General features: G+C 43.9%; 3 protein-coding genes across 6 annotated transcripts; 1 reads left to right on the top strand and 2 right to left on the bottom strand.

Annotated features, from left to right (window-relative positions):
- Positions 1–36,023: 36,023 nt before the first annotated feature.
- Positions 36,024–41,347, bottom strand: LOC123858868 (cytochrome b-c1 complex subunit 7). Its single transcript, XM_045896205.3, has 4 exons — positions 41,192–41,347; positions 38,926–38,997; positions 37,112–37,278; positions 36,024–36,231 (listed from the first exon to the last, which is right to left on the bottom strand). The coding sequence occupies exons 1-4, from the start codon at positions 41,208–41,210 to the stop codon at positions 36,154–36,156; spliced, it is 336 nt and encodes a 111-aa protein (XP_045752161.1). The 5' UTR covers positions 41,211–41,347; the 3' UTR covers positions 36,024–36,153.
- A 3,394-nt stretch (positions 41,348–44,741) lies between these two features.
- MTERF3 (mitochondrial transcription termination factor 3) lies at positions 44,742–63,426 on the bottom strand. 3 transcript variants are annotated; one of them, XR_008507653.2, is made up of 10 exons: positions 63,287–63,426; positions 60,240–60,588; positions 58,800–58,952; positions 54,657–54,695; positions 53,951–54,140; positions 49,835–49,982; positions 49,406–49,477; positions 48,075–48,236; positions 46,650–46,836; positions 44,900–45,036 (listed from the first exon to the last, which is right to left on the bottom strand). XR_008507653.2 is itself a non-coding variant. In XM_045896203.2 (9 exons), the coding sequence occupies exons 2-9, from the start codon at positions 60,571–60,573 to the stop codon at positions 44,842–44,844; spliced, it is 1,293 nt and encodes a 430-aa protein (XP_045752159.1). In that variant the 5' UTR covers positions 60,574–60,588; positions 63,287–63,426; the 3' UTR covers positions 44,742–44,841. The 3 variants fall into 3 exon arrangements, 2 of the variants coding, with proteins under 2 accessions (XP_045752159.1, XP_045752160.1); XM_045896203.2 differs by lacking the exon at positions 46,650–46,836 and having other exon boundaries at positions 44,742–45,036; XM_045896204.2 differs by lacking the exons at positions 46,650–46,836; positions 54,657–54,695 and having other exon boundaries at positions 44,742–45,036.
- A 262-nt stretch (positions 63,427–63,688) lies between these two features.
- Positions 63,689–126,217, top strand: PTDSS1 (phosphatidylserine synthase 1). Of its 2 annotated transcripts, XM_064588095.1 has the most exons (13): positions 63,689–64,008; positions 73,627–73,718; positions 86,652–86,696; positions 89,991–90,115; positions 94,028–94,186; positions 98,097–98,248; positions 101,608–101,749; positions 103,669–103,781; positions 106,665–106,730; positions 114,345–114,444; positions 122,312–122,380; positions 123,104–123,173; positions 125,152–126,217. In XM_064588095.1, the coding sequence occupies exons 1-13, from the start codon at positions 63,830–63,832 to the stop codon at positions 125,259–125,261; spliced, it is 1,422 nt and encodes a 473-aa protein (XP_064444165.1). In that variant the 5' UTR covers positions 63,689–63,829; the 3' UTR covers positions 125,262–126,217. The 2 variants fall into 2 exon arrangements, with proteins under 2 accessions (XP_064444165.1, XP_064444166.1); XM_064588096.1 differs by lacking the exon at positions 73,627–73,718 and having other exon boundaries at positions 63,869–64,008.
- The last annotated feature ends 17,962 nt before the right edge of the window (positions 126,218–144,179 follow it).

The following is a 144,179-nucleotide window of genomic DNA, read 5'->3' as shown; positions in this document are numbered from 1 at the left end:
CCGATTCTCTCCAGAGTGCTTTTTCCACCTCCCTGGCCCACTGGTTCCCCCCACCTGGACGTGTGTATAGACCAGCACGTGGGGGAAGACTGTTCCTGTCTCAGGGGCAGCAAGCCCACGAGAATTTGTGAAATTCTCAAAACTCCTCTTTTCTTACACAAGTATCTTTAATCATTTGTCGTTGTCCTATTGACAGATGCCTGAAATTCTATTTTAAAATTCCTTTCCCTGTAATATGCTTTCCCCACAAAATGCAAATACCCTAAAGGGAAGAGGTGCATGCTAAGCATTTCTAAGTTAGTCACGCTGTGGTGTGAACTAGTTTACTCACCCTTTCCAACAGGAAACCTCACCAACTTCTTGGAGGAGGGAGCAGAGGGTCCTGAACAAGGGCACAGAGTGGGCGCAGCAGCCCCTGGTCATGGGCCCTGATCGGGGCAAGGATGAGAGTGGTTCATAAGAGGAAGGCACACTGGGAAGGAAGAGAGGCAGGAAAGCAGTAACTAAAACTCCGGAAGGGTCAAATGTCCATGGACCAGACCCCAAGAGATCAATGGACTGATAAAATCACCAGCTTCAGCTACGTGATGTGTCCAGGGTTTCAAGAGGTAAATAATTTGCAATAGATACATAGGCAATGATAATTGTCCACTTTATTCTGGTCCCCGCTTCCCTTACAAATGAAGGTGTGTTGACCCATTTTATCAGAACTGCTCCAAGACCCTTCCTGTTTCTCTAGCTCCTCTGACCTTCCTGGTATCACAGTACCCTTTTGGGACTCCACACCTTGATTCTCACTCCAGAACCCTGGCCTGGCTCTGCTGCCCCAGCTTCAACTCCCCACTCCTCAAGGACACAATGCTAAGTTTCTTTTCCCCAGCTTGACACATCACTTTGAGACATCTGCTCAACTTTGTGAGATCTGGTCAAGCCAGGCTGGCCCTATCCACCCTGTGCTGTGCACCTCTGGGTAGAGAGGAGATCATGTATTGATAAATAATGGCCATAAATCGCGAGGTGGACTCAATCAGCATCTTAAACCGAAGGCCATTAGCTAGATGTGCAATATGGTGCCACCTGGTGGCTCAGAACAACCTCAAGGCTCTCTCAAGATCATGGTCATCTTCCTATACAATATTCAGCTGTTTTGTGTTGAATAAAATTACATGCAGGAGAATCTGAAATTGAATGTAATGATTTCACTTATATATACACACACATGCCTGCATGCACTCATATTTTGAGGTTCTCGTGGCTGTTCCAGGATAACATGCTTCTAAGCATGTGCAGGTCTACATGTAGGCGCACTTTTTGCTTACGGGTTAGCCTCTGACAGTTGGGTGCAGAGAGAGGCTCCCACGGAGATCACCGTGGGTTGGTGGCTCCCAAGTGAAAAGGTAACCAGCTGCTTGTTTCCTTTCTTGATGCCCAGCAAGGTGAACTGAGCTCACATCCTCTCAGTCTTGTAATAGCAGGTAATTTGGGGACCAGGTCTGCTGGCTTTCCTCTCTGCAGGCATCAGAACCTGATCTTGTCTTGACCATTGCCACTGAGGAGCAAGCCACGAGAGGTGCCCTTACACCAGTGGTTCTCAGCCCCGGCTGTACGTGAGAATTCCCAGGATGATTTATTAAAAACCCCATCACCTGGGCTGCACTCAAAGCCATTTAAATCCAAATCTTTGGGAGTGAAATCCAGGTCTTTTCTAAACCATCCAGATGATTCCAGTATGTGATCTAGGGTGAGAACCACTACTCTACAGAAGGCTGTGGTTCAAGTGACCACCGTCATTGCTAACATCATCATCATCATCATCTCCACCCTCGTTGTTGAACTTCTTGCCCAATCTTTTCCCAAAGCTACATATTTTGACATAACAGAAAAATCACTTGGCTGGAAATAAGGCAACTAGGGATTTTTAAGAGTCCATCACTGACTAGCTGTGCGATCTTAACTAATACCACATATTACTAATGTTACCGATGGTGATGATGATATTGATGATGATGTAACAGCTTCTATTTATTGCACCCTTGCTGTGTGCCAGAAACTGCGCTAAGAGCTTAACATCTTTATTTCACTTAATCATTGCAACCACCAAGTAAAGCATTAGTTTACAGAAGAAGAGACTGAAGTTCAGGGAGGTAAAGTCAATTGTCCAAGATCATAGACTAAGTAGCAGGAACAAGATTTAAACTCAAGCTGTCAGACCTAGAAGCCCGTCTTCTTAACTACTCTTCAATACCACCTCTCTCAATAACTTGCCCTGATTGTGGAACTAGGGATGGAGAGAATACAAGATTCCCTTCTATGTCTGCCCAACTTCAAAGCTCACCCTAGGAAGTTGTATTGCCCTTGTCATCGCCACAAAAGTTGAGTCAGGTTGGTATCTCTCCTCCTGACCTACTCACTTTCCAGAAAGAAACCTGGAGGACCACGAAAAAAATTTTCCTGTCTAGAGGGACTTAAACAATCTAATCCAGTGAAAAGGGTCTCTGCGTTGAACTGCAATTCAAGGGACAAGCAAGTGAGTCCTCTATTTAAATGTTCAGGGATTTCCATTTGTAAGAAGGAAAACATAATTCATAGGTAAGATTTAAGACCAGAAACTGCAGGTTTGCAGGCTGGTAAATTTTTCTCGCACTATATTCCATATGGCAATAGCAAATGGAGTCTCTGATTTCCTCCATTTCTTTAGAGACCATAAAAAAGTATACATTTGCAAAATCAATATGTGTTTCCTTTTCTGCCATTTCATATGATAGACAAACACAAGCCCTGTCCCATAATAGAAATTACATAGTGCTTTTAGATCGCCCCAGAAATAAGTACATAGCAATGTTTAAATTCGTCAGGCAGTTTAATTTCAGGGTACTCTGGTGTCCTGGGCCAGACTCTTATGGGAATGCACATTCAGATGGATCCTGCGAAGCTTCGAGGACATCTAAGGCAATGTCTAAAATTGATTAGAGCAATATATTCCAGGAGAAACGTTCTGCATGACCTTCCTGGAGGAGACTGTCATCACAGTGGGATGAGACCTGTGAGCCCACAGTAACTCACACCTGACAGCCGGACCTGGTAGGCAGGAAAGGGCGAGAGGCCCACAGTCATCCGAGTGGTATGTGACCAAGTGATAGAACCAGGTGAAGAAAGCACTTTCAAAGGCTGTATGCCCAGGAAATTGCATGAGGCTTGTTCTAAGCAGGGCAGAGGGAGAGAAGAAGTAGGAGGGGCTCCCTCTGCAGATTTATCCCCTCAGGGTCCTGGACCATATCAGCCATATGTAGTGTGAAAAGTGTGAAACAGAATGAGAGAGGGGAGGAGGGGGGGCGGTGGGCAGGAAAACACAAGAGAGAAAGAGATGTCTGTTACCTTTGGGTGCTTCACAACCCCTCGAAGGTAGAAAGGTCGCCTAAAGTAGTGAAAAAGAAACGTTCAAGCTGTGCTCCATTTAAGCCAAGACTCAAACTCGGGCTCTATGATTTATCCATGTATTCATTACACATTCAACAAATACCGAGTCCCTATTTTGGAGATAGAGTAGTAAACAAAAGGCCCATCCTGTGACGTTTACAGTCTAATGAGGGAGATAAACAGTAAACCAAGTAACCAAATAGACATATAATGTCAGGTGGTGACAGGTATCACACATTAAAACAAATGAAGAGGGTTCAGAGTGTGGGGACCAGCCAGGCGTGCATTCTGAGGACATGAATTCTGAACAGAGTCCTGAACCAAATGAGTGAGTGAGCCCTGTTCTCACAGCCAGAGTCTCGGGCCCGGAGGGAACCGTGAGAGTAACAGCCTTGAGCCGAGTACCTGCTTGGCTTGAGGAGGAACATGAGAAACAGGGAAGCAAATCACTGCGGTCAGGAATTCAAGGCACCGGCTCACGAAAGCCGCGACACCTGGATCTGAGAGCCAGACTCTACTTGCAACTTCTTACCACCCCATCGGTACCCTATTGCTCTGCTGACCATAGCGTAGATGAGGACTCGGGGTCACAACATGACTGATGTGCAGTCGGGAAGTGATGACCGGCCCGTCACGTGCACAATCAGAACGTGGTATTTCAACAACGCAGATATACTCTCTATTTATTTGCTGTATGTATGTATTACCCACAGTACAAATATACTATAGCATATATGGTATATAATGCCATGTGTACATTAAGAAAGTACAAGCCTGGTTTTTTATTGAATGCAGGCTTAAGGTGACTAGTAAAATGTTGAATTTTAAAATTAAAAGTTAAAAAGCTATTAATATTTGACATACCTAACCTTGCTCAGTAATTTTTAATGTCATTTATTTAAGTAAATTGTATGTGATTCAGTGACTTACATAAATATATAATAATAATAGCAATGTAATCAAATTTAAATAAATTCCTCAATTATTCAAGATTCAAGATTCAAGAAAATTATTTTCCAGCAAAAGAAACAATTAGGAAATTAAATTAATTTTTTTAAAGAGTTAAGGAGCAGAGGGGGATGCTTAAGCACACTCTGAGCAGGGAGCCGATGCAGGGCTCGATCCCATGACCCTGATCTCATGACCTGAGCAAAATCAAGAGTCAGATGCTTAAATGACTGAGCCACCCAGGCGCCCCAGGAAATTAAATTAATTTCTTAAATTATTTTTAGTGAACTCAACTTTTCATCTTAATTCAATCTGAGAAAATAATTTTTGCTTTAACTAGCAGATAGATATTCATTTGATATTGTGGACATTTTTTTCTTTCCAACACTTGACATAATTATTGGTGGAATAGCTTTTGTAGAGTTTAACAGTAAACATATTTTTATTCAACCAGTTATTTGTTAGTTAGCTATTTTTATTTAATTCTTAAAGACAGAGGTTCTGAGGAGCAAACACAAACAACATTCACAGAACAGCTACTATTAGCCATCTCTCCAGACAGGACTCCAAGATTGCACAATCAATTGAGAGAAAGGCCTTTTATTGCACCTGTTCACCATATTTTTGTAGCATTTCGTTTATTTTCCACGAACTCAGCGTCCGTGGTGAAATTATCGGTAACGGTAAAATTTAGTGTAAGACCATGGGAGTAGGCGGCTAACAGGGCTGCAAGAAAGGGTCACTGGAAGTGATGAGGTCAAGGGATGAAGGTCAGAGTGTTGGGGGAATTAACTGTGTGCATGCCAAAGCCTCCAAACGTGGTGACAGGAGTGAAGACTCACCAGCTTCCAAGCTGCTCTGAGCCATCTTATGCCTTAGTGTTGGTGATCCCTATGATGTTCAGTCGTCTCCATTAGAGGAATCCCCATTTCTGGAGCTGCACAGAGAGTTTCCATTCCTTGTAGCCAAAAAGCCACAATCAGAGTTCACCAGCAGTTCCTCCTATTTTCTCTTTAAAAAGTCAAGTTTCTATTTTATCTCTGCTGAACTAGAATGAAAGACCCTGGGGGCTAGCATGAGAGATGAGATGAGGTTGGGTCCCAGGGCAGGTAAGAAAAGGGAAGACTACATATACTTCAGTTGGTTTATTTTTGACAGTAGACTGGCCAGGTTGCTCTAAAATGGCCCTGGACTCTGTTGTTACAAGATACATGAAATCTCCTTCTTTGCACATTCTAGCCGTGGTGGGTGGAGACCCTGCTCTACACATGCAGACCAGCCCCATTGTGCTTTGTAAATTCTACCATTAAACTTTGATTCATGCCCCAGATTCTTAAACATCATCTTTTGCAGAGAAATGACAAAAATTTCCAATCAGATCATGCATTTTACTGGACTTTCTTGACTCTGGGTCAAGATTTATGGTGAGTTAAAACTCAGTTGAATCACCTAGAAAGATTCCTTTTTGAAAGGAAGGAAGGAAGGAAGGAAAAGGAAGGAATGGAGGGAGGAAGGCGGAAAGGAACAAATGAAAAAATATACACAATGGCATCATTGGACCGATCCTGCTTTATTAAAACTCATTGGCCAATCATTGAAAGTGATTGAAATTTTCAACAACTCCTAAGTTTGGGCTGCCTTCAATAGAATATAACTCACAGGGAGACACAGCTGTAGCTGTCCTTCTAAAATGAAGAAAAATCATTCTCAGAAATGAGTCCCTAAAACATGTTTAATATGTGGCAGATGTGCCCCACAAGCTAGACTATCATCAGAATGCTGGTCTTTTCCTTGTTTCTCTGCAGGGAAACCATGTAACACAAATGGATTTATCAGGTGTATTATCACTAATGTTCTCTAGATGCTTACATGTCCCTGGGGAAAGGCCCAGATAACTTAAAAACAGCTGCTGCCTAACAGTGAGAACACATGGAACAGATGAACGAGGATAGCACATCACAAGAAAGAAACAAAATCCTAAGGGAGTCCCCCACCCCATCATGATCATCAAAAGGCACTTGGCATGTGGAATGCTTACTTCCCTCCCCAGTGACAGCACCAACATGTGGGAGATGTATGAGAACCCGAGGCTCCTGTGAATTTGTCTGCCTTTTCCTCACCAAGGAGCCATAAGGGGATTCTGGACACAAGCCAGAAGACTTGCCTACGGATTTCTATGTTCTCAGACTAGCCATGCTCCGACTTACCGCTCTATGAGCACCACCAGCCCAGTGCGAATCTGGACATGAGGAGGTTTTCTTTGTTATTTCCAGAATGTGTGCTTAATGCTGCACCGTGTGTGTGTGTGTGTGTGTGTATTTAAGTTCTATTAGGTCCTGGGACTTTCTCTGGAGAAGGGAAGGAAGGCAAGAAAACTAACCTCACTTCCTGAGTGAGAAACTGAGACATGAAACTAGAAATTTCTATCTGTAATTATCAGAAGAAAGCTAGCACTTGGTGGAGAGTTCCTTACAGATGCAAACTGTGTCTCATTCATCTTTGAATCCTTAGTGCTCTGAGGATTCAGAAACAGTATAGGACTTGAATACAAATTGCACGTTCGAGGAATGTTTGTTGGAATGAAATGTGTTCTCCCTGTGATACTCCAGCCACATACATGATCTTGTGGATCTGGAAATTATTCTGGAATCTGGAAACTGGAAACTATTCTGTTAAATAGATGTCATTGCCCCCATGTCCCAGATAAGAAAACGAAAACTGAGAGGGTCAATAACTTTGTTAAGGTCACACAGAGCTCATCATACAGTGTGTAAAATCAAGTCTTGGCTCCCCATTCAGCCTTGCTGCCTCCTTTTCAAGTGCAGATTAGTGGCCTCACCACCAGCCTGCTTCCTGCAAACCTTGATGACCTTGCTGAAACCCTGTTTCCTCCTCTTGTCTTTGCAACCTTGCAACCAAAAAGACCTCTCTTAGGCCAGACCTTTAGAAGAAAACACTCTACCCTGGGCTGCTGTCTTATTTTTTTATCCTGAGTGTCTGGCTCAAGGTGTGGCACATTGTAGGTAATAATGAAAGTAAGAAAAACTGAGAAAATCAATAAGCAAATTGATTTTCAGTCTAAATTACTCTCCACAGAAACCAAACCCTTGCTATGAACCATATGAACTGTGTTCAGGAGCTTCATGTCCATTGTTTGATGGCTCTGTGAGTCTTACCACGTAAACGATTTCTCAGCGATTCATTCCTCCATTTGTCCCACAATGAATTGTCATGTAACCATGACTATAAGGAAGCAGACTCTCTTTTGGGCCCTTGTCCACTTCTCCAGCCCCATCTCCCCAACTGGCTGCCACCTACTTTGCCATTTTAGGTGCCCCAGAGGACCTGTAGCCCTCTACCCCCCACCAACCCCACAACACCATTATCCTATCTCCTGCCTCTTTACCTTTGCTCACATTTGCCCTGGATTCCTTCTCCCCACTCCCCACTCTGCCTACCTGCCCCTACTCCTAACTGTATCTTAGGACTCAATTTAGATGTCACCTTTTTTTTGGGAGGCCTTCTGGGATTTCCTCCCAGGCTGACAGATAGACCTTTATTTGGAGTTTCCGTGTATCTCCTGAGCACCACATTTCCTCCCACCAGGCTGTGTTTCTCAAGGACAAAAACTGTGTCATCCATCTTTGTGTCGCCATTTCCATGGAAGCTTAGAAAAGGAGGAAATAGAGGGAGAGAGAGGTTTTCCATAGATGGAAATAGAGGTTGGGACAACAAAACATAAGGAACGAGGGTAGCGATTCCCAAAATTGGGGGACAACTTAACAAAAGACTAAGTTGGCCAGAACATTTTAAAATATCAGAGAAAAGGATATAATTACAATAGGACTAACAGAGGGGGAAAAGCAGGAGAGAACAGAATGAACTTCTTGGTATTCGCTGCCCATAGCAAGGGGACAGGCAACAGCAGAAGCAATCTGATTCTCTAGGTATATAGACATTGCCAGGGTTTGTATTCTCACTACTTAAGTGATGCTTACAGTATGTGCTGGACTTTTCTAAGCTTATATGGCTGGGCCAACTTTGCATAGTGTGCATATTCTGGAGAAATGAATATTTATGCTGAGTTAGTTGGACAAATACACAACTCGTTGAAGTTTCTTTCCACAAAAGCTATCAAAGTGAAAGAGAAGTCGAATCCATGGTATAATGGGATTTGCTGAATGTTCTTCCCTGGGCTGTGCCAATGTGGGACTAGTAGGAAAGTAATTCTGTGTCTGTTAGGTGGTTAAAAAGCAGTTGCATAAAATCATCACCAAGTATCATTTTCATAGGGCCCCAATTCACTCTCACCAAGTAATTCTAGAGTTAGGAATCTTTCCAAAGAATTCCTGCAGAGCTATCCTGGAATAAAATCTGGCCCATTGTGAATATAAAATGACAATTTTATTTAAACAGTTGTAACTCTTTGGGTCTCTTCTGGCTGACTCTAATATTGCTCCTTGTCTATATACTTTGGACACATTTTCACTTTCCTCTAAAAAGAGTTTTACTGCTTCATCATCTTCCTCCTGCCACCTCTCCCTTCTAGCGAGTTCTGTGTCGGGACAATGGAATAATTTGTACTTGGCAGTCTGTTGATGAATTTCATAGGAAAGTTATCACTAGTGACCCTCCATACATGTCCCTGAATCTGGCACCTGACTGGGCCACTTAACCTTGCTATGCCATCATTTTTCTAGCTGTAAAACTCAGCTGATGAGTCCTAATGCCTCCAGTTTCTCGGCAGCCAAGGGCTGCATGGCCTATCTATGGTTTCTTTGCCAGCGTGAGTCATGACTTCCAATTAAAAAAGCTGACTTCCATTATTGTCCCCCCTGTGTCACTTCTCTGGCACGGATGTGACCTGGAAAAGCTTTAGTGTTTTTTGCAAGGTATTCCTAATTTATGGCCATACAATGGAATTGACTGTGCATGGGCCAAGGAATCTCATCATCAGACTTAGTCGGCAGGATGGCTTCGAGCTTCATCCAATAATAGATTATGACTTAATGTTTGATTCGAGGGAAGCATAGATTGATTGATGCAGCCAAGAAGTATTTGGTATGTAGTATGAGCCAGGCATGGTGAAGGATGGTAAGGGGGTGGGTTGGTTGGTTTTTCCCCCACTGGTAGGAATGCGCTGAAGAGTACGAAGTCAAATGCTCAGGGGCCATGCAAAAACAGTTTCCATGGCAACAGGTGTTAACAAGAGGTGTTTATCAGTGCCTGACAGTGTCTGAGCAAGGGCTCTGTCCTGGTTCCATTCTGCCCATACTACCTGAGTATGGCCATGACTTTATGCTTTTCTCTACCAACCCTGTGGCTGGAGTAAAGGACCAAACCCACATCCGTGGGAGTGAATGAGACCGGTGGTAGGGCATGACCATCAGCTGCATCAGCCTGAATTTGAGCCCTTCCCCAAAATCTATCCTAAAAATTCCCCTCAAGTTATCAGTTTTCCTTCCCTTTGCAACCCAGTGTCTTGAAACAGAAAGCCATCTTTGCTGCCTTATTTTTTTTTTTTTACCCCACTTTGTCCCCTCTCCAGTTAATCTTCAGCACCACTCATATTGAAGATCCAATTGCATGATGGCTCAAAGAGCTTTTCTGGCTCCCAAGTTAGTTTCTACCCTCTAACGAGATGTATTGATATGGGAAAATAGTTAATCTTTATTGGAAACCTAATATGTGCCAGGCATTGTGCTACAAGCTTAATAACTCATTTTGTTCTCACAGCAGTGTGAAATTGATGCCATCATTAGCCCAGTTTACAGATGAGCAAAATAAAGCCCAGGGAGCTTTAGTAGCCAGCCCAAAGTCAGTTGCTCAGGGTGGAAGAGGCAATCGGACCCAGATCCCTCTGGTTCACCTGGAGCCATCAATGCCTGCTGCTTCTTGTCACTTTCCCGGAGGCCCATTTAAGTGAGCCCTTCCTCCTCCCCATCTCCCATCCTCACAGGATGGCCCAGTGCAAGAGGACAAGGGGTCATCCCCTGAAACAATGTCCTTTTCCTTTTATTTCCTTATAGTTCTTGGTGTAGACAGAGGCCTCCTGACCAGCCTCCCAGCTGGAGGCCAAAACCATGTGGGAACACAACTGAGGTCCAGAAGAATAAGCCCAGGGTTTCTGAACGACACCAAAAGCTGCACTCCTACGACAAGACATGGCCCATGTATATTGTGTCATGTTGGCAAAGACCTTCTTCGGACAGAGGAGGGAAAGTGTGTCTTTGAATTACTTTCAGCAAATACCTGTATTTTTTACCCGCCACCTTGTCTGCTCTCCATCTTCAAAATCACCTACAATGAGATCCAATCACATGCTTGTTCCAAGAGCTTTCCTGACTCCCTTAGGTCTGCTCTCTGTGGTGACCCCATGCCCTATACACACCACACACCACCGACTTCTCCTTCGGTGGGGCTCCACCGTGCCCTGTGCAGACTTCCAGGTCAAGTGTTTGCTTGTTTACATTTTTTGATTTGAGTATAGTTGACACAGAATGTAACATTAGTTTCAGGTGTGCAACATAGTGATTCAACAAGTGTATACCTTATGCCCACTGCAAGTATCGCTACCATCTGTCCCCATCAAGTCAAGTATTTTGTTTCATAATCTCAGTAGATTGTAAACCCCTAAAGGACAAATACCTTGTCTTCTTGTCTTTGCCCCTGGCATTCAGCAGAGCGTGAGCTTGTGTTGAGTGGCTCAGCTCCATTTCTGGCTCTCTGAGAAGCCTTCCCTCACACCGACCCGAGAGAATTAGCAGAGCCTTCTGCATCCCCAAAGCACCACATTTGCACCTCCAGCAAAGCACTTGTGTTATAGAGTCACACATCTATCTGTTCCCTGCCACCTGACCCCTGGTTATCTCTCCAACCTCACCTCCTTTACTGTCCCCTTGTTTTTCCTGCTCCATCCAGACTGGCCCCCCACCCATTTCTCAACCAAGCACATTCCCACCTCAGAGCTGTGTATTTTCTGGGAACTCTCTCGCTTCCTTGCTTCCTTCAGGTCTCTTTTCAAGGGTCACCTCCTCAGAGAGGCTGCCCCCAAACACACTACCAAAGTACCAACCCTACCATCATTGTCTAGCCCACTTTCCTCAGAGCACTGATGCCAACCTGGCTGATATTATCTACTTCTTCGTGTGCATGATTACTGTCACCTACAGTAAAATGTAAGCTCCTCAAGGACAGGGATTTTGTCTGTTCACTCTTAGAACAGAGCCTGACACATAATAAGTCCTTAATGACTATCAGCTGAATATATAAATTCCCTAAGGGACTGTGAGACCCTCAGGAGCCAGGATTGTGTCCTTCAACCTCCAGCATCTGGTAATTGTGGGCCTAGGACAAAACGTGAGTTTGTTACTTGATTTATGATGCAAATGAGAGGTGTGTGCAGAAAAGCAACTGCAGAGTGTCTACCCTGGGACAGGTCTCTGCTGCGGGCTCAGGTATATGATTCGTTCCATCCTCACAGCTTCATGAGGCAGTTGCTACAGCACCCCAGCCCTTACGAAGGGAGGAGACTCAACGTCAGAGAGCCGAGGTGACTTGTCCCAAGTCATGGCTAGTGTAGGGCAGACTAGGGTCCTGAGACCCCACTTACACTTAAACAAGTGGATATTTGATTCATATAAAGTTCTATAATCAATGAAGTAAATCAAGGTAGAAAATTTAGAAAAAAAAATTTTCTTAGTAATCTAGTTTACTTTCTGTGATTTTTAAATTTATTTTCCCCCCTAGGTCTGTGATATTTTCAGCTTCCCTTTCCAGAGGAGGGAGAATGGAACTGGTTATGATAATGAACACGACAGTCCTTGAAACCAATTAGGAATATAAAGCGCTGTATAAAGCACAGCAATTATGAAGCTAAAGTCATTGTCATCGCTTTCAAATGAGCCACATCTCTCTCAGAAAAATTAAGTAACTCGTTCTTGCAGCTCTTCCAAGTTAACCTGAAGAAATTCATAAATGTTTCATTAAAAAACAAACAAACAAGGGATTTGCAAATATACTCCATTTCCACGGGTCTCAAGGAAACACTCCCTTTTCTCATAGGTGTGCTGGTTGGGGTCTGCCCTTCTGCGGTGGGAGGGGAAACGCAGCACCAAGTAGAGCTCTTGTTTAAGCTGTGTTCACAGACCACTGTCTGGAGACTGGGGATGAGGGGGAGTATTTGGCAAGAGAGCTGAAGCTTGGACTGATTTTATAAAATTACTGATTTTTAAATATTTTGCATTTTCCTAAGTCTGAAGGCAGTAGCTTTGCCAGATGACGCCATTATCCCGGTGGTTGCGTTCCATGTGCTCAGAGTCGATTAAGGACACATCAAGAGCCAACCATTATGAGTTTAGACATCTAGAGGCAATCAAGGTTTTGCAGTGCGGTGGTCCTGTCCGTTAAAACGCAACAACACAAATGGAACAAACACTTGCTCCCACTTGAAGAGCTACCACGTCTCGGCCTAACTACCCCCCGTGTGCCACTGACACCCCGATTTACATTGCTAGCCTAACCCCTCACACAGACTCTGTGCCATATAGCAGGGCCCTTTACTGGCCCTTCACCTCGCCCACCAAAACCAGGTCCTACTGTCAAGAGCCCCATCTCAGGAGCAGCAACTCAACTCTTAGATCCTGTTGGCTTTACCTTTGACATGTATCCAGAACCTGACCCTTCTCACCAACTTCACTCTGCCTTCCTGGTCCTAGCCCCCATCTTTGCTCACTTGAACTCTAGCAGGGGTCTCCTAACTGGCCCCACTTCTGCCCCCTTGGGCCCCACACCCCGACACAGTCCCCAAGGAGATTTTTTTAAACAAGGTCAGATCATGTTGTTCCACTACTCAGAACCCTGCAAAGGTTCCTTACAGCATTCAGAAGTCAAATTCCTCAATATGAGCTCTCAGGCCTGTATTACTTTCCTAGGCCTTCTCTAACAAATTTCCACAATCTTAGTGGCTGAAAACAACAGAAATGTATTCCCTTGCAGTTCTGGAGGTCAGAAGTCAAGGTGTTGGCAGGGCCCCTCGCCCTCTGGAAGCTCTAGGAGAGAAGGCATTCCTTGCCTCTTGCAGCTTCCGGTGCTGGCGCTCTGGCTTATGGTGCATCTCTCTACTCCGTCTTCCTCTCTCCTTCTTCTCTGTGTGTCCATCTTATAAGGAGATATGGGATTGCCTTTAGAAACCACCTGGATAATCCTAGACAAGCTCCACCTCTCATGATCCTTAATCGTATTTTTTGCCATACGTGAATATTACTTCAATTCACCATTTGCCATATAGGTTCCTTTCACAAGCTCCAGGGATTAGAGTGTAGACATATATTTTAGGGGCTACCATTCCATCACCATAGGGTCCTACATGACCTGCCCCTGTCACCTCTCTGGCCCCATCTCCTGCTCCTTTTACCCTTGTTCTCTTCATACTCACTGGCTTCCTTGCTGTGCCTTGTGTAAACCAAGCTCATTCCCACCACAGGGCCTTTGCATTTGCTGTTTCCTCTGCTGGAGTGCTGGCTCATTCACTTCCTTCAGGTCTTAACTCAAAAGCTACCTACTCAGTGAGGTTTTCCCTGGTCACCTTATTTAAGATTTCAATACCTCCTAGCATTTCATTTATCCCTTCCCTGCTTTACTTGTCACTTATATTATATATTTTGCCATTTCATCTAACTTACTATAGATATTACATAATTGTTTATTATCTGTCTTCCCCCACCAGAATGAAAGCTACCAGAGGGCAGGTGTTTTGTCTAATTTACTGGTATGCCCCCAGCACCTAGAACAATGCCTGGCACATAGTCTTTCAGTAAGTATTTGTTGAAGGAATAAAGGCATCGAGCACTTAACTCCTTACTAAACACTGTGCTAAGGGTCTTATATGCATTGCCTCATTTTAACCCTCACAACGTTACAAGTTAAACCATTATCCCCATTTTGCAGAGGGGAAAACTGAGGCTTCCAGGTTTACTAAATCATCCAAGATCCCACAGCCAGAAAGAAGCCCAGCCAGGATTCAGACCCACACTGGCTGGCCCCAAAGCCTGTGTACACAATGATGACAAATACCCGTTGTACTGGTTAGCTAGAGCTGTCATAACAAAGCACCACTGACTGGGGGGCTTGAACAATGGAAATTTGTTTTCCCATAGTTCTGAAGGCTACAAGTCTGAAATCAAGCTGTCAGCAGTGTTGGTTTCTTCTGGGGCCTTTCTCCTTGTCTTGTGGATGATTGTGTCCTTGCTTGTCTTCCCATGGTCTTCCCACTCTGCAGGCCTGGGCTGACCTTTTCTTATAAAGACACCAGTCGTATTGAACTAGGACCCACCCACATGACCTCATTTTACCTTAATTACCTCTTTAAAGACCCCGTCTCCAAATACCATCACATTCTGAGGTACTGGGGGTTAGGACTTCACCACATGGCGGCACACAATTCAGCCCATAACATTGCTTCATCAGACACCTGACAAAAGAACGAAAGGGGTCCCCCTCTTAAATCTTTGGTTCATAGTTCATCTTTCTATCTTCAGTGGATCCTCCTCTTCAGCCCACAAATACCTATAAATCTATCCAATTAAAAAAAAAACTCATAAGTTTCCATTGCCTTCAGTTCATATACAACTCTCTTTCCCTTCACTGCCAAATTCAACAGAGCCTCTGCTGGTCTTGTTCCACGCCTTGAAATCCTTGTTCTCCTCCCAACTTCCATGGGCATCACTTTTCCAAAAGTCACAAAGCCAAGGCCCACGGCTTCTTCTCAATCTTCCTCATCTCTCCACTCATCACTGCACACCATCCACCAGCCCTCTGGATTTCACTCCACACCACACGTTTATCTCTGACAGCTATGATGCTTTCTACTTGACAAAAGGGAAAAGAAGGTCAGTGGGTAATTTCTGCCGTTGGTGTAAGATCAGAGATGTCTGTTTAGGGTTTCAGTATTTAGGGTTCGTATTTAGGGTTGCCAGGTAAAAGACAGGTTACCATGCACTAGTTGGGATGTACTTACACTAAAACATTCCTCATTGTTTATCTGAAATTCAAATTTAATTGAGAATCTTCTATTTGCTAAATCTAGCAACCTCGCTGGTATTCAGTTTCGGTGAATGGATTCTCCTCACCCTGAACCTTCAGTAAAGTCTGCTACTCATGGTCAATTGTGGTTTGGAGAGTAAGGGAACTAAGGTAGCATATTCTAAAGAAGCAAGGGTTTGAGGAAGGGAGAACACTCACAAGAGACTAAATTCAGAGAGAGCAGGAGAGAGGTGAGCCCAGAGATCCCCAGAGATCTAGGAAAGGTATATTAGGTATCCACCTTATGTGAAAAAAAATTTCAAGTCAATTGATTCCAACATTAAAGGAAACAAGCATTCATATTGTCTGTAACATCACTTAGAATACCTCAGCATTGACAGAGTGGTAAGTATGTCATCTACACCCTAGGAGTACCCTATCAGAAATAGAGTTAGCATTTTGGAAGACAATTTTAGGCATCCACCCTCTAGAAACAGCTACTGCAAGAGTTCCAGTGCTACAGTCGGTTCTGTAAACTAGCATTAAGAATGTTATAAAAATACCTTACAATGGAATGAGTGGTGCCAAAGATACAAGGATTGGCTAGAAACACTCTGTAGGCACTTTGCATGAACGGGATATTGGATCTGGTGAATCCAGCTACTTAATGCCTTTGGAGAGGCCTATTTTAATCACCTCCTATTCATCCTATTGGTGAAAGAAGCATTCCGGCCGTGGGGTTATGGAGATGACTGAACATGTGGTAGTCGACGCTGGACAGGTAAAATGGACAGCGCTTGATAAGTCACGTACACTCACAGCCTGAGGAAAAAGGACTCAGAATGTCCCATGGGGGGTGTACTCAGGAACAGAGTAAACAACCAGGGACTGTGGGAGGCAGGCTTTGAAGTATCAAGACGAGGAAGAGGCCCTTGGCTCTTTTGGCAGGACATGATCAGCTTGTTTGAATAATTCCATGCACTGGCAGGGAACAGAAGACTGCTACTAGGGATAAGCAGGAACTGTGTCTGGTTCTTGTGGTAAGGCTTGTTTGGCTGGAGGACCTCACCTGCAGGAGCAGAGTGGGGAGAGAAATTTATGACTAGGCCATCTGTGGCCTTCCTAATTTTACAAGATGTCAAGGCAGCATAAAATATCAGGCCTTGATCCTAGACCACATGGCCCCTGGCTTCAGGTTCCACGTGGTCCTGTGCGTCCCTACTTCAAGGAGGATTCATCCCATCACCCCAGAAAAAAAATGATCCCACCACCGTTGTCACATCCGTGCAGTATCAGACCTATAGATACAGACAGAGAACACACTGATGTTTGCCAGAGCAGAGGAGGGTGGGAAATGGGCAAAATGGGTGAAGGTGAGTGGTAGATACTGGCTTCTAGTTATGGAAGGAGTAAGTCCTGGGAGTAAAAGGTACAGCGTAAGGAATATACTCAATTATATTGAGGTAACACTGTACGGCGACAGATGGTAGTTCCAATCACTATGTTGTACACCTGAAACTAACGTAACATTGCCTGTCTACTAGACTTCAATAAAGAAAAACATTTTTTTTTTTTAAAGAGAACATTGAATGCAGAGTATTGTTGGAGATCCAGGGCTTCACCAAACTTAAAAGAAAAGGATGGGGGAGTGTCTTTTGCTGCACTTGCTGATCGATGTGTGTGGCATAATTCCTCTAAGACTTGCTTTTTCCATTGCAACATACCTCCTCATGGAGACATTTTGGGGACGGACCATATACTTCTCAGGTATGTCTAATCCTCAGACTTCTCTTCAAACCGGTCTGGCCATTGTGAAAAGCCAACAGGTGCCCTAGTAGTCTGGAAGGTTGGGGGACACCCAGGGAAACACGAGCCACCCCCCAAATCTGTGTTCAGTACCTCCTCTTCTCACTCATACTCTCCAGTGTACCTGCTCCCGGGGCTTCAATTACATTCTCTGCCGATTTTCCTGGGACAATTAGACGATGGTCTTCTCTGGAGCACCAGACTTCGTTTCCCAACAGTATGGTGGACATCTCCACATGCTGCCATTAATTCATTAGTTCAAGCATTTTACAGTTATCGGTAGTAGCGTTAGAGATACAAAGCATGTGATAGGTCTTGCTATCTTCCTGGGGTTTATGGTTGGGTGGGAGATGTCACGCAGGCCCATAAACTCAACACATCCAATATATTATTATTGTCTTCTGTCCCTAAATTGACTCCTTCTTTTTCAGTTAAAGACATCACCATCCCACTGCCAACTCAAATTCACAACTCCTAAGTCGTGCGTGTTTCCTCTCTCCCTCCCTCATCCCACGATTCCCTGTTACCTTTCTACCTGTGACCCAATTCCCTTCCCATTCGCTAGGCAAGCACATAGCAATATAACTGCGATGAAGGTTAGTCGGGCCGAACCAAATTTTATTAGAGCCCCTGAGCCTCCACCTGCACACTCATCATGTTAATATTTTACCAAGTTATCATTCTTAAGGTCCCCCTTAACATAGACTGTTGCCTACAAAGAGTGGCGCTTTGTACATTGTTAACATCTGCCTTATATCCTTTAAGGCATATTTTTAAATCAAGGTTCTCATTACTTTCAAGATAACATTTCTAAGACTTCAAAAAGTCTGAAAACTCCATTGTCCGAGAGACCAAAAGAAGCCAGCGGCCGCGGTCTGGTTTTTTAAGGCCAGATCTGAGGCAGGGAGAGAAACATCTTAGCTGCTTGCGAAGATGCTGATGATGCCTTTTCAGAAGAGGACCCCGAGGATTCCAGTTTTAAACAGACTCTAATAACAAAGCACTTCCAGCCAAAAGAGAAAGCTGAGCTCCTGACACAAAGGTGCCAGCCACACCACCTTCCCCCCTCCCTCGGTGTGGCCACTGACGTGCGCTGACGCATCTTCTACCCCGTTTGTGGGAGAGCCAGTCAGTTCCCTTTGAACGAAATCTTTCTTCAACTGTTGAAAAACTCCTGGGGGAAGGGAGGGAGAGGACAAGAGGAGCATTTCAGAAACAAACGGAGACCCAAATGCCAAGTTTCTGTTCTTGTTACTGTTCTGGTTTTGGCCCCGTCAAGACGGTCTCAATTCCATGTTTTTCGCTAAGCTGGTTTGTTTGGCAAAATTCAATGATAAATACAGAACTCTGAGGTCAGTCTCACCTTACTCAGAAGGCTCGAGCCAGGAAGTTGAGCTTTCTGTGGTCGGGGAAACCTTGGAAGCCACCGATCTGCTGTTGACAACGGGAGGCCAAGATATGGGCCAGATAGTTTTTTCTTTACAAATGTATGAATCTGGGACGTTTCCCTCTTAAAAACCCAGCAGACAAGCAACGCTTTGTTGATAGTTCAGAGCTAGAGCTGCTGGGGTTGGGGGGAGAAGGCAAGGGGGTTGTTCGGATCTAGTGAACACGTGGAATTCACAGATAGGCCAAGCTCTGTTCCTCAGTGGGTCATAAGCACCACAACCGACCTGTGCCTCTTCCCTCTGTTTTCTTATCCTCAGCTACTTGGGGACAGTCACACCCCTACAAGGATAAGACATTCAGGGTAAATGGGAGGGAGCAGGGCCTGGGTATAGACAGACCAGCTGGTCAACCTGGAGGAGATGATGTTGACTTCTTGGGACCCGGATCTGCTTCCCTGGTGTTTCCTTCCAGGTTATGAGTGCCTAGGGCAGCTTTTATCCAGGTCCATTAAAGAAGCCCCTCCCCCCTTTTTTAAAGATTTATTTATTTATTTGACAGAGAGAGAGAGCAAAAGCCGGGGGAGTCAGAGAGGGAGAAGCAGTCTCCCCACTGAGGAAGGAACCTGACTCGGGGCTCGATCCCAGGACCCCGGGACCATGACCTGAGCCAAAGGCAGATGTTCAACTGACTGAGCCACCCAGGTGCCCCATAAAGAAGCCCTTTTTAAATTCCTGCCACATCAGCACCTCTCACTTAAAAACAAAGGAGTCTAGGGGCGCCTGGGTGGCTCAGATGGTTAAGCGTCTGCCTTCGGCTCAGGTCATGATCTCAGGGAGGGTCCTGGGATCGAGTCCTGCATCGGGCTCCCGGCTCAGCGGGGAGCCTGCTTCTCTCTCTGACCCTCTCCCCTCTCATGCTGTTTCTCTCTCGCTCGCTCTCTAAAAAATAAATAAAATGTTTAAAAAAAAAATAAAAAAACCCAAAAAAACAAAGGAGTCTAAACATGAAGAATAATCTGCTTTTGTGCTGAAAATATGAAGGCCAAGGCAAATGTTTAGACGTGTTCACAACCTGTGGAATCATAATGGGCAGCATGTATTAAGAGCTTACTAAGTACCAAGGGCTGCTCTTCGTGCTGACTTACTTCACCAAGCAATCTTATGATCATTATCCCATTTTTTATAGATGAGGGAAGAGGGGCACAGAGAGGCTGAGTCACTGGCCTAAGGTCACACAGCTGGGACTTGAACCCAGACAGTCTGACTTCAGGGCCCTTGCTCTTAACCACCCCCATATGGACCTGGCCTGTCCCCTAAGTAAAGGTGTTTGACCAACAGCCAAGTGGCCAAGTGGCCTGGACAACACTTCTCTCCTGCATTTATTTCCATAAGTAAAGGGCAGCAAACGAGGGCTGCTTGGAAGAGCAGAGAGAACCATACAGGGATAGGGCAGGAGCATCATGACTCCATGCACTAGGTTCTGCCAAGAATGCAGGTCTCACAGCGCAGAGCCAGGTGCAGGGCCCCTCCAAGCCAGCATGCCTACCGACCAAGCAGAGAGGACTGAGAGGGGCCTTAACACTGCATTGTTGTTGGTGGATGCACACCCTGATACGAGAGAAGACAGAGCCAGCAAATTGCCCTCGACTGCGGGAGAGACTGAAGTGCCAATGCTGGACATTTTGTATATATATATGTGTATACATATATATACACACATATATATGTATTATTATATTATATTATATTATATTATATTATATTATATTATATTATATTATAATTAGTCATTCAGTGATCCACCAAAGATATGGAGCTTGGATTCAGTTTATGGACTAGAAAATAAACACCTTGGTGACCATAATACAACCAAAAGATCTCTTAGTTGATGCCTTAGTCAGTTTGTGCTGCTATGAAGAATACCATAACATAGACTCCTCACAGTTCTAGAGGATGGGATGTGTCTGATAAGGGGCCACTTCCTGGCTTATGGACAGTTGATTTCTCATATGCTCACATGGTGGAGAGCAGAGAACGAGGAAGCAAGCTCTCTCGTGTCTGTTCTTATCCCCCAATCCATCATAATGTCTCCACCCTCATTGCCAAATTACCTTCCAAAAACCCTGTCTCCAAATGCCATCACACTAGGGTTTCAACATATGAATTTGGGGGGACATAAACATTCAGTCCATAGTGAATGCCATTCTAGAAGGCTTCACAGGCACCATAAAAAATTATACACACACAAACGCACACAGAAACTGTGTCACTAAGGCAGACAGCTTATCTGTTTTGTTCACCACGTATACCCAACGTTCATCGCCTGGAACTTAGCAGAATTGTTGAATTCAGTCACTGAGATTTTCCCATTCCTCCATGTAATCATAGTCTGTCTGTATTTTTATACCTTCTTCCCAAAGCCTCGGTTTCTCTAGATTCTGATGACTCACAGCAGAGATGGCCGCGCTTTGTAGTTGTGACCCATGTTTTCATAATTAAAAGAAAGTAAAGGTTCTAGAGTAAAGGAAATAGTGGGTCGAGATTAATTCAAAGATTTTCCAAACTATCAGAGAGAAACCTAAACACACTGGCTCGCCATTGTTATTTAACTCGGGCACAACCCCTATGCTTAAAAAACAGATTTGTTTGCCCAGTGACAGAGTCTCTTCAGACATTTGAACAGCTGCTTTCATCAATCCCTATACTGTAAGACCCCTATCTTAAATCTCTGAACCGAGGTCCACAGACACTTTTCTCCCAGGAGTGACAGAATTATGGAATTGAGGTTATAAATTCAGTCAAGCCCCAAGACCTTCCAAGTTGGAGTGTTAGGGTCTAACGTTGATATTTTGCTTTTTTAAGTCAAAGTCATAATTTGAAACAGTTGTTCATCAGCAAATCAGTTTTCTTACTTTTTCCTGATCTTTAGATAACAGTCTCAACAGTTAAAAGATTATAATATGGGTCAGTGAGCTAAGCTATGTTTTTTTTTCTTTTTTTTTTCTTTTATTATGTTATGTTAATCACCATACGTTACATCATTAGTTTTTTTTTTTTAAGATTTTATTTATTTATTTGACAGAGAGAGACACAGCGAGAGAGGGAACACAAGCAGGGGGAGTGAGAGAGAGAGAAGCAGGCTTCCTGCTGAGCAGGGAGCCCGATGCGGGGCTCGATCCCAGGACCCTGGGATCATGACCTGAGCCAAAGGCAGACGCTTAACGACTGAGCCACCCAGGTTCCCCACATCATTAGTTTTTGATGTAGTGTTCCATGATTCATTGTTTGCGTATAACACCCAGTGCTCCATGCAGAACGTGCCCTCTTTAATACCCATCACCAGGCTAACCAATCCCCCCACCCCCTCCCCTCTAGAACCCTCAGTTTGTTTTTCAGAGTCCATCGTCTCTCACGGTTCATCTCCCCCTCCGATTTCCCCCCCCTTCATTTTTCCCTTCCTACTATCTTCTTCTTCTTTTTTAACATATAATGTATTATTTGTTTCAGAGGTACAGGTCTGTGATTCAACAGTCTTACACAATTCCCAGCACTCACCATAGCACATACCCTCCCCAATGTCTAAAAGCTATGTTTTTAGTCCTCAATACTCAAGGTAGTTAACTTACAACATCTTATACCAAAATTTCAATATGGATTGGAAAGAAAAGCAATTTGGGGAGAAAAAAGAAAAATGAGCCATTGCCCAAAAATGTCTGTTCCTTCTTTTGGCTCACTCAATTGTGCTGTAAATATTTGAGTAAGGTAAAGACACGAGGCACTCTCTCTAACCCCAGGGACAAATTCCAGCACGTGGATCAACATGTTCTTTGCCTTCTCACTCAGTTTCCAGTCGGAAGCTCATTCCTGGGGAGGGTGGGGGAGGCATCTGACTGTGTTGTTTTATACAAAGTTTTGCTCACTAAGTTAAGTAAGTGAGTCTTGCAATTTTCCCATTAAGGACATTAGGATTTGACCCTTGCTCTGGAGGGCAATTTAGGACTTACTCTTTCTGCTGTCCACAAACTGCTGTCCGACTTCAAAGGATGGGCTGGTGGTTGGGTATTTCACACAATTTAAATGGCCGAAAGCAGCAGTGGCTTCCTATACTGGAGGGTTCTGCCAGCAAGTTCAATCCACAACCCTTTTTAGATGATAACAGAGACACGAGACGTATTAAAGGGGAGGGGATTTCTGATCAGCTTATTTCCAATAAGTTATAGTGCTTTCTGGTAAGATGCAAGCTATTAAGAAGAGAAAGAGGTGAAGAAGGAAAGAGAAGGAGCCTGAAGAATCAGCAAATACCTTAGGAAGACATGAAGAAGAGAGAGAAGGCATTCATGCCCAGGAAGGTTGGAGTTTTTTTTCCATATGAGAAATGCGTACATGTTTGGAATTGGTGACCCTTAACCAGGGGCACCCAGAAGATTCCGATGGGTTTTTTGTTTGTTAGTTTGTTTTCTGCATACTGAATCAGGATCTCTGGGTGGAGTGTATTGTGGAAAAGGCCCTCAGGTGGTTCTAACATACATCCCAGACTAAGAAAATGTGTGCTGCATAATATTTTTCTGTCTTTATTTTCTCCTAATATCACAGCTTAATTTTTCAATGCCATTATTTTTTTTAAGTGCTCAGATGATAAAAACAAGTCACTGAAAATCTGAAAAAGTACACCTAAAAAGGCTAAAACCATCTCTAAACCAATTAGCCAGACATACTTTTTTTTAGTCTAGGGAGTCTAAACTTAGAAGCCCTGTAGGGATTTCAAGGGGTCCGTGGCCTAAATCTCTGAAAAACTTACAGAAAATTACTGTTGCCTTTTCCCCCTTTTATAATGTTAACATCATCTGTTTTAATTTGAAACTGCTTTTTTTCCTAGTTAACAAGACATGTCTTTAATATCCTCATGTCCTTAAGTACCCTTTGCGAATACCACTTTTAAAGGGTGAGTATATTGCAACCCCCATTCCCCCCTCGTTGACAGTAAAACTATAATAAACAACACTGGAATAAACATCCATGTACAGAAATCTCTGCATTTTTATTTTCTGCTTTCCCATTCTGAGATGCAGAATTACTGGACCAAATGGTATGTCCTTTTAAAGGCTCTTGGCATCTATGCTTTCTTTTGGCAAGAAAGATCTTGCCAATCTGCACACCCACCAGGAGCGTATTAGAGAGGGACCCTCGTGTTTTGTCTGTACGCTTTTAGAACATACTCTGTGTCTCTGATTTCTTTTCAGATATCTTTTATTCGTATTAGTATTAGTCCCCTTTCTTGGGGAAAATGACAGCCTGATACAGGGCCCAAGTGTCCTGAAATGAGCCACACGAAGAAGGAGAGACGAGCTCACGTGAGTTACTCTAGTAGCCTTCTCCAGGCCGCCGGCCCCAGCAGCTCCGTCCAGGGTGACGCCCCTGCTGACTGGTTCCTTCCCGGGGTGTAGATGTGTTCGTGTGTCCACATCATAGCCGCCAGCATCTGGACGTGCTCCTGGCAGGGGGCGGGAGGGAACCCTCTGGTATGAGTCCCACGGGGAGGCAATCACCCGCCTCTTGTTACCGGAGCTTCGGAAGCAAGACACCTTCTCCCAGCAGTCAGCATGGGGGGCCTGAGCCAGGCCCCACCACCTGGATGTTCCAACTGACGATTCTGTCTAGTGGGAACAACAGAGGTGGAGGGAGAGCTGGGAAATGACGCAGGGGCCCGCAGCTGCCGTGGCCAGCACAGGCCTTTAGTCAGTCAGTCCTGGGACAGGAACTTGGCAGGACTTGAGCCCATCCGTCCCTTTCTGGAGGCCTCTCTTTTGCCTTCCGTGGTAGGCGGAGTAACGGCCTCCATCCCCAAAGAGGTCCTTGCTTTAATCCTTGGCACCTGTGAGTACGTTACCTTCTATGGCAAAAGGGACTTTGCAGATGGGACTTAGTGAGGAATCTTGAGATAGGGAGATTACCCTGGATCACCCGGGTGGGCCCAACGTACTCACAAGGGTTCTTATAAGAGGGAAGTAGCGTGGTCAAAGATAGCGGTAAGCCCTGTGCTACCAGCATCAGAAACCGAGGAGTTGGCCACAAGCCAGGCAATGCTGGCAGCCTCTGGAAGCTGGAGGAGCGGAGGAACAGATTCGCCCCCGGAGCCTCCAGAAGGAACTGGCCCTCATGACACCTTGATTTTAGCTCCATAAGACTTATTAGGGGCTTCTGCCCTCCAGAACAGTCAGACAATAAATCTGCATGGTTTTATGCTAAGTCCATGGTGATTTGTTACAGCAGCAATGGGAAATTAAAACAACTTCCACTCATTCCATGACCGTCTCCCAATACGGATATCTGCTTCCTGTAGCCACAATCTATTCAGTTGCTTATCACCAATGACTGTCACCCACCTCCAGCCCTCACCCGGTGTTGGCTCGTTCCTGTCCTCCATGCTCCCTCCTCACCCCCTGCTTTCTGCAAAGAAACCCTGCTGATCCCGAGTTGTGACTGCAGGTCACAGGGGCGATCTCCCCTCCAGGCCACAGACCCAGTGAGGACAAGGCTTCCGTTAGCACAATGCAGGAGTAAATGTTAGTTAATTACACATTAAAACTTAATTTGTACGCGCACATGCACACGAAAGGTGGAAATGCCCTAAGAAAGAAATAACTTTTGAATAGCTGGAGAAATGTTCACATTAGGTACCTTTTCTTTAGACAATGGGAATTATCTATTAAAAAAATGGTATACTTGGGGCGCCTGGGTGGCTCAGTTGGTTAAGCAACTGCCTTCGGCTCAGGGCATGATCCCGGAGTCCCGGGATCGAGTCCCACATCAGGCTCCCTGCTCAGCAGGGAGTCTGCTTCTCCCTCTGACCCTCCTCCCTCTCATGCTCTCTGTCTCTCATTCTCTCTCTCGCAAATAAATAAAATCTTAAAAAAAAAAAAATTAAAAAAAAATGGTATACTTATCTACCTAAAAGGAAAATTCTGTCCTGATTTACGACAGGATTTTAAAAAGCTGACTTTTACATGAACATAAAATACTAAACATACAATATGTTCGCGAAATCGCTTGGATAGAACTGAAAGCAGAGCAAATGTAATCAATTTATGATATTATGAAAACCTAAGGGGAAATGAAATGTCCGTTTCAGTAACGCTGGGTGTGTCCATGTTTCTCACACTTCAGTGTTATTGTAGGACACTCCAGCGGCTGGTTGCAAAATCTTGATTGTCTGCTAAACCTGGCTTTATCCTGGCTAGTGGGGAACATGCATTTGAGACACTTGGGCTTAAGAGATCTCTCTCCCTTGCATGACAAGGAGTTTTAAAGGATTTTTCTCCCCTCCCTGCCAACCATGTCCCCTGTCTAAATTTTTTTAAGCCTTTGGACTCTCTCCTACAAAAATGCAAAAGCACTTTTTGTGCAGAAGGATATTCGCTGCCGCTCTATTTTGTAATAGCCTTCCATTGGAAGCAACCCAAATGTCAATCAATGGGCAAGTGGTTGAATAAATTATTGGACACCCATAATCTGGAGAGCTCTGCTTTCCTGAAAAAGAATGAGGTAGTTTTATACATACCGCTTGCTTTCAAATCATGGTTCACTGCTCTGCTTAAAACCCTCCTGGGCTTACAGTTGCATTTACATAAAATTCGAACTCCTTCTCCTGGTCTAAAATGTCCCCCACCAGGTGGCTGTGCCTGCTTCTCTGACTTCAGGTTTGCTCTCTCCCCTCCTCTGTTCAGAGTCAGCCCGATGGCCCTCTCCATCAGCTTCTCCTCAGCTGCTCCCAGCTAGCTACCACCACAGGTCCTTTGCACTTGCTGTTTTCTCTGCCGAGAGCATCCTTCCCTAATCCAGTATTTCTCGGCCTTAGTTATATATTAAAACCATCTGCATTACAAGCTGCACTCTCATCCAGTCAATTCAGGATCTCCGGGGTGGCTCCCAGGCATCAGGTTGTTTTGGTTTGGGTTGCTTGCTTGTTTTTAAATTTCCCTGGCGATTCTCTGCACAGCTCAACTTGAGAACCAGGGTGGCTTCCCATGGGGGTTCCTCTCCAACATTCAGGACATAGTTCAAATGTCACCTCCTCAGAGAGAGTATGATTACACTACTTTTAAAACTAAAGATTTCATTTCAAAAAGAGAGGCTTTTTTAAAAGATAAGTATAAGGAAATAATGAGTACAAAACGGAATTGAATTTGTAAATGTTAAGATGGTAAATACGAAATGGCAGGTATTGAAAAGACAGCATGCCATTTCGGGGCCAACAGAATTTAAATTTCAGTTTGCTCTCCTGCTGTGATCTTATATCGGTTACCTAAGATCTCTGAGCCCTTATGAAAATTGTACCCACCTTAAAGAGTTGTTTGTTTGTTTTTTTTTTTAAGGAATAACAAGACTGCTATGAGCCCATAGCGAACACTAGGTAAATAGTATTAGCTAATTTTAGATAACAAATGATTGGCTGAAGCAGTAAGTGCTTCAGAAATTCAAAGAAAATAGACATGTCAGCTGCCTTGGGATCAGAAAGGGCTTCTTTGAGTAGGTAGAATTTCATTTTTGTCTGAAAGTAAAGCTAGAACGTCGGCAAGCGGAGAGAATGGTGAGGGTTGCGAATGGCATTCCAGGAGATAGGGAACAGGAGAGACAGAGACTAGGGGTGGAATTTTAAAGTGTGTTTGGGGAAGAGGGAGTTAAACAAGAAGAAAGAGCTTGCCCAGAAAGACAGCGCAGCAGTATGTCAGGATGGGTGAACCTTCTGTTTTCTGTCATACAGCATCTTTTTAGCACTGGCATTTCCCTGATTTAAATTATGTGGAAGAGTAAGTCTCTGATTGGAAGCAGACCCATTAGGCATAGAGGCAGAGAGGTGGGAGTGGTAGGAGACAGGGCTTTGGAAGATCATTCCCTTCCACAGGAACTTGTGTGGTCTCTTGGAGGCTGACTCTGGGCCAGGACTTGGCCAACCTCAAAGAAGCAAGCTTGTAAAGTTTTCCAGGGGCGGACCACAAACCAGTTCCAAGGGGCAGCACTTGGTTCTCCCATGGGGAAACCCAACTACTCTTGAGGGGAGCCCAATTCTGTCTGAGTCAGTGTCCGTGGTTGCCAGTCAGATTCCCACAACCAAAGAACATCCAGTGAAGAACCACTAACAAAGGGCAGGCAGGGTTAGAGGAAACCAACAAAGGATGGGTGCAGAGAAGGAGAGAGCTGCAGGAATCCTGAGAGGGACTGCCAACCCATGGCCCAGCAGGGGGTGGGCTGGGGAAGTATACCCTAGTCTCTCTTCTTGTCTGCCCTCTCCTACAGGTGACTTTCCATTGGCCAACCTCAAGCCAGAAGCCAGAGGCCAAGAGGTCTATTGATGTAGTCCATACAGGTCAGCCTTCCGGGTGCAAAGCAGAATGGAGAAGTATAGAGAGTGGATCTGGAATATCCAGCACAGTGAAAAATCTTACAGAATGACACGCTCACAGAAGGGGCTGATTACCAGCCTGCATCCCCCCTAAAGCATTCCCTTTAGTGGATCCCCTCCATGCTTCCCTCTCTACATCCTACCTCCACCCCTGCACATGTAATTGATCATCCAGTCTTGCCAATTGGACCTCCTAGTATCTCTCAAAAATATACTCTGCTCATACCATACACCTAAATTCCTTGGAGATTAAAGATTTATGGTTTTACTTCTTACAGCTAAAAGTACTGGATTAAAACCTCACTGGATATTTATATAACCTTGGAGTAAAGGGAGGACTTCTCAAAGGCAAAACCACAGAGGAGAAGACTGATAGATTGTGCTACAGAAAAATTGGAAACTTCCATTCGACAAAAACCACCATGAACAAAGTTGAAAAGGCATCAAAAATAACCAAAATAAAACTCAAACAACGAAATAAGAAAATATCATCTCAGCAAATTTAAGTAAAAGGAGTACTGTCTAAATACGTAAAGGTCTCATACAAATAGATAAGAAATGACCCAAATTTGGGGGAGGGGGACTAAGAAGAAAACCAAACAAATAAGGAAAAAACTGTAAAAATAAAAAATAGAGGCATAGGCAAAGGACACGAACAAGATTGATTAAGGAGGAAAAACAGTTTTGACAAGAGCATATGGAAAAAGGTTTAACTACTCAATCCAAGAAATGCAAATTTAAACAAGAAACTATCCAACCAAGTTCATAAAGATTGTTCTTAAGGGGAGCACTGAGTGCACGTGGGGTGCTGAGGGATTACTTAGAGGCGTATGAATCATTACAAAGTTTTGAAAAGCAAATTGGCAGTTCAGTATTGAGAAACTTTAAAATTCATCCCTCTTAACCCAACTTGAAAATTCTGGGAATTCTGGGAAAATTCTAGAAAAAATTCTCAGAATCTTTTCAAATACTTTTCCTGCTCACAAAGTCCAAGCACGTCAACATGGAGTTCCCTTCCACGTTTCATCTCGCCCATCCCCCAGCTGACAACCGCCACTCCATTAAGGCAAAACTGCTTGTTCTTCCCAAGACGTAAGCCTTGCACTTCCGTGCCTCTGAGCATGTCCTTTTTATTTTCCTCTGCTTAGAAAGTCCTTCACCACCTTCTTGGCTTGGCTGACTTTGCTTACTCTTCTGGAATCAGCTAAGTTGTCAGAGGGTCTTCCCTGATTCCCCTCCAGGTTCAGTAAGTTTGCCTTCTTCCGTGTTTCCATAATACCCAGTACATATATTTTTACAGATAATTTACACATCTATTTACATATTTATGTATCTATTTACATATCTGTCTCCACCAGCTTGGTTTCTCTCTTTGTATCCCTATACTGACAGTTTACTGACTTACCATTGGCCAACCTCAAGCCAGAAGCCAGAGGCCAAGAGGTCTATTGATGTAGTCCATACAGGTCAGCCTCCCGGGTGCAAAGCAGGATGGAGAAGTACAGAGAGTGGATCTGGAATATACCGTCAGTATAGGGGCAATTCCGTCTCCCATGGAACATTTGGCAAGGTGTGGAGACGTTTTTCGTAGCCACAACTGGGGGGGAACCAAGGATGCTACTAAACATCCTACAATGTACAGGAAAGCCCCCACGACAAAGAATGATCCAGCCCAAAATGTCAATAGAGTTGATGTTGAGAAACCCTGTCCTATCCTTAGCTCCCACCTAGTATAAAGCACATAAAAAGCACACCAAAAAATTTTTTTAAACTATATAATGAACAATAGATAATTGATCTTTTCAAGCCCAATTTCTTCTTTCATACAGCAGATGTAATAATACCTATGTCAGAGGGTTGTAGGGAGGATTAAAAGAGACAACATATGAACAATGCCTGGTACAAAACTGATGCTCCATCAGTGGTAGTTTATCCTAACAGTCAAGTGCATAAATTAAGTCACAGACCCAGATTGTTTTGGTGCTGAAATGAGTCTTAAAGACTTTGCAGTTAAACCCCTTCATTTTATAGCTGAGAAACCCAAATCTATAAAAGCTAATGACTTGCCTAAATTGTTGGCATCAGATCTGAGTTTCCAGTTTAGTGGCAAATCACATTTTAAATGCATGCATAAGAAAGGAATTATAAACTGACTCTTTTGTAAACCAAATAATTATCATTCTTTGGGGGGGAGGGATTTGGCTTGTAAATATAGTTTTCATTTTTATGTATAAAATTTTCTTTAAAATAGTTAGAACACAAACAGAGCAATGACTCAACTGAATAATGTTACTGTAAGTTTCACAGGGATTTATTTTGAAATAACATTTTTGGCATTTATGCAAAAATAGGCAAATGTATTAAAATACAAAGTAAAACAAATAATACATACTTTTGACTGTAGGAGAGATAGAGTCAGAATCCAGAATAACAATCTAAATAGTTTGTCATAATACATAAACCTCTCAAATATTAACAGACTTTCTGGAATCTATGCTCAAAATTAACTGCCTTGTAATGATTCCACTCTTCTTCCCTGCTCAATTGCTAATACATACAATGACATTTCTTAGCAAAATATAATTCAGAGGCACCATCCAGTCTGAGATCTCAGATTCTAACATGTTATGACTTTTAATATGAACACCAGTATAACCAGAATTTAAACAAATTATGGCAAATAAATTAAAACATTTATATTTTAACATCTATAGACTTTATTAGGTGTTCCTTATACAGTCATCTGGTATGTTTAAAGAGTGAGCAATCATATAAAAGGAAATATGGTCATAACTGATTGAAGTAATAAAATCCTGAAACTAAATAACATCTCATAATTCATTGCACAGCATATATTAGATTTCATTACATCAGTATATAGCTTAGTTGTAAATTCTCCTGTTGGCCATAAACCTCTAAGGTGTTGTCATCCTGAAAAATGAAGGGGAGGGAGTTGGTGGGGCACAGAATGGATAAATCTTCAATCGCTCTAGTGTGTTGTATCTTGAAGTTGTAAAGTTGTAGTGCATCGCCACCTAGTGGCAGAATTTAGTACCTTATTCTAACAAGGGACCTTTCCTTGTATTTTCTGAAGTTCGTGATTCAGTCACCCTTCAACTCTGTTCATCTCTGATACCATAGTTCCTAAAATTCACGTCACCCATACAGAGTAAACTCAATTCCCTTCATCCTCCAAGTTGTCCCGGGTTTGCTTAGTACAGTTTTTATGTTTGCCTAACTTTTAAATTCCAAGTACTTTGGTTATTTTCAAAGCCACACACAGGATGTCTGTATTAACAAAACCCCATCATGTTTGTGAATGTAGAAGGATTATTATGACTGTGGGAACGTTGGGCTTTGGCCCAGTTTTTATTCTTATTAATGAATCTTTTAGAAAGTCAGAATTAGTGCAGAATTAATGCCTTGGAGGGGAATACTTAAAGTAAACATGAAATCCTTACCAAAATCTACACTTCGGATTTTATTAAGATTCTAGGTTCCTTCACTAACATGTCAGCACCATTCATAGAGCATCACATGAACGTTTAGGCTGCGAGAACTCTGTTTGGGAATGTTACCAAACATTGCTATGCAGTTTGGGATTACCAGAGTCAGTATTTGGGGACCTGAGACCCCATCATTCCTTACTCTGCTTCCTATACCTGGACACCATGAAGGTTGAGTGAAGCACTACATCAGTGAGCATAAGCTAAGTGTTGTATGGAATTGCAAGGAACAGAAAAACAAAATAAGTCACCTGAGAGTAAGCAAATCTATCTTTCTTCGAGGACTAGGAAGCCATATATTCAAAACCTAAATCAACCTCAAACTTCAAAGAATAAAAGATATCAAACATTTTACGCTGTACAAAGTAAACTAGCAGGATGTGAAATATTGGAAGTTTAAAAAACACTGCCAATCCAAAAGGCCAAACGGGAAAGCCTTGGCTGGGCTCCATCCCAATCAAGCTGTCATATGGGTCCAATTCCACCTGTCCTCACCTCGGCTAAATGGTATTTCATTCAAGGCCAGACATCCAAAGGGGGTAGATGGACCAGAAATGAGAAAGCCACATGGCAGGTAGAGGAAAGGAGCTCAGGACCTGGGCCTCGACTACTCCACTACTAGACTTGATGGTCCTCAGCATTTCCCCAGAATATTTATTCTCCCTTCTATTCACATAGAGGAGCACAGAAGCTAACCCTTCTAGTGCTTGCCATGTGCCAGGAACTATTCTAGGTGCTTGGCATGTAATGAAGTCAGGTAATTTTCACAATATCCCTGTAAAGTAGGGTCTATCATGAGCCCCACTTTAGAGCTGAGGAAACTGAGGTACAGAGCAGTTAAACCAGAGTCCTATAGTTACATAGTAGGTAAGTGGATTCATATCTGGGCATTTCTGAATCCCTCTATTCTTTTTTTTTAAAATATATATTTTTTAAATTTATTTATTTGACAGAGAGATAGAGAGCACAAGTAGGCAGAGCGGCCAGCAAAGGGAAAGGGAGAAGCAGGCTCTCTGCTGAGCAGGGAGCCCGATGTGGGGCTCGATCCCAGGATCCTGGGATCATGACCTGAGCCGAAGGCAGCCGCTTAACCCACTGAGCCACCCAGGCACCCCTGAATCCCTCTATTCTCTCTGCAGATTTTCTATATTTCAGATTTTCCCATGCTGATTTTTCAAAGAGTACAGCTTTTGGGAACAAAATGACCCTCTCTTCAAATGAAAAGATTTCACTGACCAATTAACAAAATTCTCACCCCTTCAACTATTCTTTCAATGGGTTAGATACTGTTTCTATTTTCTCTCTTATTCTTCATAACAAGCAGAACAATACTGATAATTATAATTAACAGTAAAAACATCGATGTAGTGTTCTATGGTTTTCAAAGAACTTTTGCATACTTTTTCCATTTAGAAGAATAAGGTCATTAAGTGACGTAGAAAAGCCTTACAGTTTGGCTAGAAAGAGCTCTCACAAAGTCACAGATTGCCCTACTGTCACGCCTCATTTTCTGCCTTGAGCAGGTGGATGACCCAGTTCCTCCTATTACACCTTAACCTTGGTCAGCTGTTTGCCCCTGCCTTAGGCTTGCTGTAAATATCAACAGCATTCACAAGCATAGTCCCTAAGTATAATGTCGTGGCCTCCCTCCACCCCATCCTTCTCCCCACACACCTTTGTAGGGGTCCGGTGGGAGGTGCTTCAGCTCTGGTCTCCTTGTAAAAGTGCACACTGGACGCTTAGTTGAATGATTATCAGACTCCTACAAAAGTGATCTTGAAGTTAAAGGAGGCTCTGGAGAGTCCAAGTCAAGGAAATTCTCTGAGGATACAAATGCTTTTATTTTTATTTATTTATTTATTTATTTTACAGATTTTATTTATTTATTTGAGAGAGAATGAGAGAGAGAGCACATGAGAGGGGGGAGGGTCAGAGGGAGAAGCAGACTCCCTGCCAAGCAGGGAGCCCGATGCGGGACTCGATCCCGGGACTCCAGGATCATGACCTGAGCTGAAGGCAGTCGCTTAACCAACTGAGCCACCCAGGCGCCCTACAAATGCTTTTAAAAACAGGGGTTCTGGACAGTCCATTTTCTCAACCTTCTTCTGCCAAGCAGGACTACGTTGAAACCTCCTCCCAGCGTGACCTGATATTTTTCTTAAGAACCTCCAGAGAGTCTTGATCTTGCTTGGGTAGTTTTCTGTCCTCGCAGTACTAGCAAATTCACTGGCAACAAAGGAAATATAAGGGTACAGCCTACCTGCTGTTCTTCAGTCTGGTCTTCCTTATTCACCTGAACATGTTTTAGAAAAATTGTTGAGTCTTATTGCTAGCTACGTTCTCACCCATAAGAGCCCCTGGGGCAGGGGGCTCAAGCAAGGCAAGAGACCTACAGCTTTTGTGCCAAGAACACAAACATCTGCTATTGCTTTTTCTACTGTAAAAGTGATTGCTACTCAATTATAAAAAATCGACTATCAGAGAAAAGGAAAAATACAAAACCACCCTTACTCACTAAAAGATAACCACCACTGTTATCTTGATGTTTCCCATCTTTCCTTAACAAAGAGTTGGGGATTTTGTTCCACCTAGTTGTATCTTTCTTCACATATTATCACAAGAAGTTTCAAAGTTTTAAAACTATCTTCATAAATATACTTTTCCCACTCAGCACAGCTTACTTAAGCATGTCCTATTATTGAAAACTTACATTGTTTGGTTTTTCACTCTGATAAGCAATGCTGCAATAAACATCTTTTTCATAAAGCAGCACTGCATCACAGTTTTGGAGTCATACATTATTTCTGGGGATGCATGACTTGGGGCAAGTTGCTTGTCCTCTGTAAGTAAGCCTTAGTTTGCTCATTTGCAAAGGAGTAACGTACCTATCTGACTGCATCGTTGTGAGACCAATGATCATGAAGTGCACAGTGCCTCATGTAAAATAATCATAATCACTCAATATAATGGTGGCTGCTATTGGAATTAGATTTTGCCGTTCTTGATACATATTGCCAAAATTCTATCCAAATGGGTCATATGCTTATTAATACCCATTAGCAATGTATGAGATTTAAATTTTTTTGAAAAAGTGTGAGGAAAGAAATTGAATCACTGATTCAATTGAAATTGAATTCAATTGAAATTGAATTCAATTGAAATTGAAATTGAATTTCAATTCAAATTGAATCACCGGTGGTCCTTGGTTGTCAGAATTTATCTTAGTTGCTTCATTAGGCCAGATAAGGAAGCATCTTGACACAAAAAACTTAATAATCAACTAAGCATATGTAGTCCACTAAACCATTCTCCAACACTAGCATCTACCACCATCTTCATCGGTTTCTCTGTGATTTGTCATACTGTACCAACAATGTATGCAACCAAATGGATTGCCAAATCAAATAAATCTTACAAAATATTAAGTATGTTAAAGGAGAACTGCTTTTACCATGACCAAGACCATTATCAAATGAGGACTCATCCAACTTGGACCAGACTAAAGAAAATTGGCAAGAATGATTAGGCGTTTCAGAAAATACTCTGAATGTGAAAGAGCAGGCTCTTAGAGAATTTAATGAGGCTAATATTTTAGATATTTTAGCAAAAAATTTAAGACATTCATGTTCATGTTGTAAAAGACAATCATAAATGACTGTCAAACATCGTAACCCATTTTGTGAAAAAAAAATATATATATACTTTTGATTCTGCTTCAGGAATTTTAAATATAACCCCAAACTTGCTCTTCACATTCTAGTTCTGTTCTCCGAGGGAAGATCCCAGTCAGATGCTCTCTCTGCACACAGCAGAGGCTCGTGAAACCTTGCACAGGCTGCAGGTCCCACACAGCTCCTTCCGCTGAAGCATTTTAGAATTCAGGGGTGGGAATGACATTATTGAATGGTTCTAATTTATATTTAAAATTATAACCTTAACACTTTTACTTTGTACTTTTGTCAATTTTTTTAACCTCTAGTTTTTGTTTTCTAATACACATATTAACACAAGAGCACATGTATGTATCCTACACAGACCCATATTGGGACCACATACATAACTTTTTTAAAAAGGATAGGATGTAAAATCAGTAATATTCAGAGAGCAGTGGTTGGAAAGGGCTGTTTACCAATCCTGGCAAACGAGGGCGTGAATCCTCTTTTCATCGGGTACCTTGCAAAGTCTGATAGCCAATCTGTTAAGAGTGCTGTTCGCTTTACACACCGTAAAGTCACGGGCACTCATTTCTTGCTCTATTGCATCCCTGCCAAGTGAGGCCCTGAGGGGACTTATAAGTATCTTGCTAATCTACAAAGGCAGTATAAAGGGGACTATTCTACTTGCAAGAATGTTATATCCTTCAGTAAATTCAGATGTTGTCCAACCAGTGAGGAAAGTTGATTAAAGTGGACTCCCTGAGCTTCAGGAAGCAGTAAAACACTAACTAAAAAATACCTTAAAAGTCTAGAAAGAATCCTAACAGGTAAGTAAATTCAGTAGTTATTCAGAGTAAGATTTAGAATTCAAACACTCCAATAATCACCATAGACATTTATTTAAAGTAATACATTTGCAGCTCAGATAGTCCTAAATTGTACATTTCAGGTTTATTCAACTTCTTAAAAATATTTGAGGGCAGCTGCAACCACAGATTTCAATTCCATCACTATTTCTTTGCCCATTCTTCTCTCTCTTTTCTTTCCCGAATAACTTCTTTCAGATATGGTTCAAGATAGAATTTATCCTAAAGAATGAATAAAAAAAAATTATATGCAGCCATCACATACTGATATATTCCAAACACTCAAGAGGTCTTCGACAAAAGAAATTCATCAAAATTAATTCTTATTTCCAACTTAAGAAAATAATTTTCAAGCAGACTAAGAACTGTCTGCTTTTCTAAAATGTAAAAACCTACAAAGATATTGTAATAAGTTGCTTTGATAGGTTGAGAGGGGAAAGTCTGCCAGAGAAGAAATGAGAGTAGAAGCTTTTGCCTACTTTTTTTTTTTTTTTTTTTTTTAAGATTTCATTTATTTATTTGACAGAGAGAGAGACAGCAAGAGAGAGAACACAAGCAGGGGGAGTGGGAGAGGGAGAAGCCGGCTTCCCGCTGAGCAGGGAGCCCGATGTGGGGCTCGATCCCAGGACCCTGGGATCATGACCCGAGCCGAAGGCAGAAGCTTAACAACTGAGCCACCCAGGTGCCCCTTTTGCCTAATTTCAATGCAGTTTAAGGGGTGAGGGTTTACTTCAGAGTCCTTCCTGGAAGCCAGAGGACCACTCTATGGGCTGATCACATGGATACCAACATTTTTCCATCTGAGCAGGAAACATTGTAGAGGGAGAACAACGACCCATAAGACAGAGGATCTGGACTCTAGCCCAGGATCTCTATATTAGAGACCTGCTTAGCGATTCTGGAACAGTCCGTCCCCTTTAAGTCACAAAGTAATTATCTCTAAAATGGAGTTAACATTTGCTCTATTAACCTCACTGGACTGTCATGAGGGTATTTATTTGACACAACCTTAAGAACTCTAAAGCACTATACAAATGAGTGTTTGTTTCTAATGCTTAATGCTTAGCGGCCAATATTGTCAGATACATAAAAGCTGAGCTACCTCCTCATATTTTGTCCACTGCTCTTTAGGCAAGATCTGATGCCTCATGGTCAGGTCCAGTGCTCTCTTAATGCGAAACATCCTGTCGTTATAAAGGTTCTCAGGAAGCCTTCTTATGGCCTCTTTCACATCATCATTCTCATATATTGTATCATCTCTCATTAACCCTGTGACAGAAAACAAGAGAGTCAGATTGAATACACATCTCAAAAATCAGATTTTTTTAAAAAAATGAGTGAAATATGTTTATGACATAACTTAAGATCCAGGTGAAATATGTATGCATTTCATACATAATAATGGGTTTTCTTTTTTTTTTAATTTAAAATCAATTAATTAACATACAGTGTATTACTAGCTTCAGAGGTAGAGTTTAGCGACTTATGAGTTGTATATAACATCCAGTGCTCATTACATCAAGTCCCCTCCTTAATGTCCATCACGCACTTACCCATCCCCCCAACCACCTCCCCTCCAGCAACCCTCAGTTTGTTTCCTATAGTTGTCTCCTGTGATTTGTCTCCCTCTCTGATTTTGTCTTATTTTATATTTTCCTTTCCTTCATAATGGGTTATTTCTTAAATGGTACTGTAGAAACAGTCTTTTAAAAACCTCTGTCACAAAATTCACATTTTATCTAAAATAATTTTAAAAATATCTAAAGTATCTACTTTGTTTTTAAACACACATCAATAAATCACATCTCTACTTTCTTATACTTTGAATCTGAGATCAAGGTATTAAAGAACCTTAAGATGACAGTGTACTAAGGAACCAGTAACATTTTTTTTAAATATAACTTTTATTTATTTATTTGACAGAGAGAGAGCACAAGTAGGCAGAGCGGCAGGTAGAGGGAGAGGGAGAAGCAGACTCCCCGCTGAGCAGGGAGTCTGACGTGAGGCTCGATCCCAGGACCCTGAGATCATGACCTGAGCCGAAGGCAGCCGTTTCACCAACTGAGCCACCCAGGCGCCCCCAAGGAACCAGTAACATTTAATGATGCTTCTGTCAAGCTTCAATTAAAAAAAAGATGAAGTTCATGGCAAATTATAAAGATCTAAAAAAGTTCAGGTATCCAATGATTTGAACACTCGACAATTTTAACATCAGAGAAATCTCTTACTTTCAAAGTTCATATAACTTAAATTTTCAAATGCCAAATGGAGGAGTTGGGAGAGGGAGCGTGCATTAAGGAAAATGTACTGCTACCATATTTCAAGAATGTAACTTATTTCCACCTCAAACATCTGAGATGACTGATTCTATTACTCTCTTCTCAAAATAATAAAAAGGAAACAATCGAACAATAACATGTGACCAAATTTTACAATTTTCTAATGTACACAGGTACAATTAGTTAAGCTGTTTTTGGGAATCATAACAACTCTTGCAAAAGCTAGTAAAACCCAGGCATTAGGTTGGTTGTCCACAATGGAACATCCATAGATGTTTACACACACACACACACAGTCTAAATCATATATATACTATATATATATATTATGATTAGTATAGAATCATATATATAATATATATAGCATAGAATCATATATATATATAATCTGTAATATAACTTTAAATTATTTCAGTATTTGGATTTTACTGTAATTTACTTATAACCAGTGGTTCAAGAACATCTTTGTAGCTAAATCTTTGGGCAATATTTAAATTATTATCTAAATTATTTCATTAGGATGAATTCCTAGAAGTGAGATTGTGGGTCACATGGCTATACATGTTTAAGACCTATGATATGAACTATATATAAAGCAAAAAAAAAAAGAAAACCAAGGGAAAAAGCAGATACTCACCCAGTTTATTGAACCCTGCAGCATTGTAGTACCATTTTCGAATACCCTCCAGCCACCGGCTTGATGCTGCAACTGATATTGTCACACTGTTAGTTGCTACGATTCACTTATTATACTATATGAACACCTGGAGAGGCAAGCAACCAGTACTCTAATAGTTACCTTGTTAGAGAATGCAAACATAGGAAGGAATTTCCTTTTGAAACTATATATTCTGTATACTGTAGATAAAAACTGCTTATTTTATCTATGAGCAAAAGTGATTAGAGGTTAAAAAAAATGGGCAGCAAGTCATGGGGAAAAAAGGGTAAACTCAAACACATGATGTACAAAAGAGCTATAGTAGTTATTAGCACTCCAGCCTCTTCACGTCAAGTATCCCATCTTTTATGTACCCCTGCTACCATCAGAACTGAATGGGTAGGGTGTGGGACTGGAACTCGGAACTCCATTTTCTGCAATTTCAGAAATAAATTACAGGAAATAAATGTAAACTTTTCTTATCAAGGGAGTTGGAGTTATACGTAAAGACGGTAAGACTTCAGGATAGGTTGGCAAGTCTCAATGACCTTCATCTTCCAAAATCTTTATTCTACATTACCTTTACTTCACTTGCCTAGCCTCTTTAAAAATATATGTATTTCTGGGAGGATTTTTGATACCATTAGCCAGTCATTTAATAGTAATATGGATTAGTAGAAGCAGCCCATTTTCCTCCTCCTAAGTAGCTAACTTTCCAACAAGGAAATGGATATTTGAAAATGGATGAGACGAAATAGATAACATTAAAGTTCTTTGGGGAGGACTGAGCCTGATGGGATAACCCAGTAGGGGCTAAGGGCAACATGATAGTGCCTGATGTTCGTAGGAGAGATGTGTTAAGAAGTGGAGATAGAGCAAATTTAAATCTTCTTTTAAAATTTTGTCTGGGGCTAGCCTCTCACCAAGGCATGAAAGCAAACTCTTTTATTCCAACCCCTCCTCATCCCTACTCCTTAGCATATCACAGATTACACAGCTTTGGTAAATCTCCTTGAAAATTAAGCACCATGTAGAAGATGGCTCCTAGAAAAACAAGTACCAAAGAGTCAACAATCTACAAACATACTTGTAGAAAACAAATGATCTGTATACATATTTGCCATTGACGGTGATGATTAATATTCATTGAACACTTGTGTGCTAGGCACTATCCCATCTGCTTTACCCACATTGGCTCGGTTTATTTACAACACGCCTGTCCTCGCAGAAGAATAAGGTTTACAGAACTTATCCTACCCAAGATCAGAGCCAGCCAGTGACAGGGTCGAGACCAGGTCTACCTAGTTCTCAAACACAGGACAGAGCAGAGTGCCTTCTGTATTTGTCAAATTAATGAAACAACAAATTCCTAAATGTCTCCCCCACTCCCCAAAAAGTTCAATGTCATTTAGATTAACGGATTTTTCAGGCAATCTGATGTTTTCACCATCGCTGAGGGCGAGGAGAAAGGGGCCAGTATCATTTAAAGGCTATTCCAATTTATACCTCCAGAGGGCAGAGACCGGCAAAAAAGGTGCGGGGGAGGGAAAATCCTTGGTGTTCACGATCTGTTTTAAATATTCCGGTAATTTCTGTATTCTATTGCATAATAAGTATGTTTGTTTTAGTGCCTACAGTAAATACAAACTTCTCCAAATCTACAGACCGAGCTGACGTTCCAGATAAGCAAAAATTAATCTGAAGCTTCGCTGTAACACTGGCTCAGCTGCCCTGAATTCCGTTTGAGAAGGGCGAGGGGTGGACGCAAGTTTGCAGACCTATTTCCTCCGGTCACTTTGCCTCGGTTACCTGATCAGCGTAAAAGGGAAACTAATACCGCCCTCGTCACACTGGCAGGAGAATTTATCGCACACGACAGGGCTAGACTCACGGCAAGCACTCGGTTCATTTTGGTCGAAAGTCACGCACTATTATCTCCTAGTGTCCTTGAACACTTCTAAGGCCGAGCGGAAGGCCTGCCGAGCACAGGCAGCCGGAATGGCAGGGCTATCGGAGGCACCGCGGGCACCTTCACCGACAGCAGATCCACCTTCAACCCTTCGGGTGAGCCCGGCTGGCCTGGGGACAGTAAGAGGGTGGGGGGAAAGGCGCCCTTTAGGCTGGAGCGGAGCCTCCACCTTCCCTGACGTCGGACACCTAGCCACTTAGAGGAAGCGGAGCAATTTACTGGAAGAAAAAAAGGCTGAGTGGGCAATGCCTGTCAGGGAGGCCACCAGGGACTTACCTGCAGGCCTGCTCGCCATTTTGACCCGAGGCTGCAGCGTTGCCTGCTGGGTAAGTCCTGGAGGACGCTCTGGGCCCTTGCGCAGGCGCCCTACGTCGCGTCGCCTGGCGAGGAAGGACGCCCGCGCAGGCGCAGTTTCTGCCAGCCGACTGGGGGCACCTGCGCCTGCCGTTTTTTCCGCTTGAGTCCTGCCGATGTAGTAGGGCGGGCATTTTGCGCGCTCCGTTCCATGAACCATTTCGTGTGACCTGATGGGAAGAACATTAGGCAAGGAATAAGGGGCTTTAGCCTGGGTTCTGTGATGGACGAGCTGTGGGAATTTAGCGAGTATTTATTGCGCCCTTTGTGCCAAGCAACGCGCTAAGCGTTTTACCTGCGTATTATTTTAATTCTCATTTAGTTCTAAATCCGTGAGGTAAGTACTATGATTATCCCCATTGTAGAGAGGAAACAGGGGCTCAGAAAGTTGGGATAAATTGTCCAAGACTACACAGCTAGGAAGAATCCAGATTTATCTTCTAGTATCAGAGGATCCGGGTAAAACTTTGGGACTCCTTCTTAATTCTAGGGCCAAATACCACACTGCTAATCCAGGAGACACTAACCCTCTCTGGCCTTGCGTTTCTCCAGCTTAAGGTCTACACCAGACCATTTTCGTGGTAGGTTAGGTCAGCACACACGAAAAATTTAACACTAATCTAAGATACAGAGCAGACTTTGTGTGTGATTTTAAGATAAAAGTATACCCGCAGGGCCTCAGCCCCAACATGTTAAGTCTAAGGCATTAGAATCTAGGGACAGAAACGATTATAGTGTGACTGACTCATTCAGTTCCTGTGACCTCCTACCACCATTACTGTCATGGTCAGCTCAAATTGCCATAACAAAACACCACAGACTGGGTAGTTTAAAAAACAAATGTATTTCTCACAGGTCTGGAGGCTGGAAGCCCAAGATCAAGGCGCAAGAATGGTCACTTTCAGGTGAGAGCTTTTCCTGTGGGTTTTAGAGGACTGCCTTCTCATTGTGTCCTCACAGGGCAGACTCTTTTGTACCTTACAAGGACACTATTCGCATTATGAAGGCCCTGTCTCTAAATGCCATCACATTGGGGGTTAGTGTTTCAACACGACTTCTGGGGAGACACAATTCAGTCCATAACAAGAACCCACGAATATCTACTTTTGTTTACTTCAGGCTTAAGCGGAGAACTGGGACCATATAGAGAAATCCATCTCACTGTAAATTCAGGTTAGATTCAGTGGTCCTAGTCACATTCCAGTTCTAAACTTTTGTTGCCTTCCCCTTTTTTCTTCTTTGTGCCACCACATTCTCACATTACTCAGTCCCGTATGCAGCACTAAAAACATGAATGTCTGCTCCCAGACTACGCTAGCCAAAGTGAAGTCTGAAAGACGTGAAGAAGTGCAATACATTTAAACACTGGCACATTGCTTTACAAGAAGTACTCAGTGAACTCTTGTTTCCTCGTTACCCTTAAGTTTCAGCTTGCTGGTTACACGGTGAAGGTGGTAAGAGAAGGAAGACCTTGTCAAGAGATCAGATGCCCAAGACTGTCAAAAAAATCCAGCTCCTAGAGGTATTGAGCCTAGAGGTCCTGGATGTTTGCTGGCAGTCATTTGTATTGATTCAAAAATTGTTTGATTTCCCTCCGGGCACGTGGGTAGGATTGCATTTCTCTGCTCCCTTAAAGCTAGGCGTGGCCATGTGACGCTTTGGCCAAGAAAAATGTGATTAGTTTTTAAGAGCAATTCACATTCTTTTCCCCTTTCATAGATTGGCTACACTTAAGACACAGTGGAGGCGCCATCAACCTCTGTCACTAAAGATGATAAGGAGCAGAGCTTTTTTAGTCCCAAGTAGGATATGTATGAGATAAAAACTTCCGTGGTTTTAAACCATTTAAGGTTTGGGGTACCTGGGTGGCTCAGTCGGTTAAGCACCTGCCATCGGCTCAGGTCATGATCTCGGAGTCCTGGGATGGAGTCCTGCGTCGGGCTCCCTGCTCAGCAGGTTCTGCTTCTCCTTCTCCCTCTGCTCCTCCCTGCACTCGTGCTCTCTCTCTCAAATAAATAAATAAAATCTTTAAAAAGAAACCATTTAAGGTTTTAGGACTGTTCATTATAGCCTGTTCTGACTGATAACAAGTGGTTTGTTAATAAAGGCAAAATGAGGTTCTGAGCCATAGAAAGACCAGTGGGATGGTTCCACGCTTTTTTAGCTGAGGCTTGTTTCCTGTGTATTGATCTCATCCATTAGAGAACTCCATGAAGGCCCCTATCTATGCCACATTCACCACTACATTTTAGGAACTCAAATGTCTGTTGGGCAAATGAATAAAATACCTAACAGGAAGGCCCTCATCAATTATAAATTTAGTTTCTTATGAGGCTTCTGGATCTACAGCACATCACAGAACCCTGGTGCACAACAAACTGCCCCCAAAGTTAGTGTTTTAAAAGTTTTTTATCCCAATTCTGAATTCAGCTGGATAGTTCTGCTCCATGTTGCATCTGCTGAGGCTGAAATGTCTAAGCTTCCCCCCCCCCCCCCATGTCTGGTGCTCCCTTGGCATGACTGGAATAGCTGAGGTTTGGCCAGACACCTCTTTCTCTCCACCTCATTTCTCCGAGTCACCCAACCTCTTTACATAGTGGCTCAAGGTTCCAAGAGCAAATGTTTCAAGAGGACAAGCCCCAGTGTGCAAGTACTTATCTAGCCTCTGCTTGATAATGTTTCAGGGACCAGGTCTCATTGGCCCAGAGTCAGTGTGGAAGGGGACAAGGAGAACAAATACCAGGGTGGTTCGCTGGAAGCCACCAGTGTTAACTACCCACCCAAGCTTGTGATCTCAAGGCAGATAGCTGAAGTCACAATGCCTTGTTTTACAAATAAGGATCTGACCCAGAGGTTAAATTATTGGCCCAGGATTACATGTCTAAATGATAAATGGGGAAAAGAGTATCAGTTCATGCTGTAAATCTTTGCATACTGGCAATAAGTCAGAGGTTTGTTATGGTCTTTTACCATATGTCTCATTGCCCTTTACTTATCTTCACAGTAGTCCCCTCCTCCCCACCCCCCCAATCCTTTTTCCTTTCCCGATTCTCGGTAGCCAATTTGTGGGCAACTCTGAATATCTATGCTCAGGAGGATACAGCACAGATCATCCAAAATGGAATGTGTTTTGTAGCATTATCTACGTGAACAGTAGCTATTAGGTGAATAATAATATAGCATGCTCCAGAAACTTCTAACATTTCGAAGAAAATAAAGAGGTCTTGTGAGGAAACCACTTTAGAAGGCCTGCGAGTATCAGAGGGAAACCTCTGTCCTCATCCTCACCAGAAGGACAGACAGTGTGCCAGCCCATAGGAAAGTGACTCTCACTCCTTCTCTCAGCTTGCTGTGGTTTAAGTTCTGTCCTCCCTGAGAAGGAAGGAAATGGTTGAGTTGAAGAAAATTAAGTCACCAGGAACTTGTAAGAAAGATCTGCCACAAGTGTACCCAAATTCACAACATCAAGAAATTGTTTCCAGCATCAGTGGAGGCCTGAGGCATTTATTTAAAAATCATTCATTCATATATACATTCATTTTATATTATTACATTTTAACATTCATCAAAAACTAAAGAGTTTTTAAGAATTTTTCAAAGTCTTGTACTGAGGCTTTGGCAATCTCTTCACAAAATATTTCATCAGGCAAAGACACTAACTTGTCCAAAGAGATGTAGTTAGGTTTTGTTGGATCATATTGTGCTCTTCCTAAATAGGTAAGAAACAAATGCCTTTCTTTGACTTTAAACAACCTTGTATTAAATACCTAAAAAAGAAAAAAAAAAGTTTTTAAAAACAACATGTGCACTGAAAGATGAACAACTAAAAATGTTTATTTGGCTAAAAATTTAAGTAGGCTAATAATTATAAAGTAGTGACCACATGCTTAGTAACTATGATAAATGCCACAGGGTTTAAACCATATAGCTTTGGCTAAGAAATTATGATTAAAAAGAACAGAAAAATTATAAAGTAATTAAGGGCTATATTGCAGGCAAAGAACATTGGCTAATCCAGATGGAGGAGATGTTAAAATAGCAAATCCTCAGGCCCTGCCCCCAAAATACTCAATTTTTGTGGGGCCCACAGGTTCTCCAGGTGACTGGAGAGTCACTGGTGACTGATGTCAGAGGTGACTCTGATGACTGCCAAGTTTGAGAACCAAAGTTAGAAATCAAGGTCCACTGGCACCAAAAAGTTTGTAAGATTTCACAATCTTGTGAAGCTTCCTTATTTTTGTAAAATTCCTGCCTGCTCTCTCCGACTAGTATTAGAATGAAATGAACCTGGCCTCTAGGGGAGCAACTAGGGGAAGCACATCTTTGTCTTGGGGTTAAAACTCCTAAGGAGTAGCATGAGTGGCAGCAACTTTAAAAAGGAATCAGAAATAGGTCAACCAGAACTGTTATTTGCAAGAGAAAATTCCTTTCATACCACTTAAGTTTTTAAAACACCAGCCAAAAATTTAAAGTCTGTCAGTTCCCCCACAGTCCTGTCAGTTAGTTTTCCTTTTTTTTTAAAAAAAAAAAAAACAGTATTAGCCAGACCCCTATGAGTCTAAGAATCCCAAAAAGGAAGTCACAGTTCTATAACTGGGCTTCCCAGAAGCTAGGGTTTGGGGTGCCTAAAAGTCTGTGTTATTTAAACAAGTGATTTTGATGCATTTGGTCAAGTTTATAGTTTCCCCTACTTAGAAAGTTTCTATGCATCTTTGAGACCCCACTCATTCTACTGACCACTCAAATGTCAGTTCTTAGAGTGGTAGAATATCCTAGTTAAGAGCATGGATTTTTAAACCCGACTGCCAGAGTTCTAATCTTGTCTCTGTTCCTTGTTACCTGGGTAACCACCTTTGGACAATCCTTTTATGCTTACTTTCTTCACTTGTAAAATCGGGATAATAATAGTACCTATCTCATATGATGGTTGTGAGGATTAAATGAATTAATACAAGTAAAGCAGTAAAGACAGAGCTGACACACAGTGAGCACTTAGTAGCTATCATTATTTCTATGATTTTCCTACCTCTTCTAAATTAAATTAATTAAGTTCTATAAGGTTAAGACTTATCTAAGTCTAGGTTAAGGTAGACTTAGACTTAACTAAGTCTATCTGGTTAAGACTCTAACATTATGTAAATCAATTACATTTTAGAGACTTGTCTTCCACACTAGATTACAAATTCCACAAGAATACACACCATGTCTGATTGATTTTTATATCCCCAAATCAGGTTATTTTATCATACTCTGTCACTGAATTATCTAACAGCCCAGGGGAAAACTAATTGTTACTGCTTTTTAGTTGAAGACCACTTACTTTACAGTTGTTCCAATAAGCCAAATTTGTACCCCTGCACTTTTAATAATCAATACATACACATTTGATGAAACAGAAAAACTCTATTGGGGCGCCTGGGTGGCTTAGTTGTTAAGCGTCTGCCTTCGGCTCAGGTCATGATCCTAGGGTCCTGGGATCGAGCCCCGCATCGGGCTACCTGCTCGGTGGGAAGCCTGCTTCTCCCTCTCCCACTCGCCCTGCTTGTGTTCCCTCTCTCGCTGTGTCTCTGTCAAATAAATAAATAAAATCTTAAAAAAAAAAAACAAAAAACCTCTCTATTAAGGGCCCATTCATAGTGAAGTATGATAGGTAAATAAACATTGCTATTTGTGAAGGAATTGTACCAAATGCAATCTAATTCTGAGTTATATTAAAGCCGTATTTCTTTTGCCTATCTTTATATCAAGAACACATGTAGCAACAGAGTAGGGGGATCACTCTAATGAAATTCAATCTTTCATTTATCCAGTGACTATGGAGTGTCTATTCACATGGCAAACAGGAAAGAAAGGATGACTTTGATGAAATTCAATCATTCATTTGTTCAGCAAATACTTATCTAGTGCCTATTAAATGTCCCGTATAGTTCCAGGCACCGGGAATCCAGCAGTGTATAAATCCAAAAGGATCTCTGCTTTCAAAGAGTTAACATTCTTGTGAACAAGCAGATAATGTCACTTGCTAAAGAGGAAAGTCTGATTAGCTTGGAAAACATAAATATGGCTTTGGCACAATGGCAAACTAGAACTGTTTTATGTTTTTGTAGGAGATCATTACAATACGGCTCATTAACTAATGGATTTATTTATTCATTCATTCATTTATTCATTCATTCATTTATTCCAATTATTTAGAGAGACCACACGACTGGGGGAGGGGCAGGAGAGAATCCCAAGCAGATTCCCTGCTGACTGCAGAGCCCGCTGTGTGGCTCAATCTCAGGACCTGTGAGATGATGACCTGAGCTGAAACCTAGAGTCAAGACACTTTAACTGACTGAGCCACCCAGGTGCCCCTAACTAATGGATTTAGATAGACTGTGAATGAAAAGTACATGTAGAATTGAAAGGACCTTTAAGGGAAGTGATCTTTTCTAATTTAGATGGGAGAAAAACACAACTGGGAATACGTTAGATTCCAACAGGCAGGATGAGCAATAGGTAACAACTAAAGGGAACAGACTCGTCCCTTGTGTCTCCTATGGACATGTACATGTGTGCCCTAGAAGTTGTAAACTTTTCACAAGTGATCCCTTGACTTCGTTTGCTAGATGTGTTCTTGATTTCAAAGATGGGCAAAAGAAATTATGACCTTACTACAACTGTCAGTCTCAGAACCAGAGTATATTGGCCCAATTCCTTCCCAAACAGCAAGTCATTTTTGCAGTGGAACAGCACTATGCACACAGAGCAGTTCTGGACAAAGGGCAATGAGAGCTTCTAGAGAGAGTTGTGCACTTGTTACCTGTGGGAACCTGACGATGAGGTGGTGGGGAATGCTCATCACATTGTGCACATAGTCAAAAGTCTCAGTAAGTTTCCTTTTACTTGCAGTCAACATCTTTGGGACTTTGGTGATCATATGCTGAATTTCATTATGTTTAAAACCTAGTTCAAGACGATAAACCTAAGAGAAAGTAGAGTTGCTTGAATCACAAATGTAAACAGTTATTTTCCTAATATGCCAGAGGACACACTGATTATTTTAAAATCTGAAATGAGGACATTAAAAACTGGAGACAGCTATGCCAATGCCCTCAAGGGTCCATAGCTTCCTGCTTCTGGGGTATCCTGAATTTCAAGCCCCTCTCCTGAGACGAACTCTCACAGCATGGTGATCATCGTGAAGATCACCAAAAGGAGCTATCATAACGATGAAACAGAATAATGGTGGATGTGGAAGGCCTGGTCAGGCTATCTGTATGGGCCCTACACCACAGACCAGCAGTTAAGATTTTCAATGTGTTTTTTGAGCCTCTGCTCCCAAGCACACTCACATACATGTTATCTGGAAAAACCACATGTCAAAATTCCAGACAGAGATGGTAAAACTAAATACCCAAATGTGTGTTAGGTCCTCTGCTCCCCTACCAATCCGTTGTTCTTATTACTCTGCAGGCTATGCCCCTACTAGATTATGAGCCCCATGAGAGCAGGGACTATCTTCAAGCACAGTGCATGGGCAGGTGCTCAACAAAAATTTCTTCAACAACTGGACATGAAACACTTTAAGCACCTCAGAAAAACAGGCCTTCTATCATAATTTCAAGTATGACTACAGCTTTGTATACTAACTAGTCAGCTGCCTTTGGCTTTATACTACTCGCTTGGAGGTAGGACAGTAACGAGTGTCTGGTATGTCCTGTGATAGAACTAGAGCGGGCAGTGGGCACAGTTCTAAGGAGAGCAATGTGCTGGCTACTAGGCTCTTCACAGATGTCTTCCGGATCCAGCCTCCAAATCTCATCTCCCACCAAGGTGACATAAACCTAGAGTCTCACACTGGCAACAAACGTGGTTTCCAGGCATCGCCCAGATACCTAATGCATTACTCTAGGATTACTGGTATTGGTGTCTACAAGGTGATTTACGCATGTAACACCTGCTCAACGTGTGAACATATTATTAACTAAAATAAACTGCTTGCTAGATATTTATTGTATCATTTCCTATGTCCATCTTTTTAGAAATTACTTCTTTCACAATCTAGTGTTAAGAAGACAGTAGCAAAATCTATCCTCTTCCTAAGCACTTAAAGAAAGAAGCTGATTTCTGAAAATCTTAAAGTCGACCTACCTTCATGTTTTCTTTCACGGGCTCCAGACTTCCAGTTAGTAGCCTTGGGAGACGAACTACCAGATCTCTAGTCTATAGTTATAAAACAATCTATTATTACTATACATGCACATTCAACTAGTTTGGGAAAACAAGGCATTACTAGGAACACAAAACTAAAATTCAAAATATGAGCTAGGAACCCTGAAAATACATAAACTTAATACTGTTTGAGGGAAAAAAAATACTGAAAACAAAACTTAAGGCACCAACTTGATGGAATACTATAAAATGATACAGTTATACATTTAACCTAGTAGGGTAATTCATTCTTATACAAAAATACCAGGCATTTATAGAATTCATATGGACCAGGCATCTGTGAGAAACGTGAGATTTAAGCTTCTAAATGTAGCTCACATGGAAATATATAAATTCTCTTTTCTTTACCTTCTTCACGCTAAGTTCAAGTTCTTTCTGAAAAAATCCCAATCTGTTATCCAATCTTTCCACTGAAAAACTCAGCAAAAATGGCGCATTTCTGACCATCTGTGCTATATGTGCCTTACTGAAATTTTTTGACTGCAGATAAGCCACTCTAGAGAAACAAACAAAAAATACATGTACATATGATTAACATTTACTAATGTCATGTACTTTCCAAAGTAACAAACAAAAAAAAAAGGATAAGTAAAAACATTCAATAATGGCCCAAATATGGTTAAAGCAAAATAAGCACCCATCCAACGATAGAACGGTTCCCATTTCTACTCAGAAACCAAATAATTCTGAAATCTACTAACAGATTCTCTTTTCAGTTATTTTATTACTTGGTAGAAAAAAATCAAATAGCTTCATTTAAGAATTCTTTGCCAAGAACATAAATCCATAAATTAAGAAAATAAGAGATTCCAAACTCTTTTTATAAAGACCCTCAAGCATAGCAGAAGTCGAGAGAGGAATTTTTTAGTTTAGCAAATTTACTATGTATATTCGTAAATAATTTTTACTACGATTTCCATTATGCATTTTGTTAACAACTGAGAAATTTCCTGCTAAGTTTCTGGGACCCAAAATACGGTAGTAAAATATAGAAAGTTTGACTATGAAATAACATTATTGATTTTTAAAAACTTATAAACATAGTAAAAGGCAGTTTTATTAAATGCCTAAAATATACTAGGACATTATCTTGTTTAATTCTCACCAATTAAAACACAAGAAACAAAAACCCGTGAACCAGGTAAATTTTCCACATTGTATCTGAAGAAACATAGATTCAGAGAAGTTAAATAACTCCTCTTAGACCACCAGCTAATTAATGACCAAGCTGAGATTGGAACTCAGACATGCCTATGAGATTTCTATACCATGTACCACCAGAGCTTATATTTTATAAGTGATGACTACTCCTTTAAGGGACTCCCTTAGAGGACATGAGAGAAAAGACCGACAAATTTAACTATATAAAAACTTAAATGCAAGGCACCCCCCCTGCCCAAGCATTGACAAAGTCAAAACAAGTGACAAGTATTTACAACATGTCACGGGGAAATAACTAATTTTGTTAGAAGAATGCTTACAAAAGAAAGAAAAAGACTTAATTTTAAAATGACAAAGGACATATGTGATTTATAGAAAAGGTGATGTAAATAGAAATTCAACAGAGGAAAAGAGCCTCCAAACATCATTTCTGAAACAACACTGAGGCACTGTTTTTATCTATAAAATGAACTGAAACCATAAAGTTTGATGACTCTGTAATAGTGAGGGTAACAGAGAAACTGGCACTTCTGTATGACGCTGGTGGATGCGTAAACTGGAAAACAACCTTACAAAGGACAACTTGTCGATATCTTTAAGATTATAAATGCACATACCCTTTCACCTAGCAATTCCACTTCTAGAAATCTGTCCTACAGATATATAGCAGTATGTGCAAAATTATATATATATATATATATATATATATATATATACATGCGCACACACACACACACACACGGAGAGTCACTGCAGCCTTGTGGTAGCAGTGACTGGAATCAAGCACCATGTTTATCGTGAGGGACTGGATGATCCACAGTATGAACTAAACTAGCATTAAAAAAAGAGGAAGTCCCAGTACAAAACTATCTCTAACATACAGTTAAGGTAAGAAAGTGGGGTACAGAATAGTATGTATAAATGCTACCAGTTGTATGTATGTGGGTTCATGTGTATTTGTACACAGATATACACATATGCTTACATATGACAGAACATTCTTAGCAGGTCAAACAAAAAACCTGATCATAGTAGCTGCCTCCACAGATGGGTCTCAGAAAGTTAATGAGGGACAAATATAAGTAGGTGGGAAGGAGGATTACTTTTTGTCCCCCCCCCTTTTTTTGGTCACAGCAAAAATCAATATCTGACTAAAACATTATCAAAACTGTTGTCTACCTTGTGATAATTTTTCTAATAAAAAACTAAGATATGCCCAGCGAAAAAAAAAATTAAATAATTAAATGCAAATTATTCATTTGAAAATAACTTTTTTATACATTTGAAATTTTCTTCAAAGGAAAACAAGTATATGAAATCAATGCTATTACAGAAATCCTAGAAATAAGACTACTGTACATACCAGAGACAAAAGCTAAGTTCAATTAAAGATTATCATACTCTTGCCTCTTACAGTAGCAGCTTATTTTTTGCTGTATGTGGATAAACCTATTAAAAAATTCCAAGTAATTAAAATAATGCTCCAGAGTTTAGGAACCACTAGACTATGCTGTCCATGAGAGAATATCCTCTCGTTGTTAGGAGCATGTGTGATCTTGAGCAAGTAACTTCAGCTTCTTTTAAACTCAGGTTTCCTTTACAGAATTAAGAGTAGGGAGACAGCATGGGGCAGTAGCGAGGACTCTGCAGTTAGACTAAGTGGGCCTGAATCCCAGCTCTGTCACTTACACTATCCGCGGAATCTTGGGCAAATTATTAAACCTTTCTGTGCTTCCCGTGGAAAATGGGGATATTAATAATAGTGGTGCAATAGTCAGTGGTATTGAAATGGCACTGTATGGTGACAGATGGTAGCTACACATGTGGTGAGCATAGCATAACAGATAGCCTTGTACAGACTTGTTGAATCACTGATTCAACACTGTATGTCAACTATACTTCAATTTAAAAAAATAGTATTAGCATAGTAGGCAGTTTCTGACATGGCTCCCAATAATCCCCACCTCCTGGTATACACACTTCCTTTGAATAAATCTTGAACAATAGGGCAAACTGGTTTTTGAATGGGGAGGGATCAGTGTTCCAGACAGTCAGGAGAAGCAGAGCTGGATATGTCAGACTGAGTTTCCTAGAATCATCCGTTCTCTCCCCTATAATAGTCTGTCTGTATTATACCAGAAGGTAAGTCCCATGAAGAGAGAGCATGTGCACGTTCTGTCTTTTGGGGTTCAAGTCTAGCTCAGTGCCTTGCATATACAGGAGCTCAAATCGTTCAATGTACGGAATCCAGTTTTTTGTTTAGTTCTTTTTCCTAATTCAGACAAGGCATTGTACTCTGATGTTGTTCAAGGAACTGTAAAGTTCTCTGAAATGCAGTGAGGCTCACCATCAGAGTAAGAATAATCTGGGGATGAAGACCAGAGGCAGACCAGTCAGGAGACTGTTAGAGCAGTCTTCATGTGAAATGGGGACCCAAGGTGATCTTCACAGTGAAGATTCAGAGAAATGCACTGACTGATTTGAGAGAGAAAAAAGAATTGATAGTTGATTTATTAGATGTGGATACTGTAAGAAGAGAAGCCAAAGTTAACACTAATGTTTCTGATTTGGGCAACAAGGTGAACAGTGCTCCTATTCAGTGAATCTGGGAATACAGGGAAGAACTGACTTAGGTGCGAAGTAGGGAGGATGATAAATTCAAAAGGTGAACTTAGGGACAGGGGCTCTGTCTTGTTCTCTGTGGTGTTCCCAGTGCCTAGCAGGGTTCTTATCTCATAGATCAATACTATTTTATCTCACTGTATTGATTCTCACAGATTTAATAAATTCTTTGAATGTTGAATGAAGTACAAAGATGTTTATGGAAGTGCTTTTTAAAGAAGAAAAAAAGGAACAACCAAAATAGGCCACTTACATAAATGATTAAGCAAATGATATAATAATGTGCCAAGAGGAAGTCAGATGTCTACCATCAAAAACTGCCCAGAAAATTAAAACAACCCACAAAAGTTCAGGCTTTCGTAACTCTAAGTGCACTCTCAGGTAATTTAGCCATGTGTTGATGGATTAAAAAAATTTTTTTATTCCAGTTTCTAAAGAGAACCCGTTGAGTGTTGACTCAGCAGTAAGCTGAACACATAAAAATGAGAAGTCAAATAAAAGAACTGTTTTAGATACTTAATCTTGATCAAAGGAAGTCCGTAACCAAAAAAATAATAATAATAATATTCATGTTCATTATCAGCTGATCCTTATGCAGCTAAGACTTAAAAATAACTTACACATATATTTCCTTCATAACCACTTCTTGGGTTATGTGAAAAATCATTGTAAAAGCCCTACCTGGTCTTAAGATTTTCAAGGTCTTCGGAGAAAATAGCATAGTTTTTAGTCAGGTATGTTCCCAGCTGGTTATCCTCTATACCCAAATCTTTAAGAAACATGAGTATTTGCTTAATGTCTTTTTCAAAATCCAGTCGCAGAAGGAGGTTGGCTGCATCTGGATGTTTTTCTATCTTTGAGAGATCCACTCCTATAATAAATTACAAATACTGTTTGAAGATAACTGTTTAGCTAGGTCATTAAACTTCATACATAAAAACACAAGGAATTACTGATGAAGATCAACAACCTGTCCAAAAGAGAACTGAGACAGGCCAATAGAAACTTCTAAATATATTTAAACTAAACTAGTTGCAGAAATTAAATTAAATTAAAATGAAAACATAGTACTTATGTCCAAGTCACATATAGAGGAAAACAATTCATTTGGGGTTAAATTTCTACCTGAAACAAATTCCGAGTCATAGTGACCTAGCTAGGATCATCCTCTTTATCTATGGTTCTTGAATATTGTTTGAATAATGCTTATGAGCTCCTACTGATCTCCACAGTAATTGCTTAAGTGGCAATTCTACAGTGTAACAAACCCTTTAAATGAATTGTTACTTTCTTTGACATTTGTCATTTCCTTAGTTATAAGCATTATTTTCGAAATATGTTTATGATCTCCTCCGGGTGGGGGAATAAAAATAACCCTATGTCTTACTCATTGTAATCTCCAGGTCTTCAGCATGGAGACAAGTACCTTGAAGGAGCACAAGAAATGTCTGTGTGAGAACAGGTGAGCATATACAGCCCTCAAATATACAACAAAGCAGAAAGTATACAACCTTTGACCTTCACGTATCCTTATAATCTTAGGTAGTCTAAGTAAATGAGACAAGGCATAGGAGAAAGAAAGAAGAGGGAGAAAGCAAGCTGTTACTTTCAAGTATTCTCTGGTTATGGATATAATTAGATGGCAATGTTAATTAGGCAAGGAATCAAAGTAACCTGTAATTCAAAATTCTCATTAAAACTGAGCGTTTTGGGGCACCTGTGTGGCTCAGTCGATTGGGCAGCTGCCTTCGGCTCAGGTCATGATCCCAGAGTCCTGGGATCGAGCCCCACGTCGGGCTCCCTGCTCAGCGAAAGCCTGCTTCTCCCTCTCCCTCTGCCTGCCGCTCCGCCTACTTGTGCTCTCTCTGTCAAATAAATAAAATCTTAAAAAAAAAAACCAAAAAAACAACTGAGCATTTTATTCTCTCATTTTTTTCCTTTTATCTGATTAAAAAAATAAGCATGAACAGGAAAGGCCTCTTCTTTATGTTGAGAGTAAACATTTGAAGATAATCTAAAACCTTAAGGTTAGATTTAAAGTTTTATATTCTTAAAAATATTTCTTCAGATGAAAAATAACTCTCAAACTGATTTCCAGATGCAACTTTCAAGTCTTAAATATAAAAGCAATGAAATAAAAACATTCTTTAATGGTGTACATAACCAGAAAAATAAATTATAATTTCCTATACTATTATATCCAAACATAGTTCTAAACCCAAATTTCTTGATATTAAGCAGGCATTGATGTAAGATGATCATGACTAGAAAAACAGATTACACAAACACACCCGCAGAATGAAGACCAGAAACAGAGCCAAGATCAACTAAATGAATAAAATAAAAAATTAGCATATAATAATAATGGCATTTCAAATTAATGGTGAAAAGATACACTATTCATTACAATATAATGGGACCACTACCTATACGTGTGAAAAATAATTGTTTCTATTACTACACTTACGGTGAACATGATGTAATGTACAGAACTACTGAATCACTATGTTGTGCATCTGAAACTATATGTCAATTTTACTTAAAAAAAATTCCTTCTATATCTTACACAAAAGATTAAGCATCTAAATGTGTACTAACTCTAAAACTACTACAAGAAAACAGTTTAAAAAATATTAAGTATGACTACATAAAAATATAAAACTCATGTATGGCTTTCTGTAATAAATGTATTTGCATAGAAAAAGGTGGGGAAAGCTATTCAACAAATTGGTGATAGGGTTACCTCTGGAAAGTGGAAATGGGTATGTAGAGAAGGTGAGAGCTCTTTCTCTTACAGTACTTGCATTATTAACAACTAGATGAAATTCTAATTTAAAAATAGTATTAATAAAAATAAATTATTGGATGGATACATAAGTTAGACAGAAGCTAGTTCCAAATCTCTGTGATAAATGTGGGAAGGGGTGCTTTGAAAATAACATACAGGGTTCAGACTTGGAATTGAACTTACTCGTACAGCTTATCTGTGCTGAAGCGCCTTGCTCAGCATGAGCCGTCACACCCTGACTGTGCTCAAACAGAAATCCTGAAAAGCTGCCTTTTAACAGCAATAGGAGAGCAGAATCTCATCAGGAGAGCACATTGCTGTCAGCACAAATCACTTGGACTTACTCAAGATTAACTTGAAAAAGTAGTCACTGAATTCCCACTATGGACCAGGCACTTCTGTTAGGCTCTGGGGATATAACAAATGAGTAATACACGCCTCTAACTTCTGGGTGACCGCAGTCTGAGTTGCTTTTATCCATTCAGTAACTACAATTATTACCACTGTATTCAGTTATGGTTACACATATCTAGTGTATCCATCAAGGTCTGGCAGGCAGCAGATACTGCCCTAGAAAGTGCGAGCAAAAAGAACTTTAATGAAGGGACTTTACACAGTGGTGTGACGGATGAGGGAGCGAACAAGGGCACCCCTAGTGCTAAACAGACAGGGAGCAAAAAGTATGCCCCGAACCCAGAGGGAACTGCAAGCTATTAAGAAAGGGCTGCTCAGGAGGAGCTGTTGTCACGGAGCGAGGCAGTTACAGGACCCAAAGCAGGGAAGGAACGGGAAAAAAAATATACTCCCACCCGCCTTCGCTCTCCTCCTGCAAGTGCCTCCCACTGGCTGAAGCTGCCCAGGAGCCTGCTGGCAAAGAAGCTCTAGTGCATGGAGACTGGCCTCCTGGGATAGAAAACAGGCAGAGTAGGGCAGAAAACAGATCGGAGAAGCAGACAGGCACCGGGACACATGGGTCCTCAAAAATACTGCCTCTGACAAGTATGATTGCCTCTGACAAGGCAATCACGGCTCCTCCACGGTACTGTCACTTAAGTTACTTCCAAGATATGCTGTTGACATATCAACATACAGAGAAGGAATGGCTGGAACATATATTCCAAAACTCTTAGTATGCTGTAAATTATTTAAAGGCAGGGGCCACGTCTTCTGTTTATCTTGTATTAGCCCTGGCACCTACCATAAGGCTGGGGAAGCTGTTCCAGAAGGAAGGTGACTGGCTCTCCCCTTTGTAGCAGATGTCATCTTTCTCTCCCCTTTGAAGCCACAGGACACTGTATTTGTATGTCTTATGTAGCACTTCTCACTTTACCTTTCATCCTTGTAGTCCAGTTATTTTTATATATGTATATTTAGATACTTCTGAAGACTTGAAGCTTCTTGAGAACAAAGGCCGTTACCTGCACATTTGCGTAACTTGCACAGGAACAGGGAAGTAAACAACTGTGATGCTGTTATTAGTGCTAGAATGGAACTAAGCCGGGGTGATGCAAGGGTCCAGAGGAGGGTCACCGAAGAACTTGAACTAAGTCTTCCAGTGGTCAGAGCTGGCCGAACAGAAGGAGAGAAGGGGAAAGGAGTAAAGCTGAAAAGGTAAGTTGGGGCCAGATTAGGCAGAGCGCTGACATCCCGGGGAGGCTTTGAAGGATTTCCAATAGGTCACTGACATAGTCAGATCGGCATTTTAGAAAGAGAACTGGTATTTGAGAGATCATCAGAGCAATGTGGCTATCTGATAAGACGGCTATCAAGTTAGGAAGCTCCTAACTTTCCAGTGAAAAATGAGAGCCTAAAGTATGGCAGTGACTGGAGAATGAGAGCAGATGAATTTGAGAGAGAATCCCTTACCTACCCTGTTCCTCTCAATCCCCCGGGGAGAAAGGAGGTTTATCATCTGGGAAAATGAAACCAGAGATGTGCCAGAGCTAGGGATAATGAGAGAAGCAGATGGCTGCAATAAGGTGTTGGACTGAACAGGAGAGGACTAAGTAAAAAGTCTGCAGTGAGATCGCTTGGCTGTCTTCAACTATCCAGACCCCAGTGCATCCTCCCAGCCAACAAGCTAAAATAGTTATGGAGCAGGCCTAGACAGAAACCATCCACATTAGGGGGACAGTGGGCTCCAGGAGGAAGGGCAGGAGGTGGTGGGGAAAAGGAAGGAATTCCTCATCTGGTAGGGTTTACTGCAGGAAACACTGTCCTGACAGGCTACTGGAAGGTGTGGGAAAATTTGGCCCTAGAAATAAAGAAAACTAATCAAAGGAAAAACAAGAATTATTAACAACTATTGCAAAATGAAAACGAACCCAGAGAGCAGCAAGCAATATTTATAGTCATAATATAATCGCTGACTGATGATTCATCTAAAAATTGTTACCATAACTATACTGGGCAAACTGAATAGGGGAAAAATATGTATGTACATACAAGAGATCAACCAATGTCTAAAACTGATGAACCAAGCCACAGCACTATAAACAATGACATAAACAGAGATTAACTACAAACAGAAAAAGCTGTAAAAGTTAAGGAGACACCTCTGGGGAATAGCATGAAGGTCAGGAAGGATGAAGCAGAGAGTACGGTTTTTCACTAGAAGCTTTTTCCACACTATTTGACTTCTGTTCATCTTGATAAAGATTAAAAATGCTGATTTGACAAAGTAAGGCAAAAAAGCAAATGAGGAATACACTGAAAAAGTACCTGTAGGTTGTTGAGACTTACCTAGAAGCACTAACTTCTGCAGAGTCTCAGAATGATCCACGTAGTCTCGAAGCGTGAACGTATCTGGGGGCAGTGGAGGGTCTGCGATAATCTGAACGGCCTCCTCCTCGGAAACTGGCTGCAACGGAGACACCGGAGGCAGGTCGTCCAGTGCTTTGAAGCCAGCCATATAGAAAGACAGGGGCGGTCAGCTCTCCAGACTGTATACTTAAAAGTGAAACCTCTTCCCTAGTTTGCTTCTTTTTAAATCTTGGGATCATCTCAGAACTAAATATCTGAGAAGTTCAAATATTTTCTACCTCCTAAGAGGTAAGGCTAAGACTATTTAGAGAAATCAACCACTGTTCCTCCAAGATAAGCAATCTGTTGGTAAGTTTCTATTCATAAGGAGGAGGTCCTACACAAAATTCCTTTCTTTTAGTTCACTTTTAATCAATAGGTAAGAATGCTAAAAATCAACTGACCTTCTAGTACATTTTGAGATAGATTCTACCATAGCTTGTTAAACTGGCCCAAAGTACAACATATTCTACCATCCTGATTTGTGTGAGTTAGAGTCAATTCGATCCTGAAATGTCTTTTGATGCAATCTCCTTTCCTCCAAGTTATTCTCAAGTACGTCTTTAAAAGGACTTCTATGATTCTGTTTCTACCACCTGTAGTCCTTCACTATGGACATGACCCTCTCTAGCACAGCCCTGATTCTGAGATTTTGTTTTGTTTAAACCAAATGCGTAATGGGAGACACTGGGAACTATAACCTACCTTAAGCTAAAGAATCAAGACTATGATTTTTTCGTTCTATTTTTTGCTTCTCATAACTACCCTTTCTTATTTCTTATAGCCAGTCTTTCCTCTCTGCCCTCCTTGACCCTGCTTTCTTTCATATTCTACTTAACCTAATATTCCCTCATTGTGGTGAAATATTCCTTGCATGGGAATATTCCTAGAAGAGGAAGCATAGGAGAGCGAGGACTGACTAAAAAGTGACAAGGGAGTTTTTTGGGGTGTTCTATTTGTGTTCTTTTTGGTTTGTTAATTGTGGAGGCTGTTACACTACTAAATGTGTTTGTCAAAATTCATAAAACTATACACTCAAAACTGATGAATTTTACTTGGATAAAATTATATCCTAATTAGGAATATATTAGGATAAATTATACCCTAGTAAAACTAATTACCACCTGAAAATTTTTTATAAATTTAAATAAAGTATTTAGAAAGCCACTGTTACACATAAATCTAGAACATAATATTATCTATATATTAATCTACAAACCTTTTTTCTCAGTCAAATAAGTAAATGAATAGAACTGGCATTGTTCTTTTTCTTACTTGGTACAAAGTATGACCTGAAATAGGCTAACAGACTATAAACAGTTAACCTGTTCAAACTATCAAAGTGGGGCAGAGGGGACTCTTCGGGAAGTTCAGAATTACCTTCTAGAGACAGCTCAGAATCAAAGTTGGGTATTTTTTGTGTCTTCTGTGTCTGTTCATTCATGCAAGGAAGCAGAGTACTTTGGCCAGAACCAATCTCTTGCCTACTTGAGTTGGTAGACTGGGAACTATTCCATAAGGAGGAAGTCCTGTAAGTCTTGAATCCCCACTGGAGAAAGCAATTATCAGAGGACATCTGTGGCTGAGCAGAAAAGCCAAGCAACAATGTTCTTCCTGGTCTCTGGAAATGTTTTCCGCATTGTGTAGCTGTAATGAAGCTACTCAATTTAACTGAATTGAACCATCTGGATATCTGTTGGGCTGACAAAGCCATTTTTCTTAAAGTAGCCTACAAAGGAAATATATAACCATCAAAAAAGAGAAACTCACTTGACTTAAATGTTTAGAACAGTACTCAAACAACAAAATGATAAACTGGAAAATCTTTTTTCTAATTAAAAGATGTTCAATAGACTTAGATAATTAGAGCAGTCACATGTTACTTAAGCACAGGAAAAGCCAAAAACAAGACAGCCCCAGTTATAAACCAAAAGACAGGAACTTCTGAACTGGAAAAATAATGACTGCTTTACAATATAAAAAAAAGCAAAACCACTGGTATAAGAAAACCATTTAAAACAAAAATCTGTGTTTAAATTACAGCTGAACCCAATAATCTGTTAATTTAATATTTAAAGGAAATAAGGTGATGCAATTAAGTGTTCTTGATATTTGGTTTGAAGGACATTGGTTTGAAGAAGCAGATTGTTGATCCAAGACACTGAATTATGCAAATGCATTTTATGTTTATGCATTACTCACAAACTAAAAAACAAGAAGAAATCTACTTTGCCCTAAATGAATTATCACTGTCCTAAATATCATCACTGTTATCTAGAAGATTGTTTCTTGGTTAATCCTCAGGGCTGAACACTTGATTATTTCAGATAAAGCTGTTCCTCAAAAGGGAATTGAACAAAACCAATTTTGTCAAATTCTGTTTTTTGGCTGTAGGAAAAAAGAAAAAGAAAAGGCTTCAAAACAAAAGGTCAAAACTAGCAAGCAAAATGAAGTGACAGAAATACATAAGCAACCAGTAAAGAATACATGAATATTTTGAAAATGCAGTTGTTTTAAGATTTTTATAAGGAAAGGCTGTTAATACTTTAAGCTCCAGGATTATGAAGGAATTTTATATTTAGACAGCTTAATTAGAAGAGTAGATTTGATGCATATAATTTTATGTTAAATAAGATAATCCATATAACACACAGCATGGAGTCCAGTATACGGAAAATCCTCAACAAAGTTAGCCATTAGTATTATTATTGATTACACATCCATATATAAATGAATTCTGCTAAATTAACTGTAGTATACAACTTTTTTATTTGTTTTTCTACATATTGGAATTCAGCTTGTTTTATGCTCACAATTAGACCAGATATTGAAGGTCTAACCTCCTCCTGTAGTTTAGGGAAGTCTCCTGAAAGAGCTTTACGAAAGTGAAAGTCTCACTATCATTCTGAAATGATTTTAGAAAGGAAATAGGTAGGCACAACAGCCTATGGGATAGGTGCTTTTTGTTAAATTCTGGCAGGAAATGACTCGCCAAATCTGTCAGGTTTCCCTCAAACCTACAACATTCATTCTCTGCACAAAGGGAGCAAATTGGAAGCCAGAAGACCTCAGGTGTGCTAGTTGACAAGACTATTTCTTCTTGTGGTGGGCACACTGACAGGCCCATGATGGGGGTTCAATAACTATTCTTGAAATAACAATTTTTGGGGGCACCTGGGTGGCTCAGTCGTTAAGCATCTGCCTTCGGCTCAGGTCATGATCCCAGGATCCTGGGATCAAACCCGCATTGGGCTCCCTGCTAGGTGGGAAGCCTGCTTCTCCCTCTCCCACTCCCCCATGCTTGTGTTCCCTCTCTCCCTGCGTCTCTGTCAAATAAATAAAATCTTTAAAATAAATAAATAAATAATAAAAATTGTTAAAAAAATAACAATTTTTTGAAAAGGTAATGTGATTCTTAAGGTCCCAATCAGCTTTAAAATATTTTGACTTCTAAGTTTATCTAAATATTTCATCCTATTTCAAAGCAAACTTCTGAAATCCCACATTCACTGTGAAGCCTTTCCAGGCTCAAATTAATACTCCTCCCATATAGCGCAAATTAACTTTTGAATTCCATCCATATTCATTTAAAGACCTTTATGCATTCACCTAATGTTTATCCTGTTTGTATTTACAAGTGCAGTATCCTCTCTACATCATTTCATTACTGTGTATACCTCTTAACAATTGATAAATTGTTCGTTCACTGGACCAGGGCTGGGTCCTATCTGTGGACCCACCCTCCCAGTGACTATTCCCCATTAGCCCCGAGACTTGCATTGCTCCAATGTCTGTGGGATGGAAATGAATCAGTTGCAACTATGAGTAATTCGTCTACTCAGTATTCAAATGCGGATAAGGCATTTGCAGACGTGCACAAAGGCCCTGCGTGGTGCTAACAGTAAATCTAACACGACTCCATCAGGAAGATTAAAGGAAAAAGCCCTAAAGGATTCTGCATTAAAATATCATACACCAGGACTTGCTCTAATTCTTCGCTAGGAACAGGAATTGCCACTGAAGTACTGTTTTCCCAGGATTCAAGGTTTCTAACTCTCTAAGGCTAATAAGTGATGTCAGGGGACGAAAGCGGGTGTTGGGAAGATGGCTTCGTAATCAGGGGCCCCTCGTGAATGCTACACGCCCCTCCTAGGCCATTTTAACAAGTCCCCACAGCGAACTTCCGCAGGAAGCCAGCTGCCACGCTAGGCTTCCTTCCGCGTCCTCCGCAAAAGGCGCTAATAAACAAGCATAGTTGCGTTTTCGTCTCGTCGGCCAGAGAAAAAAACAAAACTGAACTAATCGCCCCCGACCGGGCCGCGGAGACCCAGGGGCCAGGAGGCCCCGGGCCGGCCTGGACGCGGGTGGGTCCGGACCCGAACCCCACCGGGAGCGCGCCCCGAGTGCTCCGGCGGCTCCCGCTTTACCTGTGGCGAGGCGCACGCTCTTGGCTTGTTTGCGGGTGGCCGCCGGGCTGCCCCGGCCCGGCGGACAGCCCCGCAGCGTCTCACGGCCGCCCGTCAGCCAGCCCGGCCGGCCCGCGCCGCCGCGCTCCCTCGCCCACGTGGCCTGCGGCCAGAGTGGGCGAGACCATCTGCGAGGCTACGCAGGGGGAGAGCGGGCGGCGGGCGGCGGGGAAAGAGCCGGCCAGGGGTCACAGCTTCCCTTCTCCCGCACTCCACTTACCTTAGGCCTCGTCCACGGGGAATGTGAAGATAGCACGAATCCTCAGAGATGCGGCTCCCGGAACGCCGGCGGCTACACGGCCGGCAGCGCCCCCCCGCCCGAGGCCGCGTTGGCGGCGCCGCGACCCCGCCCTCCCGCGCCTGTCCTTCCCTCGGCTTCCAGCCTTCGCTCCGCGCCAGACTCGGCCCCGCCGTCCGGCTGCCCTCCTGCAGCGGCTCGTCACCTCCGGGGTCCCAGCCTCCACGGGCCGGGACCGCCGCCGCCGCAGGACGGGGAGGCGGGCCATGGCGTCCTGCGTGGGGAGTCGGACCCTGAGCAAAGATGATGTGAACTACAAGATGCATTTCCGGATGATCAACGAGCAGCAAGTGGAGGACATCACCATCGACTTCTTCTACCGGCCGCACACCATCACCCTGCTCAGCTTCACCATCGTCAGCCTCATGTACTTCGCCTTCACCCGGTGAGAAGGGCCGGGCCGCGTGGAGGGAGCGCCCTTGGGCGAAGGGAAGGGGCTGGCGGGAGGCGGTGGTGAGGAGCGTGGGCCGGTGGAGCTCTGGATGAGGAATCGTGCTGGCTGTTCCACGCACACACTCGCAGACCCACCGCCCATCAGCTCCTCCACCAGCGCGGTGTCTCACAGCACACCTAGCTTCCTGCCCTACAGCGCTTCTGGACTGGCGTTCGCCCCTACCCTCCAACCCCCACCCTCAACCCCCACCCTATACTACCTCCTATACAGCGCTTCGGGCCACATCAGGAGCACTCGCGGGTCACCTAGCGCGATGCCCACCTCTCCTATCGTACTGAGCATCGCTCCCCACACACATCACGATGCGCCCCCCTCCTCTCCAGCCCCCGTCCCTACCGAGCACACGGTATGAATCATCTCCTATGCACCACTTTCAGCACATACCGCTACACGCTGAAAGCACCCCGGTCCACAGCGTTTTCACGCACCATACACAGGCCCAGGACACAACCAGGACCCCTTCCTTTGGATCTCTTCCAGTATTCACTACCGGCCATGCACAAAATGCACATGGAAGTTGCACTACACAGTCTTTCCCATGCAGCACCTCTGGTATGCGTGGCACACAAACCATCTAGCATAACCCTTCCCCCAGCCTCAAACAGGACCACAACACAAATGATGTAGATCCGTATCAAAGCTGACCTTTCCCCTTCCAGCACAGCTGCTACCTATCACCTCTTGTACATTGCTACACAATGAGATATTGTCAAGCAATTGTAGCAGTGCCTGGTGCATAGTAAATGCTGTGGAAGTGATAAATAAAACACATAAACCTTAACACATAAACAACTCTTTTCTCCCCGAAAACACACACACACACACACAGTCGCTCAAAGCTGTTCTAATATATACTTGTGCATAGGAGCTCTCCAGCCCAACTCTTGATACCTACATCATATAACTAGTCACTGAACATGTGGCCCCTCACCTCCAACCCAGGGGAATATTCCATCCCAGGTTCATAATGACATACACACTATGGGTCCTACTTAACAAGGATTTGTATTTTCTTTTTTTTTTTTTTTTTTAAAGATTTTATTTATTTATTTGTTTGACAGGGGGACAGCGAGAGAGGGAACACAAGCAGGGGGAGTGGGAAAGGGAGAAGCAGGCTTCCCGCGGAGCAGGGAGCCCGATGCGGGGCTCGATCCCAGGACCCTGGGACCATGACCTGAGCCGAAGGCAGACGCTTAACGACTGAGCCACCCAGGCGCCCCAAGGATTTGTATTTTCTGACTGAACCTCTTTAAAGGAAAGGCATGCCTACCACACTCTTACGGCTTACAAGCTCAACCCAGAGAAGTGTAGTTTTGGAGCCAGACTGTTGGCTTCACGTGTCTGTGTGTCCATGGTTGAGTTCCTCAACCTTTCTCTGAGCCTCAGGATCCACACTTGTAAAATGGAGATAAAATAGGTACTTACCTTATACGGGTTTATGAGTAATAAATGAATATGTGTGAATGCACTTAGCAGAGTACCTCATTCACAACGCACAATTAACGTCAGTTACTTCTCTCAGTATTTTTATCCAGCAATCAATGGTTCTTGTTCCAGGTCAGCAGAAAATGTGCAGAAGGATATTGAGTGGTCACAAGGATTGGCACTTATGGTATTTAGTGGGTGGAGATTAAGGACGCTAGATGTGTTATGACACACGGGACAGCACTGTACAACGAAGAATGAACTGTCCCCTATATAAATGCTTGTGTGTGCACATGTACCTGCAAGATATACACATACATACACATGCACACTTGCACACGCGCAGGTGCCAGGGGTGCCTGCATTGGGAATCACTGCAATCTTTCAGATTTTCATAAAACTAAATATCTTCCCACATCACACTTGTTTCTGACCTCCACAATCCATTTGACTCTTGGGTCTTATTTTGTGTTTATCTGTTTGCATACATCTACCTAAAACTACAAAGCATATGTAACGATTACTTTTAATGATTGAGGGATACAGCTACTATGATTATAAAGTCTTCTGCTAATTCTATGCAGTGGGATAAGACCAGACCTTTCCATAGTATCCAACCAAGAACATATTTCTAGCCTGGGAGAAAACTCATTCTTGTCCCTAATCATGGTTACTCTCAAATACTTCATTCATTATGTCATCCGATTTTACCACTTAATAGCAGTGTGGCCACTTAATTTTGCTAAGTTTCAGTTTCCTTATTTATATGTAAAATGGAAATATCTATTAATTCCCCATAGGATTATCTGTCATGAGGATTTAGTTCATTTTTTTAGATAATCTGTGCTTAGATCAGTGCATGCCACATAGTAAGTGCTCAGTAAACATTAGCCATAACTGTTAAATCGTTTCATTGTATGCTAATGTCTTCTAAATTATATTTGTCAAGGAGCGAGGAGGAAGTATGTTCTATAATTGAGAAAAAGGATGAAGGCATTGAAATAATGGACATTGCTTTGCTTGGATAACATACATGTCTGTTTAGTATTAATTTCAGTTTAACTTCATCTCCTGTGTGGGTTGACAATGACGGAATTAGTGCAAGAGTCTCTTTGGAAATAAGAAAAGTAATTATGGTATTTTATTCTAAACAATGAGAAAAAGAATGAGCGGTTTGTTCCAGCCTTTTATCTTTAATATTATTCTAGGCCCTCTAAGAATAGATCTCTCTTCCTCTTTTCTATTACAGAAAGTCACATTCTTCTGTAATTTCCCTTTTACAGCATATTCTGCCAAAGCAGTCGATAAACTGCAGCAGAGAATATGAATTTTAATAGCTTGTCAAAAGTAATAGAAAAGGCATAATCTGAACCTCAGCCTATGGCCTTTTCCAAAAATAATAATCTTTTTATTTCTTCCAATAATTTCATAAAGAGAAACCATCTGTTGAAGAACTCATTAATAACAAGTTTCACCTTCTATAAAATCATAAGCACCATTAGTGCCGTTGGTACTTACTACCTCTTACTCATTTTTTGTAATGATTTGTGACCCTTTAAAGTGGGACATTACAGTGATCGCTCTTTCTCCATAAAGATTGAAAGTAGCGACTTCTTAAATGAAAATTATTCATTTTCTGCTCTTTTGTAATGATTGTCTCCAGTACCTTATCCTTACTTTATAACAGGATTAGTTGGATGACTGTTCAGTGCAGTTTCTTCAGTAACAGTGAAAAAGTGTGTTTTTCAAAGACTAGTGATGTAAGAACAGGAGATCGAATACTTTTGGGGTGCCGTATGACCAGTAGGTGAGCAACAGTAGCTGGGTCCTGTCACATACTGCAGAGACACAGCAAGAATTTAGGATCGTGTAGGATTAGATACCACGCACAGAAGTCTGAGACAGGTTTGGATTTGTCAACTAGTTCTTTTATTAAATAGCAACTAGGACAACTCACTGTTAAATCATAGTGTTTAAATCTCCTGTCTCTTTCACTATCATTAAAAATAAACCAGATGCCATTGAATCATTCTCCCCAAGCTCATTTTGCCACATTTTAGGATAAGTCTTCTTATAAGATAAATGCTTTGGCATAAGTCTTGGAAGTTTGTTCAGCCAAAATGGAGCAGGGAGAACCTTTGTCTCGAGTTCAGAGTATAATTACTGAGGTGTTTCATATTTATTCTGCTTTCAGAGATTGGCAAACTTGGACATAGTGAATGGCCCTCATGGCAAAAACTCAAACATCAGATTTGAAAACACCCAAATCTACTAAATCCCGTTCACAGCAGCCCACCCTTTCCTTAAGAGGCACTCGGCAATAAAACCATGGAATCCACCTCTCCAGGAGTGCCTGTCCGAGAACCTCATCCAATCCTCACTTACCCCAGAAGAGATTGCCTTCCTGCAGCTTGCTGTCCCTGAGTGCTTCCTAGTCTGTCTGTGCTGGCTTTCTCCTTGATAGGAGACTCAGGAGACAGAGGGCAGGGACATGGACAGACTTTTGGTTGATTTGTTCTTATTTACTTGTTAAGAATGGTTTTTATTTCATTTCCCTGAGTAGACTTGGAGCTCCCGTTCTTCATCAGGTCCCTGAGCCTTACTTAGTTCTGCCTTCTTTGTCACCTCCCTCATGGAGACCTGCCAACTTTCCCCATTCTTTCCCCTTTAGCCCATATAAATCCCATTAGAAAACGTCTCCTGATACTGCTGAATCAGTTGTCTTGGTTCTGTTTCCTTTGTGTACATCATGTTCTTTCTCTCCCATTAACAGAAGGCCTGGATGTCCTTGTTCCCTGACACCAGCTCTATTAAGTGATGGTCCACAGCGGCTGTGTGCTGGGGTTAAACCAGCCCTGGTGGGGTGGGGGCGGGGAACAGAGTACAGTCAGGTCGTGCCCTCTGATGAGGTCCAGTTACGAGTGATCTTCACGTTTCTCTTCCCCACTTCCTATTTGAATCATATTTCTCCTTGGATTTCAGTAAGCATCTTCTATATCCTTTCTTATATTTACGTCTGGTGTTTTAGGTCCCTAATACGATTATAAGCTTATTGGAGGGGAAAATGAATCCTATATTTCTTTGGGGTCTTCTGTAGGAAATAGGTTCCTGGGTGACTTCCGATGTTTATTTGGTTTAAATGCTGCCTTACCTCAGAGAGATTGCATGCCTACCAATTGCTACCTGGTGTTTAGCATTTTAGCTATAATTCTGTTACCAAGGGTAATACAGTTAGTCTTGTGCTAATAATTTCTGTAGCCTCAGATTTTTGTAGGGAAGTTAGCAGGTTTTCAGTCTCATTGAATCCAGAAACCAGGTCTTATCCATTCAGCCACAACTGCTTTCTGAGCCCCTGGCCCTGGTATCCCGTTTAATTCAGTTCAGCTATTCAACGGTCCAGGTGTCTGCTCACCTGGAGTAGACCTAGTTTATCTTCGCCAGGTCTCACTGGGCCTTTACAGCTCTCAGAGCTCTTCTCTTCTGCCCAGGCCCAGGCCTTGGCTCAGCAATCCCCTTATCCTTTGGGATAGTATGCTCCCAAACCTTTATTCCACCTCCCTCGCACCTGTCCTCCACACCGCTGCCCTCATGACCTTCTAAGACAAAGTTGTGACCCCATCTGTCCCTGCATACAGTCTGTCACTGCATCCCCATCACCTGTAGGGAATGCTGGCTGGACTCTGAGGTCTTTCATTGTGGAGGAGTTTTCCTTCTCTAGCCTTGTCCCCCACCCCCGACACCTGCACGCAGGGCACACAGCAGGCCCAGCTGGCTCACCGACCCCACACCCAGTGCCAGGCTGGCAGCCCTCTGCTGCTAGAGAGCACCTTCCGGTGCCTCCTGTCTACCCACGAGCCCATGGTATCCTGCACAGTCCACCTGGATGGGCACCTTCCCGGACACCTTTCTCGATTGTTTGAGGAAGATATGTTTATATACTTCCAAATATCTTTTATTATTGTGTGTCTCTTATTGGCATTATAGTATTTGTTACTATATCAATTTTTTGAGGCCAAATACCTTCATCATCCCAGGATACACACCCAGTAAATGCTAAATGAATCAAATACAGGAAATCATTTATCCAATGAGAACTTTAAAAAAATATCACTCTTCTCCTTTTGTTGATAGATCTAAGTTATAATTCTCAACAAGGATTATAACTTACTGTAAAATGAAATGAATGTAGTCTTTAAAGACAATACCAAAGCTAGTTAACACCGCTCCACCTTGTAACCTGGGACTAGGTTTTCCATTGGGAGAGAGGATCCTTAACAGGGACCGGCCTTATCAACATGACCCTACCTGTGTGTCTCAATTTCAGGGACTCCTATTAAAGGGGAGGGTAGGAGAAGATGGGGGGAGGGAGGACAACCTACTTAGCAGCCTTAGGAGTCCTGGTAAAAGGTTCCTTTCTGCCTGGCCCCAGGGAGGAAGCCTTGTCGAGGTGACATGTGAGTGACTGCGTGGAGTGTGCTTCGTTTCCTGAAGTCGGCCTCACCCACTGCCTGCCTATAGTCAGACACTAAACTGACACAGAAACGGAGTCTAAATTTTTTTCTGAGTGCAGACTTTTTTTAGTTCAGGGCTTTCCTTTATACCTTTCCTGCTTTTAGGACATTCTCTGTTCTCTGGGCAGTTAGTTCCTTATATTGGTTGAAACAGCATTTGACAGAAGGAGTTGGAAGTGTCTGAATATTTGACTGGCCATCCCCACCGGGACAGGAAAGCCACCGTTAGTGGACTCCGTGGGCTCAGGCTGTGGTTCACCCTCACGTGACCTGAGTCGCTGGGCCCACTCAGCCATAGCGTCTCGCTCATTCTGGCACCCACTGTTTTGAGAAGGCCTGCTGTGGGCCAAGGATTGTGCTGGGCGCCCGAGGTACCTCAGAGGAATGAGATGGAATGTGTGCCCTCTGGAGGTTAAATTACGGTTTTGTTGTAATCTGCCCATTCAGGATTTTCACTGTATGTAGTCAGGGCTACCCCCACATGCTTCCGGAGCACCTCCTAAATTTGGCAGAGAGGGAAAAGGACTTGGCCTACTCCCCCCCCACACCCACCCACCCCCCCAGCTTGTCTGTCTGTATCATTTTGGTAAATGTAGCAGTCTTGACCTAGAGCCAATGTTCCAGAAGCCCTGGCTCCTACTTCCACTCAGCCTCTTATTTGTGTGTAACTGTGGGCCAGAGAAAGCAAGAGCTTTATCTCCTTCCTCCTCCAAGTCAAGATAATACTCCTCCACAGAACTGGGGGGCCGTGCAAAGAAAATGCCAGTTGCGGAAGTTGCTTGGCAAGTCCAGAGCACCAGAGGTTGTGACATTTGTGGCCGATGGCGGCAGTAGGCCTTGGGGAGAAGTCAGGGCTGTGGTCAAGGTTGTCAGAACCAGGAGAGTTGGCAGGGCAGCGTGCCCTGGCATTGGTGTGTTTTGTTTTTGGTTTTTTAATTCATCCATTGTTTCTTCCAGAGCTTTTTTGGGTTTTTGATTTTTGGTTTTGGGGTTTTGGTTTTTTGTTGTTGTTGTTTTGTTGTTTTGTTTTTTTTTTTTTACTTCTTCCAATCATCTAGAATATATTTTTAGTAAAAAGTATGAGTTACAGTATCAACCTTCTTTTCCCAGGCAACAGTTAATTTATTTCAGCCTTGCTTTTATGTGTGCCCTGTCAAACTCTTTTATACCATCCCTGTGCATCTAACATGAGTCAGATAGATTTAGGATGACATAATTTTTTTAGGAGGCAGCTTGGCTCATCATCTTCAGAGTCTAGCAGACCTGGTTTCAAATGGGAACTCTGCAACTTCTTAAAATTATAGGCTTGGGCAAATTAGAATTACGTAACCTTCCTGAGCCTCTGTTACCTCATTTGTAAAATATGGTTGATAGTACCCCATTTCACAGATGGGTTGTGACAATTAGAGATGATGTTTCGAAACTGCCTGTCCAGTGCCTGGTACACAGTAAATACTTGATAAAGGGGAGCTGTTGTTATTGTCATTATTGTTACTGGTATCGGTAGTGGGATGTTGGCCTGAATGAGGACGTTGTGTTCCCTGTGGGTAGCCATTCTTCAATAAAAGCTCGTCTTGGAAATTGGACATAGGGCTTCCCTAAGCCAAAGGCCATGGCAAGTACCCTAGTAAATGATTGGGCTAGCATTTTTAGGGCCGTCCATGTTCATAACTTCTGGGCAGATGTTAAATTGTTGGGGTATACATTAAAATATGATTACACTTTGCTACAAGAGAAAGTCCGTCTGATTGGGTAGTTTGGTTTTATAAGCAGATCTATGAAGTTAACAGTGAAGCATTGTTTGTCCAGCATTAGTGTTAGTGCTGTTGGGCCAGATGATGATTTAAGGAATGGGATCTGTGTGATCTCTTACCTCGGAACCTTATGTTCAGTCCTGTTATAAATCTGGAAATCATTTAATTGGGTACAGAAAGTTAGCATGAACAGAAGTTGGTATCTAAACTAACTTCTCTTTTGGAAGCCCAATACCCCAGGACCTAGTCTTTAATTGGGTAATTGATTACTGTTTCATTCCACACCTCTTCATGTATTCTGATGTTCTAGATTTTTTTTATATGTTAACTTGATTTTCCTGTAAGGTTTTTTTTGACCTCTTTTCTTTTCCTTCAGTAATGTTTAATCTTAATTTAATATCTGTCTTTTGAAAGCTCTTTCGCTGCAGTCCTTGCACAGATAAACCCAACTTTCAAAAATCACTTTTGAATTTATTGCTACTAGTCTCATTATGTCTAAATATCTCCTTCCGTTCTTTTCTCCTGTTTTCTCTCTACTCATCCTGCACGTTTTTAAACTGAAAACTTTGGACTTCCCTCTCTCGAGCTTCTTAATAATTATCAATAATTCAGAAAATCTTACTGTGTGAGACTTCTGTTTTCCCTCCTTTGTTTGATTCTCTTGAGCCCCAAGTATGCTACTAGACTTTTCTTTTTTTTGTTTAATATAAACTGTCAGAACCTAATTTTTCTCTGCCATCAATGTTGAGAAAATTTCCATTTGGGAAATTTTACATGGTTTTATACAATAGATTTTCTTTGTAATCAGTAATCAGTCCACAGATATCCACTGAGGGCTTATTGTGTGCCAGCCTTTGAGGATACAATGAGTGAATAATGCCCTGCCTTCAGGAGTTTACTTTCTATATATCCTTTTGTTTTGTTTTGGCAGGGCAGGGCAGGGGAGTGGGGGCAGAAGAAGGAGTAGAGAGAGAATCCTAAGCAAGCCCCATGCCCAGCACGGAGCCCAATATGGGGCTCAATCTCATGACCCTGGGATCATGACCTGAGCTGAAATAAAGAGTCGGACACTTAACTGACTGAGCCACCCAGGTGCCCCAGGAGTTTACTTTCTATATTGAAGACAGACAACATACCAAGTAATAAATGGAATCATTTCAGTTACTAGGGTTATGGAAGAGATAAATACAGCAATAGAAATGACCAGGCACAGAGGGAGGAAACTCATCCCCTTTCTTTATAGGGCTTTTGCTTCTGGTCTGACCGTAAATCTTGTATTCTGTTTTCTCATGATTTTTCTTTTAATATTGTTTTCTGGTGCTTTCTTATTACCCAGCATTTTGCCCTTTTCTTTCATCCCTTAGATGGCCAACTGCCCGTTTTTAAGAATTGATAATCTCATTGCATTGTGCTCTTCTTCCTTATAATCTTATGCTTTCTTTCTGACTTCAAAAGATTTCTTTGCCACAGTGTACATCATAAAGGTCATCTTTAGTGATTATTGAAATCAAAAGGCATTTCTCCAAAATAAATCTTACCTTTTGACATCCTGGGTTTTTTGGGTTTTTTTGTTTTTTTGTTTTTAATTTATAAAGAAGAGTGATCCTCAGATGTTTTGTCTCAGTGGAATGTGTGTCGGTATGTAGAGTTGCCAACTGCATTTCTTGTAAGACTGGACTTTAGTATAAGGTTGTGTTATTTTAGGAAAGGATAGTGAGGAGTAAGTAGTGTGTGTAAAGACTTTGCTTGCAAAATGAAGTTAACAGTCCCCGGTATTTAGAACATGGAACTCCTATGCCTTCTGGATTGACTGTTTAGGTCTGAAAATGAATACTCCGTGTTTTCTTTTCTGTTTTCAGGGATGACTCTGTCCCAGAGGACAACATCTGGAGGGGCATCCTCTCTGTCATTTTCTTCTTCCTTATCATCAGTGTGTTAGCTTTTCCCAATGGTAAGTGATGTCATGCTTTACCACATTTCTCCTGTGCATTGTACCCTTTGGTGTTTTTTGGGAGGTATGCCATCTAGAAGATGAACCTAGAAAATGGGAATAAAAACCTAATCTGTGGTGGTTAGGGCACAGGCTATGGAGGCAAACTGCCCATTCCGCCACTGGCTAGCTTTGTGGCCCTGGGGAAGTCCCCCAGCTTCTTCCCAGGTGCTTGAGTCTCTCTGTTCTGTAAATGGAGATTGTCAGGTAGGTACTGTTGAAAGCATTCACTAAATTAATGTTAAATTCTCTGAATAGTGACTGACAAATTGTAAGCTCTCGGTAAGTGTCAGCTGTTGTTCTGGTTGCTATTTTTGCTATATCAGCTGAGTCCTAAAATACTCAATTGTTATTTAGTCCTTTTTGCTAAGGACAGGGTCAATGCTGTATGAATACTACTTAAATAATGTGTTGTCCCAGGTGATCTTTAATCACAGTAAATGTTGCTGATCGTGCATTTGGGATATGAATTTTCATCATCAGGTGAAAAAAAGACAATCATTACTGTGAATTTTATCCCCCATCATGATTATAGAGTGAGGAAAAGTCTTTGTTTTTTGTTTTTTTTTAAAGGGGATACCTGGGTGGCTCAGTCAGTTAAGCGTCTGCCTTCAGCTCAGGTCATGATCCCAGGGTCCTGGGATCAAGCCCCACATCGGGCTCCCTGCTCAGTGGGGAGTCTGCTTCTCCCTCTCCCTCTGCCGCTCCCCCTGCTTGTGCTCACTCTCTCTCGCTCTCTCTGTCAAATAAAATAAAATCTTTAAAAATAAAATAAAAGCTGCCATACTTAAGATTCATCCCTTTCCTCTGAATTGTCCCTTGCTTTGTTTTTTCTTATTCTTCTTCAGTAACTTCTCCCTAGAATATTCTCTGCTTATTCCCTGTAACCATTTCTAAACACTTCCTTTTTATATCCTGTGTTTTTTACTCTTAAGATATTTTGAAATTTTTTAGTCTTACCTATGCGTTATGCTCCAAGGGCCGTACTTGGGTTTAAACATCATACTTGAGGGTGTGTTTCTTCTCTATCCTCCCATCTATTCAGTAGAATGTAATGTGTAATATAAGAAGCCCGTTGTGAATGCTACTCTTTGCTACTTGGAAATCTACCATGGTAACAAAGTTCTAATACGAATTCCAAATTATGTGTGTTGGGGGAGGCAAGTAGCAGCAGGGCTGGGGGTATTCCCCCACCAGTAAGCAATTTTTGGACACCAGCTGGCGGCCCTACAGTTCAACTCAATTCTGAGACTGTCTACCCAGAGTTAGCATCAGATCCCACAGGTTAAGGGCTCACAGGATGGCCCCCCACTGCAGATGCCATTTGCATGTTCAGGTTTTCACCTGTGCTTCTGACCAAATGGTTATAAATCAGGGCTTCCCATGACCCCTCCTTGGGTTCGATTAATTTACTATAGTGGCTCACAGGATGCAGGAAATGCGTTTTACTCACTAGATGACAGTGCCAGTTTATTACAAAGGGTACTCATCAACAGTCAGATGAAGAGATGCATAGGATAAGGTATGTGGGAAGGGACTAGGAGCTTCCATGCACTCTCCAGCGTGTCACTCTTCTGGCGTCAGAAAAGTGTTCACCAACCCAGAAGCTCCCCAAACCCCATCCTTTTGGTTTTTTTGGAGGCCTCATTTACATAGGCATAATTGATTGCATCATTGGCTATTGGGAAATGAACTCAACCTCCAGCCTCTCACCCTTCCCTGGAGGTCTTGGGGATGGGACTGAAAGTTTCAACTCTCTAATCACATGTTTGTCTCCACTGGCAACCAGCCCCATCCTTAGGTAGTTTCCTCAGGTCTCATTAACATAGCAAAAAATATTCATTATTCTCATCACTTGAAATTGCAAGGGCTTTAGGAGCTCTGCGCCAGAAAAGGGCACAAAGACCAAATCTATAGTTCTTATTGTAAATCACAGTATCAGTGATTTACAGGCCTTCAGTCTTTCCAAGATGATGGCAATGGCATTTTGTTCTGTATTTTTGCTTAATCTTATGTAGCACTACGTGATTTTTGCTGGGAGTGGAGGAATTCAGCCAGTAAAACCATGACTGAATCCTTCAGAGAATGAATTGTTTTAGATAACCAAGTTATTTGACAGCTGAGTTTAACTCTCCAACCACTCAAGCTTCTAGATTAAATTTTTAGTGGAAACCTTTCAAGATGTGAAGACCTGTCTCAGTCAGTGCAGGCTGCTGTAACAGAATACCATAGACCGGATGGCTTAAATAACACAAGATCATCTTGTGGCAGAATTCCTCTCCAGCTGTGCACCTATGAAACCAAACATGTGCTTACAAAGTCTGGTAGTGGGACAGGCACAGGACAGACACTCCCATTCCAAAAGGGAGAAATAGGAAAGAAGGGAGGGTGACAAGTCCCAAGCAAGTTCAAAACCAGGAAGGCAAACTGGATGAGACTTTAAGGGTCAAGAATAACCAATCCTGGGAGCGCCTGACTGGCTCAGGCGGTAGAGCATGTGACTTGATCTCGGTGTCGTGAGTTCCAGCTCTATGTGGGGGGTAGAGTTTACTTAAAAAAAAAAAAGAATGATCAGTCCTCTTTGGCTCAGTGCTCTGCCTTCCAGACCTACTGGGGTAATAATAGTCTGTTTCCATAGCTCTGCCCACCTGGAGTTTGGCCTGCCCCCATGGCTCTGCTGGGTGTTGATCTTGCCTTTTGAAACTCAGGTGGAGATACTGTCCCCACTCTCCACCTGCCCAGTGGCCCATGCATTCTAAGGCTTGTGGTGGAAATGACAGCTCAGATAATCTCCCAATTGCCTTTGAGATCCTTCTTCCTGTGTCTTAAAGAATAGCAAATGTTCATAGCCAAGTAGCTCTATGGTCCAGTCCTGTAAAGTCCAAGAGAAGTCTTCACTGTAGGAGTTAGAATTATCACATAATGAATCTTGGCAGGTGACACAAACATTCGGTCTATAACACCTGCAAACTTATGCAGATATGACAAACATAGTTTGGCCTTTCCATGATGATTGAGAGCTCTAGTCATGCACAATTATTGGAAGATGATGATTAGATGTCCATGGTATGGCTAGGTCATGGAATGAGAGGGTATTGACCCTACTATAGAATTTTCTAGGAAAAGTCCCTGATGTCAAACCACTTCTTTGGCTATTTGCCAACTTTCTTTTCCCTCCCTCTTCCAACACACAGAACCTCAGAGTTCAGAATTTTTGGTTAAGAGGAGAGCTTGGACGTTACACAGCCCATCCTTTCTTTCAAGGGCCCCACGTTGTAGGACAGCTAAGTGGCCACTTGCAGCATAAAGCATGCAATACACAGGAACCACCTGAGTCTGTAGGTCGTCCACTTGAGCTTTAGAACTGGTCTTTTCCTCCAAAGGTGGCATAAAAGTAAAGGAGGGTGAGCAGGTGACAGGTAAAGGGATGGTCACGGGCACTCCTCCCTTTACCGTTCCTACCTGTGAGAGCCTGCTGCTTACTCCTATGTCATCAGGCAGTGGCATGACCATTATTGCTCTGTGCCCTTTATTCTTACTTCTTATCTAGTCTGTCCCTGTCCTACCTTTTTTTTTTTTAAACATCAGTCAAGGCATGCTAGGTGCTTAGGGAACTGGTCAGTCCAGGGGTGTCAGGTATGCTCTGCAAGACTTCAACTTTTCTTGGCTGAGTGTTAACTCTCGCTGAGTCCTCAGAGGTAACTTTTTGGCTCTGAAGATTTCTTTTCTGTCTTTGTTTTTTTCTTTTTAAACTTGCTTTTTCTTTTTCCAGTGCCATTTTGGAAGTCTGAGATGTCTCAAAAATTAGTCACTCAATAGCCATGATTTTAAGATTTTATAGCCATCCCTTCCGTGAGGCTTTAGCAGGAGCTGGGCTTGGGGCTTCATTAGCAGATGGTTTCCTGTAGGCACCCAGGGCCCTGAAGGCTGGGGGATGAGGTCTGTCGGATGTAACACTTTACGTGCTTTCTGCTGCTTTTTCTTCTGTTCCCTAATGAAGTCTTCTAATCTTCAAAGTCCACTTAACCCACTCAGTCTCTCATTGTGGGACTGCGCTATTGCTTTCCTTCTGGGAAGATAAGAGCTAAGTTTGTTTTATGCTTTTTTTATCCTGGCTTGTGGGCTTCGTGATACATACAAAGTGGGGAGGACCCATAGGCCCATGGGGTTCATTCAGCCTGCTCAGTTTACAGCTGTGAAAGCTGAGATGCTCCGCCCTCATTCATCCCTGAAAGGTCACCCAGCCGCTCCATGTCAGCCTGGTGGGAGGACCTCAGCTCCGGCATCTTCCTTTAGTCTGACTTGTTCTGGATATTTTTCTTATTAGGTCCATCGTGATGTGTTTTTATCTCTGTCTTTGTATATGTTTTCGTCTCCTTTTTCTTCTGTTCCTCTCTATCTGTCTGGCTTTTCTTTTTCCCCAGGAATATAATCTTAGGGTCTTAGTTGGTCCGTACCTCGTGGGTGGTTGTGTCCATCCTTCATTGCCCAGATGTCATCTGTGACCAGAGAGAGTAGCATATCACCCGGAGCCTACCTTCTCTCTTTCAATCTCTCTCGCTCTTTTTTTTTTTTTTTTAGATTTTATTTATTTATTTGTCAGAGAGAGTGAGATAGAGAGAGCACAAGCAGGGGGAGCGGCAGGCAGAGGGAGGAACAAACTCCCTGCTGAGCAGAGAGCCCGATGCGGGGGCTCAATCCCAGCACCCTGTGATCAAGACCTGAGCTGAAGGCAGACGCTTAACTGACCGAGCCACCAGGCATCCCTCCTTCTCTCTCTTCTATCCTGTCTCTTCCCACCACCTCCTTCCCCTGCCATCTCTGTGTGTGCCTGCACCCACACCACTCCCCTACAGGCAGAATATGTAGGACTTAGGGCAGCATCTAGTTAGAGGGATTCTCTTAAAGCCATGTGTGCATAGCAAACACATTGTGTCCTCCTTGTTTTCTAAAGATCCCTTTGTCCACACTTTACATATGATTAGTAAGACTAAGTTTTCCACAGTAAAGAATGTTATTATTGAATATTTTAAAATTAGGGGTGGCTTCAGACGGTGCCAGTGTGGATGATGGGGGAGCTGGCCAGGCCCCTGGGGAAGGGTACTCCCGAGCTATGTGGCTGTCCACTTCCAGAGCCAGCACTCAGACTTCAGGCCTTCGCAGGGGCCCCGATGCTGGGCGGCTGCTTCTCTGAGCAGAGTATACATGCCTCTTCTTGTTCCAGTCTTGTCACTTTATTTTCCGTTCACCCCCACCCTTGGCACATAGTCTCGAATTAAGTAATGAAAATGGATGGGAGAAACAGAGCCCAACATTAGCCTTCTCCTTGAAAGGCAGTTTTGGGGGAGTGCCTGCAGTGGATGGCATTCCCAGAATGGCTCTGTTTTGGCAACTTCGAACGCGTTTATCCTTGACCTCACAAAGGCTGCCCAGTGTGTTTGAGTGTACACCTAAATTCGATTGTGTGAGCTCATCTGTGCTAGGTGGTAGAGTCAGTCAACTCCTTCAGGAAGCGGGGGACCCATGATGCTTTTTATAGAGTCTAAATAACCAAGGAAGCCCTTAACTTTCTCCATAGGGTTTTATAACAGTCAGGATGCTTTTGGCCACAAGTAAGAGGAAACCCATTTCAAAATGGCTTGAAGAAGAAAGGGAATGTTTACTTTCCCGAATGTCAGGAAGCTCTGAGATGGAGTGGTTCCAGGGCTGGCTAACTTAGCTGCTCGGTGACATGTGAAGACTCAGGCTCTTCGCCTTTTTCTGCTGTTCCATCCTCAGCCTGTGGGTGTTGTGCGCTGCTGCCCTAATGGTCCCGTGAGAGGCGACGCAGTGCTGGACAGACGGTCCCGGACAGTGTCCAAAGAGGAGGACGGCACTTCTTCGCTCTTTTTAAGGGTGAAAAAACCCTTGCCAGAAACCCTCCAGCACGCTTGTCCTCACTTCTCTTTGACCGGAATTGGGCCCTGTGCCTCTTCTCCATCCATACCTGAGGACAGGAATTTATAGTGCCCAAACAAGTGGGCACATGATAGATCTTCACTGACCAGAAGAATAAAAGAGAAAAAGGAGGGGCGCCTGGGTGGCTCAGTCGTGAAGTGTCTGCCTTCGGCTCAGGTCAGGATCCCAGGGTCCTGGGATCGAGCCCCACATCGGGCTCCCTGCTTGGCGGGAAGCCTGCTTCTCCCTCTCCCACTCCCCCTGCTTGTGTTCCCTTTCTCGCTATCTCTCTCTCTGTCAAATAAGTAAATAAATCTTTAAAAAAAGAGAGAGAAAGGATTGCTTGCATTGGCTTAGATTTTACCACTGAGTTATCTGGGAGAGCAGTGGACAGCCAAACAAAATTTCATCCCCAGGGTGGGTGACTGGGGTAGGTTCTAGAATTCCTTCCTTCAGGCCTGTGAGCAGATGTGGAGGGAGAGACCCTGGGGTGAGGCCAGAGAAGCAGGACCTGATATCTATACCATGCTGCTTCTTTCCTGCCCTCTTTTTTTTTTCTACCAGTTCCCTTAAATTTTTTTTTTTTTTTAAAGATTTTATTTATTTGACAGAGAGAGAGAACAACCAGGGGGAGTGGCAGGCAGAGGGAGAGGGAGAAGCAGGCTCCCTGCCGAGCTGGGAGCCTGACACCGGGCTCAATCCCGGGACTGTGGGATCATGACCTGAGCCGAAGGCAGATGCTTAACCTACTGAGCCACCCCAGGCGCCCCTCCCTTAAATTTTTTTTTTAAATGCTTCCTCCGTCTCATTATAGCAACTGGCACTCCAGCAGAAGTGTGATTTTAACCATACCGGTGTATCATTCAGGTGTAATTATAACTGTATCACTCCATCACTGCAGTGAAACTTAAAAACCTGTTTGGCTGTGAGATTTCTTTCAACAGGTGACCTTCAGGTGTGCTTTTCCAGCTTCTGGGGGCTTCCTTGAACCATTCCTTCCCCTTGGACCCCGCTCTCCCCAAACTGCCCAAGCCTTTTCTGTACCCCCAGTGCCTGGCCCACAGGGCCTCTCAATAAGTATTTGTGGGATCAAGTCATGAGTCTGCCCAGAAGAAGGTTCACAGAATCAGCCCTCTCTTTCCTAATCCTTGTCTGCAAGAGGAATGCCATTCAGCACTTCTTTAAGGTATTTTGAGGAGAGTGAAATACTAGTATTTCTTGATTTTCCTGAATTCACCCTTCGGTTTGTCCTTTGGCCTCATTTGACTTCTCTGAGCTAAGATAGTGTTAATCACATCTCCTTGAGGTTTGAAGGTGATCCAGAAGATTCACTGCCCCCTAAATTTGAAACAAAATTCTTGTCCTCCTCTCATCCTGTTTCCCGCTTCACTACTTTTTCTTTAAAAAAAAAAAATTCTTTCTTAGGTTTGAAATTTGCTTAAAGATCATTTTACTCACCTTTTCTAGGTTTTTCCTAGAGGAATTTAAAATCGCAAATAATAATAATCTTTGTCGATATACCTCATTAAAGCTGAAAAACAGTGATAATCAAGAGAGGAAGCAGACAAAAGGGGCACAGGCCCATAGCTCTTGGAGACGCAACTACTTCCCTAAGGTTCGGTCCCTTGAACTTAGTTATTCATGGGAATCCTAAGAGGCTGCTGGCGAGTGGAGCTGTGATCTTATTTTCTTTTTTAATTTTTTTTTTATTCTTATTTTTTGTGTGCTATTTTATGTTCTCATTTCTGAGGTAGTTTTCTTTTTTTAAGATTTTTTTTATTTATGTATTTGACAAAGAGAGAGAGAGAGACAGTGAGAGAGGGAACACAAGTAGAGGGAGTGGGAGAGGGAGAAGCAGGCTTCCCGCTGAGCAGGGAGCCCGATGCCAGGCTCGATCCCAGGACCCTGGGACCATGACCTGAGCAGAAGGCAATTGCTTAATGACTGAGCCACCCAGGTGCCCCTCTGAGGTAGTTTTTGAAGTGCTAGCTCTTCTTATGGCAAAGCCATTTGATTTCTGTTTCCTTTGAAATCAAACTCATTCTTAATATCTGATTGAAAATTATGTGTCCTAGATGGAGGGACTGATAAAGTAAACCAAGCCACGTTTGAGCGTGGCCCCAGGAAGAAGTCACAACCCAGAACCAAACAGCACTGGTTCGTCACCTCCTAGAGAAACCCTTCCCCGTACCTCCCACGTGATCTAGAAGAGTAGCTCTTGCAGGCACGTTTTATCAAGTCAGAAATGTGGAAAGAGCCGAGATGCCCTTCAACAGATGAATGGATAAAGAAGATGTGGTCCATATATATAATGGAATATTACTCAGCCATCAGAAAGGATGAATACCCAACTTTTACATCAACATGGATGGGACTGGAGGAGATTATGCTAAGGGAAATAAGTCAAGCAGAGAAAGCCAATTATCATATGATTTCACTCATTTGTGGAACATAAGGAATAGCATGGAGGACATTAGGAGAAGGACATTAGGAGAAGGAAGGGAAAAATGAAGGGGGCGGGAATCGGAGGGAGAGATGAACCATGAGAGGCTATGGACTCTGAGAAACAAACTGAGGGTTCTAGAGGGGAGGGGGGTGGGGGGGTGGGTTAGCCTGGTGATGGGTATTAAGGAGGGCACGTACTGCATGGAGCACTGGGTGTTATATGCAAACAGTGAAGCGTGGATCACTACATCAAAAACTAATGATGCATTGTATGGTGACGAACATAACATAATAAAATAGAATTAAATTAAAAATGGAAAGAAATAAAGCCTAGAGAAGACGCAGACCCTGAGATGGAGTGCCCCCTACCTTCCAGACCATAACACGGGGCAGAGGAGGAGAAGGTGCCCTGCCCAGACTTGCCCACTGACGAAGTAGTCTGCTGACAAGTGGGATCCGTGGGGAAAGCATGGAGATAGCGTGAATGTTCGGGGAAGACTGTGGGCAGTGCTAACATGCCCGGGCAGAGGAGAGCTGCGGGAAGCACGGCCCCAAAGCTGACCTGACTGGAGCAGGCAAGGGTGGGTGATGTTGTGAGCATCAGCGTCAGGGTTCGTAATAAGAAAAAAACACACCAGCCTCATCCTCCATGTTTTTTTAAAACGCAAAATAATACAAATAGTATTTTCAGCAGTATTCCCGGCTTTGATGGTAAGGTAGGTAATCTTAGTGAGTAATGCTGCTAGAGTGTACTCCTTGAAATACCGCACCAAAACATTCAGAGTGCCTTTTCAGAAAGGAGTGGGCAGATGTGATGACTGAAATAAAGCCTGGAATGGGTTTTGCAAGTAGCTGCTGAAAGTCTCACCTTACATTCCAGGGCCTTATCTACACCTGTTGTAGCAAAAGACACCAACGCTTCCCACCTACGTGGTTCAGGGTAGAGCAGCTTGTTCTCTGAAACTCACCACATCAGATTTCTTAAGCCTTTCTCGGATCCATCCAGTACATTTCGATTTGCAAAGCTAAAGGACATTTTAATTTTTTTTTTTAATTTCATTTATTTGAGAGGGAGAGAGAGTACAAGCAGGGGGAGGGACTGAGGGAGAGGGAGAAGCAGGCTCCCCGCTGAGCAGGGAGACTGATGGGGGACTCGATCCCAGGCCCCTGAGATCATGACCTGAGCTGAAGGCAGATGCTTATTAACAACTGAGCCCCCCAGGCGCCCCTAAAGGACATTTTAAAAAACTGTATTTGTGGGGCGCCTGGGTGGCTCAGTTGGTTAAGCGACTGCCTTCGGCTCAGGTCATAATCCTGGAGTCCCAGGATCGAGTCCCGCATCAGGCTACCTGCTCAGCAGGGAGTCTGCTTCTCCCTCTACCGCTCCCCTCTCTCTCTCACTCTCTCTCTCAAATAAATAAATAAAATCTTAAAAAAAAAAAACTGTTGAACACTACATCAAAAACTAATGATGTACTATATGCAGGCTAACTGAACATAATAAAAAAAATGTATTTTTTCAGAAACGTGGTGCGATATTATGAAGTATAAGTGCGAAATGTGGAGAAAAGAGGAAAAGATTCAATAGGGAGAAGTCAAGACAAGACTTAGAACAAACAGCAAACTGCACTATAGTAAGAGGAAAATTCTCATCCAGAGTCTGGAACAACATGTGCCTGTTGCAGGCATCACAGACCGATGGAGAGAAATACCCCGAGGCTGAAGCAGCTCCGTGTCAGGTTAAGGAAGAGCCACAAGGCCCCGTCAACCCCAAACTCCTCGACCGCCCTATCCTCTTATTTATGCTGGACACGCTCACAGGATGAGAAGAGAGAGCTGAGTTCTGTTTTCAGAAGGCTGCTCTTCAAGTCATCGTAGGCTGAAGATGACTTTGGGGGCCCTTCTATTAGTTGATAGGAGGGACCTTCATCAGTTCCCCATCCTGCCCCTTGTCCTTCCTGACCTTGCTTACCTGTTCCACATGGCAGCATCTGTAAACACCACTCATTAGCTTACTTCTCTCCCCTCGTTCTCCTGGCCCTGAGACAGCCCTGGTTGAAACCCTCAACGTGTCCCCACCCACCGCCCCTGCTTTGTCCTCCTGAGCCAGCCCAGGCCTGACCGAGGGGATCAGAAAGAACAAAGTGCTCTCAGACCAGAGTTGGGGTCCTGTGGGCTGTGTGACCCTGGGCAAGTACCTGTGCCTCCGTGTCCTGAGCTGTAAAGTGGGAGTGATGATACTCTCTCACCACCCAGCTGTCATGACAATTAGGAGACAACGGGGGGGGGGGTCTCCCCCCCATCTGCTATGCACTAAGTGCCCAGCAAAGTACTATTATAATTGTGATTGCTCTTGAGAATAACCCAACTTATGTGATTGGGCATGGAATTGTGTTGCAAGCCAAATAATCATACCGTTTTAGAGTTTCACCTTGTGAGAGGAAGCCTAGAGAAAGCCGGGGTCCTGTGTTCTGTCTAAAAGGTGAATGCGGTGATTTGGATGAAGTGAATACTTGCACGCCAGGCAGCCACAGTAACCAGAAGCCACTCGTGGTGACCAGCAGCAGTGGAGAGGGCGTTGGGAAGAGGAAATTAGAAGATGACCATTTTAGCCGTCCGTTTTCCAGGGACTTGAAGAAAGTTAGCCGTGTTGTTAGCTGGAAGGGGACCCTTGTTTCTATGCTTCACTGTGCCTTTCCGAGAAAAAAGCGGCCAGTTAGGAAGAATACAGTTATTCTTTGCTGTCTTGAGCCTTTGCTACCAGAACTCAGAAATGGAACGGATTTGGAGACGCTTTATTTAAATCCCTCAATCTGAGCTCTCACTCCTTGCCATTCCAAAACTCAGACACCGTATTAATTTGGATAGAGCGGAGGCCCACACGAACCTCACTCACCTTCTGAGCTGCCTCTGTCTAAGCTCAGGAACCGACTAGATTTGGATGGCAGGGGATACTTGTAACTGATTTTCCTAATAAGAACCTGATCCATCAAAAGAAAGCAGTTAAAATATGTTTCAAAGTTGTCTTTTTAAGATGAGTTGGGTGATTGAGGATGAGTTCCAGAATAAAAATTACAACGTAATGTTTCCTCCAGACAGGATTCCAGGTTGCCAGCAACAGAAGCTGATTACTGATTGAAAAAACTTATAGGATGTTGGCTGGAGGACTCCTGGGGGGACTAGGAGGCTGGGTCCCAGGCTAAGCTTCTAGGAACTGGCAGGTCACCCAGAACTGGTCTAATGAGGAAACCCCAGTGAGCACTGGCTATAGTCTGTCCCACTGTCACCTCTGCAGGGAACTGCCCCGATCACCAGTGCCATCTCCCCCCTACTGTCTATGCTGGTCCAGGCAGAGGGAGAGGGAGACGTGGAGGGGAGCTCGTCACCCTTAGGTCTGTATCGCTGGCTCCTGAGATCAAGTCTGGCACAGGTGCCACTGAAGAACTAAGCCCCGTTTAGGAAGGGAGCTGGGCAGCCAGCTCCCACATCTCCCTGGGAGATGTGGGATTCTGATGTTGGAAATCCTACAGGAGTATGTAGGTAGGCTATTCCATAGGGTCGGGCAGCCCCGAATAGGTCCAGTGCCCACGAGAGCACTGTTCAGTATTCGTGAACTGTAACCCTTCCATTGATGGTGAGTCGGTTTAGTAGATCAAGGCCTGGCTGGCTTGCTTGCTTGCTTCTACTTTTTTTTTTTTTAAAGAGCTAAACAAGAAGAGAAAGTATTGGTGGGTCACTTGTAGTCAGAGTAAGCTTCGTCCTGTGAAGCCTGTTTTCATGGTGCAGAAGCTGCGTCTGTGTGTCTGGTCGGGGTTGCCATGTCAGAGGTGTTTTGTTACCACAGTTCATGATCAAAAGCTACTGCACTAGCACATTCCAGTGCTCAAAGGATTTATTTTCAGTTTCATACCCCACTTCACGTGTTCTCAAAGCAGTGTTTCTCCTGTTTAATTCCCAGAGCGCTCGCGTTCTCTCTCTCTCTCTTTCACTCGCACGCACACACACACACTCACACTCTCTGTAGCTGGGCTGGGAGATTTCCCTTGTTAAACTTCAGTATGTTTGAAGAATTCTCGCGTTCTCTCTCTCTCTCTCTCTCTCTCTCTCTCACTCGCATGCACACACACACACACACACTCACACTCTCTGTAGCTGGGCTGGGAGATTTCACTTGTGAAACCTCAGTATGTTTGAAGAACTCTTTCAGGCTGGCTGGGCTGGTAACCGCTCACTGTTGTAACATTGTTTCCCTGGGAAATTACCGTCTGAGTTCTAAAGACAAAGCTTTGAAAACAAACGTCTGTTGTGGAAACTGGTACCTGTTACGCTTGTGGTGACAGTTGCTACAATGCGAATGAAATATTTTAATCTAGACTTGACCTCAAAATATTTATGTAGAAAAAAATTTTGACAGTAGAGAGCTTTTTTTTAAAATCGCTATAGAGGTCAGCACTTTGCTTTTAGTTTTTGTTTGAAACCTGTTTGTTCTAACCTTACATTTTCCCTCCGCAGGCCCATTTACTCGACCTCATCCGGCCTTATGGAGAATGGTTTTTGGTGAGTTACCCATTAGTAGATTTAGAAATATATTTTACTTAAAATCCATTTTCTGTATATCAGTAGAGCAGTTTTACAGTAAAACTTAATAGCCTTTTAATTCCATGCCCAATTCCATACTTCACTTCCGTGAAAGAATGCTTCACGGAAACGTGCTTGTGCAAAGTAGGATCTGGCAAGGATTGGGGTCACTGGAAGCCAGGCAAAGGGAAAGTCTACTAAAATGGTCTCCAGCCAGAAGGAGCACGGTGTGTTGCAGGTCAGTGTGGCATAAAATGTAATGTTATGAAAAGGACCCTAAAAATGGATATTTTGTGCAAGTTCGCCTGTTTTTCTTTCAACCTTTAGAGATCACAGGTGAATCCCTTTGAATGGAGTGACATCCTTCCTTCAGCAGTAAACATAGTAATAAAATAATTTATAATAAAAATTAATAAAATAATAAATAAAAGTAAATAATAATTAAAAATAAAATATAATAAGATAATAAAATAATTATGTTATTCCTAATATAAATTTTTATGAAAATTCTTTGACACAAAACAAACATATTGGTGATAACTTCAGATTCTCATACAGGTGAACTGTTCCAACTCCACTCGCCCCCTGCTGTTGTCTCTTAATGTACATGGGGTCTGACATAAGGGGATGTGCTTGTTTTTCTTGATGCATCTTGATGTTGCCCTTCACGGGTGCTGTGGGCACTGTCTTGTCAGCGTCCAGAAGGGCCCAAAAACCTGGCAGTCTCCTGAGTGTTGTGAATGGGAAAGATCCTGGAAAGGGTGAAGTCTTTAGACAGAGAGCCCTGATTTGAAATAAGGGTCAGTGATAAGCATCTCTATAAATATTGGATGTCTTGTTATTACTTGATTTCGAGTCCACAAATACTCAAGTCCCCTGAATGGACTTAAAACACATCTTTCAAATGTCGGCTCTTGGCTTTGTCCTGCCTAAAAAAGACATCAAGTAAGTCATTTTAGGTTCAGAAAATGTAATGTTATGAAAAGAACCTTAAAAATGGATATTTTGCTTAAGGTCGCCTGTTTTTGTTTCAACCTTCAGAGATCACAGGTGAATCCCTTTGAATGGAGTGACGTCCTTCCTTTAGCAGGTGTTCACTGAGCGCCCCTGTGTGGAGGTCTGCGCCCTGAGGCTGCAGGGGAGGGCCAGACAGACAGGAGGCTCCCCCCGGGAGGGAGGACAGCTATCGCAAACAAACTACTAAACAAATCAATAATCAAAAAGTATCCCATGCCGCCAAGTGTTCAGAAATTAATTAAAACCATGCGGCCTGATGGTGACCGAGTGACTGCTTTCACATGCATGCGCAAGGAAGAATGCTTCACAGAAATGTGCTTGTGCAAAGTAGGATCTGGCAAGGATTGGGGTCACTGGAAGCCAGGCAAAGGGAAAGGCTACTAAAATGGTCTCCAGCCAGAAAGAGCGTGGTGTGTTGCAGGCCATTGTGGTGGAGCAGAGCAGGCCCTAGGGGAGTAGTAAGAGGGAGGCCAGAGTCGGGCAGGGACAGAGCCCCACTGGGCGTGTGGGCCAGTAAGGAGGGCAGACAGGAAGGACAGTGGGAAGTCCCGGGAGGATTTTTCGCAGAAGTGACGTGATTCATTTCCTTTTTTTTTTTTTTAAAGATTTTATTTATTTATTTGAGAGAGAGACAGAATGAGAGACAGAGAGCATGAGAGGGAGGAGGGTCAGAGGGAGAAGCAGACTCCTTGCCAAGCAGGGAGCCCGATGCGGGACTCGATCCCGGGACTCCAGGATCATGACCTGAGCCGAAGGCAGTCGCCTAACCAACTGAGCCACCCAGGCGCCCGATTCATTTCCATTTTTAAGTAGATTGTCCTGGTTGCATCATACTTATATCTCATGGACTTAATGTTGCTGCTTGAAATTATGATTTATTTTCAGCTGGTTGGCTACATTTGAGTTTTTCCTATTTCAAATGATCCATTATAGGTAATGATAATTATAATCTTACCTGAGCTCTTTTTGGGATCATGGAGCCCTTTGATAATCTGATGAGAACTAATCCTTTCTCAGTGTGCACGCATGCGCGCACACACACACATTTGTGCATTTTACATCTGGGGCTTCATGGACTTTGAAGCTCAACCATGAATTCCAGTTTAAGAAGCCCTGATCCACACAGATGGTTTCTTTCTGTCTTAAAATAATTATTTTGAAAAGATTATAATAAAAAAAGTGTAGTGTGGGGCATTTGAGATGAAAATTTATAAAAGCGGCTGGTAATAAACGTGCGGAGGTCCTTATACTAACGTGTGTGCCCTTGGGGCCCTGGGGTGCACAACCAGGTCAGCCATGCTGTGCTCAGGTCCCTGAGCTCCCTGAGGACAGGGAGAGGCGCTTTTGGAAGGCTTGGCACTGTAGATGTTCAGGGGATTTCAGTCCAGCCATGGACGCTGTCTCCTCTGGAGCAGCTCGTGGGAGATTAGCGTGGAGCCAAGTTCACACGGAGTGCTGTGATTCAAGGTCATTTGTATGACAGTGTCTAAGTGTCCTACACAGATGTTTTAATTCTAGCAGGTCTGAGAGAAAGAGAAGTGATAGAGCCGCTGGTGGCTTGTTTCCAAATCTTTCCAAAAGGCTTTTGCTGTTTTAAAAGCAGACAATTAACTTTATTTTTAAACAACGTGGGGTGATTATTAGGATACTGATTCTGCTATGATGCGACAGGAACGTAATGCCCACAAGGGCTGACAAGGTGTGGATGTGTAACCCTGGGCCACCTCTCGGCCCTTCACACCTGTCTCTGCTGATGTTGCCCCCTGACTGGGCTGTCCATACCCGGCTTGCCCACCTCCCTCCGCTCTCCACACAGCAGCCGGAGCCCACTTTGTAAAGCATTACCCAGATCATCTTATTTCCCCACTTAGAGCCTGTCACGTGCTCCTTGTTTGACTTATGGTAAAATCTGAGATCTTTGCCGTGGCCCCCAAGCCCTTTCACCTCAGGGCTACCGTGCTCCCTTCCTCTTTCTGCTTCTGATGTCACGGGCTTACCTGGATGCCTTTTCTCTACCTGAATGTTGGCCGGTCCTTCAAGACTCAACTCGAGCATCATTTTCTCAGAGAGTATTACCAACCCTCTCAGTGTGAATTGGGACAGTGTATCAGACTCACTCATCAAAGGAAATGCCAGACTGTAACGGGGATCTCGACACACTACACTGCAATATCCATGTCTGACTTGAGTCTCACGTGTGTTGTGTGCCTGACACCTGGATCTCTCCTAAACGTGGGGATGTTTTGTTTCCCTCAGGACTCAGTGTGCTCTACTTCCTTTTCCTGGTATTCCTCCTCTTCCTGAACTTTGATCAGGTTAAATCGCTGATGTACTGGCTGGATCCAAATCTTCGATACGCCACAAGGGAAGCAGACATCATGGTATGTACTTGTCCGTGGTCTCGCAGAGAAATTGGTAGATTCTTGGGTATAAGAGATAGTCGGCTTCACTAAAGTGAAGTTCTTTTTTTTTTTTTTAAAGATTTTATTTATTTATTTGATGAGAGAGAGAGAGCACAAGCAGGGGGAGTGGCAGGCAGAGGCAGAGAGAGAAGCAGGCTTCCCACCAAGCAGGGAGCCCGATGCGGGGCTCAGTCCCAGGACCCTGGGATCATGACCTGAGCCGAAGGCAGTCGCCTAACCAACTGAGCCACCCAGGCGCCCTAAAGTGAAGTTCTAAATTGTTACTTCTGCATATTTCCTGTGTAGATAATGTAAAAGACGGGTCTCTGGGAAGGTGAGGTGTGTGGTTTCCCTGAGTGATAGGGTCCAGGGAAATGATATCCCCTCTTGGAGCAAAGGGGGATGGTGGGAAGAGGGTGACTGTTATTGTCAGACAGCCTTAGGTGTGAATTCTGCCTCTGTCACTTGTTAGCTGTAAGACCTTGGGCAATGTACTTGTTGGCTAGCCTCTTCCTTTCTTTGTAAAGTGAAATCATAGTACTTACTTGGGGAGTTTTATTGTGAACTAAACAAAGTAACCTTATCTCCGAGGCCTAGCCTGGCACCTTGCACACGGCATGTCCTCAGTGATGGCGGTGGCTGCTCCTCTAGCAGTGTGGCCCTCAACACTCTGCTCCCCACTCTGGCCCCAAAGCCATGACCCTTCGCCATGAAGGGGCCGATGTGAATGATCCAGGCCATTTTGTTCATTATTTTTCTTAACCCACAAAAATAATTTTATTCTTGGGTAAAGCTTCTCTGAACTTCGTTTTTAGGGAAGAGACTATTTTATACTCTAATGCTGTTTCTTTCCTTTTTAATTTTGTTTTTTTTTTTTTTAATACCTAACATTTGGTACAGACTGAAGGAAAAACCTAGTAATGCTGAGAAAAGGAGAACAGGCATCTGGGCCATTGGCAGGGCCTTGTTTAAGAAACAATACAAAGGGGCGCCTGGGTGGCTCAGTCGGTTGAGCATCTGCCTTCAGCTCAGGTCATGATCCCAGGGTCCTGGGATCAAGCCGGGCATTGGGCTCCTTGCTTGGTGGGAAGTCTTCTCTCTCTCTCTCTCTCTCTCTCTCTGACCCTCCCCCTGCTCATGTTCTCTTTCTGTCTCTCTCTCAAAATAAATAAATCTTAAAAAAAAAAAAAAAAAAAGAATACAAAGGGACTTAATGAAAGGTCCAAGAAGTGATCGTTCTGCTGGAGTTGAGATTGGTCAGACCCTTCTTGAATGGTGTTTCAACATTTTATCTTTAGCTTTATAAAGGACATGCTAAAGGCAGAAATAAGAGTGCCAAAAATTATTTAAAAGTCTCAGGAAGAAAAGTCTGTCCAGGGGTTTCTTACTTTAAGGACCAGAGTGGCGTGGGGTGACTTGGAGCTTCTACTGATGATGATAATGATAGTGATGGGTATGGTGAGGGTGGTGGCAGTTACCAACTGTGGGTTGTCTGTTCTACCAGCACTTACATATATTCTATGTAAGCCTCACACATGCATGCTAGGCATTAATATCCCCCATTTTATCAAGGAGGAAACGGAAATTTAAAATGGATAAATATCTCATTCAAAGCACAAAGCTGGTGAGATCCCTCTGATTTCAGGACCTATCCTTTTCCTTTGGACTGTGTTGTAAGTACATAGTTATAGTAATGACAGTGCTTTAACACTCACAGGAGACTTATGAAACAGAGATTGGGAGAAAGGTATTCCAGGTATATGATATTTTCCTCCACCATTTTCTTGGGTTTTTGAGCAAAGGGGATTATATCACAAAGTAAACTGACCGAGCCCGGTGAATAGGACTTGGTATTTGGTTAAGTGTTGGGCAAGCGAGGAAGAGGGTGGAGCCACCAAGATCAGCCCTGCGACCAGTTAGGGAGGTGGGTGCAATTTGTCTTTACCTACTGTTCCCTCATGTGCTCACATCTTCCCCTCCTTGCTCCCCTAGCTCGGGATTCCCTCATTTAATGCCCCTTCCCCCTGCTGCCCAGAGTTGTGCCTGCACTCGGCTCCCTAGCAGCATTAAACTGCAGGGTCCGTCTTCCTCCCACGACCAGGACCTCAGAGATCTTCCTGATGTGATCATTGGCAAATCTGTGCATTAATAATTATAATGCTAAGAGTTATGTTTGGCTTTTGTGACTTTCAAAGTGCCTTTGCATGTGTTGAAGCCCAGAAATATTCTCACGGAGAGTAGAAGGGCCCCCAAAGTCATCTTCAGCCTACGATGACTTGAAGAGCAGCCTTCTGAAAACAGGACTCAGCTCTCTCTTCTCACCCTGTGCAGCGTGTCCAGCGTAAATAAGAGGATAGGGTGGTCGGGGAATTTGGGTTGACGGGGCCTTTCAGCTCTTCCTTAAGCTGACATGGAGCTGCTTCAGCCTCGGGGTATTTCTCTCCATCGGTCTGTGATGCCTGCGACAGGCACATGTTGTTCCAGACTCTGGATGAGAATTTTCCTCTTACTACAGTGCAGTTTGTTCTTTGTCTTGACTTCTCCCTATTGAATCTTTTCCTCTTTTTTCCACCTTTCCCGTTTACACGTCATAATATCATATCCTAATGCTTCTGAAAAAATAGTTTTTTAAAATGTCCTTTCAGCTTTGCAAATCGAAATGTACCAGATGGATCTGAGAAAGGCTTCAGAAATCTGATGATGGTGGGTTTTGGAAGAGGGAGGAGGACCACATTGCTCTTTTGTTCCCTTAGGAGGCATTTCTAGAATTTAAAAATATTAATACTTTACAGGAATACTTTCAACTGGCTGATAATAGGTGGCTGTTTTCCAAATCTTACTCCATCCTATCAGATTAATTTTGGGAAGGAAGAATGTCAAATGTAGAGGTTCGAGAAATGTTTTATTGTCATAAGATAATTACTTTCTTAATAAATACAGAAATATAAGGATGTTGATTTAAAATTTCTTTAAAATATGTCGTATTAAAAACAAAAAGATATTAGAAACAAAACCAAAAGTCTTAAAAGCTTTGTCATTTTTATTTATTTGTTTTTAAAAGATTTTATTTATTTGAGAGAGAGAGAGAGCATGCATACAAGCAGGGAGAGCGACAGGCAGAGGGAGCAGCAAGCTCCCCGCTGAGCAGGGAGCCCGATGCAGGACTCGAACCCAGGACCCTGGGATCACGACCTGAGCCGAAGGCAGACGCTTAACCGACTGAGCCACCCAGGCGCCCAGCTTTGTCATTTTAAATATTTAAATTATGTAGCATGTGATAACATTTGGGGATGGGAGGTTTATTCTATTTCCTTCCAATTTCTGAAATTGGATGCTTTAGCTTTTCCTCTTTTCTGACAAATATTTAAGGCTTTACGTTTTCCTCTGAGTTTTACTTAGCTTCATCCCATCGTTCTGATATATAGTATTTTCATTACCATTTAATACTGACTATATTTTACATTTCTATTCTGATTCTTTCTCTACACCATGATATTTCCAAACCTATTGGGATTGTACTTATTCGTTATTAATTGGGATTCTATTTATGTTCTTATCACTGGCTTTACCATAGTTGCCATACAGTCAGGTGACGTGGGCTGTGTGATTCTACTTCTTTAAGACAGGTTAGTAAGCTTTTGTAAAATTACTTTGCTTCCCATTTTAATCAAATTTCTGCAATTCAGAGCAAAGCAATTCTGATTCATAAACTTTAATATTTGTCCATTTTTCCTAAAGGACGTTCAATTATTAAAGCTTTTGGGGGGTGGGGGGGTAGGACAAGTATTAGTTGTCAAGGTCATATCAGTTCTTTTCATTTATTGTCAGGATCCTGGAAGGAAGTTGATTTTGAGAGTATCCATTAATTATTTCCCTTTTTATTTTGAATAGGAGTACGCTGTCAACTGTCACGTTATCACCTGGGAGAGGATTATCAGCCATTTTGATATATTTGCGTTTGGACATTTCTGGGGCTGGGCCATGAAGGCCTTGTTGATCCGTAGTTATGGTCTCTGCTGGACAATCAGTATTACCTGGGAGCTAACTGAGGTAAGAAGGGGCTGTGATCAGTTAGTTTACATGTAGGAGGAAGGTAGTCTGTCCATTAACAGGCAGTTAATCCATTCTCTAGCCTCTGTGGCACAAACTGTGTTTAAACCACCCCCTGGGAATATTTTATGCCTTTGGTGGGGGGTGGGGTGCAAATTCCTTATTAACTTAAAACGTGTCTCTTGTCTCATAAGTCTTAAAGAGAAACAAATGAAATGAAGCAAAAAGAATGAAGTTAAAATCCCCAGTGAGACAAATACATGATAATGAGATCTGCTTAGAAGTAAGTAAGTAGGTTTCCCACCAGCTGGTTTCCAGTTTGAGATAAATAGAATTATGGTGTTTAGGGATTACAAGAGCATCCAGGATATTTTGTAGCTGAAAAAATGGATTCCTGATATAGCTCTAATATCACAGTAGCCAGGTTTGTCTCATTTAATGAATGAAAGAGATAGTCTTTTTTTTTTTTTTTTAAGATTTTATTTTTTTATTTGATAGAGAGAGAGCACAAGTAGGCAGAGCAGCAGGTAGAGGGAGAGGGAGAAGCAGGCTCCAGGCTGAGCAGGGAGCCCGATGTGGGACTCGATCCCAGGACCCTGGGATCATAACCTGAGTCAAAGGCAGATGTTTAACTGACTGAGCCACCCAGGTGCTCCTGAAAGAGATATAGTCTTGAAAAACTATTAGGAAAATGAAATTTGGGGGTCTTACTCATTTATCATTCAGTTATGATATTATTCTTAGTTAATCACTCCCAGGGAACAAAATTTGGCCATGTGTACAGTATATTTCTTTTTTTTTTTTTTTTTAAAGATTTTATTTATTTATTTATTTGACAGAGAGAGAGAGAGAAACAGCATGAGAGGGGATAGGGTCAGAGGGAGAAGCAGGCTCCCCGCCGAGCCGGGAGCCTGATGCAGGACTCGATCCCAGGACTCCAGGATCATGACCTGAGCCGAAGGCGGTCGCTTAACCAACTGAGCCACCCAGGCGCCCTGTACAGTATATTTCTTGATGCCAACTGTTGTCTTGACCCTAACTTAGGGAAGCATGCCAGCCACATCTGGCTTCTGTTAATGTGCCTCTTATAGCCCTGGAGGCTAGAAGTCTGAGTTCAAGGTGTTGACAGGATTGGTGTCCTTTGAGGCCTGTGAAGGAGAATCTGGTGCAGGCCTCTCAGCTTCTTATGACTTGCTGGCCATCTTTGGCATTTCTTGGCTTGTGGATGCATCACCCCAGTCTCTGCCTTCGCCTTTGAGTGGGGTTTTCCCTGTGTGCATTCACATGGCGTTCTTTTTGTAAGGACGCCAGTCACACTGGATTAGAGGCCCACCCTATTCCGGGATGACCTCATTTACTAATGACATCTGCAGCAACTCTCTTCCCAAATTGAGTTCACATCATGAGGACCTGGAGGTTAGGGGTTCAACATGTGGCTTTTGAGGGGACACAATTCAACCCACAATAGTACCCAACACTGTACATGCATTATCCTAAATCCTCACCGTAAACCGAAAAGGCTGAGTATATCCCCAGTTGACAGAGGAAGGAACCAGAGCCTTGCTTCATGAGGTGAGCCAGGATGGGACTCCAGCTGTGCTTGGTTGCAGGTGTGCAGCCCATGTTCCTGCTCTCCCACCATGTTCCTCTCGGAATTCCAGGCATCTTCCTAACCTCGCTGCTGTGGGACCCTGGGCCAGGCTCTGGGCCTTTCTCGGCCTGTCTGCTTCTCTCCCCTCATACTACAGATGGCCCCGTGCCTTCCTTCCCTGCTCCTCAGTGGCCTCTCAACTCTCGTAAGCAGTGCTGCTCCATCCAAATCTTCCATGCCACTGCTCAACGTGTATCTAACCTCTGTCCTCTCCTGGCTGAACCACTCACCTCCTCCCTTCACCGTCTCTTCCCAAAGCGATCTTTTTCACCTCTCGATCTGGTTACAACCTTCTTCAACTGAAACCCTTTAGTGTTTATCCAAAATCCAAACTTCTGGACCAGCCTGCGAGGCCCAATACTGACCGGCCTTGGCCCACCTCCCCTATCTGCTCGGGACCTTTCCCATCCTGTGGTCTGTGCTCCAGCCATCTTTGCTTTCTTCGTGTTAAAGATTCTGTGTCTTTTCCTATCCCAGAGCTCACCTGCAGGCTCTTCCCTCCTTTCCCTGCTCCCTGCGCTGGTTGTGCTCCACGTTTGTACACCTGGAAATGGAGCACCTGGCCCTTCTCCTTTGAAACGCTCATCACGTTTTAGATGCTCAGAGTGTCTCTTTGCTGCCAAGTGTCAGGCCTTGAGAGGGCAGGGCCCGTATCCACATCGTCCCGGATACTGCGCCTCACAAGTGGCAGGTGCTCCCCAGGTTCCTGGAGAGTGAGTGAATCCAGCCCTCTGCAGCGTCTCCCACTCAGGTCTGGACAGACCAGAGGGCCAGAGCCCAGCACCTTGCTTTGTTAGGTGAGCCAGGATGTGCTCCACTCTGGATGGGCAGCCCACGTTCCTGCTGTTTTACCGTGTCCTGTCCCTGAGTTCCAGGCATTCATCTGGACAGCGCGCCTTACCCCCAGTATCTGGTGCTTTCCAGGAAAGCTCTTGAGGCCGAAGCCTGTCCTCCACATCCCTCTCCCCTTGCATAGTCTCATGTCAGCAAATGTGTGTCATCGACTTCTGTTGATGAGTCCCTCTTCCCTGTGTAAAGCAACAGTCAGTGCTCTGTGCCATGGCTGGGAACCTGGGAATACACTTCAGGGGCTGGGCCTGGCTCGACTCGGAGAGGAACGCAGCCCCGCCACCTTCGTGCCAAGCCGCTGCGCTCCATCTTATCGCTGGCCGGCACACCAAGCAGGCAGACTCCTCAGATGTTTACATTGCTTTCGCTCTCTGAAATGCTTTCATGAACAGTTTTATTTCGCAGTATTGATCATATGACTTCAGAGGTTGCCTCTTTCCAGAGAATTCCCAGGCACGGTCTTTGTCATGTCAGACCTTCTTACAATGGGCCTTCACGCAGCAAGGCATGCTGCTCTGGACATGGCTGATCCGCTCTTTGTTTTGGACAAAGCTATTTCCATAGGAGATTTCTATCCCCTCCCCGTTCCCTTCATCCTGCTGTTCCCCCTTTCTGGAATGTCCTCAGTCTTCATCTCCCATCTCCTGAAAGCAGTCATTCCTGTCCTTAACGGTCCCAGTCCAGTATGTTGTGCTCCAGTTGCTATCTGTCAGAATGAATCTCCCTTTTATCCCCACCATGCTCTGTTTATGTCGCCATGGAAACATTTGCCACAGCCTACCTTATTTTGTGGTTCTAGATAAACTCCTGCCCTTGAGATCAAGAAACTTGACTTTATTTTGCTTCACCACTTGTGCATCATTAGCACTTAATAAGATTACGATTGCGAATCAGTTATCGAAAGGCTTTCTGTTAAGCTATGGGTTTCCTAAAACATGCCATCAAAACCTAACCTTTCTACTTTTGCAGTTTCCTCGCTGTTTTACCTAAATATCTATGGAATATTTCTAAAATGCACAGCTTGAACTGTCAAGCTGCTAATGTTGAGGACTATGCCAGCGCTCTGTTGGTGGGTATGAAGACTTTTCTCCTCCCCCACTCCTAGATCCTTGTCTCGTTGTCCTTAGCGAAGGTCATTCATCAGTGGTATTTTTTCAGGAGCAGTTATTATTTCTTTAAAGCCCTATGTAAAAAAAGAAAAAAAAAAAGAACCGTTTGGATTGATAATATTTGTAAACCGTCCACGGCATAAAATGCAAACCTAATCACAGACATTGTTTTTATTTATTCGGTTCATACATTAGGAAAACCTGACACATCAACAGCTCTTCCTAACGGAATATGTTCATCAAAGGAACTCTATCGTTCTGCAGTTTTGTTTTTAAAACCATGGTCTCTTGTGTTTCTCAGCTTTTCTTCATGCACCTGCTGCCCAATTTCGCCGAGTGCTGGTGGGATCAGGTCATCCTGGACATCCTGCTGTGCAATGGCGGCGGCATCTGGCTGGGCATGGTCGTTTGCCGCTTTCTTGAGATGAGGACCTACCACTGGGCCAGCTTCAAGTGAGTGGCCTTCTTTCTGGACACGAGTCACAGGGTTTCACTACGCGCCCTTCACCGCGTTAGGAGCACGCAACTTCAGTACGGTCTTGGATGATAAGAAATTAATTGCACGTTAGTAATTGAAACTCATGAGTGATTATAGACCTAATTCGAGGCATTCATCCAGACAAATGCCAAATCATTTATGATTTTCTCCCATCCATTTTATTTTTATGCTTAATGCCTCAGCCTGCATTCACCCTGCCATCACTGGATTAATTAGCCCCCTGTTCCCCAGTTACTCGCTCTGAGCGATCTTTTTCAGAACGTCAGATTCATCGTGTCATTCCTCTGTGATGGCTTCTCATGGTGTTTAGGACAAAGTGCACAGAGGGGGCTGGGCAGGTCCGCTCCTTTTCTCCAGGCCCTCACCCGAGGTGCTGAGCCCGAGCACGTGCTCCTCTGGACTTGGGTTTGACCTGTGTCCCCATGTGCCAGGATGACGGGTCCCCTCCTTTTCTACCTCGACTCCCTTGATATCTCTCCAGGTAGTTGTCTCTGACTCTCTGATTCAAGTTGCACGTCCCTCCTCTGTGCCACCATGGGACAGACACAGAGCCCACCTCCGTCATGGCTCAGCCTGCTCCCCTGAATTCGCTCCTCAATTTGACAGTCACAGGAACTGTGCCGCTGACAAGGAGGGAAAGTGATCGTGAAAGTAGTTGTTTTTATTGTGTTTTCACCTTCATTTACTTATCAAACAAAATATAAGCATTTTCCCACATCATTAGTCTCCTAAACCATGATTTTAAGGGCTTCTTCAGATCCCAACCTATGAATAAATCATGAGGTATTTAACCAGTTATTTTTGTGGTCATTTAGTTGTTTCAAAGTTTTCAGTTTTATGAAGAAAGCTAGAGCAAACATTCTTGAACATATATCTTTGTGTAAATTTCTGACTCTTTTTTTCTGTAAATAAATTTATTTATATTCTCACCCATGTTCACTAATATATGTATGTGTCCATTTCACTGTTCCTTTGAATTTTACCTTTAATCCTTCTAAAGTGTTACCCCACATAGAATTGTGAGATACTGAATTTCTAGGCCATGTCTATTAGGTTTTCCCTCTTTTTATTAGTGCTTTTTATAGGTTAAGGGTATTAATACTCTCATAAATGTGACTTCATTTTCCATTTTGTCATCTAGTTTTAATTTTCTTTGTGGTAGATACTCTGTTTAAACTTCAAAAACTTTCAGTCTTTTTGTTTAGGTAAATGTTGACCTGTATTTTCTTCCAGTTCTTCATGGTTTGGTTTTTTATTATGAGTAACTTATTTAATCTTTCTCAAACTTAATTTGGTATATGGTGTGAGGGAGGGATTTCATAGTGTTTTTGCAATTGATTCAACAGTTTTCCCCACTCCTTCTTAAGTAACCCTTTCTTCAGTTCTGGCTTGAAAACAGACTTTTTAATATAGTTAAGACTGTATATAATGGAACAAAAACCATAGCTGGTGCCAGATGGTGCTGTAAGCAAGCTTTCTCATTTGAGCCTGACCTCAGTCCTAGGGATTGACACTACTTCTCTCTTCCTTCTAGGGACGGCGACAGTGAGAACTAGGTTTAGTACTTTGCCTAAGGGTCACACAGGTAGCAAGCAGCTGAGTCTGATTTTACGTCAGGCTGCCTGGCTCTTTACACACTGCCATAACGCTTCCCCGTTTTCATACATTTATGCTTTAGATTCAACTTGAGAGTCGTTTTGTCAGTTTACCAAAACACAAGCCCAACTAATAAGCAGAAATCCCGCTGGTGTTTTTTTTTTTTATGTTAACGTCAAATATATAAATGAATATAAAGTTGAATTGGCCTCTTTACAGACAATCCTGACTTACAATGGTTTGACCTCATGATTTTTGACTTTACAATAGTGTGAAAGTGATACGCATTCAGTAGAAATCATACTTTGAGTTTTGAGTTTGGATCTTTTTCTCAGGCTAGGGCTGCATGTAGGACCCCCTCTTGCGATGCTGGGCGGTGGCAGCGTAGCTCCCGGTCAGCCAGGCGATCATGAGGGCAAACGACCGAGATACTCACCACCATTCTGCACCCAGACAACCACTGTTTTTCCGCTTTCAGTACAGTATTCCATAAGTTATGTGAGATATTCAACGCTTTATTATCAAAGAGGCTTTGCGTTAGATTTTTGCCCAACTGCCATAGACAAATGTAAGTGTCTGGTAGGTTAGGTGTGTTAAATGCATTTTCATCTTATGATATTTCCAATTTATGATGGGTCTTTCAGGACGGAACCCCGTCGTAAATTGAGAAAGATCTGTATTAAGCATTCCAATACTTAATCCCACTGTGTCACTCTCTTTATTCCCCAGATTCCTCTTCCTCTTTCCATATAGTTGGCTTTTTTTTTTTTTAAATACAAATCCTCATAGTTTTTGTTTATTTTTGGATAATCTCTGGGTTTTTTTGTTGTGGCTTTTGTGCCTCAAATCTTCTTGCTGCGAGATTTTCTTTTTTTTTTTTAAGATTTTATTTATTTATTTGTCAGGGAGAGCGCGAGCACAAGCAGGCGGAGCGGCAGGCAGAGGGAGAAGCAGGCTCCCCTGAATGAGCAAGGAGCCCAATGTGGGACTCGATCACAGGACTCCAGGATCATGACCTGAGCTGAAGGCAGATGCTTAACTGACTGAGCCACCCAGGCGCCCCAAGATTTTCTCAGTACATGCTTGTTGATGGGTTAGGTGAATGAATGAAGGAACAAACCCTCACCTCTCTCCCACAAGAATAAAAGCCCTGACCTGTTCTGTCATGGGAGTTTGAAGTTTTTAACTGAGTGATTTCTAGGATTAAAACTAAGGAAGGTTAAAAGCCACTGTTTGTCATCCCCAACTGTTCACTTATCTTAGGAACACGTAGGATGAAGAAATGGTGTGGGTGACCTCAGAGTATGGAACAAGTTGTCTAAAATGCCCTGACTTGGGAGATGCACAGCAGGGGGGATCCCATCCTTGCCGGCGCCCTCATTCTCCCTGGCCTGGTTCCAGGTGCTTAATGCTTCAGCCTCTTTTGTCACCCGTTCACAAGTGAAGGCCTCTCCTGGCTCTGCGGTGACCTGACCTCTGCCCTGTGCCTGTCATCCCTGAAATGCCCCATCGAGTACACAGCTCTCCACGCTTCGTCTGGATAGAGAGATCATTGTTGGAGAGACGGTTCGACTCGACAGGAATCTTTTTGTTCTGAGCATGCGTTGTAAAATTGTCAGTGCCGGGTTTTTTTTATTTTTTTCTTGTCTTTTTGTTTTTTTCTTCTTCCCCTTCCTTATCTCTCCGGATTTTCACTGGGGCCATTCTCTTCTTACAGAGACATCCACACCACCACCGGGAAAATCAAAAGAGCCGTGCTCCAGTTTACTCCTGCTAGTTGGACCTACGTTCGATGGTTTGACCCCAAATCTTCATTTCAGAGAGTGGCTGGAATATACCTTTTCATGATCATCTGGCAGGTATTTTTTCAGATGCCCAGAACTCAGTGGCGGGAGTGGGGGGTGGGAGGGCGGAGTACAAAAGCAAAATAAGAACCGTCCCGGAATTTAGAGTTAATGCTAATTGACACTGCTTAGCTGCTGCTGGCTGGTTCAGAAGACAGAAGATCCTGCAGCTGACATGTAGAATAATTAAACCGAATGGTGTTACCAGGCCTAAGGTCTTGCTTCCTGGGGAAGACATTTTCAAGTATCTTTCTTTGCATTGCAAATTAGAAACAGCTTAAAATTCCCTGAAAGAAGCTCTTGGTCAGCATCTGTCACCCAAGGAGTTAGGCATTGGATAGCTTTTCGGAATGATCACTTGCAGAACCAAAGGAACAAATGCAAAGGCTTTTTCTTACGTTCCAAATTTAATGTTTGATTTTTAAAATTGTGCCTCAGCTGTTACCACTCTGGGTAATATGTAGAGAGCTGAGTAAAGAAGCCCTCGACTACCTGTGGGGCCCTGGAGCCTTTTGGGGACCTGGGTCCTCCAGGAAGGTGCTGTCAGTGGAGGGAAGGTCTTCTTCCACGCAGCCCACTACGTGCTTGAAATGATTGAGACAGCCAAGGGTCTTGGAAAAGGATTACCAAACATCTCTGTTTTCTAGAGATAGCCTTTTGTGTTCATCCTCCCCCCCCCAGATTAATTATTTTACATCTTTGGGAGACTAGCTTTTGTCTGAAGAGAAATTATATTTTGAACACATGCACAAAATACTCCCCGCATAACAAAAAATAAGCATGTGTCACCTTTAAGACAATCATCCTGGTCCACACGTGGAGAATACTAATGCTAATCCCAGTAAATGGACTTTAGGGATACAGAATTGTATGTGAATAGTTGAAATAGTCACCGTGGTTCGGGGAAGTCCGTATGTATAAAAATGGGAGCTTAAATGGATGGGGATTAAGTTTTACCACATGAGAACAATATCCAGGAAGGTGTAGGTTTTCCTTTAATCCGCGAACTGAGCAGGAGTTTGGATTTGTCCAGGAGAGACAGCAAGCTGTGCTCCTGGAAGGGCAGCATTACCCAGAGCACACCTCTCCCGTGAGCGCGAGCACCGAGCTGTAACCAGCTTTCCACGTGTGGTGGTAATTAGTGGACCATTTTTTAATTTTATACCCTTAAAATCAGTGCTATGGGAAAAGACACGCGTCTTACATCACTGAAATGAGCCTGCTGGTCCATGTTTTCCAAGCAGTGACCTTCCTTAATCTCCGCTCCTTGCTTAATCTGGACGGGAAATGCATCCAGGCCGGCTCTGCAGGGAACACATCCCCGTGCTGCCTCATGTGATGAGCTGCACCGGGATGCTCACCTCAGGGAAAAGGAGCACGGCCCGTAGATGAAACCTTGAACCAACCCTTCACACCCACCTTTAAGAGCTGCCTTTGGCCAAGGCACGTGCTACATGCACTCCCAGTCATTTCTCATTCTCAAGCTTCTTTTGGTGATTAAAGAACTCACTTTCCTATAGTCCTACATCTCTTAGACCGGCCTGATTTCTGTAAGACTTCGTAAGTGTTCCATGGCAAATACTTGTCTTCATGATTTCTGCTGTTCTCAAAGCATCTCCCTCCCAACTGTTCCAGCAGATCATGCATGACCCAAGTGACAGCCACGCCGCAGGAAACACGACAGCTGATGCCACCATATACCCCTTCCCCCACCCCAGCACCTCCCCCGTAACCCCCAGTTGGTTGGTGCCAATATTATACTGGCTGTTACTTAGTTTAAAAATAGCAACTATTCCTGTAGCGACTTGGAAGACCCCATCTATTTTCTGAAAACGCTTTGAACATGCTATTTTTTTAGAGTGTCCATAACAAGGAATATATTATTATGACTTAGCATGCGGTACTGAGTTGACTAATGCCTCCTTCTTTTTCAGCTAACTGAGTTGAATACCTTCTTCTTGAAACATATCTTTGTGTTCCAAGCCAGTCATCCATTAAGTTGGTGTAGAATTCTCTTCATTGGTGGCATCACGGCTCCCACAGTGAGGTAATTCTATACAAGCCTGACTTGTCATTTGAGCACATTAACCTGCTATGTATTCTCCTGTTCAGCATAAGGAAAGTCACATACACCAGCAGATTTTCCATGAAAATATTAAAGGATTATACATCTGAATATGAAGAAAATGTTTTGCTCTCAGACCTGAGTCACATGAAGTGAGAACACCACACACACCATTATCTTCAAACCTTTTTATCATCCTCCACTGCTGTTCCTTTTTTACCCCTGTTTAACATCCTTTAAATAAAAAAAAAGAGTAGCAGTGATGCTTTTTTTCAAAAATGAGGTGATTAAAAAATACAAAAGTTTTAATGGTGGATCACAAGTCATAAATGACGTTATTTTAGAATGATACTTTATTCGCTCTTTTAGAGCCAGTTAATTTCCTTTTAACAGTGTCCTTCCTGTCATCCTCCAGGACAACTGAGGTAAGCTTGGATATTCATGCTGTTGTTCCTCCGATTCGGGTAGGGCCACAGAGGTGAGGGATTCTTTGGAGACTGCCTCTCATGTAGACTGATTCCAGTGAATATCAGACAGACATAGTTTCATCTGTTTCATTTTTCCTACTTAGAGCTAATGACATTTGGATTTTGCAGTTAATGTTGGAGTACCAGCATTGAAGAGTAGTAACACCAAAGATATCTGCGCAGTTGATTCAAATATAAACTAAGCAGTTACAAGGGTTAGCTTTCCAGAATCTGTGGGATAATTTAATTCATCATTTTTAGTGTGCATGCAAACCACACAAGCAGAGGGCCTCACTTGCCAAGAAGAGTGGGTGTTCTTGGTCAAACAAACCTTATTCCAGCCAGCACGTCTTCTGGTCCTCATTAATTATTACAAAAAAGAAACAAACATATATAGATATACAGATGTATTATATATAATATATATCTCTGTAGATATTTATGTATCTGCATCTATCTATATATATTTCCCCCCAGATCCTGGATTGAACAAACCAAGTAAGATACAACTGAGTCCTGTGGAGTCAAGGCCCAAAATTCCATCTCTGGTGTTCATTATGAACCAAACGGGAAACCAGCAGTTGGTAGGCAGGCAGCGTTCTGACGTGTCACAGACCAGTGGCCTGTTGAAGTCATTTTCTTGTAAATATGCTATTTTCCTTTGGTGGATTGGAACCTCCTTCTCTCATTTAAAATTTAATTTAATTTGAGGCTCACAATTATCTTCAAGAAAGATTAGCAGCAGCTTCTTCGTAAAATTAGGAATAATCAACAAAGTCAGTACGTGGGAAAAGGAAACCTCTTATAAAACAGAAGCACAAACCACATCTGATCACAAAATTTCAATATCGTTAAACATCTCAAAAACTGGAGACTAAATGCCCAGTATTTGGAGTTTTTTTGAGAGCTTAACATTTTTGCCAGACCCTATGGATTTCTACATGATTCTTTTTTTGTTTAAAAATCAGCCACTTTTTCTATGCTTTTATACCAACCAGAGGCATTTCCTGCGTAAGAAGATGCTGTGACAAGCTGCTTGGAAAGATGGAGGTGCTCCTAGCGCGTTTTAACACAGCCACTCCAAGGAGTGTGTGCCAGGCCCCTAAAAGGAGAGGAAACCTACAGGCTTCAGGATAAATCATACAGACCATATCTCTGTTTTTTTCCCTTTCACTTCGACTCTCTTGCTTTGAGAAGATGTTTGATTGAACATTCTTTGAATCTGATAATATAAAGTGCAGTCTAAGGGGATGGGTGCGATCGGAGGGTAGAGTCGCTAAACTGGTAAAAGCGTATTAGGTCATGAAAATGTGAAGTTAGAGGTAGACCTGAATTCTTTATGACTAGAATTCTCCACTCAGGCCTTTGGCGTAAGGAGATGATAGTTTGTGGATGACCTTCAGGTATCCACGAATCCCCTGAGGCTTAATGCAAAATTTTGTGTGTGTGTGTGTTCATGTGCCTTGATCATGGGTTTCGTTAAATCCTCAGAGTCTGTGACCCCCCCCCCTAAAGATGATGAGCTCCCGCTTCAGATGCTACTTCTGAAGGGATGGATTGAGTTGGGGGTAGTTATGAGGGTCTAAGCTTGTGCCGGGCTAAACGGCAGTTGCTTACACGGGTAGCGGTCGAGCACTGGAAATGTGACTAGCCTGCATTAAAATGTGCTATACGAGGCAAATACCATATTTTAGACTTAGTGCAAAAACAATGTAAAATACTTCGTGATAGCTGTTTTCAGTATGTTGGATTAAATAACCTAAGTTACTAGAACGAATATTACCAGTTCCTTTTACTTCTTTAACATGGCCGCTGGAAGATTTTAAATCACACTTGTGGCTTGTATTGCATATCTATTGGACGGTGTTGCTCTAAGCCTTTCAACTCCGTATCATTGCCTCTTTTTTTCTGATCTCATCAGTAGCATTCAGAGTCGTTGGTATTCAGTGCGCAGTGAACTGCCACCGGGGTCCCATTCCAGTTCCTGAGAGCCAAAAATGGGTGTCTGCCCTGCCTGGGTTACAATCAGCAACCTTTGTCCTGGAGAGTGCCAGAGGAGACAGTGACTGACGTGTACGTGACCCTCTGGAACCACTTCCACGCAGAGAGACTGGAAGCACCCATTCTGTCCCCGAATCAAAACCGCCTTTGCGAATAATTGGCTCTTTAAACCGTGCTCTCTCCTCCTTCCAAACCCAGCCCGAACTCTTAACCTTTTACAGGAATGTTTCAGCAGGCACTGGCTTTCTATTCCCTGGACTAGAAGTAGACCAGGCAGCTGCAGTGTGTAGAACCAGTCAGAACATCTTTTATATTTACTCTGTCAAAGTGATTTAATTCTGTACCAACCCCTTGGTCTTCCAGAAGCTCTCAATGAATTCCACCTTTGTTCTTTCAGGCAGTACTATGCTTACCTCACTGACACACAGTGCAAACGCGTAGGAACACAGTGCTGGGTGTTTGGGTGAGTAATAATCTCTTACTGTGGACGTTTCAAAACCACTTGAGCCTTTAAATTTCATTGGTTGGTTCTTGACCCTACACATTAAGTGCCTCTCAGTACAATTTTCCTATGTAGGCTTGCTGTTGTTTTTATATGTCTTTTCTTTTTTTTAACATTCTCTTTTCTGATTTAAGTTTAGAATATTGTAGTTGATTGGCAAATTATAGAAAAGATGATATACAAACTGCTTTTTAAGAAAAATAGGAAACCAAAGGATATTTTCTGCATAGAACTCGGGAGGCTTTATGAAATAAATAGATGATGGATTGTTCAAATTCCCTCTAAATTCAGGGACAAGTTTGGGACATCATTTTGTGATAGCCTTACTGATGCTTTATGTTACTTTCACATCAGAAAGGCCCCTTAAAACAGCTGCTTGCTACCTACCAAGGCATAATTTTATTGTTCCAAAGAGAGCTAAAACATAGTCACATGTCCACAATTTATTGTCTTGTTACAGATACCAGTGTTATCTTAATATATTATTATTTAAGTGTTTTGAAAGACCATAAGAGACTCGTAACTATAGGGAACAAACAGGGTTTCTGGAGGGGAGGTGGGCGGGGGGATGGGGTAAGTGAGTGATGGGCATTAAGGAGGGCACTTGTTTTAATGAGCATTGGGTGTTATATGCAACTGATGAATCATTAAATTCTGTGCCTGGAACTAATTCTACACTATATGTTAATTAACTAGAATTTAAATAAAATCTTGAAAGAAAAAAATAATGATTTGAAAAGACCATAGGCTATGTAGTTTAACCCTGCAGTGTTAAATGCGAGACCATCTTCAGTATCTCAGGTAAGTGGTTCTTTTGCTTAGATATCACCAACAGTTTACCATTCCACATAGCAACTGAGGTTCCAGAGATGGCCAGCATATCTGTGTGTGAGATTCAATCCCTGAGGCAGCTTAGATTCAAGACCTAATCTAGGTTCTCAATTGAGTATGATGGCATAAAGAAAATTTGATGAGTACCCATAGTAGGGAAGAAATTACTATTTCAACAGATTTTTAAGCAGAGTTAACTTTCTTTTTCCCAGTTAAAATGGTAATACATATGTATAGATTAAAAAGTGGCAAAAGAGGAGTGCCTGGGTGGTTCAGTCATTGAGTGTCTGCCTTCGGCTCAGGTCATGATCCCAGGGTCCTGGGATCGAGCCCCGCATAGGGCTCCCTGCTCGGCGGGAAGCCTGCTTCTCCCTCTCCCACTCCCCCTGCTTGTGTTCCCTCTCTTGCTATATTTCTCTCTGTCAAATAAATAAATAAAATGTTTAAAAAAAAAAAGTGGCAAAAGAAGAAACTAAAGATGATCCAAAGAAGTCACCCGGTCAGAGATAATCATGGTTAACGTTTCTATGTTATTCCTTGTAAACATTTCTGTGCGTGTGTGTGTGTGTGTGTGTGTGTGTGTGTGTGTGTCCAGCTTTCATTTCAGAGTCTGAGGGGTTACTCAAGTTAGCTGTAGGCAGGCTTTTCCCCCCTCCCAGAACACAAAGGGTCATTGTCCTTATTTCTCATACATTCTGTACTATCAACTGATTTTCATACCCAGAGTAGCTTACCGCGTGATAACATGGATTAGCTTTCCACTGTTTAGTGATCTGACAGGAGAGAGAACTTACTTACATAGACTGAGCAGAGGCCCTGTCAGGGCACATTTGTTGAGTCATGCAGAGGAGGGAGGTGGGCTCTCCTTCTTCCTGTCCTGCCCACAGAGGACAAGAAGATTGGTTTTGCATCTTCTTGTCTACAGAGCATTTGAGTCCTCCTCCACCGCTTACGGGAACCTTCTGTCCACATGCGGTTTTCTCTTCATATTCTGAAGTCCTTGCCAGAGCCTTCACTCTGCTGCGAGTAGACGTATTTTCCACACAACCATCTCTGTTTACCTGTTGAGGGAAAGGAGAGAGTGATGAGAGAGAGGGGTGGTGCCACAGCAAAGTTAGTTTCTCATCAGGCGGCCAAAAAATACAATCCCCGGTGGTAGGAGAAATGGCAAAATCAACAGGGCCCAAGCGGCAGAAAACGCTGCTGACAGAAAAGTCACAACTTGTTGAAAGTGACCAAATAAAATAAAGCAAAATGCAAAGGAGTGCTCATTGGGCTTATTTAGTATGCTTCTTGAGAATGGAGAGCTCCCAGTAGGGTGGTATCAGGACTCCGGAATCTTGAGAACTAGTGGGTCACGCTGAAAATAACAAAGGCCTCTCCATGAATCACACATAGCCATCCTCCTGGGCGTGTGGACATTGGCAAGAGCCACCTCCCGTGAGCCGGCGAAGGAGAAACAACCGGGCCCGAGCCTTGTCTCCTCTCTCTGCAGCTTTGCCCCTCGGAAAACCACCTCCCCTCTTCTGCCCCATCCCTCCTCTGTCTCCCTGCTGCCTTCTTCTTGTGTTATTTCCATCTCCTATCAAAACAGCAAATGTAGGGCTGCCTGGGTGGCTCCGTCCTTTAAGCATCCGACTCTTGATTCCAGCTCAGATCATGATCTCAGGGTTGTGAGATCGAGCCCTGCATCCGGCTCAGCGGTGAGCATGGACCCAGCTTGAGAATTCTCTCTCTTCCCTCTGCCCTCCCCTGGCTCACACACACACACACACACACACACTCTCTCTCTCTCTCACAAAAACAAAAACAAAACTGCAAATGTGTAAATGTCTCATTTCTTTTAATAACTAGGAACTGCTTTGTAGCTTCCTTTTCACTAATTTGAGAGTAATTTCAGGCTTTAGCACAGTGTGGAGATGTGGGGGAACAGAGTAGAGCGCCCCTTATAGCGACAGTGGAGTTTTGCTTTGGGGGAGGTGGGCGGGGGAGGGGAAACGGCAAACAGGACCACCTGAGGTGTCTTTCCCACCATTCCACAACTTTTTCTCCTGAAGAGGGCACTTTTTTCTTCTGTAAATGTTATACCCAGAAAAAGTTTGTATTAGTTACTCGCTGATGTAACTAAATACAGACTTACAATGTGGTCTCCCACAATTGTGCCATAGACCTGAGCTTTTAAGCCTTTTATACTCAAACACACTGTGCCCAGCAGAGAGATAGGACTCCATCCAGCTAAGGAATGGGAACCCCACCAAGGAGAAAGCAGTAGTGTGAAAAAGCCGGCCCCTCCTCTCTTTAGAAAGTCCCATTATGCTATTTCCAGCTGTGTGGGGGCATTAGGGCCAGACCGATATGAACAGATTCCCCAGGGGTACACTTTATACCATCTTTATCTTCGTCTTTCTCCCCACGCATCCCTCATCATAATTGAGTTTCCAAACAAGAGAGAAGTAGCCTGATGTATAAAGAAAAGATGTTTGATCACGTGGCCCTGAAGGAGGGTATCCAAAAGCTTTGGCTGTCACAGGAGTGAGCCGTCACTTTTCCTTCCCGAGAAAGTTCCTGGGTGGGACCTTGGGGGTGTTGGGTAAGAGTCTACTGAGCCTGTTGGGGCTCCAGGACTGCGTCTGCCTCACTGTCAGAACTGCCCTTAGCTCCATTGTCATCCTAACCCTACTGGTGCCCCTTTGACAATCAGCTGCTATCTCCGGTGCTCTGCTGAACTGTTCTGGCCAAGGCCAGTCCCAAATCAGCAAGTCCTTCCTCCATCCACAGCTCTCCTGTCTTCTCCCCAGCATCTGCCATCTTGAAACTGTTCCTTCTGCAGCGGCTGGCCTGGTTTTCCTCCTACTTTTCTGTTCCTTCTCAGTTTCCTCTGCTGGCTGCCCATTCCACGTCTCACTCCTCTCCACAATTTCTTATAATTGTGCTTGTTCTTCCAGCCTCTTTTGGGTTTCCCCCCACCTCTCCCGGAAGGATGGACAACAGCTGTGAGGCACAGGGTCCTTCCAGGAGGAGGTGTGTGTGAGGGGAACAGACCTTTGTGGGAGGTCTCATCCCATTCTGATCTCTCCCAGCACGACCTGGTCCCCAGTCTCTTGCTGCTGACCTTTGTTCACAGCCTCCTGCATCCCTCACCTCCTCCCCCACCCCCATCTGCCCATCCCTGTGTCATGCCTTGTGTGCTCACACTCCTAGGGTAACTTCATAGCCAGTTGCCTTTTCCCACTGTCTCTCTCTTCATACCATTCTCGATACCGCCACTCCCTGCTTCCTTCCTCAAAAACACCTCCACTGACAGCCCAAAACCTCTGGCAGTAGGTACAAAAATTTTTTTAGCAGCTGAATCCTGTTCCCCAAATGATATCTTTCCCCAAATCCTAATAGCAAAAACAGTTGAGCAGAACTACCCAGGACCCTTTGCCCCCCTTCCCGCCCTTCCCACCCTGCCCCTGGGGATCTTGGGAAGTCAGAAAGTTCCATGGAACACAGTTGGACCTTTCATTTCTATCTGGTAAAGCTTAGCTCAGTATCACTTCTAAAAAGCTGTCTTTGCTCACCCTAACCAGAACCGGAACCCAGTTCCTGGGGACCTGTGTGGTTGTGTGGTAGATGTGTCCCGTGTGTACGTGTCTCCTTTCCACTGCGGAGGGTCCCACCGCGAGCCATCCCAGCAGCGGGTTCTCGTGCAGCCAGGGGGCAGTATGTTCAGTACATGCCAGGTGCACCCAGGCTGTGGCATCCTCCTAAAGTGGGTTTTGTTGGCCAACTGAAAACATCCTCTGCTTCTCCGGGTTGGCTCGTATGCCCAGTGCTTTTGTGTCTCAAGTTTCTGTAATGTACCTGCCTACGTTCTTATCCCACCCAGTGAGGAGCTCCTTACCCTGGACTCTACGTTAATGTCATCTTTATTTGTACCATGTCTGGAAGGAGCAGGTTCCCCAGGGTCGGGGAGCCGAGAAGGTCCGAGTCAGCAGACCAGCCTTGTCCCCAGGCAGGAGCACCTCAGGCAGCCCAGATGTTTGGCTGCCTTCTAACCTTGCTGATTAAAGATAACGATGGGCAGAGGCATCAAAGGGAGTAACAGCCCCGACTGAATTCCATCAAACCATGGCCTGGCCACCGAGTTCAGTCTGGTAAAGATCAGAGAGATGTAAATTTGCGCCCCACCCCATCGCCTTGGTGAGGAGGTTGTGCGGTCCCCGCTGACAGGCTCAGTAACACAGGCTGCCTGTGTGCCCAAACCTTTGGACTCAGCCCTAAACAAGCAGCCACTTGGGTCTTGTACAAAGTAACGTCAGCCTTCTGTAAGGACTTTATCAGGATTCCCTCAGGGGGCCAGGGATAATGGGTGGGGGGCAATGACTAGTGGGAAAGGGTCCATGTGATTGTTGGGTTTAATGCATCCCAGTTCCCACTGCTTCTCACACCTCCATAGCAACTCCCCTGGTCCTCTCCCTACATTAGAAGCCTCCCTGCTCCTACCCCCAGAATGACCATATTAAAATGGAAATTGAGTCATGTTTGCTTTGCCCTTTGTTCGAAACCCTTCCTCAGACTAAAAGCCACACCCTCATGTGGCCCTCAAGACCGATGTTGCTCTGTGCCTCATCTCTTCTGCCTTCCCCTCACTTCCTGCCACGGAACTTTGCCCAGTGATCACGTGCTCACTGAGAAGACCACACGCAGAGACCACGGCTTAGCTAAGATCCCTCAGCACGAGGGAGCAAATCCTAACCCTGAAGTCGCCAACTGAAACGCTCTGTTGTCTTTAACTTCCGGCCATTATGAAGTCAATTAGGTGGGCCCTGACCAGCGTTTTCCTAAAACAAAATAGAATACAAAAATATCAAAGTAAAGGAACAAATTATTTTGTGGAACTTTTGTTTCAGTTGTGTGTGTGTGTGTGTGTGTGTGTGACAAAGAAAAATGTGTTTCTTGCTCTGGGTCTCAGGTCATAGAAGTTTGAGAATCACAGCCCTAGTTCCTGTGGTTTTGAAAGGTGACTGGATCGAGTTGAATACCCAAAACTCTCACAGTAAACTGGGTGTTTCGTCTGGCTGAAGGGCAGATGAGCACACTGACTTCCTGGGCTGAGCACTTGCTCTTGTAATTCTTCAAGAAGCCCCAGCCAAAGGTTAAGTATTCTTTCGGAGCCCCCTCCCCGCCCCCCCCTCCCGGCACCTGCCTGCTCTGTGCTGCCATCTAGCGGCACCTCACAGTCCTGACTTGAGCATTCTGGTGACACTCAGCCCAGCACTGTATCCCAGATAGAATGATGCTTTCTCACACATGTACTTTGTTGGGGGTGGCGTGGGGCGGAGGTGGTCTTTAGAGATTCCGGCCAACCACTCCTAAACATTGTTTGGTCGCGGCTAAGGGAAAAGAACCCCAAACTCTCTAACGATACGTTAAGGAGATTTTCTGCTTTGGTTCAGATTTGAGGTGTTCCGTTGTTTAGAGCCATCCATACATTTGATGATGGTAGTGACCTTTGTGCCCTTGGGTAGGGGGACCGAGGACCTCCTGAGCCCCTTCTTGCCTTTTGAGAGAGTATCTGTGCAACTACATCAATCCCTGATTGACCAGATTCCATCTCGAGTGAAGAACACCTAAAGTGGAGTTGTGTGAAATCAGCATTCTTGGGTAGTCTTTAGGATCACACGGCCAGCGCTATTATCCTCACTTCCTCTGTTCTTACCTTCAAGCTCTGAACCTTAGTAAAGATCTGATCTTTATATTCATGAGTGAAGATGCAGAACGTAAGAGTGGCTTCCACCCCCCCTTTCCTCTTTTAACTAAAGAGTAAAACAAAATTGTTTTCTTTAACATTTTTATGTTTGGAGGATAAAGGATTATTTATACGGTCAGCAAGAACGGGGAATATGAAATCTGGAAATGCTTCGAAGTCTGAGAGGGAATGTGATTGCTGCCTTCCAAGTCCCTGAAAGACTACTCGGAAGGCTCGAACTCACCCTGTACGACTGGAGGACAGAGTTAGGATCCATGGGCAAAAGGAGGCAGATACCAGCCTGAGACAAGGAAAACTTGCCAACAGCTGAGGAGATCGAGTGGCAGAATAAGTGGGTTCCAACAGGGGCAGTGACAGTTCACCCCAATGGTGATGGGCTGAGTTGGAGGCTTCCAGCTATTAAAATATTTGGTCTGGGAGAAAGGAAGATGTGAAAAATATTTTATTATATCTGGGGAGGTATGGAGAGACAAATAGGCAGAACACAGGGTTATTAGGGCAGGATCCTATAATGGTAAATGCACATCACTATACATTAGTCCAGACCCACAGAATGTACAACACCAGGAGTAAACACTAATGTGAACTGTGGTCTTCGGGTGATGACGATATGTCCCTGTAGCCTCATCAGTTGTAACAAATAGACCCTTCTGGGGGAGGGGTTGTGACACGCAGGGAGGTACATGGCAGATCTCTATACTTGCCCTCAGTTTTGTTGTGACCTAAAGCTGCTCTAGAAAAATTAAGTCTTAAGAAAAAATAACAATAAAATAAACTTTGTATTAAATCTAATATATGTGTTATTTCTGAAGAAATTGCTGTGGAATAGAACATGTATCATTTTGTGAGGAGCCTGCTACCGGTGTAAAATGATGGAATAGTGCATATTTCTGATAATGCATTTGCTCAGCCCTGCACTGTATATATGCATATGTATAATGCATATGATAAGAAGAATTAATATTTAATCTCTCGTTCTGTCTGACTAGGGTCATTGGTTTCCTGGAAGCTATCGTGTGCATAAAATTTGGACAAGATCTCTTCTCTAAGACCCAAATACTCTATGTTGTGCTTTGGCTTCTTTGTGTGGTAAGTCATTACTTTTTTACCCAGAAGTGTTAGCAACACTCCCCAGGGTGTCTCTTTAAAAAAACAAAACAACAACAATGAAAACCCGTGTGCATCAAGTTCTTTCAGAAATTTGCACACAGGACCTTCTATTTCTAATAACCCAAAACCGGCCACTAGTCTAAAGGTCAAGATTAAACACATGAGACCACCCAGCATCCAAAACAGGTCACCTGGGCAGGTGCTGGTCAGATGCCTTCTGCAGGTGCACCATACGTGCATTTATTTCGCTTATGGGAATTCAGCTCCATGAGGGGACAAGGACAGTTAGAGTGCCCCGTAGCATATGTATGGCTGTTCAAGGGTTTATGTACAAGATGATGGACTGTGGTTTGTAGGCCATGTAAGATGTTCTTGTAGGTATTCAGACCATGCAGTTTCTGCCCCACAGGCTGACTTTGATGGGCCAAGCCCTGTGGGATGATTTTCCTCTCTGAAGGGAAGAGCCCTTGGGGACCTCTAGCTCCACTGTCCTGGGACTTTTTCCTCTTCTTTAAAATGAAGTAAGATCTTCCCCATGATCCTCTGTCTCGTTTCTTAAATTGCACATATGAATGAATGAAATGATAATTATGTTTCTCTGATAGGGGAAGGGAGGGAAAAAGAAAAGACAAAATCAGAGAGGGAGACAAACCATAAGAAATGATGAACTGTAGGGAACAAACAGAGGGGACGGGGGTGGGGGGATGGGATAACTGGGTGATGGGTATTAAGGAGGGCATGTGATGTGATGAGCACTGGGCGTTCTATGCAACTGATGAATCTCTAAACTTTACTTCTGAGACTAATAATATACTCTGTGTTAATAGAATTTAAATTAAACAAAAAGAAAGTAAAGTAGGATCTTAACCTACCATTCTGTGTCTACTCTTCTTAATTTGTTTTATTATTTTGGGGAAAAGTCTTATTTTACATTTAAGCTTAACATTCTTCACTTTTCACTTACTTGGTCCAGAAAATGAACTCAGGCTTTCGTTATAATCATAGAAAATTTCAAATGTATGTGGAAGTAGACAACCCCTCAGGTACCCATCCATCATCCAGTTTCAACAGTGGCCACCTCATGGGTTTCTTGTTTCCTTGTATTCCCCACCCACCATCCCCACGCTGAATTATTTTGAAACAGACCCACCTTTAATAGTTCAGGATGCATCCCAAAAAGGTCAGAATGTTTTTTTGTTTAATGCAACCACCATACCATTATCGCATCTGGAAAAGAATAATTTCATAATGCTATCAAATACCTAGTCAATGTTCAGACTTCTACTATTTTTTAAAATTTGGTATTTTTAGTAGTTTATTTGAATCAATATCCACTTGTTAGACTTGGTCAGCAGGCCTTTTAAGTCTCTTATTATATAGTTTTTCCTGTCTCTAGCTGTCTCCCTTACAGTTTGTCAAAGGACCTAGCTTTGTTGTCCTGTAGATTTTCCCACAGTCTGGATTTTACTGATTTTCTAGTGTACTCTGATTTAACAGATGTCTTTGTCCTCTGTTTTTTTTCCTGCAAATTAGTAGCTGAATCTAGAGGCTTAATCAGATTCGGGTCTTTTTTTTTTTCTTTTGGCAAGACTAAACTTTGTATTTTTAAGGTGTTTTTTATTGCCTTTCATTTCACAGCATCTATTTTGTTAGAAATCTGAACTGTGCCAGAGCACCTTGAGCCTGTTCTGTCCTGTTTTATCTTGAGCAGTGAAAGGGAATAATGATCTGCTTTGTACCTGTACACCAGAATTAATGTTCAAATGTATTTTTTCCATCCCAGTGAGACTAGATGTAAGGATTGGTTAGGGGAGCGCATCGGAGGAGCCTGGAGATTTTAACCGTGTGCTTCTCACATGTCTCCCTATCCCTAGCACGTGCATTAGGTGCGTGAACTGTAGCAGGACCAACTGCAGAGGGCGGGCTGAGGTGGGTGCTGCCCTCACCCGGTGCCGGAGCCCTGGAGACCACCAAGAGCTTGAGGCAGGAGGCAGGACTCCTGGGACGGGGGCAGCATCCCTTCTCACAGCACCCGCATACAGCCCCACCCTGGAGAATCAGTGGCCAGCAAGGTCTCCCCAAGGCCATGGCCAGAAGCCCTCTCCGGTCATCTGCCCTGCAGGGGCTCCTCCAGCCTCTCTTTAAGTTTGAGAGACTTTTCTGTTTTACTTATTTGACACTTAGCGTATGCTCCCTTGAGTTGGTGATGTTTGGTTTGCCTTGGAGCCTGCGTGATTGTCACTTTATCGAGGACGTGAACCGCTTTGGTCTCTCCTTCACCTGGCGTGGTCCCTGCAGGTCTGTCATTTGTTCACAGGACATTTACTGAGTGTTCATCAAAGCAGCCTCTGATGGGGCGCCTGGGTGGCTCAGTCGTTAAGCGTCTGCCTTCGGCTCAGGTCATGATCCCAGGGTCCTGGGATCGAGCCCCACATCGGGCTCCCTGCTCGGCGGGAAGCCTGCTTCTCCCTCTCCCACTCCCCCTGCTTGTGTTCCCTCTCTCACTGTGTCTCTGTCAAATAAATAAAATCTTTAGGAAAAAAAAAAAAGCAGCCTCTGATAGTGAGCCACACAGAGAGCAGACGGTGGTGATAAGATTATATTAATGCTCACTGTGAGCCAGACGCTGGTCTAAGCACTTCTCATGAATGGCATGTTTGAGGATTACTTGGAGGGGAGGTACTTTATATGCCATCTTTTATAGATGAAATAAAGGCCCAGAGAGGTTCACTAACTGGCTCAAGGTCACACAGATAGTACGTGGCAGAGCTAGGGCCCACACCCAGACAGCCCGGCAAGAGAGTTCCTGTTCTCCCACAAGGGCGTCCCCTTCCAAGGATCTCCAGGTCCAGATGGGAATGACCCATGCAAACTCATCGTGTTCCTATGTGACAGACAGTACAAAGGATGTGTACCTAGAGCTGAGGGAGCACTAGAGAGCACCACATGAGCTGGGGAGCTGCCAAAGTCTCCCTGGACGTACCATGTGAGCAGGGTTTTGAAGGGTTACAGTGGATGCTCTCCCATCCATCAGGTGCCCCAGCTAAAAACCTCAGGGGCTGCTTCCTCTCCTCTGTCCCTCTTGAAACCAGTGGGTCACCAGCTTCTGTCCATCCAGCTCCGTCCCCACGCCCCCATCCCCGCTGTCCCTGCAGCTGTCTGGACCTGCACTTCCTCCCCATTCTGCCCCTTGGCGCCATTCCCTATGCTGCCACCACGCCATCTTCCGGGACTCAGATCCGAATCTCTTTCCCTGCTCAGAACCGTTGCCTGTTTTCGGGGGCTGGAGAAGGCCCAATAATACAACATTTTTCAGTTCAGAATAGTTCAAAAGATAGGGTGAAAGAAGGCTGTGGAGAGCAGCATAGCGTCTCTATTACTGAGGTTTGGACAAGATCTCTTGTCCAAAGCTGATACTCTTTTCAGTATCAGCTTTAGATGCACGGCAACAAGGGGCTTCTGAAGAGTGAGGTCCAGAATGAGACACACTCTCTGGCCCCAGGAAGCAGTCCTCCTCACACCGTGCCAGTGGCCCAGCACCCAAGGAAGGACAGGAAATGTCCAGCTTCCTTATCTCAGATTCCCCCGTCGGTGAAGAGAGAACTCTTCTGCGAAAGAGTGGTGGAGGGGTGAGGGGTGGAGAGAAGCAGGAATGTTATACCAGCAAAGCTCCTCCGTGTAGAAAGAAGTATCAAGAAGGAAGAATCCCCACCACAAAACCTACCGGTTGAAATGTGAACTCTGACGTGTGTGTTTAGGACAGTCTTCATCTGGAGCGTTCATCATACCCACCCTCTTGGACTTGAATCTCAGGCTACCCCAGACTGCTCTTAGTCACCTCAACGAATCATCCTTCCAGACTTCTCTTGTCTTCACCTAGGGTGCTTTCTTTGCCCCATCTGAATGCTTTTCCCTGCTTTTTCTACCTAGTGACTCATGCCAAGACCAAACTAAATTCCTACCCTCCATGAAATGCGCCCCAGCCAGGCAGGCTGATTACGTCCCCTTGGGGGACCGGTCGCACCTGGTACATATTTCTTTGAGTTCTAACCTCAGTGTCACGTAATTTTGGCTTGTTTACATTCTCTCCTCAGCGTTGTACCTCTTGCTTACAAAGACTAAATTTTGTTGTCCTCTTGTCCCCACTGACCCTAGTACAGTCTCTGATGCATAGGACTCACTCAGCAAATGCATGGAGAATAAAGGAGTGGGTTCAAGAGATAGGGACCAGGAGCGACATCCAGGCAGGCTGAGAGACTGGCACATGCAAAGACACGCAGCGGTGCCCGTGCCCAGCGTCTCAGGAAGACGGCACCCTGTTTGGGGAGTGAGAGGAGGAGAGTAAAGTGGGGGAGGGGACAAGGGACATCTGCTTCGGAAGGACTCTTGTGTGTCTGTAGTTGGAGATCCAAGGACTGTCGTTCAATGGGAAGATACTGGTTCACAGAGAAAGGCTGCATGGGGTGGGAGAGTCTGGAGGGAGGAGAGGTGCTGTCTGAGGGTGTTGAGGGTCCCAGGCAAGAAATGACAGAGGCTGACCCAAGGCAGTGGCATGGGAAGACGCAGAGAGAGGGCTGGATTTATTTCTTTTTAAAGGTTTATTTATTTATTTATTTACTTACTTACTTATTTGGGGGGGGGGGGAGAGCGCACACGAGCGGGGTGAGGGGCAGAGGGAGAAGCAGACTCCCCATTGATGCGGGGCTCCATGGGGGGACTCCAGGACCATGACCTAAGCCAAAGGCATCGCTTAAGGCTGAGCCCCCCCAGGCGCCCCAGAGGGCTGTATCTGAGAGATGTTCAAGAGAGCAGCTCCACAGGACGCCACCCCCTTGTGATAGCATGAGGGTGATTCCAGGGTTTCTAGTTCGTGCCCCTGGGTGGCTTTTGGTGGTAATAACAAACGGGGGGATATCAGATAAGCCCACTGAGTGAAAGGAGATGAATTTGGTTAGGGCGTTGAGGGGAGATGAATTTGATTACGGTGTTGGGGTTTGAGAGGCCCTTAGAACTTAGAGGCGAAGATGTCCTGTATCATTGGAAATTCCAGTCTGTCCAGTAACACTGGGAAGACTTGGTCAGCAGTGGAGGTGAACGAGTTGAGGGCCACTGGCGCACAGGACGTGGTTGGAGCGTCGGGATTAGGTTAGGGGAACCGAGCAGGGGCAGGAAAAACTGGCTGAGGATGGGATTCTTCGGAGCAGCCGCATTTAAGAGCCCCGGGCCTGAGAAACAGACCCAGGAGATCAGGGCTTTGAAGACCAAGCCCAATCCCCTGATGAGTGTTATCAGTGATGAGTGCCATAGAGGGGGACCTGGCCTGAAAAGAGGCCATTGGTGGCTGGGATGATTGGGGGTCCCCATTGCCCATATTCAGGTCCTTTATTAAACATCAAGATTGATCTCAAACTCAGGAGGGAGGTGAACCTTATTCAATAAGAGAGTTAAGTGTGGCCAGAGAAACAAAGCCCCTAATTATTCCCCTTGCTTGGTAAGAGAACAGATCCAGACCTTGAGATGAATGCAGAAGCAGAGATGCCATATGCTCGTTAGTAAGTTCCTCCTCAGCAGTTGTCTGATCAGTCATGTGTATTTGCCTGCTCATTACTCTAACTGGAAGTCAAGCCAGGCCTACGCCCTCATTGCCACCACACCCCCCTGGCTGTGTGCTGCCTTGGCCCTCCTCCCACATGTTTTTCTTTCTCTTTTTTTCCTTCCCCTTTCTTAAAACAAAATCTGTACAATTGCTTTTTTAAATCCAGGCCTTGACATTTTAAGTGGATATGCGCCTAGATTTTCACAGGTATGATTGCAAACCTGTAAATTACAAGCTTTTGTCTCCTTGGGACAAGTGTGAAGTAGGCCTCTTAAGTACCCGGGTGAAGTGGTAAATTTGGCCACCACAGCAGGCTCTTTGTGTGGCGATTGTGATGATAAGCACCTGTTGCTCACCACCTGCCAGTGTTTGCCTGCCTGCAGATTGCAAAGCCCATTCTTCGGGAGCAAGCCCCAGCTGCCCCCACCTGCCCTCTCGGGGACAGGGCTGGGGAAGGCAGAGCTCCACACTCCTGCCCTCCAGTGGGCGGAATTCGCTATGACAGCCAGCCCCGAGCTCCCCGCCCCTTAGTCTAGTGGAGTGACAGCTATCTGGCCAGCCTTCTGGTCTGGGGAGGTGGAACCTGCCCCCCACTCCCCACTCCCTACCCCCAAACCTAAGACAGCCTATTTTGCTCGTTGTAAAGGAGCGAACACCTACATAAGCTTGATACCCTGCAAATCCTCTAGGCTTCCCCACTCTTTCCATCCCATGAAAATGGTACGTTTAATGGTGGTGTAGATTAGAAATCTTGAGCAAGTCCTAGAATATGTTAAAGGTTAGAAGTTATTTTCATTTTATCATCTTAATTTATTCATTCATTGTCTGATTTTTTGATGGGGGAGGATATGAGCTTCCTTTTCTTTAAATCCCTCATCTGCAGATTTACGCCAGCTTGCATATGGCTTTAAAATAAAATGAACCAGTGGGTCTTAACATTTCATGTTGTCTCCACCACGCCAGTATTCCCACTTCATTGACATAGAAGAAGGCCCTCCAGAGCACTCGGACTCCTGTCTCTTTTGCACTTAAGGTGACACTGTGTACCCAGCAGATGCTCCGTAAACATGGCTGACTGACAGGAACTGGGCCAGAGCTGGACTGCACGCTGGGGTGATGAGAATGCAGAGCCCCCAGCCCCAGCCTTCCCTGCAGGCTCGGCTCCACCTTCAAGTGTTCCTGTGATGCTTTTCTTTCCGCGGTGTCAGTCAGTTCCTAAGGCGAGGCATTCTGAAGACACAGAACCGGGATGGACAAGCGTTGTTTTGTTTTGGTGATTCACTTACAGTCGGGAAGGTCAGGCCTGGCTGCAGGGCCTGGCGGGGACTCCTCTGTCCTCACTACCCCTCTCTCCTTCAGTGCTCCAGCAAGGCAACCAGAAACTTCTCCCTGATTTTTAGTGCTTTGGCACGTTTGAAGACTTTGGATTTCTGTAGATGCTATTCTTTGCTTAAATTAGAGTATAATTTAGGGTGCGGTGCAAGGTGGGTGGGGAGTTGTCGGGGAAGTAGAGGTCGTCCCTGCCTCTGGGTACCCACAGACCACTCCCTTCTCATTTCACTCCAGGGCTTGCTTCCAAAGCGGTTTTGTTTTCTCTGTATTTTCCTATGGACTCAAAGAGGAAAAACAAAAGCAACCAGAACCGGGGTTGGGGTGGGGCCGCTGAGACAAAAAAGGAGTTGAGAAAGTGGTGCAGAGCCATGGGCAGCTGTGTCCCGCTGCGCCCGCCACCCACTCAGACACCGTGGGCGTCGGTCCTCAGTGCCCTCCCACGCCACTGTGATCCCAGACCGAATGAAACTCCCTTCTCATTTAGAACTCGTCTTCCCCACAGAAGCTGACCAGCTGAGTCCTTGTAACTTCCCAGCGCTGGTGGCAGAGGATGGGCCATGAGAACCAGACATAGAGGATATAAAAACCTGCAAAGCCATGCAGAGAAGGCATCCCACTTTACCCGCCATCGAAAAATGATCTTGCATTCTGATTATCGGCATCATAAGTGTCACTAGGGTCTCAGCATGACTCGTGTCCGAAGCTTTGGGGGATGCCCTCCCCCACTCTCTCTCTCACACACACACACACACACTCCTGGGGTTCATCTCTGCCATTGTGTAACCGGTGTCCTAGGAGAGATGGCAAAACCACATTGAGCCGTCTTGTATGCGTTACTGTTGAAACCCTGAAATCCTGGGAAATGGGATTTTTTTGGTGCAACATTATGTATGAAATGTGCTTGTTTTTCTCTTCCAGGCTTTCACCACCTTTCTGTGTCTCTATGGCATGGTTTGGTATGCAGAGCACTATGGTCACCGAGAAAAGGTATGGAAGGGTCCGTCTTTAAAATGATCACATCCTGCTCGGAGCTTGGGGGAGGGGGCGGTTCATCTGAGAATATGGCGTGGCCAGCACTGTGAGCACGCACCTTCAGTCTTGGCCACTGCGGAAACATAACCAGTTCAGGATTCGTCCCCTCTCAGTGGCTGCCCATGCTTGTGAGTGCCCTGCTCAATAGGTCACTATTTCTGTCCTCATTTTGTAAGGGGTTTAAAACCCAATTATGTGTCTGTTTAAAAATAAAATCGCACAGAGAGCCCTGCACTGGTTTTTGAAAGGCTGGGTTTTCTTCCCAGCTCTTGGACGTTGTGCGGGCCTCTTTGTGACCCAGCCTGGGGCTCCCCCTCATAAAACGCCTGCCCTGCCCACCTCATAGAAGACACAGGGGTTACAGTTAGGAAACAGATGTGAGCAGGCTGAACACACCGTGCTACGTCGGTAGTCTACCACAAAGTGTAATATCTTCTTAAGTAAAACACAGCTTTCATCCTCGATTCATACCTTAAGTCTGAGGAACTGACGGTACTTTCTAGAAGATTGATGCTGTAGCCCCTGGGAGACAGTCGTGGTTTTATAGCTGAGGAACCGGAGTGTGAGGAGGTTCTGCCACTGGCTGGTGACCCAGGGGTGAAGCGGCCTCACTTGCTGGCCTTGCCCCACCCCGGGGAGTACTTGAAGCTCCATCACTAAGTCTCCCTCTCTCCCTAGACGTACTCAGAGTGTGAAGATGGCACCTACAGTCCAGACATCTCCTGGTCTCATGGGAAAGGCTCAAAAGGTATCTCTCACGCATTGTTTAAAAACTCTATTGAGTTCTCTTCCTCCTGAGGCCCCATAAGGAGATTTGGAATCAATATCTATCCTCTGAATGTTGATAAATGTATGCCCTGAAGGTTCTCAGACCTGCTCATCACATGTCCTCCATTAACTATTCGTGAAACCTGCCAAGTACTGGCAGGATCTGCCCAAGAAACTTGCCTCATAAGAAGAGGCGCCGTGTGGTTCTGCCTCTCCTGAGATGGGGAAATGTCACGAGGCCTGCACCCGTCTCAGGCATCCTGATGGGAATGTTCTTCCTCCTGGCTTTGGTCATGAGTGAAAAGGGTTAGGAAGAATTATGTACCGGGAGGAGAGGTCTCTCAGAAGAGGTGGAGTGATTTAATTACATTTATTCAAGAGGCAGCCCGGTGTAAGAGAGATTTCAGTCGTGGAGCCAGGAATTTCCCATTGGCCCCTGCAGGGAGCCTCTTGGAAAGATTTGGGGCCACCTGGCTCTTTTAAAGAATCAGGCTTGTGGAATGACACCAAGGAGGCTCCACTGGACAGTAATCTCTTGTCCGTTCTGATGAGCCGATCGGAAGGCTTGGCCGAAGGGAGAGAATTATGAATGCTCAAGATGGTGAATTTGAGCTCACAGAATTGCTCCAAGAAGCTGTGGGCCCACGGAGAGGAAAGCACTACCGTTCACACTGCTTTCCTGAGTTTTTTGGGGTCAAGCTTTCCAGAGTCCTTTCCAGAGAAGAGGCAGGCATGCTCTCTGCCGAGTGGCCGGGCACCCTTCCTGAGACTCCTGAATCAAGGGGTCGATGGGCACCCTGTTTTGGAATGCTGATACTGGCGAGCCGAGGGGTTCCCTGGGGCTCCCTCATTCAGAACCAGCTCCTCACAGATCAATTCTTGGCACTTCTAAGCCCCTCTCCAGTGAAAAGACTGCAGGAAAGTAAGCAGTGGTAGAGGTATGTTGAAATGAAAGGTAGCCAGAATCATTAAAAAAAAAAAGAAAGAAAAAGAACTTCAGAGTGGTAGAAGAATCCCTTGGACTAAGCCAAACGGCCCTTGCAATGGAGACCAAAACTCTGGGAACTTCTTATGTTTTTAGTGGCTGTCTTGGGTGGAGGGCCTGGATCTGAGCCCTGGAGCAGAGAACTGTCTGGCTTGACTGCTGGGCTGGAGGGTGGCCATGTGCTCAACCTCAGGGCAGAGCCAGCCTGATGCCAGGCAGTTTTGCTTCTCTCCCAAGCCTTCCTTACACCCCACTACGTGGAAGGCCCACCCCCAGCCTGCTCCCCTCCGCTTCCACCCTCCGCCTGGCTGACACCTGCTGGCTGCTCAGCATCCGGCTGATGTGGAAGTTTTTCTCCGAGGTCCCAAACAAATAGTAAGTGTGTCCCTGCAGACTGCGCATCTCGAACGAAGGTGTTTTGGCATCTTCAGTGGGAGGCTCCAGAGCTGTCATGAGCAGCAGGGGCTGGTTTTTAAAGGTATTCTCTAGATCGGATGATAGAGGGCATGCTATCTTTAATTTTGTAAAGTCAGGAATCCTTTCAGTTTGGGGATGTAGAAGCTCTAGTGTGTAAATGGGTCAAGGCATGGAAATCTAGGTGAGGTCTCCTTTGGTTGTGAGAGTAGACTCGACACCCCTGTGGTTTCATTGTTCTTCCTTGTGCTTTGATGTCATTTGTCCTCTCCGTTCTGGAGCCCATCACCGTGAGCACAATCCACCTTACACAGTGAGAATGTAAAAATTCTTCAGGAAGCACCCCCCATCCCCATCCCCATCTCCTTGCATACGCAGGCGAAAGCTGTATTTCTGGGCCTTGCCCTCGTGTATTCATGAGGCCACTAGATGGAGTGCAAGTATCAGCAGAAGAGCCTACACTTCGGGCAGGTCCCCAGCAGGGAGAACTCCAAATCTGAGGAGTGAGCCCTCAACCCCCACAGCCAGGGTGACGGCGTATTCTCCTTCCTTTGGCCAGGTTCTGAGGACAGCCCACCCAAGCATCCAGGCAACAACGAAAGCCACTCTTCCAGAAGAAGGAATCGACATTCCAAGTCAAAAGTCACCAACGGAGTGGGGAAGAAATGAGAAGAGCCTGACTCATCGCAGATGTCCCAGAGAGTGCCTAGAACTGAGAGGGGAAACTGAATGGTGTGGACCTCCCTGTGAGGAGGGCAAACATGCAGTGCCATCGGGACGAGGAGAGGGGGCTCGGGGGTCATTCTTTGAGAGCGTGAGTCTTGTTTCCCACAGACCCGGCCACCCCAGGCATCCTTTGCCAATTCGAGGTCTCTTCCAACTTCAGCATTGGTATGCGGTCACGGGTAGGCGTGTGGAGCGTTGGCGGGTGGGGGGCGGTGGCTCCCTCCCCGCTGCCCCGGGCAGCGCCACGCTTGCGCCTGCTGTGGTCCGCTGCGGTCCGCTGCGGTCGCGGGTCGCTGAGACGGGGCGTCCGCGGCACGTTCGGACTGGTGACCGGGCTTTATTTTTATGCATCTGCCTCTCCCATTCGACCTATGGGTCTGAGTTCAGGCCCCTATTCTGTCTTTTATTTTACCGTTGTTAGTACTTGGTTTTAAGTTAGAAGCCACTGCTGAAACTGAGTTGGGGAGGGCGCCTCTCTCTCCCGGAGATAAAACGCGGGAGAGTGTTTGTTGCTCTCTCGCAAACGCGTCCCTTCTCGAGGACCTTAAACCGCGCGCGGTGAGTGGAAAACCGGCCTGAGGAAAGGCTCGCTACCCACAGAGGCTCCCGGGCTTCAGATCAGAACCTGGTCCGTCCGTTCCCAGTGTCGTCTGTCCCGACGTATCCACAGTGCACACACAGCGCCCACCGGGCTTCTCTCCCAGCCAGGTGCCTTCTACATGGTGTTGGTTTTCCCTCCATGCTGTGTGGCTGTCATTGTCTTTTAGTCCCATGTGAGGTGCTGGTGAGTATTACCTTTCATCCATGCCATGCTCTAGAACATTTACTTACCCTGATAGTCCACCACCTCTGATGGATTCCTGTTTTAAATAAAATAATTCACGTTAAAGTCCATCAAAGATCAGTCTCTGTAAAATGCTCGTTTCTTTGCATCGTATTGGTATTTTTCATCGTTTGTAAGCAATCACTGTATTCTTTAGGGTGATGTGAATGCGTACGCGCTCTATATAGTGAGAAAAGAGGTAAGTGAGGTATTTTAGAGGGCTTACAGACACACGTTCTGTTTCCTCCGATCCCCGGGTGAGCCACAGGAAATGAACGAGATCGTCATTGTGTGTTCATGTGGTTACATCCACCGAGTTGGATTTTCTTCCTCTAACAAGGGGCCAGTACTCAGCTGATTGGCTTAGAGATCTAATTTTGCCGAAAGGAATCCTCTTGTTCCTTCATTTCACAGAGCAGAGTTTTCAATCTCTTTTCCCCCTTTAAGGAAATCTTTCGCCCTAGAAGTATCATGTTTTTCTTTTTCTGCAAAGGAATTCCGGGGTGAAGGGGTTAAATGAATCATGCAGAGCCGGGGTCACATCCTGTGCCCTTGCTCACTTGGGTGAGAGCGTCAGGCAGCCTCGCTGCAGCAGCCGGGCCCATTGCCGGTGGAGGGGCACCTGCGTTCATTCCGCTGGAACGGTGACTGGGGGAGTCAGCTGTGATGCTCCCCCCGCCCCCCCCCCCCCGGCTCTGCATTCGCATGTGGTCCACACGGCAACCCCGTCCTTCCCAGAAAGGGCTGAGACAGCAGAGGTGCTTGTGGCATAAACCCACCTACACTTCGATAGCCCATGAAAGAGGCGTTTTTAAAACATAGGTACAACGTGAACTTTCTTTGCAAGTATTTCCCATGCATTCTGCTTTTCTGAGCACCGAGTGCCAGAGTGTATCACAGTATCCTATACATGGTCTACCTCGACTCTCCTTCCTGTGCGCCTGGCCCACATCGCGGAGTATTTCCAAGTTCATCATCTGGGAGAGCTGGGCCTGGCACTTGAACGCTCCTAACTCTTAGCTCGGTCAGACTGGTGCAGCACGTTCCTTTCTCCAAGGCCGGCGTAGAGGGAGGCACCTGTTAGCACGAGGCGGCTGACTGTCCCGTGGGATATCCGAAAAGCAAAGCGCCCGTGGGACCGTTTTTCCTCCGTGGCTTTGTCTGATATCCCAGCAAAGTCCTCAGATACTGTCTGTGCCTGCTCTTTGAGTTTAAGCTCTTTCTTTTTTTCCCCCCTTTTCAGTAAAAGCTCTTGACACAGTGGTTACAAAACCAGTGCTTTCCATGACTGGCCAGAACCTCAGCTGCCGTTCCTCCTAGAAACCATACTGTCAGCTTTGGCCTACTTTCCTACTCGTTTCTATGGAAATGGACCTCTCACTGATGGCAGTAGATCAGAGGCATCATTTAATATCAGAAACGATGCATTTGCAAATCATCTCACATTCGCCATTTGCAAACAGCCCTTTTAAAAGACACCATTGTTCCGGACATAACGCGCAAAGAGTGTTTCGCATCTTTTTCTCCATCAGTAGCACTGTACTGCATGTTAGATACCTTTCCCTTTTTGTCATTGTGGCCTTTCCCTGCTTTCCTTGTGTCTCCTTTCACCGTTTGTAAAAGACTTGGCCCAACTGCTCCCACAGCAATGCTGGGACATTTCATTGACCTGGTAAGCATTTCGATGATAAAAGACATCCCATAAATGCGAGCCTTATTTCCACTAGAACGTCTTCTGTAGTGAGCTCATGCGTAAAGTACTCACCCAGGAGAAATAAAATAAAATTCTTTACCAAACACATCAGGGGGAGCCCTAGTGGTCTCCCCTCTGAAGCTGCCTCTCTGAGTCATAGCTCCTTTTGTCCGGGATCTCCCTTTGGAAGTGGACACTGGATTGTTCTGTTTGTTTCTAAGAGTGTACTTGGTCAGGCCCTTACAGTGGGGAGGCTAAATGCAGGGTGGAATAGAACCACCCCGTTCGCTATTGAGAACCAGACTGAAGTGAGCATGTTAAACACAGGGGATTTGACTTGTGTGCTCTTTGAATTATGCTCAGCATCTCCTGCAGAATCCCTGGGCCCACCACGGAGTTCGCCAGCTGGGCTTCATTTATAGCGTTCTTACTGTCAGAGAACCAGGAATCCCACAGGCAGCTATTGTCATCCTCAGTATATTTCTCACTTATGTGATTGAAATCAAGATGTAAGGAGAGCCGAGACTTCTGTCCATCAGTGAGTGTTTCATCATAAAAGCATGTCTTTCCTTCGTAAGTGTGTGTGCATTTGCAAGGGTTATATTTGAGATTTGGTGCTTTGCAAGCGTCGGCATTGGTCATGGCTAAGACCGATGGGCTGCAGAGTCTCGTTACTAGCCCATGATAATTCAGTTTTTACAACATTTTCTTGATCACATTTTGTTCTAAACCTGATGCTAAGACTATCACAGGTGTGAAGGTCACAAAAAATTCTAATTGGAACTTTGGTATTATTTTTGGTGCAATAAATATTTATGGCTTTTTTACTTTCTTCTGTGAATTCAGAGGAATCATTTATGAATGTCAGTCAAAAGGAGAGAAACAGTTGCACGTGAGTTGTTTGTTTGGGTTTGGTTTTTTTGTTTGTTTGTTGGAATGCTGAGTTGTAAAAATCTTCCTTGTCTCCTCTGTTTACTAAAGACTGCCTTTAATCCATTTCAGAAATTCATCTGTGACTTTGTCTATCCTGACATTCCCTTTCTTGCAGCTTTGTTGGGTAGATTTTGAAGCTGCCTGTTCTATAAGAAAATACTTGTTGTTCCAGTCTTACCCTGTTAAGGATCTGTAACAGGTCCAAGTAGCTCCAGGGCCTCCCATAACTAAGCTTAGTTTTTATTATACATCATGATACTCTGGTTGGAAATCAGTCTCTGTGTAGAGCATACCTGGCTGGCTAAGGGGGTGGGTGACAGGCAAGCTTCCTGCCTACAGTGTTGGCAAAAGGGACTCCTAAGTCCCCAGCATTCTTGTCCTCTTAGAGCAAGGAGAAGAGCATGGCAAATCCATCCCCTTCTCATAAACCCAGCAAGGACAGGAACACCATTCAAGAAAATAGAATTTGTTCAAGAGTTTTGCTTTCACAGCTCATGCAGCCAACCACCAGCCTCCTTAGCCATTCTGGGCTCACACGTGAACCTCTTGTGCCCCGGGTATTAATTATTTTTTCTGTTATTGGAAGGCTCTGAAAACATGTTCAGAGGGCCTGTAAGTTGTGGGAACCAATAATGTCCCCCAGTGTCTGGAAGGTTTTCTTAGATCTGCCTGGCCTCCTACCGCACCCCCGCCCCCAGTGTGGTCTCCCCCAGGCCTCAGACGCTGGTGTTCCTACATAGGCCATGTCCCCGTTCTGGATGCTCAGGAAAGATGACTTGTGGTTTTACAAACCACCGGAAATAAGGTTTGTTTGCCTTTAAGAAAAAAGTAGAAAAATCTGAGACTCAAGAACCAAAATACTGTATTTTCATGTCTGAAGGATACACAGAATAGCCTTAATTACAGTGTCAGATCACAGGCAGGGTTTATGTAATAATCCATACTGGAAAATCTGGACCATAAACCTTAACTATTCCCGCTCGCCTGACAAAGGGCTGCTTTGGCTCATTCTCGTCAATCTGACTGCATACGTCATGGACTGATCAGGTATTTTATGGTTGCAACCCAGGAAAGGCTTAAGAAAGACCTCCAGCTTTCAAAATGTTTAGAATCCTCTACCTTCTTTTGGAGCGGACAAAATCCAGACCAGGAGCAAGGGGATGCGTTTAATGGGCCCCTGCTAACATACCTCCCAGACAGGCTTTCAGAGAACTGGGAACCTTGGAAAGACCTCTGGGTGGGGCTCTTTGGACCCCCTCGCCCCCCTGAATCTTCCTAGGGCAGGAGAAGCTCTCAGCTGGCCTCGCTCCTGAGCCAGGCACCAGGACGGTATTTTCAATTCCAGGGGAAAAGAGCGTCCCTGAAACCGCCCCTCGCCTGCCCCGTGGGCCCGGATGTATGTATGTATGTGTATTCTTTTTGAATCTAGTGAGTTTGGTGGTGTTATCCCCATTTTCTGGGGTCATGAAGCTTAGGGAGGGTAAGTATTTGACCCAAGAGCACACAGCCATTAGAGGCTGTCGGATCAGCGCAGAGCTTAATGCTCTTTCTTCACTCCAGGCTCCTTAACTCGATTCTCGTGCACAGGTCTCGTGCCTCACTGCCAGACCAGAGCCTCCACGGACCTGCCACCACCTTGCTTCCAGCCGCCATCCACGGCAGACGCATGGACAGTGAGAAGCCTGCTCCAATGGGGGAGCCCAGCCCCTTGCCTGCCCTCACCCTGGACGGCGACAGTGTGACTCCTCTCTCAGGTGCTCACTGTGTTAGGGCTGGCTGAACCTCCAGGCCTCTCTCCACACGTTGGCTCCCGTGTGATCTTGGCTGGCTGCATGCTGGACGGAAGGAATACCGGTGTCGTGTGAGGAGATGGACTCTGGCCTCATGAGCCCTTTGTATGGCCCCAAATGAGTCAAGCTGTCATTCCTTGAAGCAGGTCCCATCTCTGTTTGGGTTCTTTTCCTGGTGTTTTGACGCATTCTGCAAGCTGTCGGAAGTGCGCTCCTCAGCCTGCAGCAGCTCCCTCCACCCTCAGGAATCTGATTTATGATCTGGTGAGGCCATAAACCTCTGCTCTTCGCTTCTGAAAAACAGCGAAGTATGGGAAAGAATGTAAATTATAAATACTGAATTCCTATGGTCAGCAATAATGGAATGGCCTGGGTTTTCTTTTGTTTTGTTTTTAATATGGTTTGCATATGGCTTTGATTTCTAAGGGCCTGGGTTCCCCCCACCACCACCATCACCACCATATTTCTAGGGAGAACAGACAGCCATGAAATATCCCACGGAGATACGAATGAGAGAGAGCAGTTTTCTGATGACTCACTGGCCAGATACTTTGGAAGCCAGTCTTCACAGAGGGACAGGATAGTAGGTGACTGTCCCATACCCACACTTTTCCTGCCGACCCAGTGACACGCCACCCCACACCAAACCCAGGTGTTCGCACTTAGCAAGCCTGGGTGTGTCACCCCAGTTGTAACTCTCTAGGAGGAGGTTTTCCTGGAAGATTGTTGAAATTCCCCACCTGTCCCTCTTACCAGTCAAGGTTCTGCACTCTCGCTGGGAGCAGACTTACTGCTGCCACTAGTAGTAAGGACGAGGGCAGAGTCATCCTGAAGACGAAAGGGTGGCGTGGGTTTGAATTTTCATTCCAGTGGTGGGTCAGCTCCAGCTTCAATTTCACAAGCTGGACAGAAGCAGCTCCCCACTCTGCTGAGGCGGGAAGGAACCACTTGGTCACCGTGTGAATTCCTCTTGCCTGTCTCAGACCACAGACTACAACGCCTGGGATTGCTGAGCTGGCGTTCAGCACTTTTCCCCTTCAACCTGACCTCGACCCGGCTCACAAGGATGGGTGAAAGCTGAAAAAACACCCAGAGTCTCAGAGTTCCCAAGCCACTGTTATCATAGCCCAAGTCTGCCAGAGCATCTATTAAAGTCGATAGGATTGTGTGTTTCCGTGTGTGGTCAGCAAGGATGCTGACAGCAGAGCAGTGCGTGTGAGAATATGGCACTTCAAATCACAATCGTGTCCACCCACAGAAACACATACTCACACAAGCACCTATTCACCCCCACACTCACCCTTCACGACGTCTTCCTGTCTTTTCTTTGGACCACATTGGATTCACAGAATGCCAGGCTCAGCTCAAGGGTGGGACCAGCCAGATCACACATAGGGCATGGGTGAGAGGGCTAAGGTTCCCAAAAACGTCCATGTGGAAGTGTACATTTTGCCCCCTGGATCACCTCCACTGCAGGTCTCAATATTGTGTCTCTGCCGGAAGTTTCTGTTTATGGACATCTAAGTAATTTCAACAGAAACTGAAGATAAGCCCAGCAGTGGTGGCCAAAGAAAATGTCTAGGTCAGTGGGGTGGTTAATTTTACATGTCACCCCTGACTGGGCTGAGGGAAGCCCAGACGGCTAGTAAAACGTTATTTCTGGGTGTGTCACCACAGACAGGGTATCTGTGGGAGAGATTAGCATTTGAATCAGCAGGCTGAGTAAAGCAGATGGCCCTCACTAACGTGGGTGGGCGTCCTCCAATCCACTGACCGCCTGAATAGAACAAAAAGGTGAAGGAAGGGCGAATTTGCTCTCCCTGCTTGAGCCGAGACATCAATCTTCTTGGACATTATTGCTCCTGGTTCTTGGGCTTTTCAAACTCAGACCATGACTCTTCCCCCTGCTCCCTGACACACACAAACACACATGCACAGTTCTCAGGCCGTTAGACTGGATTATGCCATCCACCAGCTTTCATGGTTCTCTAGCTTGCAGACCATGGGTCGTGGGACTTCTCAGCCTCCACGTAAGCCAATTCCTGGCAAGTCTCAGAGAGAGAGAGACAGAGGTACCCTATCGGTTCTGTTCTCTGGAGCACCTTGACTAATACAGTCAGCCTTGTATTTGGACTGAGGTTTGTAAATTGAACTTCTAAAAGGAAATGAGAAAATCAAAGTGGAGCCCGGTTCACCAGCCAGGCACCTTCTTCCTTCAGGATGAGCCCTCCTTTGGGGCCTCAGTATCCATCACTGCCGGGGACCAGCTAATCCATCCAGGAGATTCCCCTAAGCACGGGAAAAGTTAAGCTTTACCTCCGTCCTCGTGCCCTTTGGCCTCTCAGCAGCTCGTCATAAGCCCAGAACAGCTTGCCCCCAGCACATGCTGCAAGTGGGTGCCAGGTTATGAAGGCAGAACAACAAAGTTCTGCTGCCACAGATTTCCTGTTTCCCAGGGTTCTGGTTCTTTCCCGGTAAGGCTGGCTGGATGTGCTTCATCGCATCTGACAGTTTACAGAGGAGTTCCTGCTCCCATGTAAGCCGCTTCCTTCCTGACAAGACCTGCAGCCCCTCTGGTTCTCAGATGGTGACAGCAGTGTTCTTGGGGGTTCCTTCCGGAGCCACAGGGGCTGGGCCGCCAGGGGCTGTGTCTGCTTGGCATCTAGGGAAGATGTTCTTTCCATATCTTGCAAGGCCTGGTTACTGCTTTAGTGAGAAAAGAGCCCCCAAAAGAAAGGCCCTTGCATTGGTGGTTCTCCCCAAAGTGAAATGATTCTCTTTCATCCTGCTAACTTTATCCTGCTGTGACCACTTTAGTTTGGGGAATTATTTTTGCTTTTGAATGCAAATGTTCTTCCCTCTCGCATCTGTTTGCCATAAGCTTTCCACACAGGCAATGACAGACCATTGAGTAAAATGTTTTATCCCCTGGATGAAGCACTTCTGTGTTTCCTCAAGAAAGCCATGTGCAACATCCGCCTCTTCTGAGCAAGTGTCTGTGTGAATCTGACTTCTCTCGGGGTTAACTCAGCCAAAAATAAATCACTCCCCTGGCTGCGGGGAGAGGCCGACCGGCCATTCTGCAAGATTACAATCCCGTAATCAGCCTACTGATCCCTCCTGCTGATTGAAGCCAGAAGACTGGGCTGTATTAAAAGATGGTTGAGGAAATGACACGGAATAGCACATTTTCACCTCCTTTCCGATCCAAAGAGAATTGCTCCCAGATGCTGTTTCTGTAGTCCAACTCTGCCTCGCAAACTGTTCAAGAAGGAGGTTGTGGATGGATGGCGAAGAGCCCGCGTGACCTAACCTTCGTGTTGTTAACACACACACGTACAGATGGAGGAAGCCAGGAGGCACTCTGAGGAAGGCGCTTAGGGTCAGCTTGTGGTTAAACCCCTGCGGTTCACAGGTCAAGACACCAAGGGGCCCCTCCCACCCATTAGGATGGCTGCCATCCAAAACAACAAACAAAATAGCAAGTGTCAGCAAGGACGTGGAGAAATTGGAACCCTTGTGTGTTGGTGGGAACGTGAAATGGTGTAACTTCTGTGGAAAACAGTGTGGCGATTCTTCGAAAAATTAAAAATAGAGCTACCAGATGATCCAGCAATTCCACTGGGTAAATCTGGGTATATTTTCCAAAAGAATTGAGAGCAGAGTCTTGAAGAGATATCTGTACACCCGTGTTCACAGCAGCCCTAGTCATAATAGCTGAAACATGGAAGGAAGCCAGGTGTCTCTGGGTAGGTGAACGGATAAACAAAATGGGGTACAGACATAAAATGGAATATTGTTCAGGCTTAAAAAGGAAGAGAATGCTGCAATATGCGGCCACATGGAGGAAACTTGAGGACACTGTGCTGAGTGAACTAAGCCACTCAAAGAAGGACAAATACTGTAAGATTCCACTGACAGGAAGCACTGTGGTCCAAATCACAAAGACAGAAACATAAGGGTGGTGGCCGGAGGCCGAGGGGAAGGTGGAAATGGAGAGTTGTTATTTAATAGATATATAGAGTTTCGGTTTTATAAGGTGAAAAGAGTCCTGGAGATGGATGGTGATGATGGTGGCACAACATTATGAATATATTTAAAACCACCGAACTATACACTTAAAATGGTAAGTTTTATGTTACATATGTTTTACCACAATGACAAAGAAATTGGAAAAAAAAAAGAAAAGAAAGAGAGAAAAGACACGGAAGCCCAGAGTAGTGAAGTAACTGGGCCAGAGTCACAGAGCTGGCTGCACCAGAGCTAGGGTTCGGGCTGCCCCCAGGTCCATGCTCCCGTGCTCCTGCCCTCGTCCGCCACGTCCTCCTGCAAGTTACTGAAGTAAATGAGCCCTGTGGTGCTTGTGCAGCCACCAAGGCTTCCTGCGTTTAAGGTATTCGTCCCTCCAACCAAATGTCTCTCTTCCTCCCCAGCACTGTGTATCTCTCACCCTCAGAACCAGCTCCACCCTCAGAAGCCTTCTATCACTAACAAGTTCAGAATTTTAAAAGGCATGTACAAGAACAGCACATAGATAAGCAGGGATGCTTATAAAAAGAGGGACAGAACCCGTGGAAAAGTCGCGTATCTGAAATGGCCAAAGCCTGGGCTGCGATTTGGAAAGTGCTAAGGACAATTTTTTTTAAAAGGAGGTAGAGTTTTTGCAAGTAACATATAGGACTAGAAAGGAAAACAAAAGATTGGTGTCCACTGTTTGAAAAACAGAGTTCAGTCTGATTACATTTTATTGTGTCTTATTTCCCTGCTGCAGAGCCTTCTGTGATTTCTCTTTGCTCTTTACTATGGCTCCTGAGTCCATTTCTGGCCCTCCTGTGTACCGTCTTCCCCTCACCTCTGCACTCCAGTCATTCTGGCCTGTTTTTATCACTTGAATATCCACCAGGGTCTTTCCCATCACATCCTGCTTCCCACTATTCCCCTAGTAAACTCATCCCACATCCTTTTGTTCTCAGTTAGAACACTGCTTTGGTAGGAAGACCTTCATCAACACACAGACTAGCTTACCACCCCCACAGCACCGTCCACCTCCTCTTGTAACTCTTACTTCCTGTACATCATCTGTCTTCCCTGCCAGATTATTGACTCCATGATTGGTTTTGGCTTTTCCACTCTCAGATACCCAACACCTAACACAGTAGGTATATTTGTTGGATGAATGAATTCTTGAATGAAAAGATGATAGAGGAAACAGGACAAGTCAATACATGCATGACACAGGAATATAGGAAGGGAGAGATGATGTCGGTCAGGAAGAACCTAAATGAAGTAAGAGATCATCCAGCTGGTTCTAGAAGGAAATGACTATGAATTAGCAAAGAGGAAGGTCCATGGGAAGCAGTGGGAGAGAAATAAGCAAGTCTGACGCAGAGTCAGTGAGGACTCTACCTTGAGCACAAAAGAGTTATTCCTTTATATGTTTCCCATCAATAGCATGATATACAACCTGGGAAAAGGCAGAACATGCATTGGTAGAAAGGAATCAGAGCCCAAGGTAGCACCTACCTGTGTTAGAAATGCCAACTCCAGGTAAACCTCATGTCAACATGGTGCTGAATTTTAGAGCTGTTGTTGGTTCAGCCCTGAGAAACAAGAAAGTGTCATTAGGAGAGAGGAGGAAAGAGATAGATTTTGAAAACTACAAATCAACATGCTTGGCATTAATCCACAGTAAAGTTCTAGAACAAGTTATTAAAGGTGGTCTGTGACCATCCTTACAGAAGAAAGCATTAATCATTAAGCATTAGCAGAGGTTCACTAAGAACAAACCATGCAAGGCTAATGTGTCCTTTTTCACAGAATTACCAGACTGGGAGATCAAATCTCAAATCTCAGAGTACAAATCCCATCTAAGCTAAAAAATAATACTGATTTAAAAAAACAACCCACCTCAACTTTGAGAAACCCAGTATGCTAATATACCTCCTCCTAGTCACAGTGCATATTAGCACATTAAAGGTTCTGAGAAATCCTGCACCAAAGAAACCTATTTAAAACACTCTACTGAGCAAATGTTCCACAGAACACACTGGGAGAAAGGATGGTTTGGGCAAATTTCAGCAAGGTGTTTTACAAAGTCTTTTATTGTATAACCTGTGAAGGAGGTGAAGAAATAATATGGTTAAAAATAGCTCACTGGAATCACAATTGGGTAGACAACTGTACAAAGAACATTAATTAGTAGCCACTCTTTGGAAGTCTCTAATAGAATGTCTTGAGGCTTTGCCCTTGCTCTTGGCATGGTCAACATTCTTACAGTGACTTGTATCACAACATTGAAGACTAGAACTACTTTTAAAATTTTCCAATAACCTAAGATGAGAGAGGCAGCTAATATGCTACATAACATATTGAAATACTGTCTCAAAACTAACCAAGAGAGGAATCCAACAGAATGCCATCAAAATTTGTTAGAATCAATAGTATAAGTAAAGGATAGATGAACTCTGACTTAAAACTAGCTCAGATGAGAAAGACATGGGGTTGTACTTCTATCAGGTAAATGTATGATAGGGCTGCCATGCTTCTGAAGTCAGTGAAGCCATCCTGGCAGATAAGATGGCTTGCCAGGCAAGCAAGGCAGGCAAGATGGTCTGGCCCCTCTGGGAATGGTATTCCAGTCTTATGTTGCATTTTGAGAGGGACATTGACAAATTGGAGCATGTTTAGAGAGTGACCACCATCAGGAAAGGTCTGGAGAACATGTGCTCTAAGGAGGGAAGTCTGAAGAAACCAGGGACATTTAGGTGGTCTGTAGAAGAGATGATAAGGAACATGTTGATAACTGACCTTGGGAGGTAATGTAGTAGAGTAGAAAAGAGGTGAGTTTGGGCTCAGATCTCTGCTCTAGTACTTCTAGGCCGTGTGTCCTTGGACAAGTTTCTTAACATCTCTTACCTTTCAAGCCCTTAGATAAGAAATCATCATCCCTATTTGGTGGGGTTATTGTGATGTCCTGGAGCAGAGTAGGTGGTCAACTCTTCCCTTTCTCCATGCAAAGAAGGGCAATCATAACAATCAGAAAGGTGATTTATTTAATGTAGATCGTGGGGGTGGGTACTGGGACCAATAGGAGAATTCCCTTAAGGAAAGTACATTTGGCTGATGAAAAATAGGAACTTTGTACTAATCAAAACCTGAAGAACAAAGGAAGTGGCTTAGTTGCCTTTAAGTTGACAGTGGAACTACCACAGATTCTGTAGAAGAGATCTCTGCTTTGCATAGGAGGTGGGATGAGATGACCCCCAGATCTCTTCCAATTCTGAGATTCTGTGATTCAAAGACTCAGTCAGCTAGACTGTTTATTGTTCTCTTCCATATGTGGTCAACTCTGTATTGTTCAACTCCCATGCATATATATTGAAGAGATACTTAGGTGTACTTCCTTTAAATTGTTCTTTGGCCATTTCCTATGGATGTTTTCTGTCCGGTTTTGGGGCTCCATTACAGCCTAGTTCAGGGATTTGTTCTCAATGGGCACTTAATAAATGTTCATTTGTTCAAATCTTGGCTTCACCTCTTGGCCATGTGACCTTGGGCAAGTTGCTCTTTGGGCCTCCATTTCCTCATCTGTAAAATAGAGTACTTACGTTTTTTGAGATAAAATGAATAGGATATTTTAAGTTCTTAGAAAAATAGTAAGTTTGCAATAAATGTTAGATATCATCGTCTTTATAGTTGCTGTCGGTGAAATCAAATCTACTTAATACTTACATAGGAGTTTTCTGACTACACAGTAAGAGTCTTAGGGATGAATTTGTTCTTCCTGTACCATCTTTCCTGTACCAAATATCTTCTCCTACAGAGTGTTCTTGGTTATCATGCCCCAAAGCCTACTTAGGTCTATTACCCTATCTCCTGCAGCATTCACAGCGGGGACAAAGAGGAATTAACTGGAAATAAGCAAAAGTGGAAACATTGAAGAGGGGGCAATTTATCTTTGGCCAGAAAAATCTCTGACAATGCCAGAGCTGGTCTGAAACATCCTCCTGGGGAATGCCTGGCATGCAGTCTCCATGCTGGAGACTAAGCTAGCCTCTAACTGGGCCCTGCCTTTCGTTGATGTGCTCTACAGAATAGGGAGTGCTCATCGGCATGTGCTGGGGTCCTGTGAGCATCTCCAGACAGAGCCCACACCTTGGTTAGTGCATAACCCAGCATGAGCCATGACTTAGACCTAAAGATATTTGAGGGACAGAGGGAGGGAAAGAGGAAGGAAGGGAAGGAGAATGAAGTAGAGATGCTTTTTTAAAGAAATTTTTTTTTAAAGATTTTATTTATTTATTTGACAGAGAGAGACACAGCGAGAGAGGGAACACAAACAGGGGGAGTGGGAGAGGGAGAAGCAGGCTTCCCGCGGAGCAGGGAGCCCGATGCGGGGCTTGATCCCAGGACCCTGGGATCATGACCTGAGCCGAAGGCAGACGCTTAAAGACTGAGCCACCCAGGTGCCCCTAAAGAAATTTTTTAAATTGCAATAGAAAGAAACAAAAACATAAAATTTACCATCTTAACCATTTTTAAGTGTACAATTTTGTAATGTTAAGTATATTCACATCTCCAAAATTTTTCATCTTGCAAAACTAAAACTCTCACAACTCCCCATTTACCCCTCACTCCAGCTCCTGGCAACCACCACCTTACTTTTTGTTTCTATGAATTTAACTACTTTAGATACCTCCTTTAAGTGAATCATACGGTATTTGTCTTTTTGTGACTGGCTTATTTTAATTAGCATAATGTCCTCAAAGTTCATTCATGTTGTAGCATGTGACAGGACTTCCTTCCTTTATCTCCATTGGAGATATAGAGATAGATGATAGATAGATAGATAGATAGATAGATAGATAGATAGATAGATAGATAGATGATAGATGATAGATCAGTCGATCACATTTTGCTTATCCATTCATCCATTAATGGTCACTTGGGTTGCTTCCGCCTCTTGGCTATTGTGAATAATGCTGCCATGAGCATGGCTGTACAAATATAGACATGCTTTTAAAGGAATATAGAAGTGAAGGTTTTGGAAAGTTAGGAGGGGAGATTTAGGGAAATAAATTTGTAGAGACAAAAAAAACTCAAAAAGCAATTTATGCCCAACAATGGCAAGGTTGAAAGAATACCTGTGAATAGTTAGCAAAAAAAAGTCATTAGTCAAGGATCGTTGAGTTGTCAGAAACAGAACCCATTCATACTAGCTCAAAGAAAAGAGAAGTGCTTATCATAAGAACACAGTGGTGTCTCATGATACCCAAGGTGGGACCTCAGGAAGGGCTGGATTCAGAAACTGGAGTTAAAAACCAAATTCTTCTCTTCATCTCACAGAACCCACATTTGTTCTTTCAACTGCGGACACTGCCATTCTAGGATTTGAGGATTCAATTGTAAATAAAACAGACTTTACACTGGGGAAGATGAGTAATAAGCAACTATATAAACAAGCAATTCCAAATTCTGTAAATTGTGTGAAGAAAAAAGCAAATGCTGTGAGAAAGAATATCAGGGAGGTGAGAGTGGCAGAGGGACCTGACTTTATCCTAGCTGATCATTGATTGTTACTCTGAGGAGGCAACACTGAAGCTGCAACTGGAAGGACAAGGAGGTAACAGCCACATGACAGGCAGAGTAGATGTTGTGTTGATGAAGTGAGAGAAAGCCATGAGCCTGGAGCGGGGTGAGCGAGGGATAGTGTAGCAGATGGAAAGGAAAGGAGTATAATGATGGGTACCAGATCACACAGAGCCTTGTTGACTATGGAATGAATTTCTTTTCTAGTGCAATGGAAATTTACTGACAAGTTATAAACTAGGGAGCAACAATATCTGATTTATGTTTCTAGAAGATCCTTCTGGAAGTCAGGTGGAGAGTGGATTTGAGAGGGAGACAGGAATGGGAATCTCATAGACAGTGGCTTAGGCCAAGACCAGGGAGGTAGAGAGAAGGGGCCAGGTTCAAGACATACTTGGGGTACATGAGTGTTCATAGCAGCATTATTCATAATAGACAAAAAATGAAAACAGCCCAAATGCTCATCAACAGATGAATGGATAAACAAATTGTGGTATATCCATACAGTGGAATATTATTCACCCACAAAAAGGAATGAAGTACTGATACATGGTACAATGTGGATAAACCTTAAAAAATTGTGCTAATTGAAAGAAACCAGTCACAAAAACCACATATTATTTGATCCTATCCTTATGGAAGTGCAGAATAGGGAAATCTATGGAGACAGAAGGTAGATTAGTGGTTGCCTAGGACAAAGGGGTGGGGTGACAGGAGGGGAGGTGACAGCTAAAGGGTAGGGGGTTTCTTTTTGAGGTGATGAAAATCTGAAATTGGCTGGGATGATGCTTGAACATACCAATGAATAACTAAAACCATTGGATGGTATACTTCAAACGGGAGAATTGTATGGAATGTGAATTATTCTCAGTAAAGCTGTTGAAAAAAGAGAGATTCACACCTGGGAAGCAGAACTGACAGATGAGCTCCTGGCTTGGAGGAGGAGTGTGCAGCCTGTCATCTCTCTTCTCTCTCTGTGCTTCCATTTTGTTCCCCTTCTCTCACTGGGCTTTCTCTGTGCACAAGGAGAAAAGTGGCCTATCCTAGGGCTTACTCTACATTGCATCCAGCCCTGTGCTCGTACAATAGAAATCTCTGTAATCCAGCTTTAAGCCCCCTGGATGGAGACTTGTTTGCCCAGCCAGAGTGCCCCTTAGTAGGGCTGTGTGGGATGAGCTGTTCCCATCTGAAGAGGTAATAGGAATCTATTGTCAGAGTTTTCCAACAGAACCAACATATAATGAGCACCTTCCATGTACCACATACAGTGTCAACTGCTCTCACAGCCCTAATCCCATATAATCCTTTATGAACACTGTATGAAAGCATGTGCTGACTAAATAAACTTTCTCATTTGGGTTCAACTTGTGGGGTATGCATAATGTCCCATCAAGGCCACAACTGGTAAAATCTTCTACCCGAGGGTAGGAGGAGGCCTCCTTGAAATGGGATTACCAGCCAGAGTCTGGTTTCCAGAGGGTAGTGTTTTCAGTTCACCAAAACACAGGGCTCAGAGTTCCTTCTGGTTAGTTGCATTGGCCAACAGAGAGATGTTTCTGAAGAATGCTTTAAAACCAGTCTGATGGGAAGAGAATCTGTTATAAAAACTATTTGGCTCTTAAATATTAGCAATCTATAAATTCCCTGTTTAAAAACCTTCCCTGGCCTTCCTGATCTGACATTACTCTTTGGAAAGAATGATGGCAAATGCCCGAGGTTGAAGGTAGAGAGTGAGACCCGAGGAAAATCCATATTCTTTAGCTTAATCAGTGTTTGTGGAGTAGGCAGAACCCAAATCCAAACCATATTTTCCAAACAGATTTTCCCTCTTAATTCTTAAATCCATGTGTATTATATGAGAAATCTAATCCATATGTTTCTTACTCGTTTACACTTAACTCATCAAATCATTTCCTCTGAAGAGCTATTTGATGTCCAAGGAGACTTGAGAGACTTCTTTTTTTTTTCTTTTTAACAAGCCTTTGTTCTTAGAAATAAAGAAGCTGCTGAAGTTGTTATATGCAAAGAATAAATGAACTTGAACCCCAGAAAGGTTAAACTTTGTTTCAAGGAGATTCTATATTGGGAAGAAATGAGTTTAGGAATGAGCTCTTCTCCTTTTAAAATTTTTTTAGGAGGGGCCTTCAAATGGGTGCTTGGGTTTTCATGCCAAAACAATTTGTTCTTCAGCTGTTGTTGGTAGGCACCATTAGATAGATAAAGTCCATCTTCTTAAGGCATTCCTAGGTGGTCTTCAACTTTTTAGTTAGAAGAAACCACAGCTAATTTTGATCTCTATCTGATCATTTGAGGCAAAATCTGCCCAAGGCAAGATGAATCCTTCTGAGGTTCCCAAGATGTATGTTGTAAAGAACAAAGCTCCGTGATGAAAGAGGTGCCATGGAACCAGAGGGCTGAGAGGTTCTTCCTTTCACTGGGAGACAAAGTAATCCAAGTGAGAAGTTTATCAGGCATGTGCTTGGTGGGTATTCCAGGACCTCCAAGAAGGGAAGGATGGTCAAGGACAGACAGGGCAGGAGAGGCTCACCAGGGCAGCTGGGCCCTGGGGGCTGAGGAGTAACAGCCTGAGTATTGATGCGGCCATACCCAGATGAAGACACAAGCACCCTGGGCTGGCATCAGTTGGACACTCCTTCAAATCGCTGTGTTAAAAATATTTGCTTGATGTTTATTGGAAGAGAAACTGAGGACTGTGTGTAAAGCATGCAGGACTGAAGGTGGCAGGACTCATGATCTCTACCACCTCTGCAATTCCACTCTACCCCAATCTGTCCACCCCACCCAGCAAACCCAAGCCATGCAGTCTGCTACTGGCCTGTTGGGGACCATCAGTTGTAACTTTTCATGCCCTTTGGGAATCTTACAGCCCACTGAAAGTGCTCTCCCTGTATTCTAGTAAATACAGATTTCTTGGCCTTGTACCATTTCTAATGATGCTTTAGCAACCCATATAGACTATTCTTAGACAACTGCCTGTTTGGGATGATATGAGATATGGGCAAATACTTGGCTCAGTGCATAGAGGAAAGGAATAAGATTGAATAAGAGAAAATAAGGTCTAGGAAACTGGTATTGTTTATTTTCTCCTATGTTCCAGGCTAGTGCTTGATGTCGTAGAAGCATTGTTCTTGTTTATTCTCTATAACAGCACTACAAGGCAGGCGTTGTGATCCCATTTAGTAGGTGAGGAAGGAGATACACAGAGGATAACACACTTGCCCATGGGCAGCTAATAAGGAGAGAAGCTTGGATACAAACACAATATAGGGTTAGGATAGATTTGCAGTGGGGGAGGAGGGTAGTTGGATGAAGATCAGACTCAGAAAGAGCAATGAGGAGCCACTAAGAAACTTGAGGATAAAAGGAAGGGGCAGTGAGCTAGAAACAGGGCATATTAGTGACCACCACATTTGAGGGTTGGGAGTGGGTTTGGAGGGAGAGGAAAAGAAGCTTTTGGTCCTGAGGAAACATTGGTGACATTGAAACCTGGATGTCAAGGGAGGGCATGGGTTTGAAGGGAAAGATGCTGAACCTGTTGTGTTTGAGGTTCTGGAAGAACTGCAATGTAGGCTTCTGGTCTGTGCTGGAGAGCGGTCAGGGCTGGACTGGAGGACTAGCCTCAGGTTGACATACTGAAGGACACAGATGGGACGCCAGGCAAGGAAACAGAGCAGCCCACTGAACACTGAACTTTTGGGACCACCATACTGTGTTGTCTGATGATACAGTATCTCTGCTTCTCAGTGGGGACTCTGCTACCTCTGATGCAGAACATTGGAAAATGGAGGGGTTGTTTTTCATTGTCCCAGTGACTGGAGGATGCCACTGGTCTTCAGTAAGCATACAAGGTATACAAGGATACAAGATGTCCTACAATGCATGGGAGTTTTGCACAGTGAAAAATCACTCTGGGGTCCTCTTCATTTCTAAATATCCCGTTGGGCATTCATTTAAGTGAAAACTCTTTATAAGTCTCTGAGCCAGGACTCTAAGTTTGCATATATACATATATA

Source organism: Mirounga angustirostris, unplaced genomic scaffold, assembly GCF_029215605.1.
Source record: "Mirounga angustirostris isolate CCGP_5_RB_7025 unplaced genomic scaffold, mMirAng1.0.hap1 SCAF_4, whole genome shotgun sequence".
Classification (NCBI taxonomy): Eukaryota; Metazoa; Chordata; class Mammalia; order Carnivora; family Phocidae; genus Mirounga; species Mirounga angustirostris.
The sequence above is the reverse complement of the archived record's forward strand: the minus strand, read 5'-3'. Positions and strand labels throughout refer to the sequence as shown.

Bases quoted from the DNA above. Each gene is read 5' to 3' on its own strand.
- LOC123858868 (XM_045896205.3), bottom strand. The intron at 37,279-38,925 runs GTGAGTATCTGC...TTTCTGTCACAG, and splicing joins TGCAGGGTTCAATAAACTGG to GGTTAATGAGAGATGATACA. The intron at 36,232-37,111 runs GTAGCTCAGCTT...TTCATTCTTTAG, and splicing joins AGTGGACAAAATATGAGGAG to GATAAATTCTATCTTGAACC.
- PTDSS1 (XM_064588095.1), top strand. From the start codon at position 63,830: ATGGCGTCCTGCGTGGGGAGTCGGACCCTGAGCAAAGATGATGTGAAC. The intron at 114,445-122,311 runs GTAAGTCATTAC...TTTCTCTTCCAG, and splicing joins TGCTTTGGCTTCTTTGTGTG to GCTTTCACCACCTTTCTGTG. The intron at 122,381-123,103 runs GTATGGAAGGGT...CTCTCTCCCTAG, and splicing joins ACTATGGTCACCGAGAAAAG to ACGTACTCAGAGTGTGAAGA.
- MTERF3 (XM_045896203.2), bottom strand. From the start codon at position 60,573: ATGGCTTTGTCAGCCCAACAGATATCCAGATGGTTCAATTCAGTTAAA. The intron at 58,953-60,239 runs GTAATTCTGAAC...CTGGCTTCAAAG, and splicing joins TTCTGAGCTGTCTCTAGAAG to CACTGGACGACCTGCCTCCG. The intron at 49,478-49,834 runs GTAAAGAAAAGA...TTATAACTATAG, and splicing joins TTGAACTTAGCGTGAAGAAG to ACTAGAGATCTGGTAGTTCG.